Source organism: Narcine bancroftii, chromosome 3 (genome assembly GCF_036971445.1).
Source record: "Narcine bancroftii isolate sNarBan1 chromosome 3, sNarBan1.hap1, whole genome shotgun sequence".
In the NCBI taxonomy this organism is placed as follows: Eukaryota; Metazoa; Chordata; class Chondrichthyes; order Torpediniformes; family Narcinidae; genus Narcine; species Narcine bancroftii.
Window position 1 is genome coordinate 353,025,137 of NC_091471.1, and position 144,179 is coordinate 353,169,315.

The 144,179-nt window shown below is 41.7% G+C and overlaps 4 protein-coding genes across 20 annotated transcripts in view; 3 read left to right on the top strand and 1 right to left on the bottom strand.

The window, feature by feature from the left end:
- The first annotated feature begins 6,460 nt into the window (after nt 1-6,460).
- On the top strand, nt 6,461-72,774 carry rhot1a (ras homolog family member T1a). Of its 10 annotated transcripts, none has more exons than XM_069929812.1 (22): nt 6,461-6,774; nt 12,049-12,165; nt 12,578-12,636; nt 19,364-19,445; nt 22,113-22,174; nt 23,441-23,494; nt 27,068-27,120; nt 28,663-28,771; nt 29,637-29,738; nt 32,055-32,153; nt 34,942-35,050; nt 40,151-40,271; nt 42,322-42,406; nt 43,630-43,775; nt 43,886-43,986; nt 45,638-45,768; nt 52,602-52,685; nt 53,491-53,613; nt 54,288-54,490; nt 56,499-56,621; nt 69,272-69,418; nt 71,645-72,774. In XM_069929812.1, exons 3-22 carry the CDS (start codon nt 12,604-12,606, stop codon nt 71,760-71,762), a joined length of 2,085 nt encoding a protein of 694 aa, XP_069785913.1. In that variant the 5' UTR covers nt 6,461-6,774; nt 12,049-12,165; nt 12,578-12,603; the 3' UTR covers nt 71,763-72,774. The 10 variants fall into 10 exon arrangements, with proteins under 10 accessions (XP_069785913.1, XP_069785914.1, XP_069785911.1 ...); XM_069929813.1 differs by having other exon boundaries at nt 12,053-12,165; XM_069929810.1 differs by lacking the exon at nt 12,049-12,165.
- A 7,151-nt stretch (nt 72,775-79,925) lies between these two features.
- LOC138759431 (uncharacterized) lies at nt 79,926-93,465 on the top strand. Of its 4 annotated transcripts, XM_069929821.1 has the most exons (9): nt 79,931-80,134; nt 80,251-80,328; nt 80,429-80,461; nt 85,010-85,093; nt 87,369-87,466; nt 89,385-89,569; nt 90,885-90,968; nt 91,709-91,783; nt 92,842-93,465. In XM_069929821.1, exons 1-8 carry the CDS (start codon nt 80,066-80,068, stop codon nt 91,747-91,749), a joined length of 672 nt encoding a protein of 223 aa, XP_069785922.1. In that variant the 5' UTR covers nt 79,931-80,065; the 3' UTR covers nt 91,750-91,783; nt 92,842-93,465. The 4 variants fall into 4 exon arrangements, with proteins under 4 accessions (XP_069785924.1, XP_069785925.1, XP_069785922.1 ...); XM_069929823.1 differs by lacking the exon at nt 80,251-80,328 and having other exon boundaries at nt 79,926-80,134; XM_069929822.1 differs by lacking the exon at nt 91,709-91,783.
- Nucleotides 93,466-106,359: 12,894 nt separating this feature from the next.
- c3h17orf75 (chromosome 3 C17orf75 homolog) lies at nt 106,360-125,299 on the bottom strand. 2 transcript variants are annotated; one of them, XM_069929825.1, is made up of 10 exons: nt 125,054-125,299; nt 123,584-123,679; nt 120,650-120,775; nt 118,722-118,868; nt 116,674-116,731; nt 114,731-114,850; nt 114,021-114,085; nt 112,238-112,374; nt 111,079-111,182; nt 106,360-107,484 (listed from the first exon to the last, which is right to left on the bottom strand). In XM_069929825.1, the coding sequence occupies exons 1-10, from the start codon at nt 125,182-125,184 to the stop codon at nt 107,263-107,265; spliced, it is 1,206 nt and encodes a 401-aa protein (XP_069785926.1). In that variant the 5' UTR covers nt 125,185-125,299; the 3' UTR covers nt 106,360-107,262. The 2 variants fall into 2 exon arrangements, with proteins under 2 accessions (XP_069785926.1, XP_069785927.1); XM_069929826.1 differs by lacking the exon at nt 116,674-116,731 and having other exon boundaries at nt 118,748-118,868.
- A 3,097-nt stretch (nt 125,300-128,396) lies between these two features.
- The window catches only part of znf207a (zinc finger protein 207, a), a 21,768-nt gene continuing 5,985 nt past the window's right edge, over nt 128,397-144,179 (top strand). The window contains exons 1-10 of one of the 4 annotated variants that reach the window (XM_069929832.1): nt 128,397-128,599; nt 130,531-130,657; nt 134,286-134,424; nt 136,506-136,679; nt 137,353-137,428; nt 138,689-138,792; nt 142,018-142,166; nt 142,868-142,972; nt 143,425-143,667; nt 143,835-143,997. In XM_069929832.1, coding sequence (XP_069785933.1) covers nt 128,559-128,599; nt 130,531-130,657; nt 134,286-134,424; nt 136,506-136,679; nt 137,353-137,428; nt 138,689-138,792; nt 142,018-142,166; nt 142,868-142,972; nt 143,425-143,667; nt 143,835-143,997 — 1,321 coding nt within the window. In that variant the 5' untranslated portion in view covers nt 128,397-128,558. The remainder of the gene's footprint in view (nt 128,600-130,530; nt 130,658-134,285; nt 134,425-136,505; nt 136,680-137,352; nt 137,429-138,688; nt 138,793-142,017; nt 142,167-142,867; nt 142,973-143,424; nt 143,668-143,834; nt 143,998-144,179) is intronic. The other 3 variants (XM_069929833.1, XM_069929834.1, XM_069929835.1) reach the window with 3 other exon arrangements.

Genomic DNA, 144,179 nt, shown 5'->3' on the forward strand with positions numbered 1-144,179 from the left:
TTGCAGCTCAGAGCATAACACAAACTTCCCTTCCCCTCCAGCTACATCTCCCTCTCTGTGGGAAAGGCAGCCAATGTATTGAAGGGGACATGCGCACACACGCACAATCTCTCTCCTGCTTCCTGGCATCGGGAAGAAGATTCACAAGAATGAAATTGCGCATCAACAGGATCAAAGTTAGAGTGATACCCACAGTCAACAGAATCCTGAATGAACCCACAGCAGGACTTTCATGCAGCCATGCTTTGTACTAGCTGATCTTTTTCCATTACAACTCTGTACAACACAATTCAAATTCTATCTACAAATTTGCTGATAATATCACGGTCTTCAATAGCACGATCACAGACCTCAATGAGGAAGCATTCAGGAGTGAGCTAGATCCATTAGTTGAGTGGTGTCACAACAACAACCTTGCATTTAACATTAGCAAAACTAAGGAACTGATTGTGGACTTCAAGAGGGGGAAAACATGAGAATACAAACCAGTCCTCATCGAGGGGTCAGCAGTGGAAATGGTTAAGAACTTCAATTCCTGGGTGTCAACATCTCTGAAGACCTATCCTGAAGCCTCCATGTCAATAAAATCATGAAGAAAGGTTCACCAGTGGCTATACTTCGTGAGGAGTTTGAGGAATTTGGTACGCCACCAAAAAGTTGCCAATTTCTACAAGTGTACTGTGGAGAGCATTGTCTGGTTGCATCACTGTCTGGTATGGAGGTGCCAATGTACAGGACAGGAAAAGACTACAGTGAGTTGTGAACTCAGCCAGTGCCATCATGGGCATCAGTCTTCACTCAATCAAGATCTCAAGAAAGCAGCCTCTATCATCAAGGACCTTCACAACCCAGGCCATGACCACTTCACACTGGCTGCCACCATCAGGAAGGTGGTACAGGAACCTGAAGACAAACAACCAACAAAAGTAAAACACGAAATTCTGCAGACAATGTGGTTAAAGTAAAAACACAATGCTGGAAAAATTCAGCAGGTCAAACAGCGAGGAAGGGTTCAGAAGGGAGATATATCAGCCTTAGGATAGATCCATACCTTAATGAAGGGCTCAAGCCCAAAACGTCAGTTACGTATCTTTATCTTTGCTATATAAAGGACACTTTTTGACTTGCTGAGTTTCTCCAGCATTGTCTTTTTACCCAATAGTACAAAAGCACCTTCTTTCCTTCCAACATCAGATTTCTAAATGGACAATGAAACACAGGCTCTTCCTTCTTCTTCTTTTGTACTAACTTATTTCAACGTAATTTATAGTAATACTTGCACCAAGATGCTGCTGCAAAACAACGAATTTCATGAACTCTTCATGACAATAAATTCTGATTCGACACTGGAACTGTCCTCTTGACCTTCTCACTTAATATGGTTGTATGAATGTAAAGAGTTCACCTGTGAGACTGATTGCAGAAGAGCCTTTCTCAGGTACAAAGTAGCAAATAAACTTTGAGCTAGATAAGTATTCCAAGCATAAGTATACCTGTTTCCCACAAGGAACGATTCCATCGATTCTTGTCGAGACCTGCTTTCTTTAAAAGCACAAAAAATCCCAATTGCAGCAGATACAAGAATCGTAGCAACAAAAACTACATAATCCCAAACTTGAAAGGCACCATTCCCTGCCATGTTTGTTCCTTTTTCCAAAGGTAAAAGCTCAAAAGAATAGATGAAATCCAATAAAGTTGATAATCAACTGATAAGAAGTCTAAAGGTTTATATTTATACATTCTAAAATTGAACAGCTGATGATTCTTTTACAGTGTGCAACAAAATGTCCCTTCGTTGCGGTTACTGATTGATTATTAGAGTCTAGATTTAGAGGTATTTTAGGATTATTTTTGAATTAGATCTAGGGGTCATTCAGATCTTGAATAAATTTGCAGGGAAATTCTTATCAATGCAAAATAAAATCAGCAATTATTTCATTATTATTTGTTTTGATAGATTCTAATATGATTTTGTTGATAACCTGAGCACTGAAATTTAATCAGAAATGCTAAAGATGCCGATGCCAGAATCTAGAACAGAGAATTGGGTGGCATGGTTAGTACAACGCTGTTATAGTGCCAGTGACCCAATACGAATCCGATGCAGACTCTAAGGAGTTTGTACATTCTCCCCATGTCTGCATGGGATTCCTCGGGTGTTCTAGTTTCCTCCCACTCTCCAAAATGTATGGGGTTTGTAGGTTAATTGGGGTATTTGGACAGCAAGGTCTCGTGGGCCAAAAGGGCCTGTTACCATGCTGTATGTCTAAACTTAAAAAATTTTAAATTTCTGGAGAGTCAGTCAGTATCTGTGGTTAGAAATGTTCAGTCAACGCTTCAGGTGTTAATCCTTTATCAAGATTAATGTAGAATAGGTGAAATTGTGTATAGAAAGGGGGAGGGATGCAGCGGTTATAGAGTATAGAGCAGAAGGTGCGAGAAGCGAAGAAACAGGTAGAAGGAGAATCCACAAGAAAGGGAGGTAGAAAGAGAAAATAAGCATAGGTGTAGGCAAAGAAGATATGGGACAGTGGAATCAGAGAACAAAAATTAGAGAACAATGTTCATGCCAAGGCTGTCCAGGAAGAATATAATGTGTCACTCCTCAAGTTTAAATTGAGCATCACCCTGACAATGGATGAGGCAAAGACCAGACTCTCTTATCCAAATGCTCTCATCCTCTCCTGCCTTCCTAACTTCCCCCTCACCACCTTGCCCATCATCCCATCTCACCTGGTTTCATCAGTCAAATTTGTCTCATCCTTCCTTTTATAAGCTGTTTTCTCTCTACACTTGATCCTGATGTAAAGTACAGATTTACTTTCAGAGTACATTCATGACATCACATACAACCCTGAGATTCTTTTTCCTGAGGGCCAGGCAGAATTTCTACTTATCGGTAGTGCAAAAAACTTGTACTCAAGGAAAGATAACTATTCAAAAGAGAGCAATGTAAACAAAGATAGAAATGTAAACAAATTGACTGTTCAAATACAGAAACTAAATATTCAGTAATAAATAATGTGCAAAATGAGAATCCTTAATCGAATCTCTGATTGAGTTTGTTGTTGAGGAGTCTGAGTATAGCAGCTGTTCCTGAACATGGTTGGTGTGAGACTTGTGGTACCCATACCTCTTTCCTGATGGTAACAGCGAGAACAGAGCGTGTGCTGGGAGATGTGGATCTTTGATGATTGCTACTGCTTTCTGAATGCAACGTTCCCTGTAGATGTTCTCATTGGTGGGCTACGTCCACGACCTTTTGCAGAGATTTATGCTCAAGGGTACTGGTGTTCCTTAACCTGAAATTCCAACCATTTCTTTGATTCCACAGGTGCTGCTTAACCTGCTGAATTCTTACAACAATTTTTTTTGTTTGCAAAGGAAATATGAGATTGTGTTCAGTTTCCAAAAGGCACTCAATGAAGATATCTTCTTTATCAAGCTGTTAGAAGAGACTTTGAACATCAGGTGTACTGGTGCACTGACTTTATTTTTTACTATACTTCCTGTCTGTCTTAGATTGAACGTGGAGTTTTGTCCAATAATGGGATTAATCATTCAAAATATGATTTACTCCAGGCAAACTATTACAAGGCTGGGTTCATTCTCCTTCCCTGCTCCAATTGATCATTGGAGTAAATGATAAGAATGGCGACTTAATCTCCATAGTTGGAATCTTTATTTAATCAGTGGGTACTTAACTGAGAAATCTACTGAATACATTTTTCTATATTTACATTATTTTCTGTACAATTTTTCAACTCCCAGCTGAAGTGCACAAGGTCAATGTCCTCCTAGATTTGATAATTCATTCAGTTGTACACAGATCAGATACTATTTATTGTCATGTAATAAAACAGAAATGAAATATTAGCATATATAACCATATAACCATTTACGGAGCGGTAGACATCTAATAATCAATACTGTGTAAATGTTGACCCCCCCTCCCTATTTTTGAACCCACTGAATTCCCGGTGCCTCAACCATGGATTCTCACCCAGGCCCTGGCTGTCCGCCAATCTGAGCTCCTGATGCCCCAACATCAGGTTCGCACCCAGGTCCCGGAAGCACTCCCATCCAAGCTCCCAGTGCCCTTTCAAGTTCCCCTCCATGCAAGCTCCCAACACCCTAACAGCAGGCTCTTGCATAGGCCCCAGCGCCCATACACCTATCCAAGCTCCATATTTCACCAAGTCAGACTTACCAGCCAATCCTGGACACCAGCCCACCCACCCGAGCTCCCAACTCATCGACATACCACGCTGTCTGTAAGGAGTTTGTACATTCTCCCCATGTCTGCGGGGGTTTCCTCTGGTTGTCCCCATCTTTCAAAAACATCCCGGGGTGGGGGAGGGGGAGGCTTGTAGGTTTGTAGGTCAGTCACTTGGAGGTTTTTGGGTGCCACGAGCTGGAGGGCCAAAAAGAACTATAATTGTGCTATATGTATAAATTAAAAATTTAGATTTAATTTTGCTAAATCTGGGACTTTTACTCTCTTATACAACCAAAGAAACTCAAGAGTTTGAAGCAAAATTTGCAATTGGTGCAAGGATAAAGATCAACGATAACCTTGCAGAAGGGTGCAGCATTGAATTGTCTAATGTCAGGTCATCCTTACCTCCTGGATTTAAGGGGGAGAGAGGCGGGGAAGGAGGGGGAGAGAGGCGGGGAAGGAGGGGGAGAGAGGCGGGGAAGGAGGGGGAGAGAGGCGGGGAAGGAGGGGGAGAGAGGCGGGGAAGGAGGGGGAGAGAGGCGGGGAAGGAGGGGGAGAGAGGCGGGGAAGGAGGGGGAGAGAGGCGGGGAAGGAGGGGGAGAGAGGCGGGGAAGGAGGGGGAGAGAGGCGGGGAAGGAGGGGGAGAGAGGCGGGGAAGGAGGGGGAGAGAGGCGGGGAAGGAGGGGGAGAGAGGCGGGGAAGGAGGGGGAGAGAGGCGGGGAAGGAGGGGGAGAGAGGCGGGGAAGGAGGGGGAGAGAGGCGGGGAAGGAGGGGGAGAGAGGCGGGGAAGGAGGGGGAGAGAGGCGGGGAAGGAGGGGGAGAGAGGCGGGGAAGGAGGGGGAGAGAGGCGGGGAAGGAGGGGGAGAGAGGCGGGGAAGGAGGGGGAGAGAGGCGGGGAAGGAGGGGGAGAGAGGCGGGGAAGGAGGGGGAGAGAGGCGGGGAAGGAGGGGGAGAGAGGCGGGGAAGGAGGGGGAGAGAGGCGGGGAAGGAGGGGGAGAGAGGCGGGGAAGGAGGGGGAGAGAGGCGGGGAAGGAGGGGGAGAGAGGCGGGGAAGGAGGGGGAGAGAGGCGGGGAAGGAGGGGGAATAAAGGGGTGGGGGGAAGATAGGGAAGATGTGACTCGGAGCCCGGGCACGCACGCTGAGGTCTTGGAAGCACATCAACGTGTGACTCGGAGCCGGGGCGCGCACGCTATGGTATTGGGAGCACGTCAACATGTGACTCGGTGGGGAAGGGGGAGAGAGGCGGGGAAGGGGGAGAGAGAGAGAGGCGGGGAAGGGGGAGAGAGAGAGAGGCGGGGGAAGGAGGGGGAGAGAGGCGGGGGAAGGAGGGGGAGAGAGAGGCGGAGAAACGAGGGGGGAGGGAGTGATGGGGAAGGAAGGTGGTGAGAGGTGAGGGAAGGAAGGGGAAGAAAGAGGTGGGGGGAAGGTGGGTGGGAGAGAGGGAGGGGAATCCCAGCAGAGCTTGAGGCGGTGCCTGGCAGATCATAGGGTTGTGGGGGGGGCCCCCGACAGAGCAAAGGGGTGGGTGGGTGGGGGGTAGGAGCCCGGCGGAATGAATGGGTGGGGGGAGGAGCCCGGCGGAGTATAAGGATGGGGTAGGGAGCAGGGAAGGAGAATGAACCCAGCCTTGAGCGTGATCGGGGGGCGGGGGCGGGGGCGGGGGCGGGGGCGAGGGCGGGGGCGGGGGCGGGGGCGAGGGCGGGGGCGGGGGCGGGGGCGGGGGCGGGGGCGGGGGCGAGCTCGACGGAGTTGGGCAGCGGAGAAGCAGGGGAGCCTGGGGATTAGCCCGGCCAAGCGAAGGGAGAGCCTGGCGGAGGTGGCTGGGCGGGGGAGGGAGGGCGGAAGGTCGGAGTCGCCCAGCCGAGTAGGGGGATGGTTTCTTGTAGACCCAGAGGGGCAGGACACAGCTCTCAGCTGGGCAAGCTAAGGTCTTGGGAGCACGTCAACGTGTGACTCGGAACCGGGGCGCGCACGCTGAGGTCTTGGGAGCACGTCAACGTGTGACTCAGAGCCGGGGCGCGCACGCTGAGGTCTTGGGAGCACGTCAACGTGTGACTCGGAGCCGGGGCGCGCACGCTGAGGTCTTGGGAGCACGTCAACGTGTGACTCGGAGCCGGGGCGCGCACGCTGAGGTCTTGGGAGCACGTCAACGTGTGACTCGGAGCCGGGGCGCGCACGCTGAGGTCTTGGGAGCACGTCAGCGTGTGACTCGGAGCCGGGGCGCGCACGTGAGGTCTTGGGAGCACGTCTACGTTTGACATGGAGCCAGGACGCGCACGCACGCAGCAAGCGGGAGGACGGAGCGGGGCTCACGGCGAAGAGAAGGGGGCGATCACAGCGGCGCGGCGACGAAGTGACGGGGGCCGTTATGGCTGGCCTCTGAGAGAGCCCTACAAGGCCGGAGGGAACATCCGCTGCCGGGACCTCTGAATTCCCGCGCCCCGAGTCTGCTGCAGGCGGAGTGGGTCGCAGCAGCTCTCCTGGTCGGGCCCGCGGCCACCAGGCCTGGCGGCGACCATGAGGAAGGACGTGAGGATTCTGCTGGTCGGGGAACGTGAGTGCGGGGACCGGGAGTCGGGTCCGTCCCGTCACAGAGCCGCCCGAGGCCTGGGTCTTTCCACCACACACCCACCGGGATACCCAGGATCCAGGACCGGGTCCGTCCCGTCACGGGGCCGCCCGAGACCTGGGTCCTTTCACCACACACCCACCGGGACTGGCAGGGACGGGGCCGGCCCGTCCCAGGGCCGCCCGGGTCCTTCCAGCCCTGAGGCCTGGGTCAGGTTATGACCTTCCCACGGAAGGCACGGGTTGCACGGTGTCAGACAGAAGCTGCCCAGCAGTTGAACGTGTGAAGGAACCACAGGCACGTTCGGCTCCATTGGAATCAATTGGCATCTCTGGCTTTGCGTTTCTTTCAAGGAATGTTTCTCTCGGTACCTCTGCCCCGGTTCCTCTATGTGGGGGTGGGGTGGGGGGGGGGGGTGTTCTCTGTCAACCTGTCCCGCTTCATGCCATCCCAGTAATACTTATTCATTCCAGCGTGGTCGTGTGTGAAGTGTCAGTGGTGTGACATTTCTTAAATCTAGCCCGTGTGTCACTAGATCGGCATATCTGTGTTTTCAGGTCAACTTTATTGTCATCTGATTGTACTAGTAGCAGCCTGGGTCCTCGGTGCGATAACACAACCAGACATAACACACATGCAGATGCACAATACATGTGCTGGACAAGTATATTTCATATGTACAAATAAATATCGTTACGTGAATATGAGAGTCTTGGATGGGTACTATGAGCAGTTACTTTGGTCGTTCAGCATTCTCACTGCCCGTGAGAAGAAGCTGTTTCTCAGCCCGTTGTGCTTGCTCTGATATTTTTAAACGAGATGAACTCAAGCCCCCCCCCGCTGTGCTTTGAACGTCAGTGGGTGTTGCATATTAAATGGTGCGGCCCTCGAGAGTGTTGTGGAACTGTAAAACTCAAGGTGTTGTTGCATAGTCCCATGAAGGGGAGGACATGTAGACAGGATGGCATGCTTGGTTTCAATGACACATGGGATGTCATGTTACTATTGTACAAGCCACTCGTGTGACTGCACTTGTGTGTGTGGCTTGGGTCCAAAGGGTCCAGAAAACATTGTTACGAGGTCTTGGGGGGGCTTATAGAGAAACTGAGTAGACTGGGAATGCCATTGAGTATGTGAGACTGAGGTGGAATTGTAGTTACATAAAATAATGAGAGGCATATGCAAGGTAAATAGTCATTGTCCTTCCAAGGATAGGGGAGCCTAAAAGTAGAAGGTGTAGATTTATGGTGAAAAGAGAAAGATTTTAAAACTATATGGAACAAGTTGCCAGAAGAATTGATTAAGACGGTATAATTGCAAGGTTTAAAATACATTTAGAATCGTATATGGATGTGAAATATTTAGAGGAATGAATATGGGTTGAATGCAGGCAAATGAGACCGGCTTGGTAGATTTAGTCAACAGACAAGATGGGACGAAGAACTTGTTCCATATTGTGAAACTGTGATATTTACACACCTTAGCCAGAAGATTGAGCGATGGAGATTAATCTAAATAGTAATTATAGCCCTAACCCCAGTTCCCAATTGCTGGCACTGTAACAGCATTGCAGTAACTGCTATCGCTTATGTTCTTCTGTAATTTCTGATCAGTAAGACCTTTTCATTCTCTTTTCCGAACTCGGGGCTTTTAAATTCTTAAAAAGATCAGTTTGTGTTATTGGATTGAGATTGACACTGGAGAATGGAGATCAAAACCCAAGATATGCCTCTTGGATGCTTTGTGAAAATTAAAAGGCATGTGTGGAATGCCTTATTTATATTTTGTCAACTTTTTCTTTCTCAGTAAATTGCTGCTATGCCAAAACTTAGACTGTTGGTCATAATTTGCTGAAAAGATTATTAGAAATCACTGCAATGAACAGAGCATTCATTGGACTTGTATGATTTCTAAACTAGCTGAATGCATATTCAAATCACTGAGGATTTTTTGTGGGGGTAGACAAATATACATCTATCAGAATTAAGGTACAGTACTCATGAAGAATAGTTTTCCAAGCTATGTGAAATTGGTGTTTTAAAATAATAATTTTAAAATAATTTAGATATACAGCGTGGTAACAGGCCCTTCCGGTACATGAGCCCATGCCATCCAATTAACCTAAAACCCCTGTCCACACATTTTGAATGGTGGAAGGAAACTGGAGCACCCAGAGGAAACCCACACAAACACAGGAGAATTTACAAACCCCTTACAGGCAGTGCCTGATTCAAACCTGGATCACTGGCTCTGTAACAGTGTTGTGTTAACCGTGGGTGTAGATTGCAACCATCACTGAGATATTTACAAATATTGTGGAGTATAATATTATTTTTAATTTCACTTTGGTTATTATTTATTAGTTTGCTTCTAATCTGGTTGATACAAGATGAGGCAGACACATCAGACTGCACAAGAACACCAGTATGAGTGGATCTTATTTTGACATACAAGATTAATAATTCTATAGCTGAAATTAAAAAAAGTTTATAGTCATACACATTGCACAATGTACATATGCAATGGAATTGCTTGCTGCAGCCTAACAAGTACTTATAAAGAAAAACTATAATAGTAAGCTAATTAAATTAAATTATACAATAAATTCATAAGATAGATAATAAATATTCACAGTAATCTTAGGACAAAAAATGACTTGCAGTAGTGCATACAGTCCATGATTAGTGCACCAAGGGGAGGTTCAAGAGTCTGGTAGCTGCTCTTGAACCTAGAGATGGTAAGTATCAGTGAGATGAAGTTATGACCAAGATGATGGGGTCCTTTATAATGTTGGCTCCCTTCATGAGGCAGTGCCTCAGATTAATGTCTGTAAAGGATGGAATGTCAGAGACTCCAATGGACCTGGCTATGTTTGCTATCTTCTGCATTCCTGGGCACTTGCATTGCCAAAACAGACTCTGATGCAATCAGTGAGTATACTTTCAACAATTGACAGGTTATCGTTCAGTCACAGACCTTGTACAGGTACACAATCCTTTATCCGGACATTTAAAATCCGGAAAGCTTAAAACCCGGCAAGTGGAGAGAGAGACAGCAGCGCGTCGGGCGGGCGAGTGGGGAGACCGGTGGCGCAAGTTGGGCGGACGAGAGGGGAGACAGGTGGCGCAAGTCGGGTGGACGAGGGGAAAGACCGGCACCGCAAGTCGGGCGGACGAGAGGGGAGACCGGCCGCGTGAGTTGGGGGGACGAGGGGGGAGACCAGCGGCGCGAGTTGGGCGGATGAGGAGGGAGACCAGCGGCGCGAGTTGGGAGGACCGGCGGTGCAAGCCAGGCGGGGTGGGGGGGAGATGGGAAGCATGACTGGAAGGGGGTGGGGGTGGATACAGCAGCACAATTTGGGTGGGCTTAAATCTGACTTTCTGAAATCTGTAAAAATCACTGGTATGGAGGTGTCAATGCATGTTACATGTGAAAACTACAGAGATTATTTATGAACTCAGCCAAAGCCATCATGGGCATTAGTCTTCACTCCATTAAGGACATCTGCAAGAGGTAGTTTTCATAAAGCAGCCTCTATCCTCGAGGACCCTCAGCACCCAGGCTGTGTCCTTTTCTCACTGCTACCATGGGGAAGGAGGTACAGGAACCTGAAGGTGAACACCCAGCGGCAAAAAAACAGCTTCTTCCCCTCCACCATCAGATTTTTGAATAGACAATGAACCACGGACACTACCTCACTTTTGCACTAATTATTTTTAAAAATTAATTTGGAGCAATTTTTCATCTGTAATGCTGAAAATAAAACAACAAATTTCTTGACATGTATTCGTAATGCTAAATTCTGATTCCACATGACTTTTATGGCCCACTTAAATAAAGCAAAAGTAAGACCCAGAATGAATTTATGAAACTTGTGGTACATCTGAAAGTAATTAAGTTGCAGGCTGAAGGGCAGTTAAGAGAAAGACTAGAATTGCACCAGGTGAGGATGTGAGATTTTTTTTCACTAAACAGTGAACATTCAAGTTTATGGTAATGAAGTAGCTTTTATGGTGATTATTTCAGATAGTATATTTAAATTAAATAGTTGCTGTGGTGGGGTTCAAAGCTATATCTCTGAACATTTGCCTTAGTCTCTGGATTGCAACGTGTTCACTATGCCACTGGTTCTTTAAGGCAATAGACTGTCGCCTTTTCTTTGGTGCTGTACTTTGATTTTAATTTAGACAAGCCTGTGCCGTTAAATACCCCTTAACCTTCAACGCCTGTACAGGAGGAAACTGGAGCACCCAGAAGAAAGCCACAGAGGTACAGGGAGAACATACAAACTCCTTACAGACAGTCCAGATTCACACTTGGTTTGCTGTCACTACAATAGTGTTGTGCTAACTGTGTCTGCATGGTGGTAGGAAATTCAGGAATTTGATTTAGCAACAGTGAAATACAGGCAATATTGTGAACTGTTTTTTGTAAGTTAGTACAATGCATCTTAGGGTAAATGGCAAATTATTTTGCCTACCTCTTTAGATGTCATAGCATATAATTTTACTCCTAATGGGATTTACTGGTATCTTCCCGTCAACTTTCCGCTAAAACCATCGAACTACTCATTCATGGTATACTGTTGAGAAATTTGGGTATCGTGTCTTCATTTTGTTTTACTTTCACAAGAAGTTATGTGCCACTGGAAGTCTATAACAAAACATTGTGGCATATATGTGGGCGGCAGAGTTAACTAGTGGTTAGTTCAACACTGTTACAGCGCCAGCAATTAGGACCAGGATTTGAATCCCACGCTGTCTGTAAGGAGTTGGTATATTCTCCCATGTCTGTGTGAGTTTTCCCTGAGTGCTCTGGTTTCGTCCCACCATTCGAAATGTACCGGAGGTTGACAACCGGGTGTAATTGAGCGGCATAGGTTCGTGTGCTGAAATGATCTGTTTCCATAATAAGATTAGATTCAACTTTATTGTCATTGTGCCAAGTACAGATACAAAGTCAATGAAATGCAATTAGCATCTAACCAGAAATACAAGGAATAGTGCTATTTACAAATAACTGTGAATAAAAGCAAACGCTGCAGTGAACAAACAAGTTTAAAAATACTGACAGTACAATATGGGTACATTACTGCTCAGGGTGGTGAAGGAAGGTTCAGCAGGGTCACAGCCTCAGGAAACAAGCTCTTCCTGAGCCTGCTGGTTTGGGAGTGGAGGCTCTTGTAGCGGATGGAAGGAGAGTAAAAAGTCCATTATTAGGGTGAGATGCATCCTTGATAATGCTTTTCGCCCTGCTTAGGCAGCGTTTCTGATAGACAACTGGGTGCTGAAAATCCACTGGGCAGCTTTCACCACCCACTGGAGTGCTTTACAGTCCAATACGGAACAGTTGCCATACCACACTGAGATGCCATAGGTGAGTATTCTCTCAAAGGTACAGCAATTTAAAAAGTAATCAGCATAATGGGCAGAAATGAGCTTTCCTCGTGCTACACAGGAAATAATGGTGCTGTTGCACCTTTTTGATCAGCATGGAGGAGTTCAGGGGCCAAGTAAGATCATCGGAAATGTGGACACCAAGGAATTTGAAATTTGGTACACGTGCAACTGCAGCTCCATTGATGTGAGTGTGTGTGTGTGGCTCCCAGCATGCCTGAAGTCCACAATGATCTTGGTCTGGGTGTTGAGGTGTTGCAGCATTTTGTCACATAACAGTGACTGGAATTATCTGAGAATATTTAAAGACTATCTGCAGGTTATTTTTTGGGATGGTATGGGAGTTACATGACTGTGAATAAACAATAACGTTTTTTTTTTCTTTTGTGCAGCTAAGGTTGGAAAGACATCTTTGATTATGTCTCTGGTCAGTGAGGAGTTTCCTGAAGAGGTATGTGGATTGTTTTTTAATACATCTGCAGGACAAGTATTTATGTATATGAATAAATAAATATTCTTTCAAGAATATGAGTCTTGGATAGTTAATGTGAGCAGTTCCTTTGGTCATCCAGTATTCTCACTGCTCGTGGGAAGAAGCTGATCCTCAACTGGTGGTGCTTGCTCTGATACTCCTGTACGGGAGCAGCTGATAGATGTGTGCAGGGTGGAAGAGGTCTTCAATCTGGTAGATCATGTTGATAGGGGAGGGGAAGGAAACTCCAGTAATCTCCTCTGCTACTCTTATGGTCCTGTGGATTGACCTGATCCATTTCTCTGCAGCAGCCATGCCACAATGATGCAGCTGGCCAGGACGCTCTCAGTAGAGCTCCTATAGAAGGTTGACATAATGGTAGCCGGTAGCTTTGCCTGCTTTAGTCTTCAGGAAGTGCAGTCGTTGTTGTGCCTTCTTGATAAGTGAGGAGATATGTGCCCATGATAGGTCACTAGTTAATTGAACTCCAAGGAACTTGGTGCTCTCCATGCTCTCCACTACAGAGTCATTGATGTGCAGTCATTCCTGGTCCTCCTGTGGTCCACGATCATCTCCTTCATCTATTCCCCGTTGAGTCTCTGATTGTTACTCTTGCACCATATCATGAATTCTTCTACCTCTTCTTAGTAGGGTCACTCATTGTTGTTGTCGATCAGACCAACTGCTGTTTACCTTGCAGAAGTAACTTTTTATGTTACAATCTGGAAAGCACAGCAAAAAATGCCCTGGAATTTGATGGTAACTTTCTCACAAGATTAATATGTACCTGAAATTGAAAGGCTATCAAGAACAACAGGAAAAAAGGAAGCGGGTCTTGGCTCACCTAAAAAAAATTAAAGGCAGATGTAGTTAAATTAAAAAGAGGATGGGTGGACAAGTAATATCGTCTTCATTTGGCTCAAAAGCAAGAGGAGTAATTAATAAAAATACACTAATAATAATGGAAGAGACATTGATTGACCAAGCCAGAAGATTTGTAATGGCGCATTGTAAAATTTATGCAGAATCATGGACTTTTATGAATATCTATGCACCAAATTATGACGATTTCAGTTTCTGAAATATCTTGGCAGGTAAAGGGAGAGTAGTCATCTAGATTGATATATGCAATAAAAACAGAGGCTGATATTATAATATATAGTCAAAAAGAAATAAATAGTATTTTTGGACAATATTGTACGAAACTATAAATCAGAATTATTAGGAGAAAAAATGAGATGGACAAATTTTTAACAAATGCTGAACTTCCAAAATTAGAAGATAGAGAATGAGTTGATTTAGATGCCCCTTTCACAAGAGAAGAAATTGAGAAAGCTTTAGGTGCTTTACAAGTTAACACATCTCTGGGGGAAGAATGTCTTGTGTTGCTGCCCTATGAATCTGGGTTACAAAATATTGAATTCATGGTATGACAAAAGAACAGGATATATTGATGACTGTTATGTGGAGGGATCTCTTGTGTCTTTTGAACAATAAGAAATAAATATGGAATAGCTTTCTTTTGTTTTCTCCAGTTAAGATTGTTCCTAAGAGAAAGATGAGGGCCAAATTTGGATCATTTGATATTAGTGAAATGGAATGAACGATTTGGCTGGGGGAATACACCAAAATTTATAACTAAGAAGTGCTATGCTCTCCAGAATTAAAGTGCAAAATCAAGTTTACAGAGATCGAGAGAGAGATGGGAATGGGGGTTAGGTATTCCAATAATGGAAAGATGTTGGTCTGATTGGTGTTTAGATAGAATGACAATTATAAATGCAAGATACAGATTAGTGCAATAGAATTTCCTACACCAACTATACCTCACACCACATAAATTGCATAAATCAAAATCTGAAATATTGGAGATGTATTTTAGGTGTGGGACAGAAATAAGAATTTTTTTACATGCTATGTGGTCACGTGTGAAGGTGAGACCTTTCTGGCAGGATATTACTGAAATATTAATAAGGATAACAGGGTGGCCTTCGGGCGACCCGGAAGTTTATCTTCTGGGCAACTTTATTGAAATAAGCAGTAAACTAAATAAATTCCAAATTTCATTTGTTAAAATAGCTTAGCAGTGGATAAGAAATGTATCACAATTACTTTAAACCAGGGCACATAGAGAAAAGCCATATGGCCACAGGAAGAATATATGCCAGTGTACAAGACGAACTTTAAAAATGTCACCCCAAAGCCACGGTCATCTTATACTCCAAGTATAAAGTCAGTGAAGTCTCAGTGCTACCCATGCCAAATATAAAATCCTAACTTTAACAGTGAAGTCTCACCTCTTCCCCCATCCACCCAGTCTGTCTGCCATCGGCTCTCTGCAGGTTTTCAAAAGCCTGTTAACGGAGCCGACTGTGGTTTATTTTAAAAAAAGCTTAACGCAAATCTTTAGTGGGTAATTTGTGACAGCATCTCTCCACTGGTCATTGGGATGGTTGGAAAGAATTATTGGGGCACTAAGACTTGGGGTAGTCTTATACAGTGAGTATAGCTCAAAACCTACATTTTAGGTGGAAATTCGGGAGGTTGACTTATGTACTGGCATATACTGTATGCAAACACCTCACAGGCAGTAGTAGAGATTAGAAGTGAACAGTTTCTGGTTCTGTGAGGTGTCAGTGCCATGATAACAATTGTTTTTTTTATAGTTGTGAGGATGAACTTTGGAAAAATAAATGCCATAAAAATGCATTTCAAGGGACTACCTTCTCTACTCACTTTACACTTACGACTGTGTAGCTCAGTATGACATTAACACCATCTACAAATTTGTCGACAATACCACGATAGTAGGTTGTACAAAGGAAGGGGATGAGTCCGCATACAGGAGATTGAAAACTTGGTTGAATGGTGCACCAACAACAATCCTGCACTCAATATCAACAAAACGAAGGAGCTGATTGTTGACTTCAGGAAAGTCTGAGGTATACAATCCAGTGATCATTGGGAGATCAGAGATGGAGAGGGTGAGTTAAATTGAGTTTTTGGGAGTCACTATCTCAGAGGATCTTTCCTGGACCCAATATACCAATGGCATTGTGAAGAAACCATGTCAATGCCTCTACTGCCTCAGGTGTTTGTGGAGGTTTGGTATGGCATCAGAAATTTTGGCAAATTTCTATAGATGTGTAGTGCAAAGCGTGCTGAATGGCTGCATCACAGCCTGGAATGGGGACACCAATACCCCTGAGCATAAAGCCCTCCAAAAGGTAGTGGACACAGCCCAGGACATCACAGGCAAAACCCTCCCCACTATTGAGCACATTTACAGGGAACGCTGCTGCTAGAGAGCAGCAGGAATCATAAAAGACCCTCACCACCCAGCATACTCTCTGTTCTCGCTGCTGCCATCAGGAAAAAGGCATAGGTGCCACAAGACTCGCACCACCAGGTTCAGGAACAGCTGTTACCCCTTCACCATCAGACTCCTCAATGACAAACTCAGGCTCATTTAAGGACTCTTACCTATACACTTTATTGATTTTTCTTTTTTTTCTCTCTGTATTGCACAGTCAGTTTGTTTATATTTGTTATCTGTTTACTGTTCTTTGTTTACATGCTTTGCACTGTGTACAGTTTAGTTTTTGCACTACCACGCCTGCATGATAAAGGAATCTCAGGGTTGTATGTACTCTGACAATAAATCTGAATTAAATTTAAATTAGTTCATTTTAATTTGCATAAATCATATTTGTACTTGCTGATAGAACTTGATGTCTGAATGTGGTCAATCAATAAGACCAATGGAATTAATGTCTTTTCCAAACATTCAGGTTCCTATAATGAAAACAAATTAAGCCTCTGAATAAAAAAAATATGAGCACAACTGGAAGTTGATGGCCTAGGTTTCATGGGGTGGATTGCTGGGGTTCCTGAAATGATTGTGAGCCAGTGCTCATGGCATATATACAGTAAATATAGATTGTTTAGTTGCAAATATAAGTTGTATGCTTATTTGCAAAAAGCTATGCCGAAGAACGGTACAGCCCCGGTAAGTTTTTGAATGGTGGGAGGAAACTGGAGCCCCCAGAGAAAACCACGCAGAAATGGGGAGAAGGTTAAAACTCCTCGCAGACAGCGCAGGATTCTAACCCTGGTCCGTTCCCAGTCGCTGGGAACGCCCCTACGTTTACGATCATCATCTGCAAGTTTGTTCTATGACAGAGCAAAGGAATTAATATTTCGTATAGTTTTTTAATCACAGAAAACAACAGTACAGAAAACAGACCATTCAGCCCTTCTAGTATGGGCCGAAACATCTTTCTGCTAATCCCATCGACCTGCACCTAGTCCATAACCCTCCAGACCTCTTCCATCCTTGTATCTATCCAATTTATTCTTAAAACTTAAGAGTGAGCTTGCATTTACCACGTCAGATGGCACTCATTCCACACTCTCACCACTCTGAGTGAAGTTCCCCCAATGTTTCCCCTTTCTCCCTAAAGCCATGTCCTCTCGTATTTCTCTCTCCTAATCTAAGTAGAAAGAGCCTACTCACATTTACTCCATCTATACCCTCATAATTTTGTAAACCTCTATCAAATCTCTCCTAATTCTTCTATGCTCAAAGGAATAAAGTCCTAACCTGTTTAATCTTACCTGTAACTCAACTCCTGAAGACCCAGCAATGTCCTAATAACTCTTCTCTGCACTCTTTCAATCTTACTGAAATGCTTCCTGTAGTTAGCAACTAAAACTGCACAAAATTACTCCAAATTTAGCCTCACCATGTCTTATACAACCTCCCAATAACATCTCAACTCCTATACTCAATACTTTGATTAATGAAGGCCAAAATACCAAAAGCTTTCTTTTCAACCCTGTCTATCTGTGACACCACTTTCAGGGAATTATTTATATGTATTCCCAGATTCCTTTGTTCCTCCGCACTCTTCAGTGCCTTATCATTTGTCCTTCCAAGTTGCAAGATCTCACACTTCATGAAGTTCCATCTGCCATTTTTCTGGCCCATTTTTCCAGTTGGTCCAGATCTCTCTGCAAGCTTTGAAATCCTTCCTCGCTGTCCACAACCCCTCCAATCTTTGTGTCATGAGCAAACTTGCTGATCAAATTTACCATGTTTTCATCCAGATCATTTATCTAGACAACAAACAACAATTGTCCCAGCACAGATCCCTGAGACACACCACTTGTCACAGGCCTCCAGTGTGAGAAGCAATCATCCACTACCACTCTCCATGCAACCAATTTCTAATCCAATTTATAACCTAGTATGTGAACCTTCTGAACTAGATCCATGTGGATCTTGTCAAAGGCCTTACTGAAGTCCACGTAGTCAGCTTCCACAGCCTTCATCTTTTTTGGTAACCTCAAAACTCTCTATAAGATTGGTTAAACATAACCTAACACACATAAATCCACGCTGACTATCCTCAATCACCCCTTGACTGTTGAAATATTTGTATATCCAATCTCTTAGAACATCTTTCAATAATTTACCTAGTACTGATGCCAGGCTCACCGGCCTGTAATTTTCTGATTTACTTTTGGAGTCTTTTTTAAAACAATCATGATTTGGTTAAATTTAACTTGCATCAATCAATTCATATATTATGAAAAAAAATTCAAATTTAATTTCTCTTGCAATCTATCTGAAAGTAACCTAACATGTAAGTAAGACCTTATAACCAAACCAATCCTTCTAAACAAACCTTGAGAGCTGCTAATGCATGCATCCTGAATGCTCCTTTAGTTTGAGTGATGATGAGCCAGGGAGAACCTTGAGTGCATGCATTAGCAGCACAGAGAGCCCAGCATAAATGGTTCAAGGAGTGCTCCACCTCCCAAACTACCCACTGCCACTTTTCTGTTACATTATTAAGTTGTACATTGCCAAAAGTCTGCCAAAAACTAATGGTAAAATAGATCTGATAAAGCTCATTGATCTGAAATGTTACCCAGTCTTCATGCATTTAAATGTGCACCATAAAAGATTTCAGCAAGGTTGAAAGAGGGCAGAAAAGATTTTCCAGAATGTTGCCTGGACTTCAGGAACTGAGTTACAGGGAAAGGTTAAACAGGTTAGGACGTTTTTTCCTGGAGTGTAGAAGAATGAAGGGAGATTTGATGGAGGTATTTAACATTGAGGGGCATAGAAAAAGTACTTTTTCTGCTGAGGATAGGTGAGATACCCACTGGAGGACATGGGTTAATGGTGAAAGGGGAAAAGTTTAGGGGGAACTTCTTCAGTGAGGGAGTGATGGGAGTATGGAACAAGCTGCCGGCTGAAGTGGTGAATGCAGGCTCAATTTTAACATTTAAGGTGTTTTTTTTTTCATTACAGGTCTTGAAAGGGGCCGGCCGTGTGCCCCATGATGAGTGGGATTGGGATGGGGGTGGGGGGGAGGTGTTGGGACAAATATAGACTTTGGGTATGCATGAGTACACAAATGGCTTTGCTTATTGGATTTTGTAAGTCTGAAAACTAAAATAAAATATTCAAAAATTTGAACATTTAAGAAGAATTTGATCAGGTACATGGATTGTAGAGGTATGGAGGGCTATGGACTGGGTGTAGGTCAGTGGGACTAAGCAGAAAAATAGTTTGGCACAGAATTGAAGGGCCTTATTTCTGCTGTAATGTTGTATAGTTGATAATCATAGACTAGCCTCTGGTGAAGCTATGCCAACTAGCACTTTTTATGCATTTACTTCTTTTTATTAAAAGGTTCCTTTACGAGCAGAAGAAATTACTATCCCGGCAGATGTCACTCCAGAGAAGGTCCCCACACACATAGTAGACTATTCAGGTAAAGAAAAGTCCTGCATCAGATTGCAGCTGAAGTCTTTTTACTAGATTTGAATCCAGTAACAGCTGATATTTTGAGCCTTTGGGGTAGATTTCTCCAAAATCACCATTAAATATCACATTTAATGCATGTATTCTTAATTTAAATAGTTCAGTTATCTTGAGCCTATGAATAGTACACTTGCTTTATTTTATCCCTACTGTCATACTATCCCTACACTCGTTTAAAACAGTAATTCTAAGCATTAACAATAGGCTCACTTCTAAATTGTTTTAATTTAAGCAATGCCAACTGATATTGATATTGTAAAATTAACTGGTAGAAGCAGAATACTTCAAGCAATATAATTTTACTCTGCCTCAGTGTGAAAAATGTTTCAACTTGTTCTATTTGATTAAACTAATTATTTCATCCTGTGAATTTATTCCAATAAAATACTGTTTTTAGTGCATATTGTACAGGCAGGACTAGCAGTATTTTGAGAAGGGTTTTATAATAATGCCACGTTCTGTAACTGAGGTAGTAATTCTGTGAACTTTTCCAGTGAATTGTTTGAGATTTTCATTTTGGATCTTTTACCAGTAAGATCTTGATATACATTTTTCAGATTATATTTGAACAGCCTAAACCTTATTTCTTGAATGATGTGGTGGGTGTCTTTTTGGTGGGCTTGGCTTAATTTATTTGCCTTTTAGAATTTAGAATTTTTTATTTTTAATGGGGATTTAATTATCAGCATTATTACACACACTTTAATTTTCTTCTTTTTTTCCTTTGGCTTGGCTTCGCGGACGAAGATTTATGGAGGGGGTAAATGTCCACGTCAGCTGCAGGCTCGTTTGTGGCTGACAAGTCTGATGCGGGACAGACAGACACGGTTGCAGCGGCTGCAGGGGAAAATTGGTTGGTTGGGGTTGGGTGTTGGGTTTTTCCTCCTTTGTCTTTTGTCAGTGAGGAGGGCTCTGCGGTCTTCCAAGGAGGTTGCTGCCCGCCGAACGGTGAGGCGCCAAGATGCATGGTTTGAAGCGATATCAGCCCACTGGCAGTGGTCAATGGGGCAGGCACCAAGAGATTTATTTAGGCAGTCCTTATACCTCTTCTTTGGTGTGCCTCTGTCTCGGTGGCCAGTGGAGAGCTCACCATATAACACGATCTTGGGAAGGCGAAGGTCCTCCATTCTGGAGACGTGACCTACCCAGCGCAGTTTGATCTTCAGCAGCATGGATTCGATGCGGTCAGCCTCTGCCATCTCGAGTACTTCAATGTTGGAGATGAAGTCGCTCCAATGAATGTTGAGGATGGAGCGGAGACAACGCTGGTGGAAGTGTTCTAGGAGCAGCATGCTACGGGCATTGCAGATGCTGGAAGTGCACATTTTCTGAAACTCACTCAAGTTTATAGATAAAGCCTAACTGATGTACCTAAATCTAATAATAAATAGACTCTTACTAGGCAGGGATAGGGAGACACTTGAGAAGAGTTGCCTCAGCAGGGAGTGACATCAGCTGGCTCTTCACCCTGGTGTCCCAGTCAGACCCTCCCTTACTTTCCTCCACACAATTGTCCTGGTCAGGCCCTCGGCACAACCTGACTCACTTCCACAGAAGTGTTCCGGTCAGACCCTTAGTGCGCTTTTTTCACACTGCAAACCCGACACCTCCACGCAAAGCCTGGGTCAACCTGAATCACCTCCACATGTGGCCCAGTTAGGCACTCGGTGCAACCCAATTCGTCTCCACGGAAGTGTCCAGGACAGGCCCTTGGTGCAACCCAACTCGCCTCCACGCAAGTGTCCCAGACAGGCCCTCGGTGCAACCCAACTCATCTCCACGCAAGTGTCCCGGACAGGCCCTCGGTGCAACCCAACTCGCCTCCACGCAAGTGTCCCGGACAGGCCCTCGGTGCAACCCAACTCGCCTCCACGCAAGTGTCCAGGACAGGCCCTCGGTGCAACCAAACTCGCCTCCACGCAAGTGTCCCAGTCCGGCCCTCTATGGACTTTCCTCGCTCTGACAACCTAGCTCACCTCCACACAAATGGTGACAATGAAAAGAATGCATTGAGGGGCTTGCTAGTTCAGCAGGGCAAACCTGTGTGTGTCCAACAAAGTCTGCGGGGTTCATCTGCCCAGTCTTATTAATTTTATTTATTTATTTCTTCTATATTTTTGCAGGGTTGTTTGGGTTTATGGCTGATTAAGTTACAGATAATGGGCATTTTGCTGTATATAGGTTTAGATTAGTTCTCTCAAAGTTTACTAAATTAAGTAGAAATGTGAAACAAGATAATGTACTGAATTGCTTACATTTGTCCAATTTTTTAAAAACACACGCTCTCTCTCTCTCTCTCTCTCTCTCTCTCTCTCTCTCTCTCTCTCTCTCTCTCTCTCTCTCTAACATCACTTCCCCATATCCCATATTACAGACACTTTTTATTGTGGAGCTACTGTAATGGAGATCATTGCTGGATGTAAACCAAGTTATAACTTCACACATCATGAATGTCTTGATTTTAATTGTGAATGTTTTAAAACATCTTTGAAGGTTGGCTTTTCCAGATCGTATATTAAAAATGAAATGCCTTTGTGTGGTTTCTCCAAATTTTGGTAATTTTACAAAATATTTTTTTCTTTTCAGTTTTTTTTTGGATTTAATGATTGTTGCCTAGTTGTCTTTTCATTAACAGAAGCAGAACAGACAGAGGAGCAACTTCACAATGAAATTTCCAAGGTGAGTCTGAAATTCATGTCACAGAATTCAGATTTATTGTTAAGAGTACATACATGATATCACATACAACCCTGAGATTCCTTTTTCCTGTGGGAAGGCAGAATTACCACTTATTGGTAGTGCAAAAAAATCATGCACAACATACACGTGTAAACAAATAAAGACATGTAAACAAACTGCAATACAGAGAGAGGAAAAAAAAACAAAGTGCAAAAGTAAGAGTCCTTACATGATTCTTTGAGTTTGTTGTTGAGGAGTCTGTTGATGGGAGAGTTGGCAGCTCTCCCTGAACCTGGTGGTATGAGTCTTGTGGCACCTATAGCTCTTTCCTGATGGCAGCAGCGAGAACAGAGTGTGGACGGTGTGGATTCTTGATTGCTGCTGCTCTCCAATGGGAGCGTTCCCTGTAGGTGTTCTCGATAGTAGGGTGGGTTTTGCCTGTGATGTCCTGGGCTGTGTCCACTACCTTTTGTAGAGCTTTATTCTCGGGGACATTGGTGTCCCCATTACAGACCGTGATGTAGCCTGGAGAATCAAAAGATTGCAACACTTGTTTGTAAGTTAAATACTGAGAATTTGCCCAATTACTCTATTCTGTTAGCTTCCTAATCAACATACTATATTTCCATTTGTTTTCTAGGTTAAGATTTCAAGTTGCTTCAGAAGATAATTCCTGAAATTAGAATATGCTGGAAATACTTTGTAGGTCAGGCAACATCTAGTGAAAGAAAGTTAATAACTTGCTTGAAAATTGACTTTTTTTTTTCCCCTCTCTAGTGGCTGTCTAACCAAGAAGGTATTTCCAGCTTGTCACATTTTTGCTTCAGATTTCTGATGTCTGTAGTATAAGTTTTTGTTTCTCCTAATTAATGAATTGCTCACTATGAAGGTAGGTCTTTTTGTTTTTTAAAAAAAACCCTGCCGAGGGAACACTGACATTGTGTCAATACATGATTGTGATATGAAGCAAAAAAGAAAATGACACTAGTTTTTTTAAAAGCAAATCAGATGCAGACAATATTTGGAGTTCAAAGTTTATTGTTGTCTCAGAAGAAAAACATGTACTAATGGTGAGGAAAATTTATCAATTACTTCAGCAGTTCAAATTTATTTGCTCTTTCTTCAGTGCATCAATAAATAGTGCTTTCACAAATTTTTCCCTTTTGTTAAAAACTAGCTGCAAATGCCAGTGAAATGGTGACCTATATTTCAATGTGCATGGGTTGGTTTCAATATACTTCATTGTTTTATACTTTTCTGTTGCAGGCTAACGTGATCTGTATAGTGTATGCTGTCAACAGCAGAACTTCCATTGACAAGGTATAGATAATTCAATTTTTAAAAAATATATTTATTGCGCATCAAAGCAACTGTTCATATTATGTAGATGTACATTGTTCCCCCTTTTTAACAGAAAAACCAACATACATATACATAGATATTAACATATACCTTCAGATACACACCCAGACCCTCTTTTCCCCCCCCCCCACTCCCTGAACACCTTGGTATCTTTGCTGACAATCTTATTGGTATATTACCTATTATGCTATCATACAATAAAACATTTACTCTGTAAGCACTCATAATTCAGAGAAATAATGCATAAAGGATTGCTATTTATGTTAAAAAAATTACTGTTGGACCCTTTTAATATGTATTTAAATTTCTCCAGTTTAATCCATTGTATAATAGAGGGATGAAGTGCCAGTTAATGAAGAAGACGAAGGCAGTGTAGTTAACCAGGAATCATGGCTTTTATTAGCAGAAACTAGTGGTACAATAATGAAAGACAATGAGTGCATACACAGTTATTCCCAAGGGGAGTGTCTTTAGTGGTAGAGATAATACACGTCCAATGTCAGTAAAGCAGACTAAGCACAGCGAGAGACTGTCAGCACAACACAGATTCACCACAGGGTCCCCTTTCAGACATCCAATGCAACAAACCTACGCTCTCCTGGATTCAATTTTTAAACCAAGTCGTAAGCAAAGGCTTGAAAGAGTATAGTACAGTAGAAGTCCTAAAACCCGGACTGCTTGGGGATTGGGTCAGTCTGGATTTTCGGGCAGTAGTTTTAAAATTAAAATTTAAGGAAAGTAAAGAAGAGATGACAGGTAAAATTTGATAGCTTATTAACGAAACATTTTTTTCCAGAATCCTAATTTATCGTCATGAAATTCAGCGTTTGCAGCATCACATAATGCATATGTACATACGTATTATGACATCTTACGACATTACTAAAAAAAAATTAAAATAATAACAGCATAGTGAATAAAAGTAAGCCAGTGTCTTATTCAGGAATCTGATGGCAGTGAGGAACAAGCTGTCCTTGTGCTGCTGAGTGCTTGCCTTTAGGCTCTTGTATCTTTTACCTGATGGCAGCAGAGTGAAGAGGGCATGGCTTGGGTGGTGGGGGTCTTTGAGGAGAATGGCTGCTTTTTTAAGGTACTGCCTCATGTAGCTATCCACATTGGAGTGAAGTCTGGTGCCTGTGACATCGCAGACTGAGTTAACAACCCTTTGGAGTTTATTCTTGTCCTGAGAGTTGGTGCCTCCATACAGGAAGTGATGCAGCCAGCCAGATTGTTCTCCACAGTACACCTATAGAAGTTTCCAAGACTCTTTGGTGACATGCCGAATCTCCTCCGACACCTCACAAAGTATAGCCACTGGGGAGCCTTCTTTGTGAGGCTTCAGGACAGATCCTCAAAGATGTTGAAACCCAGGAATTTGAAGTTCTGGACCTCAATGAGGACTGGGTTGTGTTCCCCCGACTTACTTCTGGAGTCCACAATCATCTCCTTGGTCTTGGTGATGTTGAGCTCAAGGTTGTTGTTGTTACACCACTCAGCGAGCTGATCTATCTCCCTCCCGTACACTTCCTCATTGCTAATTGTAATTCTACCGACAACTGTGGGGTCATCGGCCAATTTGTAGATGACATTGGAATTGTGTCTGGCCACACAGACATGAGTGTATAATGAATAGAGCAGTGGGCTAAGCACACAACCTTGGGGTGTGCCTGTGTTAATAACACAGTGAAATTTATGTCAATGATAATGGTCTAAATGGGTTGGTGAAAAGAAAGACGATATTGACACATTTTTAAAAAATGAGGGTTGACCTGGCCTTCCTTCAAGAAACAGATTTAATTGAAAAAGATCATCAAAATTAAAAAGAGATTGGGTGGGTCAGGTCATAGCTTCTTTTAACTCAAAAGCAAAAGAAGTAGCAATTTTGATACTGAAAAATCTTCCAGTTAAAATACAGGATGTAGTTACAGATCTTGCAGGTAGATTCATAATGGTACACTATCAGATATATTCAGAATCCTGGACATTGATGAACTTGTATGTTCCAAACATAGATGATGAGAAATTTATCCATGAAACATTCAAATTGGCAGATGAACATGAAAACATCTTAGTAGGAGGGGGTTTTAATTTTTGTCTGGATCCGGTTCTAGATAAATCAACAAGGCAATTGTTAGGACAAAGATGGCAAAAGCTTCCCTGGTATTAATGATAGAATTTAATTTAATGGCGGCTTGGAGAAGCTCTTATCCAAGGGAAAGGGACTATTCTTTCTATTCTAATAGACATGATTCCTATTCCAGGATAGATTTGTTTTTGGCATCCATTCAAGTACAGGGCAGGGTTATGGATGCTGAATACATGATCATTCACCTCTGGTATTAATCATTTCAATGGCAGACAAACAACAGGCAGTTTATAGATAGTGTTTTAATTCATTGCTGTGGAGAAGATTGGATTTTTGTGACTTTATAAGGAGATAAATTGAGATGTTCTGAGAGATCAACTGTAATTCAACTACTGATAAATCTATTATATGGGACACTTAAAAAAGCATTTTTAAAAGGAAAAATAAAAAGTTATAGTCATTGAGGCAGCTCACTCTGCTCTTCTTGGGTACTGAAATGATTGATGCCCTTTTTAAGTAGGTGGGAACCTCTGACTGCCTCAATGAGAGGTTGAAAATGTCCGTAAACACTCCAGCTAGTTGGTTGGTGCAGATTTTCAGTACCCTGCCAGGTATGCTGTTAGGTCCTGATGCCTTGCGAGAGTTCACCCTCTTGAAAGATGTTCTGACGTCAGAGACCAATATCACAGGGTCCTCAGCCTTTTAAGGAATTCTAGTAGGCACTGTTTGGTTCTTCTTCTCAAAATGGACATAGGTGTTCAGCTGATCGGGTAGTGAAGCATCACGACCATCTATAGTGTTCGCCCTCACTTTGTTGTCTGTAATGGCCTCCATTCCCTGGCATGTATCTGTCTCTAGCTTCCTCCGGAATTGCTACTTTGCTTCAGAGGTGGTCTTCCATAGGTTGTGCCTGGACTTCTTGTAAAGATCCCAATACCTAACCTTAAATGCCCTTGTTCTCGCTCTCAGCAGGTTGCATATTCTCTAATTCATCCAGGGCTTCTGGTTGGGGAGCACCCAGTATTTGCGCGTGGGCACACACTCATCCACACAGGTCTTGAAGTTGGTGACATGTTGCATATTCATTCAAGTCTATGGGAGAGTTCTTGAATATGTTCCAGTCCATTGATTCAAAGCAGTCCTTCAGACATTCATATACAATACAAAGTACAAAAAAAACAATTTTTTTTCTTACATTTCTGAGACTTCTACGTGGTCGCTTGTTGCCACTGTGCATCCGTGGCGCTTACGCACATACACAAAAGTCTTCTACATTCTAAAAGTTTGAGAATTTTTGAGAAGTCAGGATTCTTGGGTGGTCCAGATTTCAGATCCGGAATTTTGGATTTTAATATATTTGTAGCCTAATGAAACAGTTAGATTTGTTTGGTTGCTGCTAATTTCAACCCTAGTTTGCAACAAAATCAAATATCTGTCTGTTACAGGTAACAAGTAGATGGATTCCTCTAATAAATGACAGGACTGATAAGGATAGCAGGTACCGTAAAGTTGGTTGAACATAAACAACAGTTTTACAAAGCTGGAATGCCAGAAAATTAAAGAGAGTTATTATTTCAGATGTCTTTAAATTGCTGGCCAAATAAAATGTTTAAAATTTAATAATGATAATAATGTTTATTGTCATGCACATAAGTACAATGTACATATGCACCAAAATTCTTTATTGCTGCAGCCACAAATGTTCGGTACAATCCCCATAACCTGGCACCTATGGATGCCTCATATGCAAATTTTCCAGTTGACTGAGATGCACTGTAGAATGCCTGATACACCTGCATAAAGAATACATTGTAAAATACAATAGGCAGTGCAAAATGTAAAGTAATTTGAAAAAAAAAATCAACATTGTAATATTTAATTATGTAATGTTCACTTTAATCAGGAAATTGCTGATTTGAGTGCCAGTCACTGGCACTTTAGTGGCATTGCACTTGCCTCTATGCTAACCATGCCACTGTTATAATTAACACCCCTTCCCCCCACCAAAGTTTACAGATAAAGCTTTACCAATATACTTAATACAATAAAGATAAAGACTCTTACTAGGCAGGCATAGGGAGGCACTTTGGGAGAGTCACCTCAGTGGTGAGCAGCATTGGCCAGTTCTTCATCCTGGACAAACACAACTTTATTCAAATAGCTACTGAAGCCGAGGCATGTCCGGGGTGCTCTGCTGGCTGAATGTTTTCTCCCATCTTCACCAAGGGGTTGTGTGTTTACAATTATTTATTTAATTCCTTGGTGGGGGGGGAGATAGTTTGCCATTTGTTAAGGATTCCAGTTGATTGAATTCCGGATAATGGAGATTCTACTGTACTTTGTGGGGGAGAAAAAATAACATTCTGTACATTACCCTAGTACAGAAAGTTCTAATATAAAAGATGGATAATAAATATTCAGTTACAATTTGTGCAAGAAAATTGTGTTTTAGCAATGCAGACGGGTCTTTTGTACTGGAGAAGTTAATAGTTTGCAGTTGAAAGAGGAGGTTCAAGAGCCTGATGGCCACTGTTCTTGGATCTAGAGGTGCTGGTCTTTAGCCGCTTGTTCTTTCATCCCAGAGGTAGCAGTGGGAAGTGCTTGTGACCAGGGTTAGGGGGGGTCCTTTATGATATTACCTGCTTCTTGAGGCAATGCTTTGCATAGCTGTCTTCAAAAGATAGGAGGTTGGAGCTTGTGATCAACTTGACTATTTTTGCTACCTTTTGCATTCCTGCCGACTTGAATTTACCCAACCAGGCTTTGATGCAACCAATCAATACAGTGCACCTGTCGAAATTTGATAGAGCATTCAAAAACATGGAAAGTTGAAGGAAGTGGAGATTTATAATCAGTACAAGTTACTCGTTAATTTGTGAATTCATTGGAATTACCAGGTTGAGTTACAAGGTAGGCTTTTACAGCCAAGTAATGTTTGACAGATCTATAATGAAAGATTAATTAAACTTTGCAAAGCTGTACCTTTGAACATCTAATAACCATGTTATTTATTGGAATTCCTATACACTTCTATTTCCAGAATGCCCCTTATACTGGTTGGAAACAAATCTGATATGGTCGAACATAGTAGCATGGAAGCTATTCTTCCCATAATGAACCAGTACACAGAGATAGAGACCTGTGTTGAGGTAGGTCATCCTTTAAAAAATTTGGTGGGATTGCAGCCATAATCTGAGCAGCATTGAAATAGTTTTTAAATTATCCAATTAAATAGACCTCCAAAACTAGTTGTCTATCTCTCTCTCTCTCTTCCCTCCCCCCCCTCCATCTCCTCTCCCCCTCCCCACTTTGCTCCCCATCTTCCAGATTTAAACAATCTTTTACCACAGAATAACCAATAAATTCCATTGGTTTCATGTTAGTACTAAATAGTCAATTGAATTGTATTCTGTAGTACTGTTGGTGAATGTTGAACCTGAGGAGAATGCATCTTCTCACAGTAAAAAGGCATCCCTGAATTCAATTTATTCATTTACTTTTGTGCTTCAGTTTCCAGACTGTACGAAAGCTAGAAGTTTTAATTCCTCTTTTTTTTTAATCTGTCTTCATTACTTGGAATCAATAGTTCGAGAAGATAGCCCGCTAATGCCTTCTCAAAGCCTACTAAGTTGATGCTGGTGTTGCCAGCAATGTTCACATCCCAAGTAATATTTAAAGTAATGTTCATGGCTCATATTTAATTTATTTTACATCAGCACGTTTTCATTGACATTTTAACAATATAAAACCTTGCATCGCCTTTTGTGTATATAAACAAAATTAACTTGCGGGGGGGAAAAAAATGAAGACCACAGTAATAAAATGTTAAAGAAATCGTTTCATTTCTAATTTTTGAACACTGTATGCGGTCAATTGCATCTGAAATAAACAACAAAATAGCAACCATCTTGGTTGAATCAAGTATTTGAGCAATTCCTCTATATTTATGACTTACTATTAACTTGAATAATTAAACTAGTTGAAATAATAAAATGTTACTTTTTTCTATTTTAGTGTTCGGCAAAAAACTTGAAGAATATCTCTGAATTATTTTACTATGCACAGAAAGCTGTTCTGCATCCTACAGGTCCGCTATACTGCCCAGAAGAGAAAGAGGTAAAGGGTTTCTTGTAAATAAGTCTTTTTATTCCTATGTAGTGTTTCCTTTTGTATAGCTGGTCAATTTTACATAATATTGAAAGATGTTAGTGATGTGACTGTCCTAAATTGATTGGGTCAAGGCATGACTGTTTCTGGAGCAGATCTTCACCAGCACAGCTGAGAAGTTAGTGGACCCCATAGATTTTGTTCTACCCATAATACTCAGTGGTTTTCTACCATATATACTTGTATAATTGTCAAGTTTTTTGAACCAATTTTTCAGGACAAATTTTGGGGTGGGGGGGGGGTGACTTTTACACAGGTCATACTTTTGACCACAGTAAATACCTGTATCATTGAAGCCGTCAGGAGCTCTGATGGCCAGGACCAGGTAGTGTGGCTGTAGTTAGGGCGTCAGGAGTTTGGACCGGTGGGTAGCCGGGGCAAGGATCTATGGTCAGGGCGTCGGGAGCTCGGATAGGCGGTTGTCGGGGCGAATAATGGGGGGGGGGGTCGACTTTTACACAGGTCATATGAAAAATGCTCAATTTTTGGCCCAAAAAGGAGGGGGGGGGTCAACTATTACACAGTTTGACGTTTACACAAGTATATACAGTAATAACGTGTTAAACTGATCTGTTGATGGGGTTCTGTAACTGAGATGGATTATCCTGCATACTACTTGTTGATGTTGAGTGGAAATGCTTCAAAATATTCCACATTCCGTGACAATAGTATCATGAGCCCTTTCTTTCTTTAGTTAATTTTCATAAGTAGGCTTGTCTTGCACCTTGAGTTCCATATTTTTAGGATGAGGAAGGTGAACATGCTCTTGTTGGTTGTGTGATTCACAACTGGAATTGACAAGGTGGGAGAGCTTTGATCCGTCCCATTGGTTATGGTGTCATGTGATTCAGTGCCATGGTGATGGGGTCTGACTCAGTAGCTTGCTATTTAACATTCACCAATTTTAGGTAGTCTGGTCTTGCTCTCAATGTCCCCTTCTACATTTGTTATTAAACCACAATTAGTTCTCCAGGATTGATACTGGGGGATAGCATGAGGTTGTGGTGAAATGCTTTAATTGATGTATCATGTGCATGGCACCATGGAGCAATACTTGCTGTTGATATCCACAGATATAATGAACTACTAGATTTATTTTGTAATAGGTTCATTTAACCTACTAAATTGTCATGTGGAGGGTAACCTGGGCGCAAAGACCAGATTCTTGAGTGGTCTGGATTTCTGGAATCCAGATATTTGGACTTCTACTGTACCAAGTGAACCATCTAGCTTTATTTTTCGCCTTGTTTTATTGATAGAGCCAAGTGGATTTTGCCAATGTTAGAGTTTAAAAGGAGGCCTGGCCAGAACAATTTTTTTTTAAAAGCCTTTCATTGTCTCTTATGGGATATCCCAATACATCTTGCAAACAGTGACCCACTTTTAATGTGTGTTTGCTTCAATGTGGGGAAAATAGGAGAGTCAGTTTGCAGGGCAAGATTTTGCATGCTCAAATCTGATGATGACCAGCAGCAGTGCTCTAGAGAACTGCACACCCTGAATCAAAAACCTGTTGGCAAGAATTCCATCAACTGAGATGTCGTGTTTCTTTTCTTAAAAGGACATTAATTGAACCAGTTGTTATGATGGTTTAATAATTTGATGGTTAGAATTACCCTTACTGGATTTTTATTCCAATTTATGTAATTTAACTGTATACAGGTTTCCTTACAGCTGCAAGGGATGGCATCTTGTGTGTCTGGATTATTAGTCTAAAATATTGGATTACAGGTAGTCCTCAAAAAAAATCTTGTCGAAAAAAGGCAGTGGGATCAGTGTGGGATCCGACACGGGGGTGTCAGGAGAAAGCAGGGCAGTGGGATCAGTGTGGGGACTGATACAGCTCTGTCAGGAGACACAATGTCATATAGTAGCCTAGCCAAAATGCGAAGTACGGATTCAAACCATCAAACTTTGAAGAATTGTAAGTCAGAGACTATCTGTACTAGTTCAGTAAAATAATGATTGTTACAGAACAGACTGTCATGAAATGCAATGGAAATTTGGCTCCATACATTAGATCTCTTGTGAAAAGTGCTTTTATGGGTCACTTTATAAATTGCAGATCTTTTTGGAGTACTTCCCTATCTTGTCTGAACTTTTTTAGTGCTGCAGAAACAGTTCTGGGCATGAACATCTGGTTTGCCAACAAGCTGGCAAGGCCTGAAATAAGCATGAATTTTGAGTGATTTCATATATTTTAACTATTTAGGTGATTGAAGTAGGATCCTGCATTATTCAACTTGTTAACTTGTGTACTTACAGATGAAACCTGCCTGCATCAAAGCCTTAACTCGAATTTTTAAGATATCAGACCAGGATAATGATGGGATTCTCAATGATGTAGAGCTTAACTTTTTCCAGGTAGAAACCTATCCTTTATATGCATGGAAATAATCTTGCTTCCCAGCATTGAAACTATTTCTAGTTAAAATAGCCAGCTGCAAAAGGATATAATTTGCCGGTTAAACTTGGCAACTAGTGTTTATGAGCATTGAAGACCTTTTTTAAAGACCTTTATACGTGAAAGAAAAATTTCTTCATAGGAAATTCTGTTGCATTTATCATTCATTTCCGAAATTAAGCATGCTGGTTATTTCCAAATTAGACACTTTAAAACTAATGGGTGGTTTAAAAACCTGTGAAAAATCTTCCCAATCTAGGTAAATTGAGATCTGGCAACAAGGTAGTCTCCAATTAAACAACCCAAATTGACCCATCAATGCCAATTTACCTTTGTTTCTATGTGGAAATGTACTGGATTAGCAGGACGGCTTGTTGATTAACCTCCATTTGGAGGCTCGGTTTGTAGATTGCACTGCTGAATGGTGGGCCATTTCTGAATTAACACTGGTCCTCACAACATCACTGCTGCCACTCTTTTTGCATTATTGCACCTAAAATCTTAACCTTCAACTGTTAAAACCTAGTTTGTAATTTCTTTGTGCTGCATTAAATCACTTTGAATTAATTTTGAGAATTGCTGGGGGTTTTTTGGTTCCTAGCAAGGACTTTATGAAGCAAATAAAACATAGAACATTACAGCACAGTAATGGTGTTGTGTCAACCTACATAAACTTAACAATCTAAGTCTTTTCTATTTTTCTTGCATCCATGTGCCAAAGAGTCTTTTGAATGCCCCTATTGTACCAGCCTCCAAACCACCCTGGCAGTGCATCTCAAGCACTCATAAGTCTGTGTGTAGATTAAAAAACAACACTTGCCCCTGTAGGTTCCCCTAAATTTTCCTTCCTTCATCTTATGCAGATGTCCTCTGGTATTTGCTACTGTCAACTGCCAGAAAAAGGTGCTGGCTGTCCTGCTTTTTTATGCCTCACAAAATCTCACATAGGCATAAAACAGCTTAGGGTTTTCATTAAACCTATTTGCCAAGACCTTGAACACTTTGAGGCCAGTTGAGTTCCACCAGCATATCTGTGCTTCAACTTCTCATGCCCACTTCTAGCTCACCTAAGACTTTTCTTAAGTTCCTTCATGGCTACCATATAATTTTCATCACCATTTCCTGACTTTTGCTTCCTAAACCTTATGTATGCTTCCTTCTTCCTCTTAACTAGCTGTCTTACCTCTTGTCAATGGTTCCTTTATCCTTCCTTCTTTTCCCTGTCCCATTGGGAAAAACCTAGCCAGACCCCATACAAATGATCCCTAAAAATCCTCCACATTATTTCTGTCCTTTTCCCCACAAACTCTCTCCAGTTCCTCCCTAATCTACTTGTAATTAGCCCTTTCCCCATTTAAACATTTTTCAATTTTGTCTACTATCCTTGCCAAAAGTCAGGGAGTTGTGGTCACTCTCACCAAAATGCACACTCACTGACCATGTCACCTGACCAGCTTCAATTCCCAGTACTAGATCAGGTATAACCTCTCCTCTAGTTGGCTTGTCCACATACTGTGTGACCCCAACAAATTCTGCCTCATGTATCTTTCTTGCAGTAAGGAGGTACTAGTCAACATTAGGGAAGCTGAAGTTTCCCATAACAACCCTTTTATTTTTGCACCCTTCCAAAATCTGCCTACTTATCTGCTCCTCAAGGTTGTGTTCTGAGGACTCTTTGGGGGGCCTCCATTCTACTCCCAATAGTGATCGCCCCTTCCTGCTTCTATCTTCCATCTATACTGATTCAGTAGACAATCCCTCCATGAAGTCCTCCCTTTCTGCAGCTGTGATAACTATCCCTGATTAATAATGCTACTTCTCCCCTTTTTTAACCTCCCCTCCTGTCCCTTTTGAAACATCTAATCCTCAGTACCTGCAACAGTCAATCGTATGGTTGCATCAACCAAGTCTCTGTGATGACCATGTCCTGATCCCTGCTCTGTTCAGTTCCTTTATTCCTAATACTTCTTGCATTGAATAAACACATTTCAAATCCTTCCAATTTGCAACAGTTATACTCCTTCCACTGCCTGTCCTTCACCATCTCACTGCACATTACATCAGCTTTTCCACCATCTGCTCTATTCTCTGCCTTATCATTCTGTTTCCCATCCCCCATCAAATTAGTTTAAACCTTCCTTAATAGCTGTAGCAAACCTTTCCTCCAGTATATTGGTCCCCTTCCAGTTCAGGTGAAACCTGTCCTTTTTGTACCTTCCCCAGAAGAGATGCCAATTATTGAGAAACCTGAAAACCTGTCCCTTGCACCAATTATATTCATCTACTTTATCATCCTATGGCGTGTGGTACAGGCTGTAATCTTGAGATTACTATCCTTGAAATTCTGTCTTTCAACTTCCTGTATTCTCTCTTCAGGATCTCATCTTTTTCCTACTCATGTCGTTGATACTAATATGTACCATGATTTCTGGCTGCTTACCCTCCCTTTTCAGGATGCCATGGGCCCAATCTGAGATGTCCCTGGCACTTGGGAGGCAGCAAACTATCTGGGTATCTCTTGTCCATAGAACCTTCTGTCTGCTCCTCTGACTATTGAATCCCTTATTACTACTACTCTCGTTTTCCCCTTCTTTCCCTAGAGTTAACAAAATTTTCTGCGCCTTTGTGACCTAATGCTGTTGGTCTTTTAACTGGCCTGGACATTGGAATTGTTCAGTGTTCAGACAATTTGCGGGAGGTAGCTTGTAACTTTAATGAAATGTATTTTATCAAATGTATTTTATTTAGAGAACCTGTTTTAACACTCCATTGGCACCCCAAGCTTTGGAAGATGTGAAGAATGTAGTACGGAAAAACATGAGTAATGGTGTGGCTGATAATGGATTGACATTGGAAGGTAAACTGATATAGTAGTGTACAGTTCTTGAATTTTTCTCCTTTCCCATTCTGTAATGACCCTCAGAAACCTGACCTGTCCATCTTGAGGGGCAAGTTTGCCTCCTGCAATAGCATGCTAGAATTTGGTTGTTGTCAAGATCAAGTTTAAGTTTAGACAGGCATCCTGGTAACAGGCCCTTCCAGCCCATGAGCCCATGCCCCTCCAAAATAGACCAGTTAACCTACATCTCTGTATGTTTTGAAAGGTTGGAGGAAGCTGGAGCATTTGGAGGAAACTGATGCAAATTCGGGGAGAACATGCAAGCTCCTTCCAGATAGCACCAAATTTAAACACGGGCCCTGTAATAGTGTTGTGCTAACTGCTACACTAACCTTGCTGTCCAATCTCGAATGATTGTTTTCTTAGAAGTATGAACTCTTACGTTTTATTAAACAGGAAACAGTATTTGAGTTTGAAAGATTTGCATCCATTTTACTTCAACTTCATCACATTATCCAGTGAAATAGCCAGTAAAGCTGTTGAATACCACAGCCCATCTGGTCCATGCCAAGTCATTTTTCTGTCGAGCCCTATCAATCTGAAACTAGATAATAACTCTCCATACCCTACACATCCATGTACCAATCCAAATTTCTCTTAAATTCTGAAATCTAGGGGCGTGGCAAGATGGCGTAGGGAACAGACGTGCCTTCCAGACCTCTCCTGACTCTGATTTATTGTTTTGACTTTAAGTGCCCGTTAAAGTTCTTTTAAAAGTTTATAAATAATAAGAGGTGTTGGATTAGTGCCTAATGGTTTATATGCAAAAAAAGAGGTAAAAGAAAATATCAACAGACTGTTAAAAAACTACATTTTCCGAAATTGTCTGAGCCTACTTGTTTACAAGAAGCCAGGACTTAACGTAGAATGGATCCAGAGGAGGACGTGCAGAGTTCGGCATTGAAGCTTCGTTTTTAAGCCGGTGAGACTCTTTGAAGGTCGCACTCAACAGCTTTCAGAACAAGGGGCTGGACGGGTGCCAGTGTTTCACACAGTGGCCACTGCAGGTGTTGTTGCTGAGGCTTTGACAGTTGAATCAGCTGGGGCGCCACGAGCTGGAGAGTTAAAGAGTTGTCATTCGACTGCTATAGTGGTGGCGCTGCAAAATGCATCTTCAATTACAACGGTTTTTCCAGACATCGATTCAGTGAAGATGATTAAAGAGATTTGGCTTAAAGATAACCCTGATCTTCAGTCTCCTGGCATTGCTGGGGGGACTTTGAGAGGGATTTTTATACGAAGTCAGCCTGCTAGAAAAGATACTAAATTAAGGGAAGGGACAGAAAATCCCGTGGTCTCTAAGGAACAGCAAGACCCCATTATGCCTGAATCTACTTCTGTTGAAAGGTCTGTTAAGGATCTTGAAGATAAGATATATTCTGTATCGAGTCACTTAGCTAATTTTGTGAACCTGTTTATTTCCAAGATTAATGCGATGGCGGAAGTCATTAATGGAGCTTTTAAGCTTGAAACCATTGAAAGATTTGAAATGTGTGATCAAGGTTTAGTCGACGCACAGGATCAACTGCAAGATGAAAATAGAATAATTGAAACATTGCAGATCCAAAATAAAAATTTAGCAAAAAAGGTTGATTATTTGGAGAATCAATCAAGACGGAACAACGTGAAAATTGTTGGTTTGCCAGAAGGCATAGAAGGACCAGATCCAAGAAAATTTTTTACTGAATGGATTCCACGAATGTTAGGACAGGATAAATTCCCTGAAGGTTTAATACTGGAACGTGCTTATAGAGTTTTAAGAAGAAATTCTTTTTCGGGACAGAATCCAAGATCTGTTTTGATCCATTGTTTAAACTATTGTGACAGAGAGACAATTTTACGTACGGCTATTAGAAATGCCCAGCAAAATAGATCTCCTTTGATGGATCAGAATAATCCTGTTTTCTTCTATCAAGATTTGAGTCAAGAAATTATGTTTCAACAACGCAAATTTAATTCTGTGAAAGAACGGTTGTGGAAAAAAAGACATAAGGCAACATTCAGGTATTCTGCGGTACTGAAGATTTTTTAGGATGGAAATTAGCCAAAGTTCTTTGAGAATCCTAAAGAGGTTATGGACTTTGCTCAGTCTCTACCAATCATGCAGTTTCAGGAACGATGTAGTCCTTCAAGGTCTCCAAAGAGAGTAGAGATGTAAGGTGGGATCCAGTTTTTTAAAAGAAATGGAAGCAATGGTGACCGAAGTGGTAATGTTGATTTAAAAAAATAAATCTTTTATCTTTTTTTTGAGAAGAGTTTAAATAATGATGATAGTTTAATGAAATGAGAGTTGGGAGAGGGAACTGGGTGGGCACTAGTTTCCAGAAGTCATCAGCTACCTGTGAGTTATCTCACACCCAATATTTTGGGGGAGTTACTGCTTTGGGCGGTTTAAACAGGAGGAGGTAGTTGTGACCTCCGACCTGTTTTTTTTCTTTTTAATTTTTGGGTTAAGAAGTGAAGGTTTTTTTAAATTATTTTTTTTTAAATAAATAATTTTTTTTTAAACTCTTTTTGTTTTCTGATTGTAATTGAGAGGGAATTAGGAGGTTTTTTTTCTCTCCTTTTTTTCTCTTTTTTGGGGTTTTTTTCTCTTTTTTTCTTTTTTAAGAGGATGATGTCACAGAAGATAAGAAGTCAAAAATTGAGGATGTTGAATTAGATGAAGAGGAAGATGAGGGGAAAAGTGATAAGAAGAAAAAGAAGAAAATTAAGTACAAATACATTGAGGGAGAAGAGTTTAATAAAATTAAGTTAATTTCAATAGAGAATTTTGAAGATGTTATAAATGAAGAAAATGGAGAATTTTATAAGAGTTTGAACTTTTTTCTTTTTCTTTTTTATATAGGGGAAGGGAATAAAAAGTTTATCTGATTGTTTTTCTAAGGGATGTTTTTGTTCTCGATGAATTATAAAAGAAACTTGGTATTAATGGAAATTCTGTATTTATGTATTATTAATGATTTTTTGTATAACAGATATGTGGTTGATATATGATTTTAATATTTGAACTTAGTTTTAAAGTGGATTTCATTTGTTAAATACATGTATTATGTTTGATTTAAATATATGTTTAAGGGTATTATTTTAGTATTGATATTTTTTTTGTTGTTAGAAATTTTTGTTGTTAAGTTTTATCCTTTTTTTTGTAAGTGGGGGTTCTTTCTATTTTATTTACAATATTGTTAATTAATCACTCTTTATTTTGGGGGGAGGGTTGGACTAATTTTAAATTAGATGATTAATGTTGTGTTATAATTATTGGGGGGGTTAATTTGTGTATTTTAATGATGTAGTATTCTAATTTTTATTATCTTATATTTTATTATTTCTTTAAATGTAATTTTTATTTTATTCATGTCATAAAATTTTAAATAAAGTTTAAAAAATAAAAAAAAAATTCTGAAATCTAAATAATCCCAAATATCTTTTCACAATCTATTCATTTTTGTTATTGTGAGGATTCAATTACATTGCCACAAGATGGGAAATGTCATTGTGTGTGTGGACGTCTTCGTGTATGTATGAAGGCTGTATCTCTAAATTAAAAGATTTATTATCATTTGTTCAACCCTGCTTCCATCATCCCTTGAGGAATGAAGTTGCAACTTTCTCTGCGAAAATAGTTGATTGCATGTCTGCCTTAAATGTTTGACATTCTTATTGAGAAATAGTGTCCACTGTGATACTAGCCTGCCCTGTCCAATCTTTTATCATAACACAAGCCACCTATGGCAGCTAAGAGATGAGTAAATATTCCCTCTGAACTGATTTAACATTTGAACATCCTTCCTTAAATGGGGAGATCAGTACTCCATATAATATTCCACATATAGTCTCACCAGTGTCCTATTTTAATGGAAACATAACTTTGGAACATGTTTCCCCCACAGTAAGTCATGACAATCTGTCAGCTTTCCCACATACTACTAGGCTTTTGTGGTGATGTACCAGGGCAGCCAGATCCCTCTGCCGCTCAAAGCTCTGCAATCTCTTGTTAATCTTTGTGGTTCCAATGAAAATTATGGTTATCCTTGCACCTTCTTATCCAGCCCCTGATTGCTCAGTAGAACATCACTCCACACACCTGCCTCAGTACTCATTCTCCATTCATAAGCATAGCTCCTACTATGGTGTCTTTGTGAGTCTGATCTATATTTGCATCATTGAGATAGGGGGCTTGATTGCTCGTCCCTTGACATAGGGAAGATGAATTAATAGCTCATGTTTCTGCTTCTCGAGGTAGAATGAAATGTGTGCTGACAGTAAGTACTGCACAGGCAGTTGTGTTAACTTTATTTTTTTGTACAAAAAGCTGTGATGATATAAAGGGCTGAGGCTCCAAACAGTGACTGCCCATTGCTTTCCATGGGTTTTGCTTGGCCTATTGAAGTTTTCCAGCACTTTTGTGTTTTGCTCTAGTTCTCAAGCATCTGCAGACTTCTTGTTTACCTCCATGATGCAAAGTTTTATCTGTTCAAGAAAGGATTGTTGACCAGGATATAGGTCAAGAAGTGCTGCGGACAGCTTCCCTGTCTAAGGCTGTCAGCATTTCTTTGTAGCGTTTCATTGAAAAGTTAGCAATTCAAAATCCTGGACCATGTTGGTACTATGTAGAAGTGTTGGTCTAAATCAGCCATTGTCAACCATTTTCTTTGCTATGGCCCCGAAAAATCTGGTCAAAGTTTATGGTCCCTCTTCCCTGCAAAGCAGTCACCTTTAGTTGGTTTCTTCTGTATTTCTCTCCTCCTGCATAAAAAAACATTTTTTTTTTAATTGATTTCAGTCTGTGGCCCCCTAAAATGTGCTGTGGCCCCCTGAGGGGCCATCCAGCTCCTGTTGAGAATGGTTAGTTCAAATAATGCGTGCATGGCCAGCAAGTGCACGTGTCATTTGGACCAACATACCTTGATAGAGCTATTCCAATAGATTGAATTGATGGAAATTTATTTTTATGCCAATTGTTGTAGGTGGATGGGTTTACAGGTCGGGTTGGTGGGGGAGAAGGGGTGGTGAGGATGCTGATTTCTCAGTCATATTGTCTGTTGTCTGCTGCAGGATTTTTATTTTTGCACACACTATTTATACAAAGAGGTAGACACGAAACCACGTGGACAGTATTGCGCCGGTTTGGATATGATGATGACCTGGAACTTACACATGAATATCTATTCCCCATGTATGTATTGAATTCTTCTCTGCTATCTTTTAAAATCAAGTTTATTTATAATCTCATTGTACCAGAACAACCCGATGAAACCGTCATACTGACATAGCGTGCATACAAACAAGTACTGTACATACATGTATTTAAAATAAATATTATTAATATTAATGGAGACTCAGTTGTTTTAGCAGTTCATCCGTCATTCAGCACTCACTGCCTGTGAGAAGTAAAAGTGATTTTTAAGTATTGCATATTTCTGGAAGAGCCTTTCTGCAGGATCAGGGTGGTGTAACGTAGGTAATTAAGGATCTGGTGTTCAATAAACCAAAAGGCTGGAGAGTATGCTTTGCACATTGTACCAAACTGCAGGAGTGATGGATTTCTTAAATCAGGACAAATTGTCCTCTTACCTTCAGCTTCTGAATGAGAGTGACAAATAAAAATGACCTAAAAATTATAATGCAAGTATTCACTTAAATTCTTCAGCCACAAAAAATTGATACAAATGTTCTGAAATCTTGTGATGTGTTTGTCATTTTTTTTGCAGAACTTGTTCCATGAATTGCTTTTAATCACATTTAAGTCATGTAGAGAACATTTATTACTATCTGTAAGATGCCATTGTCACAAAAAATAAAATTTTTAAAGTAGGCTTTTAAAAAAGAAATTCAGACCCATCTGAAATTTATATGGGTTTTCTAATATTAATTTCAAGATTCTGCTTTCCCTTGATCCTCAAATAAGGAATATTCGTTGCAGCATTTCCAAAAATTGCCAATAAATGTGTGGACATTCTGAATCAAGCATACTTGGTCCTGCTTTATTTTTATAAGATTTGGCATATAAAATCTGATATCTGAAATAAAAATGGAAATTCTGCAAATACTCAGCAGGAGAGGTAGCATCCATGGGGACAGAAACAGTCAACATTTTGATTTAGCGACCTTTCATCTGAATCTGGTAAAACTAATGGACAGCAAAAGACAGCTGGCTCATGAAGCCTGTCTCACCCGGATGGCCAGACCATGACTTTCCCTTCCACCCAATCCCATACATTTATTTTGTTTCAACATGGAGAATTGTCAACTACAGCTTCAACTCTGAGATCAGGGTAGCCAAGTGTGGTCTCGTGACGCAGCTAAATTTGGAAAGCCAATTCCCTTTATATCAGCAGTCATAGGCCACACATTCTCAGATTTTGTTTTCTAGTTTTACCGTTGTTTTTTGTCATTTTAAGCAGATGATTGCAGTTTGTTTTATTAAAGTCGAAGGTAGAAGTTGTGCCTGCTTTGCATGGTTTTCATCTCTGTAAATTTAATGGTGTAATTTATTTCTATAGATAACCAAAACATCGACTAACCAAAAAGTAGTTTTGGTTAACATTCAAAATAAATAATCTGGTGGCAATAATGTACGCATAGAAATGCAGTGGCGACTAAGGGCAACTAGGTTAGCTTTGGTCCTTTATCTATTCAACTTGTCTGTGTTCCCTACTTGTCCCCCATCCCTCATTTAAAGCTAAAATTGTTAGTACCATCTCATTTTTGATTAACAGATGAAAGTATAGTGTTTTGGGACATAGAACAGTCTAGCACAGGTACAGGCCCTTCAGCCCATGAATCTGTGCTGAACATGATGCCCAAATTAAAGTCTGCTGCTTACATGATAGATATTCTTTCTCTTCCACCCCCCCACCCCCCCTGCATATCTCCTGCGTATTCGTGTCTATTTAGACACTCTATTGGATCTGCTTCACCACTACACTTGGCAGCCCATTCCAAGCACTTACACTCTCTGTGTGAAATATTTTCCCTGCTCATTTCCTTCACACTTAAAGTTAAATGCTATCTTGCTACACTACTCTATAGCTCATATCTGAGTTTTTGTTTAACTTTGAGAGTTTAGCCTTGGAGTGACATTATTTACTCATTGCTCAATGTCATATTCAGAAGAAGGGAATTCTGAAGTGTTTTCCGGTTCTCTAGGATTGTGAAAGATAAATGGCTTTATGTAACTTTTTTTTGTAGGCAACCAACAACTGAATAAATTTTTCATCTTACAGATTAAAAGTTCCGTCAGACTGCACAACAGAACTGAACCACCATGCATATCTTTTCCTACAAAGCATTTTTGACAAACATGATTTGGTAAGCTGAGCCTGCAGATAACTGATAATTAGTACAGTAAAAACCCCGTTATCTAGATTTCAAGCAATTGGCAGCCTCAAGCAACCACCAAAAAATTGCAGAAAATAAATAAGTAAAAAATATGAAAGTTTTAAATTGGCGTGTGTCGCCGTTAGTTCACCAATCCATGCAACACGCAATCTCAAGCAATTGAAAAATTCACTTATCTGGCATCTAACAATTCCCAAAGGAGCCAGATACCAAGGGTTTTACTGTATTCCACTGTCCATTTTATTAATTTCATCTTCATTTCTGCACTTGATTGTTCAATTAAATCTTACCATGCCTATTCATGATACCCTTCGTAAAAGAAACCTTTTCTTTCTCCAAATCTTTTCTTTTCTCAGTTTCAAATTTTACCGAGGTCATTTGTATCAGTGATTATTTGTCTCATTCCATATCTGCTAATGGAGGCTAATTCCATCTCTCTACCACCTCTCAACTCTTGTTCTATTAGTTCCTTGTTTGAATTTTAAGGCCAATGTTCCAAGATCCTTTTATCTTTTGGGCTCATGTTATTCTCCTCTGTCTGCTTTTTACTCCTTGGTCCTATTGACATCAAGCTGAACTTTTCAGACCTATTATCCATTAGTCTTCCTTCAACTTCTATAATATGTTTCTATATATTTTCAAAAGCATCATCCATGTTAGTTTATCTCTTGGCGAACATAGCAAAGTTTACCGTAGGTATGGAACACAGTCCTTTATCACTCCCATGTTTGCAGATATACACTGGATTCTAGATGCTTTCAATTTAAACTAAATATGGAGAATCTCCTGCTTCTGCAGTTTTTTTACATGTTCCTTCATCTGTGTTTATGATACAGAAAAATTTCCCTTTGATCCGTTCGTCTTTTTCTTTTCCTATCTCCATAACCCACAAGTCCACTGGACCTCTGCATTCCTCCAAGTTGAGGCTCTTATCCCTTCTCCATTCTTTGTCGATTTTTAGTGGTTGTAATATTGGTTATGCAAACCCTACGTAGTGTAGTTCTTGCCCATTGAACTCTCTTTGAAACCGCTTTTAAAACCTACCTCTTACCTCACTTTTTTGATATTCCTTCAAATTATTCCTCCCTTCATTTTTGTCTGATAATTTTCCATGCAGCATTCTGGAGCTTTTAAGCATGCAAAGTTCTATAAAAATAGAAATTCTTGCTCATAATTTTTCTGTTGTTTTTCAGGATCGAGATTGTGCATTGTCACCTGATGAACTAAAAGATCTTTTCAAAGTGTTTCCTTATATGCCTTGGGGCCCTGATGTCAATAACACCGTTTGTACGAACGATAAAGGATGGGTCACCTATCAGGGCTATACTTGTCAATGGACGTGAGTAATTTTCCTTTGTGATTTTGAGCAATATTTTCTATATGTGCTTTTTATTTAAAGTGCTTACTTGGTAACTTTCCAAATAGCTGCATGTTTATGTTCTGAATCAGGCTGACTACATACCTCGATGTTCAGCGATGTTTAGAATATTTAGGTTACCTTGGATACTCCATCCTAAGGGAGCAGGAATCTCAGGCAGCAGCTATCACAGGTAAGAGTCAAATTTTATCAACCTTTTCTGAGATCCACCATGTATTCATTCTGAAATTCTTAAACTCCCTTAACATCCATGATGCATTCTTTGAAATTGGGTGTTCTGTGATGTGGACATTGTGCTATCGTTATATTATATACTTAGCAAAGCTATATAGGATACTGTGGTGTCGTTTTATTTGTAAGTAGGGATCAGTGTCGGGACTGACACAAGGCTGTGTGCAGAGAGCAGGGCAGTGGGATCAAAGGTGGGGACTGATGCAGGGTTGTGGGAGAATGCGCATAGTGAGATTAGTTGGGACTGATACAGGGCTGTGGGGAGAGAGTGGGGCAGTCGGGTCAGTGTGAATATACAGTATACAATTTCCTTTGTTAACGATCGCTTCTTCTAAATTGTTGCGGTAACTGAATTATTATGGGACAACAGACATATATGTGGTCAGATGTTGCCCGAATGAACGTTAAGCGGCGCATACCTGTACTCTACTGACTCGATTTTAAGATATTTCAGTGGCGTATAACAGAGAATGAGAAAAGAGTGACGAACCTTTCTCACTTTTGAGAAACTTTTTTTTAAGATAATATCACATTTGTTAAAAAAAAATGGTTAAGACATTTAATGTGCATTCATCATATTAACGAATAAACCACAGTCTTGGAATATTAACATAAATGACTTTGCTTTCCTCTCCCTGTAAGTTTATCAAGTTAGGATGTCATCAAGGCTGTTGCTCTCTGGTCTTATTCTGAGTTTGGGGCAGCATTGCTCAGTTGTATTCTCTGCTGCAATGTAAATGCACAAACTGCATGCCAGAAATGCAGACTCTGGGGGTGGGATTGGGTTCAGCATTAATATTCCTGCAGATGTATAGTTTATTTAAGTTACTAAAGTTACTTCATTCTAAAGAAACAGGAGTCTTAAGCAGTCACAGGAATGCAGTGGAATTTTATTAACCTTTTTTGGAGATGACACCAAAATCATAATGGCCACAACTGAAGATGACACACCCTCATGTAAATTACAGGCTAGCAGAGAGTTGATAGCTATTGGAGGAATTGTTGGATAAGAAGCATAGATTTTGTTTTTAAGAACTGCTGAGATGTCTTGTGTTTCCATGCATGTCGGAGCAAGTTTCATGTTTTCACTTGTAAGAAATTGGTTAATTGAATTTATTAATTACAATTTTGACGACATCCCATTCACAAATCTTCACTAATTCTACCCTTTCATCATGCCCATATTTAAGATTTCTACATTCCACTTCTGTCTTTCCTCAGAGTTCTGAAATCTCTCTGGAAGACCACTTGAATGCCTTTCCATCCTTTCCCTCGTATATGGTCTGAATTATCCAATGTCCCCTGGTCTAGCCAAGCTTTTATTAAACCATTCAACCAATCTATGCCTTCTAGAAATGTTTGGTTGGCTTTTAATGATCTTCTACCATCCCAAGTTATTTCAGGAGCTTGATATACAGTATTTATAACCCCTCTGCTCTTTAACCCTTTCTTGAAACTGTATCCTTTCCTTACAACTGGATTGAAAACATAGTGCAATGTCCTTACAGATTTGGCTTCACTGCAATAGAAATCAGAATTAAATTTATTCTGCCCGATAAAGATTTCATAAACTGTGCTTTATATTCCCTCAGTAACGAGAGATAAAAAACTGGATCTGCAGAAAAAACAAACACAAAGGAATGTGTTTCAGTGCAATATTATTGGAATGAAAAGCTGTGGCAAGACTGGAATTCTGCAAGGTTTTCTGGGCCGAAACTTAGCAGTAAGTATCTCCAAATATTATTCAAATCCATTAGTTTTATATTTTAATACAATTAGAACTTCAACCAATCAAAGCCTGACTTTGAGTTTTGCATCAAATTCAAATAAAGTATTTTATTGAGGATAAAATAAAACTACTAAATGAGAATGAAAATCTTTTTCATACTGGGTGCAATGTACACGTAACCATGGACAACAACAGCAGTTGGTGACCTGGTACTGGAAAATCATAGCTTTTCTACGCGTCTGAAGATTCTTTATTGTTTTCAGTGACAAGTGGTTGACATTTTTTGAACATTTTTAGATTGTCTCAAGGAGAGTATAACAGGAGTGAATTCAAATAACATGCCTTAAAAGTCAGATGTACTGCTTTCTCTCTTACTAAAACCATAGAACATTGCAGCACATAAACAGGCCCTTTTAGTCTGTGCCGAACTATTATTCTGCCCAGTCCCACTGATGCACCCAGTCCATATCCCTCCATACCCCTCCCATCCATGCACCTATCCAACTTTTCCTTAAACATTAAAATTGAGCCTGCTTTCACCACTTGGCACTCCCACCACTCTGTGTGAAGAAATACCCCTGAATGTTTACCCTAAACTTCACCCTTAATCCATTCCTCTGTTTTGTGTCTCGCCTACCCTCAGTGGAAAAGCCTATTAGTCTTGAATAAATTTGCCTGTGTATACTGTGTATACTCCACAATAGTATCAATTGCAGGTTGAACATTCATTATTCACAATAATTTGTTTATATTGGATGAAAAAGACAAACTACTTTGGGATGTGGTTAGATGAGGGATAGATTTTAACTTGATGAAGCTGAATGTAGGGTTAGTGGTAAGGTAGTTTTTCTCTGCCAGATCCAAACTTCATTAATTCACCAAAGTAACACAAGTTTGAAATTTCCTCTTGCATCAGTCAGTTTATTGGTCCAAGGCTAATATGGTAAGAAACCTTTGGTAAGTTTTCAGATGGGTTGAACTTGTAACTCCTGTTTATATTTCTATATTTTAAATGTTGCTTAAATCTCTTGTTTTAACACTTGGCTCAGGAATTAAAACGTCTTATCTTTTAATTACCGTTCCATTTGACGCGATTTAAAAGATATATTTTAGAACACGGACAGCATGGTTAAATGCAACACTATCACACTGTCAGTGACCCAGTTTTGAACCTGCCGCTGCCTTGTACGTTCTCCCTGTGTCCATGTGGGTTTCCTCTGGCTACTTCAGTTCCTAAGACGTACAAGATAGTAGATGAATTGGTCACAGATGTAATTAGGTGGCGCAGGCTTACAAGCCAGAAGGGCCTGTTACTGTGCTGTATCTCAATTTAAGATCTAATTTTGTTTTTGGAGAAAGGATTTGGGGTGAAAGATCAGGGAATACTATTATTCAAGTCTTCAAATTTTTAAATATAGTTAAGTAACAAAGTGAATTCATTGAGACAACTACAGTAAAACCCCAGTTTCCGACACTATAGGGATTGGTAGATGGTGGGTAAGTGAATTTGCCAGTTACTTGTGATTGTTCTGATTGGCAAACTAGCCTCTAGGGGGAGCCAATTTTATACTTCTGTGGCAGCTCACCACAAGGCAGGCGAACCGGCCCCGCTTGTCAGCCATGCGGCGGGGCAGCCGGCCAAAATGGCGCAGTCGGGGGTTTCCTTTCCTTCCAGCTTGGGGCTCAGAAACCCGCGCTTGGGGACCCCATGACGCCCGGATGACGCTCTCCAGCGCGGTTCTCAGCCAGGTCCGGGCTGGGACTATAAGTGCAGCTCAGCAGCCTGCAATAAACTAGTCTGCTCACTGAGCTCAACCCGTCTGGTTGCGTGTGTTATTGCAGGAGCAGTGTAGCTGTCGCTACAATTGGTGACCCCGACTGGTTCAAACGTCTTTGAACCCATCATGAGCGAGCCTGGGATCAGCGCTATAGCCATGAAACTGCCTGAATTCTGGGTTCAGGAGCTGGAGACCTGGATTGTCCACGCGGAGGCCCAGTTTCACCTCTGCCAGATTTCATCCAACACGAACAAATTCTACCATGTGGTCACTGCCCTGGACCAGGCCACCACGAGACGTGTGCTGCACCTTGTTCAGCACCCACCCACCGAGGACAAGTACGAGACCATCAAGCGAGTGCTTACCGGGTCCCTCGGACTATCCAGACACCAGCGTGCCTCTTGGGTGCTCTATCTCGACGCCCTGGGGAACAGGTCTCCGATGGAACTGATGGACAAGATGCTCGCGCTCATGGGTGAGCACACCCATGAGCCCACTTTTCGAGCACATCTTCCCCGAACATATGCCCGGGGACAACCGCCCGCTGCTGGTTCAGGAGAGCTTCACTGACCCAAGGAAGGTCGCCCAGAAGGCCCAAAAGCTATGGCTCGCATGATTCTTGGAAGGCTCAGTAGTCCAGCAGGTCACGAGGCACGGGCACGACCCCGCCAAGCCCATCCCTAGCGCTGCGGTAGAGCACCCGCCCCCTGCAGGGGCCCCCAAGAGCATAACCAAGGCCACAGCATCCGCTTCTACCACCAGCGCTGGGGATCCAAGGCTCGAAAGTGTTGTCACCCCTGTTCATTCCAGGGAAACGACCAGGCTGGCCGCCGTTAATGGCTGCGACGGCTGGCCAAGTACACAGTCTTCTCTACCTGCGGGACTCAGTCAGCACCCGGCGGTTCCTCGTTGACACGAGCCCAGATCAGCGTCATACCGTCCATGGTAATCAGATCTAGGAACCGACTTCGTGGACCTCCCCTCTGCGGCCAACGCAACGGCAATCTGGACGTATGAAGACAAGACATTCCACTTCCAGATCGGCCAACAGAATTTCACGTGGAGGTTCACTGTCTCGTCCCTCCCGACTGCCATCCTGGGTGCAGACTTCCTCCTCGCACACTGGCTTCTGGTGGACATTCGAGGTAGGTGCCTGGTGGACGCCCGTACCTTCCAGGCCATTCGCCTCGACGCCTCCCACTCGGAGCAACCGCAGATGGCCACAATCAGCACGCCCAGAGACGAGTTCCAGCAGATCCTGGACGAGTTCCCAACACTCCTCAAGCCACAGTTCTCCGCTGCCTCACTGCACCACGGGGTGTTCCGCCACATCCCCACCCAGGGCCCGCCGGTTTACACCAAGGCACACCGGCTCCCGCCTGACAAGCTCCAGGTAGTGAAGGAGGAGTTTTCGCGCCTGTTGGAGCTGGGGAATCATTTGGCCGTCCTTCAGCCCATGGGCCTAGGCTGCTCCACCTGTTCTAGAAAGCCTCTGGCAGCTGACGTCCCTGCGGAGACTATCAACAGCTCAACGAGGCAACCGTTCCTGACCGTTACCCCATCCCTCACATCCAGGACTTTACGGCCAACCTGCACGGCGTAAGGGTTTTCTCCAAGGTTTACCTGGTGCGCGGATATCCCCAGATCTCAGTGCACCCTGAAGACGTGCCCAAGACGGCCATCATCACCCCTTTTGGCCTGTTCGAATTCCTGCACATGCCGTTCGGGCTCGAGAACGCCACTCAGACCTTCCAGCACCTCATGGACTCTGTGGGCAGGGACTTGGATTTCGTCTTTATTTATTTGGACGACATCTTTGTCGCCAGCAAGGACCAGGCACAACACAAGGCCCACCGATGTGCCAGTTTGGAAAAAGAGTCCATGTAGTTCCTGGGCCATAACATCACGGCCAAAGAAGCCACGCCCACCACTATGAAGGTTGCCACCATCAGGGAGTTTCCATGCCCGAACAGCCTCAAGCGGCTACAGGAGTTCGCGGGTATGATCAACTTTTACAACTGCTTCATCCCGGGAGCTGCGCTATTCATGTAGCCGCTGTTTGCCCTCATCGCATCCAAGCACAAAACGTTTGCTTGGAACCCAGAAGCCTGCACCTCATTCGAGGCCACCAAGAACGCCCTCGCGAAGGCTGCCATGTTCGCCCACCCTCACACCAACCTGCACATGGCACTCTCTGTCGATGCCTCTGCCTCAACCGTCGGTGCCTTCCTGGAGCAGCAGGTGAATTGGCTTTGGAAGCCGCTGGCATTCTTCAGCCGCCTGCTTCGCCCGCCGGAATGCAAGTATAGTGCCTTCAACCGTGAGTTACTGGGCATGTACCTGGCGGTGCGGCATTTCCGCTCTTTTTTGGAGGGGAGGACTTTTATCATCTTCACCGACCACAAACCCCTCACACAGACGCTCGCGATGGCAAAGGATTCCTGGTCGGCCCGCCAGCAGCATCACCTCTCCTTCGTGTCGGAGTTTACCACCGACATTCGGCACAAGGCAGGAAAGGACAATGTGGTTGCCGATGCACTCTCGCGACTGGCCATCTGTACGCTGATGCCTGGCCTCGACTGGGACCAGGAAGCTGATGAGGAGACAAGGGCCTTCAAGACCGCCATCACCGGCCTGCGGTTACGAGACCTCCCGACTCCGAGCGGCGAAGGCACCATCCTGTGTGATATCTCCTTGGGCACCCCACAGCCAGTGGTTCCGCAGCAGTGGCGCAGGCAGATCTTCCATCACATCCGTCCATCGGGTCCACTGTCCGGATGGTGGGAGAACGGTTCGTATGGCATAGGCTGCGGAAGCAGATCGCAGGCTGGGCCAGAACATGCACCCATTGCCAGACGTCCAAGGTGCACAGGCACACCAGGGCGCCCGTACAGGAGCTAGAACACATCTGGGAACAGTTCACCCACATTCACGTGGACATCGTCGGGCCCTTATCCGTTTCCCGGGGCAACCATTACCTGTTTACAGTGGTGGGCCGCACCACTCGCTGGCCCGAGACGATCCCGATGCCAGACCCCTCCACCGATTTCTGCTCCTGAGCCCTGTTGCATGGTTGAGTCGTCCGGTTTGGCATCCCGGCTCACCTCACCAGCGATCAGGGCACCCAGTTAACATCTGCGCTCTGGGCACAGCTCACCAACAGGTTGGGGATACAGCTACACCGCACCACGGCCTACCACCCGCAGGCCAATGGACTGGTCGAACGTCTGCTCCGCCACCTTAAGTCGGCACTCATGGCCCGCTTCACCGGTCCTGACTGGGCGGACGAACTGCCTTGGGTGCTCCTGGGCATCCAATCCACTCACAAGGAAGATCTGCAGGCGTCATCAGCTGAGCTGGTCTACGGTGCGCCGCTGGCACTACCTGGTGAGTTCATCAATGCACCTCACAATCCCCAGCGGTTGCCGCATGAACTACTTCCTCCCCTCAGGGCATGCTTGGACTCCTTAGAACCCCCACCGCCACCCAAACATGGCACCCGCCCGACTCGCGTTCCTGGCGAGCTGCTTTCCGCGGAGTTTGTTTTCGTTTGGCAGGGCCCAACTGCAGCACCTCTGCAGCGACCGTACGAGGGGCTGTACAGGGTTATACAGTGTTCCGGCTCGATGTTCACACTGGACTTGGGCGGCAGGCATGTGCTGTTTAACATGGACAGGCTGAAGCCAGCGCACCTCGATCCCACCGAGCCCGTGGTTGTTGCCCAGCCCAAGAAGCGAGGCCACCCAGAAAAAAAAGACATTGGCGCTGTTTCTGGGGGGGGGCGGGGGGGTGGCTGTGTGGCGGCTCACCACAAGGCAGGCGAACCGTAAGCCACATGGTGGGGCAGCCGGCCAAAATGGCGCTGTTGGGGGTTTCCCTTCCTTCCAGCTCGGGGCTCAGAAATCCGTGCCTGGATGACGTCCTGGATGGGAGTGTAAGTGCAGCCCAGCAGCCTGCAATAAACTAGTCTGCTCACTGAGCTCAACTCGTCTGGTTGTGTGGCTGCTACACTTCCATATTTTTTACCTATTTATTTTCTGCCGGTTGCTTGAATTCCAGATAATGGAGATTTTACTGTATCACAAATATTTGTTTCAGGAACCTTAAATTAGAAAAGTGACAATTCTTTCACCAGCAGTTGAACATGGTGAAATGTTGGATCAGATGATGTTGGCACAATGTCCCTTTTCTGAATTGCAGTCTAACTATTATTTAAGAAAGGATGATGAGTGAAGACTGTCTACCATTAACTTATAGAGCAAGGAATTGCTAGTGCAGGAATAGGTCCCTTCAGCCCAACGTGACTGCGCCAACCCCATCTGTCTGCAAGTGGTCTGTGTCTCTCGATTCCCTGCTTGTTCAAATATCTAAATGCCTCTTAAACATTGCTATTTCTTCCCCAGCATCTTGTTCCAGGCCCCTTCTTACTCTTTTTTAAACTTGCATTGCACATCTTTAAATTTTCCCCATATCACCTTAAATCTATGCCCTCGAGCAGTTAACATTTCCACTCTGGAATAAAGACTGAACTGCCTATGCCTCTCATCATTTTATATACTTCTATCGGGGAGCCCCTCAGCCTGTGACACTCCAAGGAAAACAATCCAAGTTTGTCCAGCCTCTCCATGTAGCTAATACACTCAAATCCAAGCAACATTTTTCAAGTGCAGAATTGAAACTTTGAAAGGGTATTAAAATAAAACTCTTCATCCATGACTGATTGGATTCAGAAGGAAATGCCACTAGAACTCACCCTATGTAAAATTACTTAATGTTTAGCGTTCTTGATCGCCTTGAAATGCTGTACAGTACTGGAAGATATCAAAACTTTACCTTCTGAAGCATTCCTTTCTGGGAGTTTTGCTTCCCAGAGAGATTAGATTGCATGGGGCTCTTGTTAAAGTAATGTACTGTACAGTCTGCTTGATTAATAGAATTTTTTTACATTTGTTTGTGCAAATTACAATGTTAAATTGACTTGCTTGGTAACTGGCTTTGAGACCTTTTCGGGTTATAATTGTCATCGGGCTGTTTTACTTTTCTCCCCAGAAACAAAAACAAATAAAAGAAGAACACAAATCACTTTATGCCATAAACACAACTTATGTATATGGACAAGAAAAGTATTTACTGGTAGGTGTTCATGTCAACATAATTAAAAATTAGTAGGATATTTGTACACTTTAATTTTATGTGGTTCAAAGTTATCCTTGGCCACTTCCAAACCTCACTAATTTTTGGTAACAAAAATGGCAGTGCTGTCGCTGTGTAGATCCTGGGAGAGCAGAGACACAGTGCTCCGCAGGCTCCAGCCACCCGGTCCTAATGTCTGTACAGGCTTTGTTAAAGTAGTTGACGGTGTTTTATTTAAAATCCAGTGACTGCTATTTTTCTTGTGCCCAAGATGGTGGCATTTTATACCATGAAGCATGTGGCACTGAGATTATTGTTGCTTTAATTCAGCAGTCTAGGCCGACATAAAAGACGGGCTGTGTCCTGAGCACAAACAATACGCACATCAGTTAGACTACTGCAGGCGATGAAGTCCATGGGAGAGTAACAGCTTTTAACCAAGAAGGTGGGACTATGGCTGGTCTGGGACCCAGCTCCAGGCTTAGTCCCACTAAACAATAGAATAGATGGCATTTTAAATATTCAGTTTAACGGGGTTTTTTTTTTTTTACACAATTAGTGTCATGGTTAACACAAAGCATCAGCGACCTGGATTCTAATCCGTCACCAAATGTAAGGAGTTTGTATATTCTCCCTGTGTCTGCGTGGGTTTCCTCCCACGTCCCAAAGACGTACGGTTAATTGGTCATGTGGGTATATTTGGACGGCTCAGGCTTGTGTGCCAGAAGAACCTGTTACTGTACAATTAATTAAAATTTTAAATTAATTACACAGATTAACTAAATTTGCATATTTTGTGTTCCAGCTACATGAGGTTTTGTCTAATTCTGAGTTCATTTCTGCCTCGGATACCACTTGTGATGTTGTTTGCCTTGTATATGATGTCAGCAATCCCAAATCATTTGAGTATTGTACAAGGATCTTTAAGGTATGTCTAATTTTAGAATAAAGATTTGCACCATTCTTGTATCTTCTGTTTCAAAACCTCTACCAATATTTATTGCTTTGTAGTAATGAAAGATGGATGTGAAACTGTATAATTTTCTAGCAGGTTTTAGGTAAACCTTTTACAGTAAAGCTCCCAGTATCCAGCACATATGGGGATTAGTAGATGCCAGATAAGTAAATTTTGAAGTTGCATGTTGCTAACCGCTAGGAGGTGGCAATATTAAATTGCATTTTTTACCTATTTATTTTCCTCTTGAGGCTGCCATTTGCTTGAATTCCAGATAACTGGGGTTTTCCTATATTTGTTCACTGAAGCAGGAGGGAGAAGAAAATCCTGCATTCATTTGAGCTTAATCCTTATGCCATCTCCATATCTGTAGAATACGTTGCCCATCCCTTCCTGATCAGATCTCATCAGGTCAAAGCCAGAGATGATGTGACCATTGCCATGGATGTTATCATGCCTCTTACAGGTGTCTTGCTCCATTTCTATGCCATTCATGTAATTTCATCATAGTCCTGGTCTCTAATTAATTTTGTCACTGTTAAACTTGGGGTAAAACTTATTGAAGCACAACTATTAATTGATCGTTGACATTATTAAAAACTGCAACTAACATGTGTAATTTCTTTTTTAAAATTGGGTGGCAATAGCAACACTTCATTGACAGCAAAGCACCGTGTATTGTCGTAGCTGCAAAGTCGGACCTGCACGAAGCTAAACAAGGCCACAGCGTTTCTCCCGCTGAGTTCTGCAATAAACACAAAATGCCACCACCGCAAAGTTACACCTGCAATACCGTTGGCCCACCAAGCAAAGACTTCTTTGTCAAAGTGACGACCATAGCCATGTATCCGTAAGTACAGGAGGGTCATGTCCCCACACTGCTGCATGTGTTATGTTAAGATCTGCATGGATTCCCATCATTAGCTACAGACTGAAGTGCTTTTTCACGTGTTGAGCTGAACTAATGGGAATGCTCTGCAAAACTGGAGAAACCATAGATGATCAGTTAATTCAGATGAAGTGCCAGTAAATGAAGAAACCGAAGGCTGTGTAGTTAACCAGAAATCATGGCTTTTATTAGTAGAAACTTGGTAATACAAGAATGAATGATAATAGTTCCATACACAGTTATACCCAAGGGGAGTGTCTTTAATGGTAGAGATAATACACATCCAATGTCAGGAGAGCAGACTAAGCACAGCAAAAGACTGACAGCATGACACAGATTCATCACAGTTGGCTTGGCTCAGTTTTGCAGGTGATATTTCAGAGAATACAAGCTTGAAACCAAATCAGGGGAATATTAAATTTTGGAATTATAAATGAAGGAACCTAATTATTCTTAAATCAAACACTAATGAATACTAGCAGGGTGGCTAGCAGTTAGCGCAATGCTTTTACAGCGCCAGCGACCCAGATTCCAGTCCGCTGCTGTCTGCGAGAAGTTTGTACGTTCTTCCTGCATCTGCGTGTGTTTTCCCCGGGGGCTCCAGTTTCCTCCTACTTTTCAAAACATTCGGAGGGGGGGTTTTAGGTTAATTGGGGGTATTTGGACAGCAAAGGAGTTTAAGTTCTCCCCGTTTTGCTTGGGTTTCCTCCAGGTGCTCCAATTTCTTCCCATCCTTAAAAACATATGGGGATTGTAGGTTAATTGGCTGTAATTGGCCTTGTGGGACAGAAGGGCTGGTTACCATGTTTATGTTAAATTTAAATAAAAATAAATAGGCTTGTAGTGTACCATGCTTCCTGTTTAGTAAATGCAAGAGGCCAAATTGGAGAGATCACATTTTATTGTTTGCAGAATGATTATTGCTTTTGTTATATGAAGGAAAGCTGTTCTGATGTGACTTTTGCATAATGTAATTTTTGCTCATGTAAAATGCTCCTGCATTTAAAAAAAAACAAATTCAAATTCCATGTTTATATCAGAGGAATGGTGGCTGCAAGTTAATCCAATGTAAATGACAGAAACAACTAGTAAAGCACCAATAAGTTCACCTGAAGTCTTTCCTAAAGTTGACGTGTTCCTCATTTTTTTTCTAATATTGTGGTTACTCGAGGACAAACTTTAGGCACTTAATTAAACCTTAGAACTGAATTGAGGGGGTGATCTAGAAATGAGGATCAGAGACGCGTGACCAGTCAAAAATCAGGCCAAATTAATGGACTGCACAGATGCAAAAATCTTGATCACTGTGAAATGGACCAGAATTCCCCTCTCTGGAATGTTTCTATTTCATAACCCCTCAAAATTAGTTTATTTGCAGAGCATGCTGTTAATTCTGGTTCAACCTGAACCACCCCTTCCCTCTGTGTAGAATCTGATGATGTTAGGTGCATGTCGATTACTTCTGAAATGTGTAACAAGTGCAGGCTGTGGACAGTATGACAGCTGGCATTCAGTATCATTCATTTGAATTAATTGGATTTATCTGTCATGCAATTATTTTATGTGCATTTTTTAAATAGACATTGTATATTAAAAAAAAATTAAACTCTTGACTACAGCAGAGGAATGGCAGCCATTGATGCAGTCAATTGACACCAAAGCTTCATATTAATTTTCTTTCAAATCCAGAATTGCTGCAGATGGCGCACTATCTTTTATACAGTCAAAAATCCTTTCGTTTGCTTCTTCTAGTTGTCACTGTTTTCAGTTTCCCCGCCCCCGGTAAGATACTTCATTCCTGTAGGATTGTCGCATGTTGTGTGTTCTTGCTCTGGGGAGTTGTTGAAATGTGTTCAGGACTGCTGCTGGACATTTGGTGCCTTGAGAAGCGTGTGAATCTGCATTTTTTTTTCCGGTTTTTCCTTTGCAAGTTGCGACTCAACTGCCTTACTTCTGTGTGTTTCTGCAGCCACGGCCGACTGCGCTGTTTATGCATCTGCAACAGGTGTACATTTTGCATCTGTCAGAACTTCCTCAACTCAGACTTGCTGCAATCTGTAAAGACCAAATTCTACACTACAGTTCTTAACAGGTTCTTCCTTTTTATTTACTGGGTTTCAGAAGGTCTTTTTGGTTATGGTTCTTCTGGGGCCGGGTAATCTTCAAAAGCCAGCTTCACTCAGCATATCCACTGAAATTTATTTGCATTTTCCAGATTTGAATTTTGAGCTATTTTTTTTCTTTTCAACTTTTATTCATGGGGATGGAGACACTTGAGGCCCATGACCTCGCGTACAAGAATAATGGCCATGGTTTCAACAAAATGATAGCTTCCTGTATGATTAAATCTGGTGAAAATTGACTTGCAAGTCTGGAAGGATTATTTCTGGAACATTAAACCCATCAGTAGACAACAATGTTAAAGGGAAATTGAACTGCTTCAGCTACATGTACACTGTCGAATGAGCAAAAGTCCGCAGTGTTTAGTTCTTCACACGTGCAAAAGAGTAATCCTCTTAAATTGATAATCCGGCCAGCTGAGGAAATGCTCCTTCTCCGATTAGACATCCATTTTAGCCAAAGTGAATGCACTGTCAGTTTTAATAATGTAAGGTAAAACATCATGAGATGGGAATGTGCAGGGCTGTAACAAGATGTGAATGCATCCTTGTACTTACAAGATAAGAGAGACATTGATGGATTGAGAGGCAGGAAGCTAGCAGGGAAAGGATAGCAACAGTTTTAGTCATTGGACAAGTAATGATATGATGATGTTCTAAGCACATATCCAAGGGTATAAAAAATCACCATTTTGCTGATAACGGCAGAATGCATTCTCCGACTAACATGGTTAGTCGCAAGTGTTACAATCCGGTAATAAAGAACAAAGAACCCTGATTTCGACTCAGTCTGGTGTTTGTCTCACTCATTCATGAACAAAGCAGACCTAACAATAATAAAAGAAGGAGCCCATGCCCCATTGATCAAAGTTGTGTGCACATTTCCAAAATAAGCTTCTATGGCTCTCTTCTTGCTCGACTTAGTGTTAATTGTGTGTTGACAGTTTATCAATGTCTCTCACTATATTTCATATGATTCACATCCATGGTCGAAACTTTATCCTTTTTATTTCTACATACAAGATGCTTTTTAATCAATGTAAAAGAGGTACAGCAAATATTCCCGCTTCTTTGCCAAATTATTTGTGTGCTGAGCACAATTCATTCTGCTCCTTCAATAGCATCAACTTCTCGGTTTCTGCTCGACCTCTCCCCTGTTCTTCCTCCCTTCCTATCCCTCTTTCCTTTTCTCCAGCTCTCCACCCCACCCCTCTCCATTCACAGAGCCATTCCCCTGCCCGTTTACTGTTGTGCCCTGCCTCCCTTATCCCCCTATTACCTCCTGCCCGTGCCCCTCTCCCTCCTCTTCCCCTCCCCCCCCCCAACCATTTTTACTTAGGCGCCTGCCTGCCTACATTTTGCTCCTACCTTGATAACGTGCTCAAGCCCTTAGCGTAGGGACAGCATGGTTGGTGCCAGCAATTGAGACCGGGGTTCAAATCTTGCACTGTCTGTAAGGAGTTTGCATGTTCTCCCTTTGTCTACGTGAGTTTTCCCCAGGGGCTTCATTTTAATCCTACTGCTCAAAATGTACCAGGATATAGGTTAATTGGATGTAAATTGGACGTCACAGCCTCGTGGGCCTAAGTGGCCTGGTATCGTGCTGTGAATTTATAATAAAGTGAATTTATTATGTATCTTTATATAAAATATGCTGTTTGACCTGTTGAGTTTCTCTACACTTGTTTTTACTTCCTTCTACTCCTGAATGACTACAGCTAAAATGACATTCTGAAGCTCACTAACCCTCCATCCACCACCCTAAGCATTCATTGGTTCTACCATACCCAGTGGCTGCAGTATTCACAAAATGCATGGCATTTGTTCATCTAATCTCCAAAACCCATGGTCTCTACTGCAAAACTGCATAGGAAAGCAACACATCTCCCCACCAAGCCAGACACTACCCAGCTTGGAAATGTATCATGGCTTTTTCATTTCCTCTGGCTCCAATCCTGGAACACTAGTACTTTGAGAGTACCTTCAATGGAAACCATAGAACACTACACCACAGATGCAAGCCCTTCAGCCAATTTAATCTGTGCCGAACTATTCTGCGTAGTTCCACCAACTATGCACCCAGACCATAGCCCTCCATACTCTCCCATCCATGTACGTATCCTATCTTCTTTCAAATGTCAAAATTGAACCCTCTGTTGGCAGCTCATTCTTCATTCTCACCACCCTGTGAGTGAAGAAGTTCCCCTTAAACATTTCACCTTTCACCCCTAACCTCTAATTCTTGTATTTCCAAACCTCGGTGGGAAAATTCCTTCTTGCAGGAATTCAAGTCAGTGGCTCAGCACCATCTTCTCAAGGCCCAGTCTTAACTGTCAATAAATATCCTCGCCACCAGCACTCGTGCACCAAAAACTAAACGTATCAAGTCACCAGGGATGGAGTAAGCCCAGTAGGGAACAAATAAGTTATCCAGAAGGCATAGGTCAGGTTTTTATTGTATTCAGTAATCTCAAAAGCTAAAGATTTTGTAGATGAAGAATTCATCAAGGGGCCAATTGAATTCTAAAGCAAGTTTCCCTTAAAGGGAAGGAGGTATTTGTTGTTTTAACAGGATTACAGGTGTATAAATACCCAGTACCTAGAAAGATGTATCCCAGGCTATTATGGGAGGTAAAAGTAGAAATTGCTGGGACGCTTGCAAGAAATCTTTTTAAACCTTTGCTGGTCACAAGTGAAGGAGGAGCCAGTTAACTGGAGGACCACAAAAACTCTTCAAGAAGAGCAGCAGGGAAAAAAAAGCCAATCAATTAGTAGCAGGGAAATTATTGGGTTATTCAGGTCAACACATTGGCTTTGTTAGGAGATCCTGTCTGACCAATTTGATTTGAATTCTTTTTAAAAAGGTATTGATGGGGGCAGTATGGTTACTGTGATCTTCGTGGTCTTTGACAAGATCCTACATGGGAGAGAGCTTGAAAAGATTTGAGCCCATGAGGTCAAGGCATGGAAAGGAACCTTTCTCCATGGGTCTTTAGAACCAAAAGTGATAGATTTAAAGTTAGAGGCTGGAAGTTTCGAGAGAACCTGAGGAAGTTTTTTTTTATTGCCCAAAGTCTGGTTGGAACCTCGAGTGCACTGTCTGAAGGGTTGATGGGAGCAGAAATTGTTTCAACATTTAGATAGTAACTGGACAAGTACTTGAACTGTCAAGACATAGACGGCTGCATGCCTAGTGCTGTGAAATGGGGTGGGTATAGATGAGCCCTTGAAGGCAGCATACTCGGAGGAACATCCGGCTAAATAGAGCTGCGGCATCAAGTGCATCTTCTGCATCATCTAACATAGCCATTCTCAACAGGACCAACAGAACATTTAAGGGGGGAGGGGGCCACGGAATGAAATTTTAAAACATTTTATCTTTTTATGTTGGTAGGAGAGAATATAATATAGAAGAAAGCAACTAAATTTGACTGCTTCCCAGGGAAGTGGGGCCCATAGGCTTTGAGCAGAGCCCGAAGGGGGCCACAGATGGGTTCTCAGTCTTGGGTCTGTCCTGGAAGACTGACCTTTTGACAGTCTGGATCAGTGGTTTCCAAACTTTTTCTTTCCACTCGCATATCACCTTAAGTAATCCCTTACTAATTACTAATTAATTACTAATGGTGTAGGGAATACTTAAAGTGGTATGTATGTAAGTGGAAAAAGGTTGAGAACCACTGTTCTAGACACAATTGTTACTGAAATATTTTGTTTGAGCAAAATTGTCATTGGCCCATTTCCTTTGGAGTTATGAAACTGTGCACAAAACAAGTCAATTAGGTACAATTAAAAACGGTGTTTTTCAAACTTTTTCTCTAAGTAATCCCTTGCTAATCACAGCACCTATGGCATAGGGATTACTTAAGGTGGTATGTGAGTGGAAAGAAAAAGTTTGAAAATCACTGGTCTAGATGGTGTGCTAAAGTCTTGTTGTGGACTAAAAGCAACAATTCTTTTTAACTAGTAAAAAATGTTTTGAATGGAAAAACCTGCATTAAAGTGTGAGAAGATTTTGGAAAAAAAAAATTTTCCTTTATTTTTTATAATCACCGTTATGCATCAGAAATTTGGTAAGGGATGCAATCTTCTCTCTTTATACCATTAAGTTTAATTTGTTCAGATCTGCATTGAACTTGGCTTTTTCAGTGTTGAACGAACGTATTGTAATCGGGCTTTAGGAAGATGGTGATACCAGCTCTACACTGGTCAAGTCAGCTCGTCAGATTGTTTACAGTATTTTATAGTTCTTGTACATAAAGATTGTTCTAAAATAACTACTATACTTTTGAAGCAGGATTAGATGAACAAGTGACAGACAAGCTGGATTTTTTTTGTGTAAAGTTTCATTTAGGTACAGGACGCGTATAAAAGTCCAAAATACAGACTATACACCTCTGGGAACTATCTGATATGAGGCATGTAATGTACAAGTTTTAAATGTACATATTTGCTGTTATGTGTGTAATTTTTAAAAGTAGTGTCTACTGTTTTAACTGTCCTGGAATATTTAGCAGACCAGACTCTGCTATACCCAATCTTTTATCAATTATGCATTTCAGCCCTGTTCATGTTCTGTTCATTGTGCTGAAGTTAGGCTGAAATGTGCCTAAAAATGCATAAAAGTGGCGTACATGTGAATTTAATAAATACTAGTTAATCTCCCATTGTGACACAGGTACAATATCAAGGCAAGTTGCTTCTGTCGGTGGGAAATTTGTCTGCTGTAAAATTTCTATATTTTTGTTATGCAAATGTAATAATGTCTTTAACAGCAAACATGGATGAGAGAAAGGATAATTAGAGCTTCACAATGTATCTGCTAAGAACTTGGAAATGCAGTTCTAAATGGTGGTTCTCCAACTGCATCTAGGTGGATGCATTTGCAAGTCTATTTGGATTATTGAAACTGACATACTAATGTGAGGGATGGGAAACTAGAATTAACTCCTAGATGTAATAGTAGTATTTAATTTTTTTTTATAACCAAAGTGAAATGCATAAATAATAAAAGTAGATGTTCAGCTCATCATTGAACTTTGGAAGTTGTTTTACTTTTTACTGGTATAGAGTTTCATAGAAATTTGCCGCCTTCAATTTTGAATACTTTGTGTAAGTTAATTCCCTAACTAAGTTCATTCCTTTATGTAGCTCTTACTGTTCAGGTTTTTGCTTCCTTCATTTTGATAATGGCACTCTCTTCAGTAAGAGATACTTTGAAGGAAAAAAAATTCAGCCCTTTAGTGAGCAGAGCTATTTTAATATACTTCAGTTGTTACTTTATCTTGTACTTGTCTATGTATTTTAAAGCAAGCATTCTTCTATTTATAAGCATAAAGTTACAAAAGTTCAAGCATTTTTATTACATCTAAAAACTTTTTGAAAATTAATATTCTGCATTGTATTTTCTAGCTTCATAAGTGTTGATACTTCACATTTTGCAAAGTTATCTATGCTAGTATGTTGTTTCTGTAGTTGCTTTGAAGTATATCCTTAATCAGAGCATTGTTTTCCCATACATCTGAGAATAATGTGCACGTTTTGGCAGTGTTTAACACAGAAAGGAAGCACTTGCATTTATAAAGTATTCCATTTACATCCATAGGGCTAAGTGCTAGACAATCATAGACTTGTTTTTGAAGTGTACTCACTTGATACAAAGAAATTAGTTAACGCAGGATCCTATAAATGGGTGACCAGTTAATAAATGACCAGTTAAATTATCTTTCATGGGAGAGAAATATTGGTTAAAACAAGAGGAGGTCCCAGATTGTTTTTGTGCCTTCATCTGAACACCCTGTATCCATGTGCACTCCCTGAAGTCTAAAATTCAAAAGCAAAATACTCCCCTAAAATAAAACAAACCTATCTGGGATATTAATTATGCTTCTCTTCCAGGAATGTAGTCTGATCTGTCTGCATATTTCCAACATTTTGTATTCTATTTCAAGTAAACTTTATGCAGTTAGGTCCTTAACTGGAACTTAAAGATCATCAATCGTAACAAATACCTTCTGGCCAGATCTTTGGATTCAGCTCGATAGTAACTCAGCCAAAAATTTCTCTACAAATTTGGCCAGTTTCCCATTCTGCAGCACATTAAAATCCAGTTTGCAACTTCCTCCGCATTCCCTGGAGTTTACTTTTATCCCAGATGGTGGATTGAAGGGAGAATAAAGGATGTTAAAGGTGTCTCAGTTTTGAGTTTACTGACAGTGATTAGATTTCAGATTTATTGTCCAAGAACATACATGATATCCCATATAGCCCTGAGATTCTTTTTCCTGCTGTTGAGTGAATTGGAGATGCTACATTGAGTCTCAGAATTAAAATGGGAGAGGATGCAAGGAGGAAGCTGGAAGTTAGCATTGAGAATTGTTTTGGAAAGTTGGGGCTATGAATTATGTTAGGAAATTCTTAGAGTTGACAAAAGTGCTTTTGCAAACTTAGTCTACTTTTATGAAATCTCATGGCTTGGATCGATATTTCGTGCTCTGTGGATAGGCTTCCATGAAGGGCCTACAATAAAGAAATTAATATCCATGTAATTTCCAATGTACTGCCTCTAACTTCAGTAACACCAACTAATTTCTTCTGATTATAACTCTTAACTTTCCATAAGATTCTTTTAGTTAAAAGTTCAAATTTATTATCATCTGGGTGTACATACACCAAATTTTTCTTTTAAAACCTACAGCAGCAACTTACGATTCCTTGTCACAATTGCTTTTCTTTGCAACTCCTCCTTCATGTGTTGGAGATTTTCAATCCCTGCATTTCCATCTGAGAGCTATGAAGTTTTAAATGATTAAAATTCATTGGCATATTTTTCTCAAAATAAATGTAGTTGCTCCACTATATAACTAGAGCACTGCCTGCTTTTAGAACCTTCTGGTCTGTGCCAAACCATTTTTTTTTGCCTAGTCCCACTGACCTGCACCCAGTCCATAGCCCTCCATACCCCTCCCATCATGTGCCTATCCAAATTCCTCTTAAATGTTAAAATTGAGTTCCCATTTACCACTTCAGCTGGAAGCTTGTTCCACACTCCTACCATTCTCTGTGTGAAGTTCCCGTCATGTTCCCCCTAAACTTTCCCTTTTCACCTTTTCCTCTGGTTTGTATCTCATCCATCCTCAGTGGAAAAAGCCTACCTACATTTCCTTTGTCTATCCCTCTCATAATTTTAAATACTTGTATCAGATCTCCCCTCATTCTTCTGTACTGCAAGGAATAAAGTCCTAACCTAGCAGATGGTCTTGAGAATCTGACCTGAAGCTTGAACATTAGAATTTGCCATATCTGGGTGTCTTCTGGCAAGCATCGTAAGGTGGTGAGATGTCCCCTTGGCAGAGAACTTCTCACCAATTTGTGATTTGTCTCATAGCAACCTTTCCCACAACATTTGCTGTTGAACCAAAGAAATGATAAGTCAAACTACCCAGAAGAAAGTGAGGGAATTATCTAGTTTTTTTTTCAAAATTATGGAACTGAAATTGGGAATAAAACAAATTAAAGTGTTTTGGAGTAAAATACAATCCCATATATACAACTGCCTAAACTAGTTCAAATGCCATGTTCAGGTGCTTTGGTTTGAAGCCAAATTGCCTTAATTTATGGGGAATAGCCTATCCATCGGGTAAGTGATGGAAATTGGAGAATATGATAACAGTGGATATGTCATGAATAAGGCGGCTATTGAAGAAGTATTGGAACCCTGAATACAACCAACACTGTCAAGAATCCCAAAGTTTTGATCAGATTTCTCCTTATAATGATTGCATTAGGATGTTCAGTTTATTAGATGGTCAAACTGAAATTACAGATTTACAAAAATGGAGTTGGATGGATGGAGGGAAGGAATGTTATTAAATATTGATGAATGGCAAACTTTTTGCTTTGTTAATTTAACCAAGAATTTAATATAGCAATCTCCATATTGCAAAGCCAAATCAAATTTTTTTTAAAAACTATGTGTTTTCTGTAGAGAATGTTACAGCTGATTAAATGAGCATGATATTGTTAAAATCCTGTACATTTACCTGGTACTGGGTCAGTTTAAAAGCCGTATAACTCTCACTGTTGGTTGTATTGTTTGGCTTCTACCTGTAATGCCCTTTGCCTTGATTGACAGCTAGGGTTGCTAAGCTCCTTTCCACTCTTGATTTGTTCTGGGAGTTCAAACCTTCATGCTAATAGTATCCAACAGGAATCCTTTGAGTTATGGGTACAAAAAAAGCACATCCAATAGATTAATCTAGAACTTACAAACTGGGATAAACTAATAATGTTAATTTGAAATTGAATTTTTTCTTATATTTATTCAGGTTTCTCCAACCCTTCACCCCACCGGTCTGATAAAGGAGAGATTTTAATTTAGACATACAGCACTGTAACAGGCCCTTCCAGCCCACGTGCCCATGCTGCCCAATTACACCCAATTGATCTACCACCCCCCATATGTTTTGTGGGAGAAAACGGAGCACCCGGAAGAAACCCACGCAGACACGGGGAGAACATACAAAATCCTTACAAACAACGCAGGAATCGAACCCCAGTCTCTAGCGCTGAATTGGCGTTGCCTGATCCATAATGCAAACCGTACTACCTAAGGTACTGGTGGTTCACTGTTGACCATTCAAAATTACATAAAATGCAAGAGATTTTTTTTAAACGACTTTCTTGAATTGTAAAAATCGATGTGGAGCATACCCTTGAATATTAAGCAAGAGAAAGTAGTTTATGTAGTGATTCAGTTGGCAAAGTTAGCACCCCTGTGTCAGAAGAACATCTTCCAGATTTTGATTCCTGCCTCATGGAAAGTTTGCAGAATCCTACCAGGTCACAGAACCCAACACGCTAATGAGTGGGGTATCAGCCAGACGTCCTTTCTCCAATCAACGTTAAGTAACAAGACAGATATGCATGTTCATTAATATCAAGAATTATTTCATAGATGAAAAGTTTTTACTAAATTTGTTATTTATAAAGTAAATATAGATTTTTTTTGTTGAATTAACCAACCCTACTCGTTAAAAGGATCTACACAATCAAATTTATTGTGAAAATTTAAAAAATAAAAAATATTTCAATGTTTAAATTTGACTGATTGAAATCTTCTAATTTTCATGTTCAGAATCATGAAGTTTTTTTTCCTTGCACTTAGTTATTAGTTTATCAGTAATATAATGGAATAGACCTCAGTTCCAAAAATTCATATTTAACTTTGCCACAATTTGAATAGATTGTTAGAATGCAAGGCAAAATATAAAAGTATCCATGAAGCTTCAAGTCCATGGTTGAAATTTAAATTCTTTACGTATCATCAAAATTGAGATTGTAATTGAAGATTTCTGGGTGTATGAATCATTTGTCCTGTACAGTTGCATGATTCCAGTTTCATAAATGTCAAAAATCATCCCAAACCAGCGTACCACGATCTCGTTTTTACATTTTATTTTTTAAATCCCAAAGCTTGATGGTTTGAACTACAATTATTGCACTTGCCTTCTCAAAACTTAAGACTCATTATTGCATGGACAAGTAAAGGCAAATTGATGATAATTTGGTTTGTAATTCTTTTTGAACAGTCATTTTAATTTTGTTTTTCAACTGTTTCCATGTCATTGTCACAGCACTTATTACTAACTATGTTGCAGAATCTTTCTGTTCTATATTCTTCCTCCTTTCCTCCCTGCTAGTTTTTCAATCTTGGAAAGACTTCCCTGTTTCCCTTGGTTGAAAATATACTTTGTCATCTGTTTTAAACATCGTTATGTTTAATTTCTCTTGGCTCTCACTACCAGGATTTCACTTTGGTGGTATTGGTGCAATGCATGCAATCAATGACTTGTAGGCGATGAATGCAGTAGATCTCCTACAATCGGTGGTTCGAAATGTGTCCTTATTTATTCTTAAATAATTTTGCCGCTTGCACCAAGATCATTTGTTGAAAGATGATGGGTTTATTGTCAGCAATTAAGTTCTTAGTCATTTCTGTACTGTGCATTTTATGGAAAATGATGGCTACGAAAATTTTTGTGAGTAGCTTATCTTTGGCATTGGTATCTCCCTGGCATTCAGCACTCATTTCCATCAACACATTCCTTGTGGAAAAACCCAGTAAAGCAATATGTGGGGGATAAAAATTCCTTATCGTAGCTGACACGACTAGCATAGTAATCACTGCAGCGACATTACAGCACCAGTGATCCAGGTTCGAATCCTACACTGTTTATAAAGAATTTGTACGCTATCTCGGTGTCAGCTTGGCCCTCCCATCCTTCAAAACGTACGGGGGTTGTAGGTTAATTGGGTGTAATTGGGCGGCGTGGGCCCAATGTCTGAAAGGACCTGTTACTGTGCTGTATGACTAAATTAAATTAAAAATGTGCCCTGCTGTTCTCGTTCCCACTGATTTCCCCCCCACCCCCCAGCTTCTCATATTTGACTGGTCACACTTTGCCAAGATCATCTCAGCTTCTTTTTTTTGGAAGGCACCAGGATTTATACTTGACACTGGTTTTTAGATCTAGGTGCCTCACTTGTATCAACCCATCAGTCATTTTTCACCCACCTTGCAGTGTAACTATCTTCAAAGTGAAATGTAGGTGGTTGTATCTGAAAGTTTGGTGGTTGTATCTGAATTGTTGCTCTCTCTGGCATGCCCATGTCTCCAGATGTACTTGCTGCTACTTGCCCCCATTGTCTACTCTCAGAGTCGTTAGCAAAATCCTTGCCCCCACTTCTAACTTGCACTGATTTTCTCCTAACCTGAACTGACCAGACTTGAGCATGCTCATTTACAAGTGCCAGCACTCCACCTGTCACTAACAGCCCAATCTACTGATGAAGTGTCTTGGTCTTGGTTGGTCATTTGATAAGGGTAAAAGATGATGTGATCTAAGCAGCAGGTGACCAATGTGAATTAGTATGAAGGAACAGACCTGTTAAAAGGGAGTGAATATAAATATGTCCTTTTCAATTATAACTGAACTCCAGTATTTTTAAATTATCATCACTCCATTTTTTTAATAGAACCTTAGAATATTACAGCACAGAAACAGGCCATTTAGCCCTTCTAGTCTATGCCAAACCATTTTCTGCCTAGTCCCACTGACTTTAATTCAGTCCTTAGCCCTCCATACCTCCAGTCCAAATTCTTCTTAAATGTTAAAATTGAGCCTTCATTCATCTCTTCAGCTGGCAACTCATTCCACACTCCAATCTTTCTATCTTATTGATATCTTTCCTGTTGTGAGGTGGCCAAAACTGCACACAATACTCCAAATTTGGCCTCACCAATATTTTATACAACTTTACCATAACATTCCAACTCCTATACTCAATACTTTGATTTATGAAGGCCAAAATGCCAGAAGCTCTTTTTACAACCCTATCCACTTGTGATGCCACTTTCAGGGAATGTATTCCCAGGTCCCTCTATTCCACCGCACTCCTCATTGTCGTACCATTCACTGTGCATGCCCTTTCTTAATCTGTCCTTCCAAACTGCAACATCTTGCTGTTGTCTTCATTTTAAAAGTAATCTTATGCTCTTTTAGTATCGACTCTTGGTTTTGTCACCACCAAGTTGTTCTATCACATTGCATTGTATCTTCCACCCAAATTTCTGTTGCACAGAAACAGTTGTGACTATCAGTTGCATTGATGATTCATTGTTAGTCAATTCCAGAACACACAAAGTCAGGACCAGGACACTTGACTTTAATTTTTTTACCTGTTCATTATTCTTACCTGGTGTTTAAGCCCCTCAAATATTCTTGGGATCCTGACCTCTCTCACTGACTTCTGTTCTATTTCACGTGGTGTGAAGCTTTTAGAAACCATCTCTTAGAACCTGGTGTTCATGCCTGTAATATGTTAGCCACCCAAGTGGCTCTTTTTAAATGTAACCAATCCAGCACGGCTGCAAAATGAGTGCACCCATTTGTTGGTCCGGATAATGAATCCTTCCCCCGTTGACCAGTTTGTGCAGAAGCTGCACTCTGGTGTTGTTTCAATGTTCTCGATAAGGCGTTAAACCGTTCGGTCACAGGCTTGACTTCAGATTACAGATTTATTGTCAAAGAGGACGTGCATGACATCACAGACATCCCTGAGATTTTTTTTCTCTGAAAGACTTCAGAGTCCAAGAGCATGCAAGAATATTAGTCATACAGAGCAGATAGTTTTTGCCTGTTTAACCTATCACCGTTGGTTTTAACTATAAAGATAGCTGTATTAAATATCTTGTCCTCCTTTGCTACCTGTATTTCTTCCTTTCCAACGAAAGCTGGCTTGTGCTCACACATGAGGGCATTACTGTTGGTTGCATTGCACTGCTGCTTAGTTTCAATGGCCTTTCCATTCCCACCCTCTCCAAACTACCTCCTTGTTATTTGCAAAATATATTTGAAGTTGAGTGTTTTGAGATTACAAGAATTTAAATATTCTGGATAGCGATTCATATTAATAAGCTTAATCAGTGCAGGACCTGCTCCTTGAATCACATCATTATCCCATCAATTTGGGGTTTGTTGTACAATGCAGACACTTGTGTGCTATTTTGTACCATGTCATGATCTGCATACTTTGTATGCGCGCGCGTGTGTGTATATACAAGGTTAAAAGATCGAGTAGACGAGGTGGGGGCATTGCTGTTGGCGAATGATGAAGGCAGTCTCGTTCATCAAGTACACGCCGTGAGCTTTGTTGAAGATTCTATCTTCATGGGTTCTTCTGGTGCCTGCAGTTTACATCCTGAAGACAGGTAACTGTACAAGTGAATTCTCCTGTGCCAGACCATGGCTGTCACATGAAAGCAATTCCTGGCATTTCTCGGTTAAATATTTCAGCCACACTCCAGTTGACGCTCTCAGCCTGTGCTGGGGCAGTTTAAAACCCTCTCCTTTAGGTCCCATTCGTTGCCCTTTTTATATTTTCCCCCACTACTTGTAACATAGCAACTAAAACCATGGGTTGAGTTTAGTTCCTTGATAGCTCATGCCCAATTGCGTTCAGGGTAATTAATGTGTGTACAGATCAGATTTGTTGCATGCAAAGAGCCAGTGATGACGTAGAGAGCATTCTGTCGTTACTTGTTTGGGTTGTTGAGAAGATTTTTAAAGTGTTTTGATTTAAATAACTTTGTAATAGGTAGCTCCCCACAACTGCACTTTTTTGAAACACATTTGCACCATCTTTTCCAATTGTTCTTGTGCAATGTTATGGAAAATCTATAATCTTAAAAAAAACAGTTTTGTGCATAAAAAGTATTAAAATATTCTATTCCAAGAGGAATGTAGTTTAAATTACCATTATGTCTGTGGAAAAACTTTGGAATGATGAGAGAACTCTTAAAGGGATTGTTTGCATGTAGTTACAAATTGTCCTTTCATTAAAAGCAGATGTGAAGCATATTTCAACACAAGATTTGTTGATCCAAATTTGATTAACAAACAATTGGAAGATCTAATGATAATTCTTCAGTTCCTTGTATCTGGTGTTGACATTTTCCTGTTCCTGCCAATAACTTTTATTTGTACAGTTAATTAAGGAGTGCAGAGATCCAGGAGAATGAAAATCTGTGTGATTGCACGTAAAATAAGAAAAGTCTGCAGGCACTGGAGACACTTGGCAAGTCGTGTAGCATCCCATAGGAAGTAAAGGGTAACCCATGTTTAATTCCAGGGACACTTGTCAGATGTATCATCATATATACCTGAATCAGTGGCATTCTCTACTGACGAGATCACTGGGTGTATTGAAAGAGGAGATTGATAAATTATTGAGAGGTTGGTAAATTTAGGTCCAATGGAAACTGGTGTAGCAGAGGAATTCTTGCAACAGATTAGCCTCATTGAGTAGAGCAAGGATTGGTGACCAATTTTTTGTGTTCTGGGGAATCTTGCAGGAATGAAGTAAGGCAAGAACATAGGAGTGAGAAAAGTAGGGATGGCAGTCAAAGCATTTCTGGGCCGGGAGCCATCGTGGGTCAGTAAGCATAGGTTTTTGGTGATTTTTGGATAATCATTTTGTGCAGAATGGAAAATAGGAAAGCAGCAGTAGTGGCAGGATGAGTGGTCCCTGAGGCAGAACCTGAGCCCCCATTCATCCCCATCTGAGCACCTTGTCCATCCAGTAGTGGCAAGCTGAGTGGTCCCTGAGGCAGAACCTGAGCCCCCATTCATCCCCATCAGAGTACCTTGTCCATCCAGTAGTGACAGGATGAGAGCAATCAATGAATGAATGCCGTACACACATGTAAAACCTTTCCTTGGCATGGAGTGGGTGGACGAGGTGCATCGATAATGTTATCCAGGGGTTGGAAAGTGCTGCTTCGTCGAGCCTAGATACTTGAGAAACTGCAAATGCAAAATATAGAAAGCTGGCACTAATCAGCAGCTCTTTCGGCAACTGTAAAACATTAATGCTTTTCAAATGTTGCTCAATTACATTTTTATGCAACTCCGAATGTAATAATTGTATCGCTAATATATTCTAAGCTTAGCCCTTACTGACATATCGAGTGGAATAGATGTGTAAAAGTTACATGGAAAGATTATAAAAGATTTTGCAGAATTGCACAATTTTTCAGTAGATCGATTTTAAAAAAAGCTATCACTAACACAAACCTGCTAAATCAGTAATAGAGCTGTTGCTTTAACCAAGCTGCTAAGCTGTCGTACTGAGGAGATTGGCTCAGTGTTTAATGGAGCATGCTCAGTAACCACTATCACATCACTGCAGGAACGTTTAGTTTTATTGCAGTTCACAGTCTGTCTTTGTCAGTGCACACTGCGGTGTCTGGAGCAACGAGCATGTCTGCTGTAACGTCAAATCCGTGTTTCATGTAATAATGGTCTGTCTGCGAGAGGAAAGTTAGGACGACGTGTGTTTCTTTTAAAGAGAAACATGACGTGGAGCATGATTTTTAGAAAAATGGAGAGATATTTAAGTTTGGGCTGCAGGATTTCAACTCTCTTCTTCCTTCCAGGCATACAACGCAGGCCGACCTGAAGACATCGACTTTCTGGCTTCGAGCAAGCCTTGGGGCCACAGTGTTTGCTGTCCTGGGATTTGCTGTGTACAAAGCACTCTTGAAACAACGGTGATCTGAGCAGGCTGCATCATTCATCGCCACTTCATTTTTATGCACCATTTCCAGAAGCGGCAATCAATATTCTGAGTGTTTTTATTTTAAAGATGCAAGCATATCTTTAAAGATGGGGGTGCAAAAGAACCTAACTACTGAAAGGTCAAGGGAATAGCAACAGCCGTGATATCTGACCTGTAATGATCCTTCTACCATTTCATTCTGTTTTCTGTTTAATAACAGGAATAATAGCTCAAAGGTACCTGATACAAATCTTCCAATGTCAGGTACCAAAAGGGATACAGTTCTGTAAATAATGTAAATAACTATGCAACCCACAACTGGCATCGTTTCACTAGGACACCTGCTACAGTTAGCCTGCTCCAAGTCTAGTACTACGAGTTGAATGTTACTGAGTGATTGTTTCATGTGGATACTTAGAACTTTATCCTCCAGTCAGACTTGTCGGATGGTTAAAACATTTGAGGGAGTTTTATTTATTATTTAATTAATATTTTAATTTCAAGGAAACCCGTCTGTGGAGAATAGTCGGCAAGAGATTTATTTCTCAGGATATCAACTTACACAGAATGGCGCTCATTGATTTTTTTTTCCCCCCTCTGAGTAAAGCTGACTTTGATATTCTCAGTGAATTGCAGCAGAGGGAACAGGTTTGGCAGAATTTGTCTCCTCCCAGCACTCCCCTCCCCCACCAGCCCTCAGACTATTCTTTCTTTGAGGCGGCTGAAATAAGTGTCTTGCACTTGGAAGAACCCTGGTCTTGCAGATCCCATGATAAGAACACTCAAGTGAGCAAAGGAGGGGTTCCTCCTGTGTTGCAATGCAAAGGCAGTGTGGTTATTGCTTTGTTCGTGTGTGGTACACTTGCATGATTCACTGCATCTCTTCTACAAACCTCTGGGCAACATTTCTGTTCTGTTCTTCCTGTAGATTAAACCAATAACTGTTGCACCACATTGTTTTTCATTCCTGACTTTTTTCAAACAATTTCAATAAATATCTACGTGCTACATCGTACAGTCATCATTATTTTTTTTGTGGGAAATAAATATTAATATTCTCATGACCGTATAGCACAAGGTTTGATGACTTGGAAATCCGCTTTCTCCTCTCACCCAAATGTCCTGAAATGTGTTGAGTTGCTCAGAAAAAGGTGCAAATTTACCATCAATTACAATGCTGTAAATATGAGTTAGAAAAATAACTAGTGCAATAAAGAGAAAAAGTGAGATTGTGCCCATAGGTTCATTGTCCATTCAGAAATCTGATGGCGGAGGGGAAGTAGCTGTTTTTGTAATGTGGAGTGTTTGGCTTCAGGTTCCCGTACCTCCTTCCTGATGGTAGCAGTGAGAAAAAGGGGTAGCCTGCTGGTGAGGGTCCATGATGATAGAGGCTGCTTTCTTGAAGCACCGCCTCTTAAAGATGTCTTTAATGGAGTAAAAACATGATAGCACTGGCCGAGTTTGCAACCCTCTAACCTGTTCCTGTCTTGTGCATTGGCCCCTTCATACCAGATAGTGATGCAACAAGTCAGAATACTCCATGGTATCCAGTAGATATTTGCAAGTGTTTTTACCAAATCTCTTCAAACTCCTTATAGCCGTTGATGAGCCGCCTTTGTGATTGCATCAACTTGGAGGCTCCAGGACAAATCTTCAGAGACATTGACATCCATGAATTTGAAGTTCTTGACCCTCTCCACTGCTGACTCCTCGATGAGGACTGGGTCGTTTCCTCCTGAAGTCCACAAGTATCTCCTTGGTTTTGTTAACTTTGAGTACAAGGTTGTTGTTGTGACACCGCTCAATGAGCTGATCTATCTCACTCCTTCCTCGTTGTTGGATTTGATTCTGCCAATGACCCTGGTGTCATTGGCAAATTTGTAGATGGCCTTTGAATTGTGCCTAGTCACATAATCAAGGGTGTAAAGAGAGTAGAGCAGTGGGCTAACGTAAGCATGCATCCTTGAGGTGCACCCGTGTTGATTGTCAGTGAGAAGATGTTATCACCAATCTGCATTGACAGTGGTCTTCCGAGAAGGAAGTCAAGGATCCAGTTACAGAGGGAAGTGCGTAACTCGGGTTTTGAAGCTTGCAGACCAGTACTGAGGGGATGTTGAAACCTGAGCTACAATCAATAAAAAAAAAAGCAGCTTGATGTAGATATTGCCAGAGTTCATGTTTATTCCATTCCAGATTCATATGAATATGTTTTTAGTCTGTAACATCACATAGTCCCAAGCAATCTATTAGATCCAAAAGAGGGAAGCAACTAACGCTTTTGAAACGTGCGATTAAAAAGCCTGTAACATTTATTAGCTTCCTTCCCTCATCCTGACTTACTTTCTTGGTCTCTCCAGTTCTTTCTCCTTCTCGCTGAAGTTTTCTTTCATTTTCAATTAATAGTCACATCTTAGTCGTTTCAACTTTGTTTAAAATCACGCAGGTAAATTAAGTTATGGGACCGTGAGCTATTACTAATGGATTAAACACAAAGAATCTCTTGTTTACACATGCAGTGCTCAACTATTCAGCTGTGTTACATGGAAAATTAAACAAATCCTCTGGAATACAAAGGATTTGAGGCTCTCTGTCACCCTGTGCTCTAAAAGTTCTTGCAAATGATTGTCACCCAATACCAAGTTCAGTGCAATTGTGTTGTACACATGCAAATCTACGGCAGCTAGGAAACATTAACATGGCGGCGACTGAATCAAGCAGGAGGGACCTCTTACCTGATCTTGAACGTCTATGCAGGGTCTCGAGCTGAAATGCTAAATGTCCCTTTGCCTCCACAGATGCTGCTTGGCCCACCTAGTTCTTCCAGCAGTTTATTCTTTGCTCTGAATAAAGAAGAGGTGCTTTGGCCTCCAACTAGAAAAAATAGTTAAGTCATAGGGCTGCAATCAGCAAATGAGTTCTTTCGCCCTTGATAAATGGCAGAGAAATCAACCATACTCTGGTCAGATGAACCACTTTTGATGCTGTTTACGATTCAAACCATCCACTCAAATCAGGGTAGAAAGCAACAGCTGACTGTTGCCTCGTTATTGTCTCAAACAAGCCAAATGACCCAGCTCACAGATGCCTGCCCTCTTGACCTAGCTGCTGAGTAGACCTATGCCATTGTTCCCATTCCTATTGTCTTCCCACAATTGACTGTCATTGTGTTTCTTTAAATGATTATCAGACATTCGCTCTAAGCTCCTTCCACCCCTGCCATTCTCTTTTTTTTATAATTTTTTATTTTTCACACCATAAATCACATTTACCATGATACACATTTTTTCCTTTTCACACATATACAATGTCATTTTCTCCCCCTCCCTCCTCCCCTCCCACCTCCCGTCCATTTAAGGTATAAATCTAGGATACATTAAACCAGTCAGACAATGTTGTCATTCAATAAAAATACATCAGAAATTCCACTGAGTCCATTCTTTTCATGTCCTTTTCCTTCCGTTAACTTAGGTAGTGATTGTCCCCGGTAGGTTTTCGCTATTGTGTTTAATGTAAGGCTCCCATATTTGTTCGAATATTTCAATATTATTTCTTAAACTATATGTTATTTTTTCTAATGGAATACATTTATTCATTTCTATATACCATTGTTGTATTTTCAAATTATCTTCCAATTTCCAGGTTGACATAATACATTTTTTTTTGCTACGGCTAGAGCTATCTTAACAAATCTTTTTTGTGCATCCTCCAAATCAATTCCAAATTCTTTGTTTTTTATGTTACTTAGGAGAAAGATCTCTGGATTCTTTGGTATATTGTTTTCTGTTATTTTATTTAATATCTGATTGAGATCTTCCCAAAATTTTTCTACTTTCTCACATGTCCAGATTGCATGAATTGTTGTTCCCATTTCTTTTTAACATCGAAAACATCTATCAGATACTGTTGGGTCCCATTTATTTAACTTTTGAGGTGTAATGTATAGCCTCTGTATCCAGTTATCCCCTGCCATTCTCAATGGGGCCACAGCACATTTAAGAGTTGCCACAGACTGAAATCATAAAATGCTTCTCTCCTACTGACTCTATTTTTTTTTAAATACAGAAGAAACCAACTAAATCTAAGAGAGCCACAGCCAAAAGAATGATTGAGATTGGCTGTTCTAAAGCACAAAAAGCTGGTGTATGAATGTTATAGGTTTTCCCATTCCTCACTGCTGTTGCGGTCATGTACTTACCTATGACGGGAGTGGTGCCAGTAGCTTCTGATTACATATCCGAAGCAGCGCACAGGAGTAATGGTGCCCATGCACGGGTCAATAAGCATACGGGTGATGGATTCTGGACGCAGGAGGAGGAGAGTGAGAGTGTCAAGGTCACCCCTTTAGCGGAGAGCCCAATGAAAAGGTCAGAGGCGGTTTGGCTGGGTGGTGTTTGGTGGGATGAAGAATTTAGTGCTGTGAGAGGAATAAAGAGAGACGACTCCAATTTGCACTGGAAAATTAGTGTATTCTTTAAATTGTGGTAAATTACTGCAGCTACACTATGACTTCTCGCTGCCAAACCTTTTGAATGGAAAAGCTGTGTGTTGTAGATCTCCAACTGGATTCAGTAAATGCTTGTCCATTGACACACTGGATGCCCTCTTGACTCTGACTTCTTATCTAGGCTTTAATTCCTCCCGTGCATGAAGCTCTATTCATACCCTTGACATCAAAACTTACGCACTTTGAATGTGGAAGTTCAGGATTTGGCTTTTGTGCAAGTCTGCAGTTGATAAAATGCCATTTGACCCAATAAAATATGGCCAACACTTCTCTTGATATTCTCTGGTTTCCACTCAAAGATGATCCTTCAAATTCTTTTCCCAGTAACACTTATTCTCTTGAAAAATAAATTATGGATTATTTTACAAATATCTATAATGAGCTTTTTTTCAAAAATATACTTTATAAACAATAAATAAAATTCATACAAAAGAAAAAAAACGAATCACCCAGTACACAGACAAGCGGAATGACCCAGCTTTAGTTACATGGTTGCATTGTCCTGGAAGCCCCAGGATAGATCTTCAGAGATGTTGACACCCAGGAATTTGAAGTTCTTCACCCTTTCTACTGCTGACCCCTCGATGAGGATTACTTTGTGTTCTGATTTCCCTCTCTTGAAGTCCATAATCAGTTCCTTAATTTTGCTAATGTTGAGTGCAAGGTGGTGTTGTGACACAACTCAACTAGTTGATCTATCTCACGCTACCTCGCTGCTGTCTGATCACGCCGATGACCGTAGTGTTATCAGCAAATTTGTAGACAGCGTTTGAATTGTGCCAAGCCACACGGTCATGGGTGTATAGTGAGTAGAGCAGTGGGTCATGGGTCTGAGTAGAGCAGTGGGCTAAGCACACATCCTTGAGGTGTGCCTGTGTTGATGTCAGTGAGGAGGAGACATGGCTTCTGATTTGTACCTTCTATGGTTTTCTGATAAGGAAATTAAGAATCCAGTTGCAGAGATTCAAACCTGAGGCTCTGTCTGTGTGGAGCTTGCACATTCTACATATATGACCCTGTGGGTTTCCTCCAGGTCTTCTGGTTTCCTCCCATGTGCAAGTCAGTTGGCCATGGTCAATTACTCTAGAGTCGTTGAATGTGGGGGGAGTTTACACAAAAATTTTGGAGAAACTCAGCAAGAGTTCATAGGTGGATATGGGTGAGGGGATAGAGAAAAAAGCTGAGAAGAGATGGTGGAGGAAAGGAGACAGGGATGGAGAGGAAGGGTTAGTCTATCAGAAACTGGAGAAGTCAATGTTAATGCCATCCGATTGGAGAATGCCCATGGACAGACAGGTCAGTGCAGGAGTGGGCCATCAAATTGAAATGGGTGACCACTGGAAGACCCCCGCCATTGCTGCGCACAGAGAAAAGGTGCTCAGCAAACAATCGCCTACTCTCTCCAATATAGAGGAGGCCACAATGGGAGTGCCAGATGCAGTAGATGACCCCCGCACATTCACAAGTGAAGTGTTGCTTCACTCAGAAGGACTGTCTGGGCCTCGAATGTTGGTGAGGGAGGAGGTGTGGGTGCAAGTGGTACACTTCCTGCAGGAACAGGGGAAAGTGCCAAGGGGGTGATTGGTGGGGAGGGGTTAGTTGTGATGTGGGAGAGGGTAAAAGTTTGAGGATCTGTGTGAACTGAGCCAGGACCACACTTTGGAAACTCTGATCGTGGAACTCTAGCTGTTTGGTGTCATCGCTCATCAGGTTCCCAAACCTGATGGTGATGATTAAACATGAGGCCCTCAGGGCTGAATAATACATAGAAGTTCTGGAGGACAGGCATTGGTGATCAGGGCTCAGGCCTGAGACATCGACTGCCCACTGCTCTCTGGATCCTTTATGACCTGCAGAGCTCCTCCAGCACCTTTGTTGTAAAGGTGGAGGTTTGGTATGATGTCGGAAATCCTGCAAATTTTGACAGATGTGTGCTGGAAAATGTGCATTGCAGTCTCGAATGGGGACTCCAATACGCCTGAGCGGAAAGCCCTGCAAAAGGTAATGGATGCAACCCAGGACATCACAGGCAAAACCCTCCCCACCATCGAAAACCTCTACAGGGGATGCTGCCATCGGAGAGCAGCAGCAATCATCGAGGATCCACACGCTCTGTTTTCGCTGCTACCATCAGGTAGCCACAAGACTCGTACCATCAGGTTGAGGAACAGCTGCTCCCCCTCCACCATCAGACTCCTCAACAACAAATTCAATCAGAGACTCATTTAAGGACTCTTTTGCACCTTATTGATTTTTTTCTCTCTCTCGGTATTGCAGTCAGGTTGTTTACAGTTCTTTATTTGTTTACATATGTAGGTTGAGTCCATTTTTTTTATCAATAAGTGTAATTCTGCCTCTCCTGGAAAAAGAATCCAGGGTTGTAAGTGAGGTCATGTACGTACTCTGACAATAAATGTGAAACCTGCACGATGATGAGTTTATCGTCATCTACATTGTGCAACAACACAGGCACCAACATTTATATAGCTGCAGTTGAACAAATACTTGGTTAAAAAAATAAATACAATAGTGTACATTAATTTTTTTTAAAAATCACAGTTACCATTGTGCAAGAAAAAGCGTTGGCATATACTAGTGCTGACGGTCCTTTAGTGGTGCTGGACATTTTTATTTGATGAGTAATTTATGATTAGTGTGGTGAAGTGATACTGCCCCTCAATGAATATTACATTGAACAGTACAGTACAGGCCCTTTAGGCCTCTATTCCTACCAAAAAAAAACTAAACCCTACCCCGTAACCCTCAATTATTCTTTCATCCATATGCCTGTTTAAGAGTCTCTTAAATGCCCCTAATGTTTCAAACTCCACCACCACCCCCACCCCCAGCAAGGCATTCCAGGCACTCAACTCTACCCCTGATGTCTCCCGTAAACTTTCCCCCCTTCTCTTTGTACATAAACTCTCTGGTGTTTGTTATTCCTGCCCTGGGATGTAGACTGGATTACAAATTCTCAAAATTATGATTGTCTTTTTTAACCTTCCATGTGTACTTTATATAGCAAAGATAAAGATACAGGACCAATATTCCAAGCCCTTCATCAATGATCTACAGTACTTTAACTTCTGCCTGCATAAGGCAGACAAAGAGTCACCATTAGTTTTCCCAGCACCCCTTACAGTACGAGAAAGAAGCAAAATCAATCCCTTCAGAGTTATAGAACTAATCAACACAGCCTCAGCCCCTTGAGTCCATGCCACCCAATTGTATTCCCCTACATTCTCCACCCATCACCCATCTATTCACTCAGATTAAATGACCCTCCAACCAACGTGACTTTGGGATGTGGGAGGAAACTGGAGCAAATGGGTGGGAAGCCCACACAGTTGCTGGGAGAACAGGAAAGTGCCCTACAGTCAGTGGCTGAAGTAAGGATTGAACCCTGATCACCGGACCTGTGAGGCAGTGGCGGCTACACACTGTTGATCCACCTTTGTACTTTTTTATTTTCTGCCTTCTCTAAGCCGAAACTTTGGGATTGAACCGCAGGCTAAGGCGGGTGCTGCAACTGTTCTACACTGGAAAACGAAATGTACGTCTATAAAAGAAGTGCACTTTTGCTTTGCACCCGAAAGAGTTAAATGAAATTAGACCTCTGGCACCGAGAATAAGGAAGTGCTTTACCAAGCTAAGCTGGGTTGTCTTGTTTTAAAGTGGGTGGTGCTCTCCCACATAAACCTGATCCTTTGTGAGAATACGCATTGTGTTTGAGGAGAGCAGATACTCCAGCCAGGGTCTCCAGAGGGTAGCTTTCTGTAGGCTTCCATCACCACCATGGCTTCTGAAGACAACGTCAAAGACCTCATCTTTGAAGGATATTTGAAAAAGCGAAAAGATAAAATGGTGAGTTTCATCAAATGTTTTTTTCTCGTCTGCTTATTAGTTTGAGTGAATTATAAGGGCTATTTAAATGTCAGTTTTCTAAAGGTGTGAGGATTGTGAACTCTCTCTATCTGCAGAAATTTGCTTGGACAAAGTACTGGTTCCGACTCCAAAACACCACCTTATTTTTCTTCACTAATAAGCAATGTGAGGCAGTAAGTAAACTGCTTGAAAAAGTTTACCTCACATCTTTTACTGTTGTGTTATTATTGATTAAACGTCTTGAATAACATCACTGTCATTTTCTCTTTCCAGTGCCATCTCCGAGGTCAATACTACATTTACATGGTGAGCTGGGTTTTAAATGTTGAATATAGCATGTTTTAGAATTGCTGTTCATCCTGGTTAGTTTGCATCCATTCATGTTTACTTACATCCTTTGACCCACTGAGCCTATAGTGGCTCTCTGAGCATTCCGGTTCCCCATTTACTCCTTGTAGAACTTCCCGGCAACTCTTCAACCACCCATCTACCAACTAGGCCGAGGGTGGCCAAACGTGCTTAACGTAAGAGCCACATACCATAAACCTCAAGTGTTTGAGAACTGCAAGACATGGAACACGTTTTTACTCTTACATGCACATCTTGTTATGAAATTTTATATAAATATTAAGAAATGCATGTATGTAATAATATTAATTCATGTATGTAGTTTCTAAACTACTAATTTCAATAATCAAAAAGTACACATTCTGTATATACTCGTGTAATAGCTGAATAGTATATACTCGCGTAATAGGGTAAAATTTAGGGGGTTGACTTTTACATGCTCCCAATTCCAGCTACATCAATAGATAAAGGAGAACTTTGTTTTGTACTTTAATTATTTTTTTTTAATTTAGACATACAACACGGTAACAGGCCCTTTCGGCCCACAAGACTGTGCCGCCCAATATACCCAATATACGCTGGAATGTTTTAAAGGGTGTAAGGAAACCAAAGCCCCTGAGATAAACCCACACAGACACAGGGAGAATGTACAAACTCCTTACAGACAGCACGGGATTCGAGCCCCAATCCCGATCGCTGGCGCTGTAACCATTACGCTAACTGTGCCACCCCAGCACACGTGCTCAACATCAGTAACAAGGCATGACTGGGGTTGAACTTGAACACACTTTATTAGGTGCAAAGCATCCTTTATTCCTCTATTCAGTCCAATTCTACGTGAGTGAACTGAGCTCTGTTTTATGGACAGTGCCATTATTTTACCTCTGTGGAATTAATTCTAACACTACATGAACCAAAGATTCTAAATGCACAGGTCAAACTTCCTGATTTACCGTAATAAGGTGCACAGCACAGACGTACATGCTGACCGTCCTGCATCCATTTCCTCCAGTCCGTCAACTCCACCGGACTCTCCCGATCACCCACACAGGATTCCCAGCAAGCACATATCCGCCCACCTGTGCATCTTTGGGAGGAAGCCGGAGTGCCCGGAGGGAATCCTGTGCCATCATGGGAAGAATCAGCAGCTGAAGTCCAGATCCAAACTGGGTCATTGGAGTTGTGAGGCCGCAGCTCTGCCAACTGCAGCACAGTGGCCTTTCTACCCACCTTGTCCATGCTGACCAAGGGCCTATCTGTACAAATCCCATTTCCAACACTTGGCCCATTATCCTCTACGTCATGGCGATTTAAGTGATCATCAAGATGCTTTTTACATTTCTGAGAGGACCTGCCTCTGTCAGTATGTTCTAGATCCAATCACTTTCTGGATGAAATTGTTCTTTAGATCAGCCATTCTCAACCTTTTTTTGGCAATAGCCCTTTCAGGACTCTGCTCAATGTTTATGGGCCCCCTTCCCTGTGAAGCAATCAAGTTGAGTTGATTTAAATTTAAATTTAGACATACAGCATGGTAACAGGCCCTTTCAACCCATGAGCACGTGCCACCCAAATACACCCAATTGACCTACAACCCCCAGAACGGCTGGAGGAAACTGGAGCCCCCAGGGAAAACCCATGCAGACATGGGGTGAATGTCCAAACTCCTTACAGACAGTGTGGGATTCGAACCCCCGTCCCGATCGCTAGCAGGGTAACAGCGTTGTGCTAACTACTACACTAATCTTGCCACCCTTCCTCCGTATTTGTCTCCTACCAACTACATAAAAAACAAAAACATATTTGGTGATTTTGGTCTGTGGACACCGCCCCCCCCCCCCCCCCCCCCCACCCCATAAATGTTCTGTGGCATGTTACGATAAATATGGGGATTTTAACATGAGAGTAGATTGGGAAAGTCAAGTCAGTACAGGATCTCAGGGGAAAGAGTTTGTGGACTACCTACGGGATGGCTTTTTGGGGCAGCTTGTTGATGAGCTCACCAGGGGATCCGCTGTTCTGGATTGGATGGTGTGTAATGAACCAGAGATGATTAGAGACCTTATGGTAAAGGAATTTTTAGGTGAGGCGTGAGGATTGGTGCAGGTGAGATCAGGTGACCCAGAATTCAGGTGAGGAACCGTGTAACAGGCACCATTGCGAATGGCTGCTTTAGACCAAAAACATGATGGTAAAGTTATTTTCAGAGACTGCATTAGTTCCTTGTGGACCGTGCTGTACCTGTGCCACTGCTGGGAACAGTGACGACACTTCAACGGTTCTTAATGCACTGGGGCATTCAGAGGTCCCAAATGGACTGGGTTGAGAACAGGAGGATCCAGTTTTATTTGCTCTTCTGTTGTGGGAAAGGAATCTCTACACTGGCATAAGGCGTGAGAAATTGGAAAGTAAATCTCCTTGAGGCAATTTCACACAGTTCTGCCAGTGATGTCATCAACAAAGACCAGTCACTGAGTGACTCACACAACAGGTACAATGGAAAGTCCCAAGTCAAACAGGTTGACAAAATATCGAAGTCTCTTTTTTTTGTTCCCTGAATATTGTATTTTGTTTATTGTTTAAACCTTGCGTTGTGCAACAGAACCAAACCATTCAATACCCCAAGTCATTAAGCAATTGAATAAAGTCGTGGCCATTTAAGTTTAGTTCTATCCACTTGATAAAGTTTACAGCGCCAGCAACTGGGACTGGGGTTCGAAACCAGCGCTGTGGGTAAGGAGTTTGTACGTTCTCCTCATGTCTGCGTCGGTTTCCTCCCACTGTTCAAAACATACTGTGTTGTAAATTAATTGGGTGAAATTGGGCGGTACGGGCTCTTGGGCCAAAAGGGCCTGTTACCCTGATGTATGTCTAAATTTATTTTTAATTTAAATTTAAATTTACCCGATGAAGAGCCCAAGCCCGAAGCATTGTTTTCCCTTTACATCCTGTGGTGGTACACCACCGGCCTACTGCAGGAGGCAACCTCTGTACCTGCAGGAGTGTAAGAGGACAGGACAGGACAACACCTGGCCAGCTGTCAATCAGTTGGCCTGAATGGATCAAGGCCCCACCTAGTTGGGTGTCAATCACCCTCCGGGATATAAGCCTGCGCCGGCCTCCCGAGGCCTCACTCAGAGTTGCTGCAGCCACAGCCAGCTTGGCTCTGTGGAAGTCTTTGTGGATTAAAGTCTGTTGTACAGTCTTTACCTTGTGTGTGTCTGATTCTGGTTAACAGTGCACCACACATCTCGTGGATGCTGTGTGACCTGCTGTGTTTCTCCAGCATGGATGATACAGGTATGTGGATAGGAAGGGTTTAGAAGGATACGAGCCAAATGCAGGCAGATGGAACTGGCTCAGAATCACAATTTGGTCAACATTGTACGAGTTGGGCCGAAGGGCCTCTTCCATACTACATGACTCAAGATCTGTCTTTGTTTTGGGTCAATATCTTCTTAACTTTTTTCACAAACTCTTTCTATCATATTTCTACTACTCCATCTGAACAACCTGCTTTGACCTCAGGTTAACCTTTGAGGTTAAACTCCCTGCAGTGAAATGGTTTCTGTCTCTTCAACCTTTCGATTTTAACTATGACAATGGCTGCATTTCTCCCTCCACTTTCTCCTCCCTCCAAACAATGACTTGTCTATAAAAATCTACCAGTTGAGTAAGAACTTAAGAAATAAGAGCAGGAGTAAGGTCATCCAGCCCATCGAGCCTGATTACTTGTTCCCAATGATGGGAGAGACGAGGACTAGAGGGCATAGTTTAAGAATACAGGGTAGGCCCTTTAGGACGGAGATGAGAAAACATTTTTTTACCCAGAGAAGTGTGAATCTGTGGAATGCTCTGCCACAGAGGATGGTAGAGGCAGATTCGCTGATTGTGTTCAAAAGAGAGTTAGATAAGACTCTAGTGGACAAAGGAGTTAAGGGTTATGGGGATAAGGCTGGAAGGGGTAGTGATCAGCCATGATCTGTAAAATGGCGGTGTTGGCTCGATGGGCCAAAGGGCCTACTCCAGCTCCTATTGTCTATTGTCTATTGTCTATTGATTGGCTCATCTCCACCAACCTGCCTTTTCTCCATGCCCCTTAACTCCCCTTTTTTGTAATAAATCTATCCAACCTTGTCTTAAATATATTTACTGAGGTCGCCTCCACTGCACTGGGGCAGTTCTTGAGTAAATCCAGCCAGGAATCTTCTTTAGTGCAGGGATGGAGTGATGCTGATCCATTGAAGAGAACCAACTCCATCTGCAGTAATTAAGGTTACAGGGAATCTAAGTAATAATTGGGCCACCATGTCTGTGCCAACCATCCAGTATTAATCCCATTTTACCTTCCTAGATTCTCATCAGATAATAACCGTCAGGTACAATGAAGAGGGGCTCAGGACCGAAACGTTGGTAATATATCATGGTCAGGTTCCTAACTTCAGGAGATGTACCTCATTCTAACCAGCTCACATTTTCTAAGCCATGGAATTTACCCAACGACAGGTTCAGTCGGTGAGAGAGCTCAAAGACATGACCCATGAGTACCCATTTGAAATCGTCATGAAGAACGGCAAGAGGAAATTGCTGGTAAGGCTCATGGTCAGAGTGGTTGCTGTGGAGATTAGATGAGGATGGGTTCTTGTGGCAAGAATTACGTAGGAGGTACAGGAGCATCAAAATCAGGACTGCCAGGCTGCAAAATGGCTTCCTCCCGCAAGGAGTGAGATTGATGAACTGTATCCTGTAACCTCGGGTCTCTTATAAATTAAATGAGTAAATTATTCTAAAATACACTAGACAACTATTTTGTTTCAAAAGGCTTGCTTCCTGAAAAAAAATTTGGGGATTAAGATAGACAACTTCAAGCTGAACACAAAGATCATTTCTAATTTGCTGTATCACATATGAAGTTGGAGAAACATTAAATGAACTTTTATTAAATTTAACGTTTAATTGCATAATGATGCTGACACAAGCTCTCTGGTTGACTGCCCGTGTTGCACAACGAATGTGAGGAGCCCAGGGTTTGTCCTGGTCACTGATTTTACAACCGAAGTAAAGCTCATAGGCTTTCTTAATAAGTGCAGTCATGCTACGTCTTTGATCCTTAAGTGTATACTCGCCACAAATGTAACAATGTATCGCAAATGTGGCAACATTGATGAGGCTGTATTGAATCTTCCTGAAGATAATAAATGCTATCACTATGCTATTGCCTGAAGAACATGTGCATCAACATGTGTTCAATTAATATCAATGTAATGCACAGCATCTGTACATGTGAGCTTTTTTAGCCTGTCTGCATCTCTCCTAAGTGTGCCCGGGCCTCCGACAGCATTTGCATAGCACCTGCACTGAGTACATGCCCAGGCATGCTTGGACTGACCAAAACACCTTGTTTTGTTGGCAATATACTAGTAGACTTAAAACATGACAAATAGGTTATAACTTTTTAAAAAATGGTACATGATAGGAAATTTTTAAGATGATTTTTGTGCTCAGCAGCCCAGATCCATAAAATACATCCAGGAAGCAAAATCTTTTTTATTTGCTATTGATATTGATACATATTTAGTTCATATTATAACTTTATGTATATATTTGATGTGAGTGGGTATGTGTGCACACGCATGCTGTAGTCTGGAGAAACACTGCTTCTCAGGGTTGTATATATGTACAGTCAGATGATAGTAAACTTGAAGTAAAAGCACTCACAGCAAGACAGGCAGAGGAACAGCCGAAACATTTCACGACAAAGTGGATGGCTCTGCAGCCCTGGAAGAGCCTTTCCATTCCTTACAAGATCTGGACATTGCTGATGGGACCAACTTCCCTTCATGCCCCTGAGAAGGTGGTGCTCAGCTGCATCATGACTTCTGACTTTTATACTCTATGTCCTTCCCAATAAAACCAAGAATACCAGGTGACACCAGAGAAACACAAATCGTGCAGATGCCAGAATTTTGAGAAAATAATGACAAGTTGAAGGGACTCGGCTGGTCTGAGAACATACAAATTCCTTACAGACCGTGGTGGATTTGAACCCAGTTTGCTAGCCCTGTTATACCAATGTGCTGCTGACATTCTCTCCCAGGAGGGTGGCAGAGGCTCAGTGACAGAATTTATCCAACAGTTTGTAAGGGAATGGAAAGATAGGGCATTAGTGCAGGAAGCTCAAAGATTGGCCATGATCTTATTGAATGGAGAGCAGACACAAGGGGCTGAAAGTCCTCCTGCTCTGGGAGTCAGAAACCGGCCCCTCAGCCCACCAGCACCTACTAACCCCATTCACCTGCATTGATACTGTAGTCTTCTATGGCTCAGTCATTCATCCTTATCTTGGTGCAAATTCTTACATACCATATATAGTTGATACTTGTAAAAATTGATCCCTCCATCTTTTTTTGGCCCTGACTGCCTGCCTATCTGAGCTCCTAATACCCTGAATGCAGCTTTACCACCTGGTCCCAGCCATCCGAGCTCCCGACACTTTGAAGGACGTAGGTACTTACCTTGGTCAAAAGTAGTATCCATGTAGAAGTCACTTCCTTCCCCCTAAATTTGACTCGAAAAATTGGGCCCAAAAATTTGACAATTACATTCATTCCTTATGTTCTCGAGCACCGCCCTCTTTCATATACTGGGGATAGTTAGGGGAGGGGGGAGAGAAGATAGGTAAAAGTCTCGGCCAGTGGGTGTGGGAGTTGATGGTTGAATTGGGTGCTGAGGTAAGTCTATCTTTTATGGTGGTATGGAGGAAGGTGACTGCTCTGCCTTTGCTCCCAGCTCCTGGGCCACAAGGCAAGAGGTACAAGCCCGCTGTATCCATTTCTTCTTCCTGTCTCCCTATGTTGTGCATCAGGCCGCAGAGAGCTCAGACCTGCGTGCAGTGTGGATGGAGTTTCTGTGGAAAGCCATGCAGCTTCCAGGACCTGGCAAGAAGAACTCAGCATGTACATGGTGAAGCTTCGTTCCATGGCAAGATTCAGGGTCATTCCACAGTAAAGCTGACAGGACCTTTCTCTCCAACTTTCTCTTATTGTACCTTGAACTTCACTGATGCGAAAAAAAATACAGGCAGGACCAGGCCATTCCATCAGGCCACATCACTGGCCCCCATCCTTCATTGTCACAGGTTCCAAATCCCCGACACACCTCCCACCCCCAGCAGTGTGGGCTTGCATTTACCGGGAGCCTGCCATGGTCAGAGGTGGACACTGGTCTTGTCCACACCACTGGGCAGAGTAATAAAAACATTCACTGTTAATTGTCATTTTAACAGGCATACAGCACGGTAATTGGTCTTACGATCCCACGCCGCCCAAATACACCCAATTAATCTACTAACCCCATACATCTTTGGAACATGGGAGGAAACCAGAGCACCCTGGGAAAAACCTAGGTGATCATGGGGAGAACGTACAAACTCCTGGTAGACAGCAGCTGATTCATACCCGGACTGCTGGCGCTAATCATTCAGCCTCTATGCTATCCGTCTTCTGGTATCTGATTTCACCACACTCCTGGGCAGGGTATTTCTGGTGACAGAGGTTTCCTGTGAACGACTTTGTTGCTCATGTTTCCTCTGGTTCTGTTCCTTGATCCACTGGCTCAAAAAAGCTTCTTCCCCCACTGGAGGATGTTAGGACATTAATTGTGAGTGTTGACCCCCTCCCCACTTTGTCCGAGGGTACCTTCCCTTCACTCCTGAACCACTTCACCCCAATGCACCCTCCACAAGCACACAGAGCAAATCCCACATCACCTCTGTCTTCTCAGACCCACTTTTCAAAACCTCAAATTCAAAATTCTCTCTTTGTTTTCCACTCTCCCTGTGTTCTCTCTTCTCCCTGTATTCTCCGGGTCTTCTCCCTACCACGTGATCTCTAGTTATTTCGCCATCCCAGATCTCACCACCTACTCTCATGGCTTCTTGAGCACCTTGTTCATTGCAGGCAGCTCTCCCTCTGCCCTAATGTGTCCTGAAGTGCCCTCCTCAAGCCTCACTAACTCTCGACCCTTCTACCTCTATTTGATCAAGCCTCTGGCAATCTGTTCAATACCTCTTTGTGTGGCTTGATGTCAATTTAAGAAAGGAGGGAAGAGATGGGCACACATGTTCACAAACTGTATACACATGTAATTGTTGTCTTTTTTTTGGCCAATTTTTTGGGGCAAATTTGGAGGTTCGACTTTTACGTGGGTCATAAATTTGACTGTGGTAAGTATCTGTGTCGTTCAAAGCATCATGAGCTAGCTGGCCTGGACCAGGTGGTAAGTCTGCATTCAGGATGTTTTGGATAGGCCAGCAGCCGGGGCTTAGGAGAGAATCTGTGGCCAGGGTGTTGGGATCTCTGGTGGGAGGGAAGCTGGGGTGAGGATCTGTGGTTGGGGCATCAGGAGCTTGGATGAGCAGGCAGTCAAGGCATCAGGAGCTCTGATGGTGATCAGGGCAAGGTTCCTCGATCAGGGTGTTGGGAGCTCAGATGGCCGGGAAGAAGGGGCGTTTGGAGTTCGGATGGATGGGCGGCAGGGACATTGGGGGCTCGGATGGGTGGGCAGCCAGAGCAAGGGTCTGCGATTGGGACATTGGGAGCTCGAATGGGCGGGCAGCCAGAGCAAGGTTCTGCAATCAGGGCATTGGGAGCTCGGATGGGCGGGTGGCCTCGAGTCAAAAAAACTGAGGGGAAGAGGTCGACTTTTACATGGGGTCAATGATTACATGAGTATATACAGCACATTTTTGTGTGCACGTGTATGTGTCCATGAGATTATTTGAATGAGGAGAGGGATTCTGGAGGCTTATGGCAGTGGGGAAGTTTAATGGGGACTCTCTGTCTGGCCCCTCCAGCTCTGACATCATCCGTTCCCTTCCCAGGCATGACATTCCCCATCTGATCCAAAGGGCAGCCTCGGTTTCTCAGGATAAACCCAAGCGAGAAAACTCCATTGGTTCGCTCAGCTCCACAGACACGCAGAGTGAGGACTGCTCCTCAGATGTAGGTCACATCTCGTCCACTGTGGCTTACCACCAGACCTTGTCCGGGTCACCAGACTTTGTAGGTCAGTTTGTTTTATACTTGGCAAGGATGTGGTTGATAATGAGTTTATTGTCATACATATTGTACAATGTGCACAAGCTGGTTGAAGCAGAACAGGCATTTGGAAAGAGACTATAGTAAATTCATTGAATTAAAAGAGACAATAAATACAAAAAATAGATTATAAATATTTAAAATAATCCCAACGTGGCTTTCAACAGTGCAGACAGTCTATGATTAAGGTAACAAGGGGAGGTTCAAGAGCCTGATAGCTTTTGGAAAGAACGTGTTCTTGAACCTAGTGTTGTTGAGCTTTAAGCTTCTGTACCTCCTGCCCGAAGGTAGCAGTGAGAAGAAGTTGTGACCAGGGAGATGGGTGTCTCTTTATGATATTGGCTATCTTCTTGAGGGAGCACCTCACATGGATGTCTGCAATGAATGGGAGGTCGGAGCCTTCTGCATTCTTGGGCAGTCAAATTGCCAAACCAGATTGTGATGCAGTCAGAGTACTTTCCACAATGCATCTGTAGAAGTTTGAAAGAGTATCTGTCAGCATGTCAAATCTCCCCAGACTCACTAGAAAGTAGAAGTGATGGTGCACCTTCCTCACGCTGGCTCCAGGAGAGGGTCTTCTGTAATATGGACTCCCAGGAATCTGTCCCATCAATGCAGACAGGTGAATTTTCCCTCGACCTCTCCTTCCTGAAATCAGCAAACAGCTCTTGGTGACATGGAGAGCAAGATTGTTCCTCTGGCATCACCCAGCCAGATTCTCGATCTCCATCCTGTATACTGACTCAGCATTTCCACTTATTCACTCAGCAATGGCAGTGTCGACAGCGAATTTGTAGGTGGGGTTGAAGCTGCGCTGACGTGACTACAAGGAATAGAGCAGAGGACTAAGCAAGCAGCCTTGGGGTGCCCCTGTGCTGATGGTCAGTGAGGAGGAGGTGATGTTGCTGACCTGCACTGATTGGGATCTGCTGGTGAGAAAGTCGAGGGTCCAGTTGCAGAGGGACATTCAGAGTTCTAGCTCCTTTGCTTGGTCATGAATCTCGTTGGCCTGATCGTGTTGAACGCCGAGTTGTAGCCAATGAAAAAACATCCTGACGTAGGCGTTCCGGTGGTTTAGATAATCCAACACAGCATGGTGGGTCAACGAGATGGTGTCTGCTGTTGACCTGTTGTGACGACAGGTGAACTGGAGTGGGTCTGAATTGATTTGTTCCATAACCATGCTCTCACAGCACTTCATCTGTGTCACCGATCCGGGACTGGATACTTGCTAGGAGTTGGTAGAATTGCTGTCTTATGTCTGGTCGTGCCTCTAATTTCAGATGAATCTGATGTTGTGAGCAATGTGACATCATCCAGTGAAAGGGGGTTGTCTGTGGGTCATGAAGCCAACCTCCCATCTGAAGGTAATAATGAGTTCAGGTTCACCCAGGGCTCCGTGCCTTTAATTCAATAACTTTAAATAAATGTGTCTGCTGTGTTCTGGGAGGAGTCAGATCGACAGTCCTGGAGGAGAGAGATTCTGGACTCATCTCCCTCCTGCCCCAACCACCCACCCTCTGTATGCTCCTTCCCCTCCTATCCCCTCCTTTCACTCCTCTCTCCCTCTCCCTCCCCTCTTCTCTGTACCTCTCCTTTCACTCCTTCTCTCCACCTCTCCCTCCCCTATTCTCTCCACCTTTCCCGACCCTCCTCTCCATCTCTCTTTTCCCTCCTCCACTTCCTTCTCCTCTCCACCTCTCTCCACTCTCTTCCCTCCACATCAGTCCATTCCCCTTCTCCATTGTCCAAAGGGTCTGAGCAGTTGTGACTAGGAGTCTATGGGAGCAATGGGTCTCAGTGGAGGGGGCACAGATGGAGAGGGGACATTGAGAAAGGTGAGTCAAAGGGAGAAGCTGTGAGTCAGAGAGGGGCTGTGGGGGATGTCACAGGGGGAGGGGTCCTAGTGGATGTGAATCACGGGGAAGGATTCCCAAGGGAAGAGTCTTGGGAAAGTTTCATAGGGCATCCTAGGGAGGGGTCATGGGGAGAAGTCCTGGGAGGTGAGGCATGGGGAGGGGTCCCACGGAGAGGCAGAGACCCACTGAGCCAACAGTGCAGGACTTCAGCTGTGCCCTGATGAACTCTTCCCTTCCAACCCCCACAGAGGACTCTTGGATGAAATCATCTCAGACTTCCGGAGTTTGACTTCCCACTGGTTGGATGGAATTACTGACACACAGTAAGTCCTGGCACCAGGCTACAAGACGCAGAAGTCACAGAGCAACCTGTCTGGTCCCATTCACAAGGATGGAACAAGTCACTGAGCGCAGCAGTCAGAGCATCGCTATGCAGCCGGACAAGTCGTCGGTGACTCCAGGCTTGGTCTAGCGTACAGTTCTGGAAGGGGTGCAGAAGAGATTCACTAGGATGTTATCGGCACTGGAGAACGAATTACAGGGAGAGGCTGGATAGACTGGGTCTTCGATCCCTGGAGTGCAGGAGGCTGAATGGTGACCTTACAGAGGGGCCTGGACAAAGTGAATGCTCACAATCTATTTCCCAGGGTGGATGGTTCTAGGTTGACAGTTCCTTTAAATGTAATAATATATAAAAATGTAATATGCATGAGATTTGCACATGAGGCTACTTAACAAAGATAAGAACCCATAATATAATAGGAAACATACTGGTGTGGGTAGAGCATTGGCTTATTGGCAGGAAGCAGAGTGTTGGAATACAGGGATCATATTCTGGTTGGCTATCAGTTGCTGGTGGTGTTCCACAGGGGTCGGTGTTGGGGCCACTTCTTTTTCTGTTGTACATTAATGATTTGGATTATGGGATGAATGGGTTTGTGGCCAAGTTTACAGATAATATGAAGGTAAGTGGAGGAGCAGGTAGTGTAGAGGAAACAGGGAAGCTATTATACTTTTACTAACAATGGAGAAGTCAGTAGGCAATGTAGTGAAAACGCGAAAATGCTGGAGGCATAGCAATTATCACAGCGCCAGAGTCCGGGGTTCAAATCCAGTGCTGTCTGTGAGGAGTTTGTATGTTCTCCCCATGTCCTGGTCCTCTGGTTTCCTCCCACCCTTCAAAGCACATACAGGTGTTGTGGGTTAATTTGGGTGTAAATGGCTGGAATCAGTTTCTACTGTGTTGTAAATAACTTTTTTTTAAATTTAAAAAATTCGACAGGTTATGCAGCGTCCATAGGACATAAGCCTGGCACCAACACAGTATAACATCAAGCAGCATTCAGCTGTACTTCCTACCAATGACCATTTCTCTCCACAGATGCTGCTTGACCTGCTGAGTCCTTCCGGCAACTCATTGTTTCCTCAGAGATTCCAGGATCAGCACACTTCGTGTTTCTGTTGAGCCGAAATGTGCCTAAAACACCAACGCCCCCCGCCAGAAAAGCCTCGATTCTTCACGAACACAGAGGACAGGAGCCTTGGACAAGAGTGAGAGCAGTGGCACAAAGTGCCTCTGCAAAGATCCATCCACAGAGTGACACAGCTCAACCCCCTCCCACACTGAGACTGCACAGACCCATCCACAGAGTGTCACAGCTCAACCCCCTCCCACACTGAGACTGACCTGGCTCGTTCTGCTCCCCACACTCAGAGTGACTCGGATCGGTGTGGGTTCAGTGCAAAAGGATTGTAATTTCTGAGCTGTTTCTCTTCATGATATATTTAGGCTTTCAGAATTAGAAAAGTATTGAGTTCACAAATGTAGCATGTTTGCTGTCGCTGAAATACTTTTTTTTAAACTCTTGATTGCACTGTGTTGTGGCTCCCAATCTGTCCACAATTCCTGTAGATATTGGACTCACTGGTTCTCGATCCATGCGTGACCATTGTCATGTTATGTAATGTGTTCTCAATAAATTATCTACGACAGAACAAAACAAAACAGGAATGCTTCTGTGGAGAAACGGAGTTGGTGTTTCGTCATTCATCAGAACCAAGGAAAATAGGAAGAAAGTAGCAGATGGAGGAGAGAAAAACAAGAGTTAATGGTTCAGATTAAAGCCCCATCAAGCAGTACAGGAAAAGAGAGAAAATAGATTGGTCTCAAGTTGCAGAGGTGGGCATGAATGAGCGAGGACAAAGGGCAAGCCAGGGTTGTTTTGGGGATAACATGTCATGCTCCCGTCCCTCAATTGTAACCAGAGGTTGTTGCCCCAAACTTCTCCTGTTAATGTGTATCCCTTGGCCAGAAGATCCATAACAGGGAGACAGTGTCGTGCAACTTTATGAAACACAAAAGTCTGCAGATGCTGAGAGAGTAGTAAAATCCCACAGAAATACTGGAGGAACTCAGCCGGTCTCGCAGGGTCCATAGGAGGCAAAGTTATGTTACCGATGTTTCAGGCCTGAGACCTTCTTCAAGGCATAAGCAAAAAACAGGAAGGCATCTAAATAAAGACTGAAGAATTGGAGGGGGAGGAGTCCAGACCAACAAAACATGTTAATAGGATATGATAAGAGATAAATTAAGAATTGATTTTGGCTGTGAATAGAGACGGGGGAAAGAGGGAAGAGAGAGAGAAAAACACAGAGCTGGGGGGGGAAAAGCATGGTTCACGTAGCCTTTACAGCACCAGTGATCGGGACAGGGGTTCAGATCCTGCACCATCTGTAAGGAGTTTGTACGTTCTCCTCGTGTCTGTATGGGTTTTACCCGGAGACTCCAGTTTTCTCCCACCATTCAAAACATACCGGGGGTGTAAATTGGGCAGCATGGACTCATGGGCTGAGATAACATCCTTTCTATATTACTCTGTCCATGCCTTTCTATATTTGAAATGTTTAGTAAATCCATTCTCCTAAATTCCGACGAATACAGGCCAAGAGCTGTCAAACACTCCTCATGATGTAAAACCTTTCATTCCCTGAATCATCCTTGTGAACCTCCTCTGAATCCTCTCTAATGCCAGCACATCCTTTCTTAAAAGAGCCCAAAACTCCTTATAAAGCCTTAATATCATATCTCCGCTGTTATATTCCGTTGCTCTTCAATTCATCCTATTGCAGCTGATCTATTTTTTCTACCTGTGGGGCTGTGTCAGGTTAAAATTTGTCATCGTCTGACTGGAAACGTTGACTAATTCATTGGGTCAAAAATTTCTTGCCTCTGTATGTTGAATTTGTGTTTTTGACCAGATGAATCAGGAACAGAATTTTTGCTGAAGCATTATTAAAGGGGCAAAATTGCTATAAATTACATTTTTATAAATAAATTAGTGCAAAAAAGGAGAAAGATAGTGTCTGGTTCATTGTTCATTCAGAAAGCTCACAGCAGAGGCAAAGAAGTTGTTTTATTCTGTTGGGTGCTCGTCTTCAGGCTCCTGTACCTCCTTCCTGATGGTAGCAGTGAGAAGAGGGCCATGGCCTGGGTGTTGAGGGTCTGATAGGCTGCTCTCTTAAGACTCTGCCTCTTGTAGACCTCGATGGATTGAAGATCGGTGCCTGTGATGGCACTGGCCAAGTTCACAACTCTCTGCAGTATTTTCTTGTCCTGAGCATTGGGACCTCCAGTCCAGACAGTGATGCAACCAGTCAGAATGCTCTCCATGGTACACCTGCAGAAATCTATAAATCTTTGGTAACATACTGAATCTCCTCAAACTTTTTTTTGAATTTTTTATTTTTCACACCATAAATCACATTAACCATGATACACACTTTTTCCTTTTCACACATATACAGTGCCATTTTTCTCCCCCCCCTCCCTCCTCCCATCCCACCCTCCCTACCTCCCCCCTCCCGTCCATTTAAGGTTCAAAATCTAGGATACATTAAACCAGTCAGACAATGTTGTCATTCAATAAAAATACGCCAGAAATTTCACTGAGTCCATTCTTTTCATTTCCTTTTCCTTCCGTTAACTTAGGTAGATTGTCCCCGGTAGGTTTTCGCTATTGTGTTTCATGTAAGGCTCCCATATTTGTTCAAATATTTCAATATTATTTCTTAAACTATATGTTATTTTTTTCTAATGGAATACATTTATTCATTTCTATATACCATTGTTGTATTTTCAAATTATCTTCCAATTTCCAGGTTGACATAATACATTTTTTTGCTATGGCTAGAGCTATCTTAACAAATCTTTTTTGTGCATCATCCAAATCAATTCCAAGTTCTTTGTTTTTTATGTTACTTAGGAGGAAGATCTCTGGATTCTTTGGTATATTGTTTTCTGTTATTTTATTTAATATCTGATTTAGATCTTCCCAAAATTTTTCTACTTTCTCACATGTCCAGATTCCATGAATTGTTGTTCCCATTTCTTTTTTACATCAAAAACATCTATCAGATACTGTTGGGTCCCATTTATTTAACTTTTGAGGTGTAATGTATAGCCTGTGTATCCAGTTATATTGTATCATACGTAACCTCGTATTTATTGTATTTCTCATCGTTCCAGAGCATAACTTCTCCCATGTTTCCTTTTTTATCTTTATATTTAAATCTTGTTCCCATTTTTGTTTAGTTTTACCATTTGTTTCCTCATTCTCCTTTTCTTGCAGTTTAATATACATATTTGTTATAAATCTTTTGATTATCATTGTATCTGTAATCACATATTCAAAGTTACTTCCCTCTGGTAAACTCAGACTGCTTCCTAATTTGTCCTTCAAGTAGGATCTCAATTGGTAATATGCCAGCGCTGTATCTTGAGTTATATTGTATTTATCTTTCATTTGTTCAAAGGATAATAATCTATTTCCTGAAAAACAATTTTCTATTCTTTTAATCCCTTTTTTCTCCCATTCTCTAAAGGAAAGGTTATCTATTGTAAAAGGGAGTAACTTGTTTTGCGTCAATATTAGTTTTGGTAATTGATAATTTGTTTTATTTCTTTCTACATGAATCTTCTTCCAAATATTGAGTAGATGATGTAATACTGGAGAACTTCTATGTTGTACCAATTTTTCATCCCATTTATATAATATGTGTTCAGGTATCTTTTCCCCTATTTGTAATACTGGAGAACTTCTATGTTGTACCAATTTTTCATCCCATTTATATAATATGTGTTCAGGTATCTTTTCCCCTATTTTATCTAATTCTAATCTGGTCCAATCTGGCTTTTCCCTTGTTTGATAAAAATCTGATAGGTATCTTAATTGTGCGGCTCTATAATAATTTTTAAAGTTTGGCAGTTGTAAGCCTCCTTTTTTATACCATTCTGTTAATTTATCTAGTGCTATCCTCGGTTTCCCCCCTTTCCATAAAAATTTCCTTATTATTTTCTTTAACTCCTTGAAGAATTTCTCTGTCAGGTGTATTGGCAATGCCTGAAATAGGTATAATATCCTTTGAAAAATGTTCATTTTAATACAGTTTATCCTTCCTATTAGTGTTAGTGGTAAATCTTTCCAATGCTCTAAATCGTCCTGTAATTTTTTCATTAGTGGATAATAATTGAGTTTATATAGTTGGCCGAGGTTTTTATTTATTTGTATACCTAGGTATCTTATTGCTTGCACTTGCCATCTGAATGGTGATTCCTTCTTAAATTTTGAGAAATCCGCATTATTCATAGGCATTGCTTCATTTTTATTTACGTTAATCTTGTAACCCGACACTTCTCCATATTCCTTCAATTTTTTATATAATTCTTTTATTGATAGTTCTGGTTCTGTTAAGTATACTATAACATCATCCGCAAATAAACTGATTTTATATTCCTTGTCTTTTATTTTTATCCCTTTTATATTATTTTCTGTTCTTATCAATTCTGCTAGTGGTTCTATAGCTAACGCAAACAATAAAGGTGATAGTGGGCATCCCTGCCGTGTTGACCTGCTTAAGTTAAATTGCTTTGATACATGTCCATTTACTGTCAATTTCACTAATGGTCCCTTATATAATGCTTTAATCCAATTAATATACTCCGGTAAACTGAATTTTTGCAATACTTTGAACAAATAATTCCATTCTACTCTGTCAAAGGCCTTCTCTGCGTCTAAAGCAACTGCTACTGTTGGTGCTTTATTCCCTTCTACTGCATGAATTAAGTTAATAAATTTACAAATATTGTCTGTTGTCCGTCTTTTTTTGATAAATCCAGTTTGGTCTAGATTTACCATTTTCGGTACATACTCTGCTAATCTGTTTGCTAATAGTTTAGCTATTATCTTATAATCTGTGTTAAGTAAAGATATTGGTCTATATGACGCTGGTGTGCGTGGATCTTTCCCTTGCTTTAGTATTACTGTAAATTATTGCTGTTTTACATGAATCTGGTAAGCTTTGTGTTTTATCAATCTGGTTGATTATTTCCAGGAGGGGCGGAATTAATAAGTCTTTAAATGTTTTATAGAATTCTATTGGGAATCCATCCTCTCCTGGTGTCTTATTATTTGGTAATTTTTTTATTATCTCTTGTATTTCTAGTATTCCAAATGGCTCTGTTAATTTATTTTGTTCCTCTATTTGTAGTTTTGGTAGTTCAATTTTAGTTAGAAATTCATCTATTTTCACTTCTTTCCCTTCGTTTTCAGTTCGGTATAATTGTTCATAGAATTCTCTAAAGTTTTCCTTAATTTCTTTTGGATTATATGTAATTTGTTTGTCTTTTTTCCTTGATGCCAATACCATTTTCTTAGCTTGTTCTTTCTTAAGCTGCCATGCTAGGATTTTGTGCGTTTTTTCAGCTAGTTCATAATATTTCTGTTTTGTCTTCATTATATTCTTCTCCACCTTATATGTTTGTAGTGTTTCATATTTTATTTTTTTATCTGCCAATTATCTTCTTTTAGTTGTATCTTCCTTCATCGCTAATTCTTTTTCTATATTTACTATTTCCCTTTCCAACTGCTCTGTTTCCTGATTATAGTCCTTCTTCATCTTGGTTACATAACTTATTATTTGCCCTCTAATGAATGCTTTCATTGCATCCCATAGTATAAACTTATCTTTCACTGATTTCGTATTTATTTCAAAATACATTTTAATTTGTCTTTCAATAAATTCTCTAAAATCCTGCCTTTTAAGTAACATGGGGTTTAATCTCCATGTATACATTCTTGGAGGGATGTCCTCTAACTTTACTGTCAATATTAAGGGTGAATGGTCCGATAGTATTCTAGCTTTATATTCTGTTTGTCTTACTCTATCTTGCATACGAGCTGATAACAAAAATAGGTCTATTCTTGAGTATGTTTTATGTCTAGCCGAGTAATATGAATATTCCTTTTCCTTTGGGTGTTGTTTCCTCCATATATCCAAAAGTTGCATTTCTTCCATCGATTTAATTATAAATTTGGTTACTTTGTTCTTTCTGTTAATTTTTTCCCCAGTTTTGTCCATATTTGAATCCAAATTCAGGTTGAAATCCCCTCCTATTAATATGTTCCCTTGCGTATCTGCTATCTTCAAAAAGATATCTTGCATAAACTTTTGATCTTCTTCGTTAGGTGAATATACATTGAGTAGATTCCAAAACTCCGAATATATCTGACATTTTATCATTACATATCTCCTGCTGGATCTATTATTTCCTCTTCTATTTTAAATGGCACATTTTTACTAATTAATATAGCTACTCCTCTTGCTTTTGAATTATACGATGCTGCTGTTACGTGTCCTACCCAATCTCTCTTTAATTTCTTGTGCTCCAATTCAGTTAAATGTGTTTCTTGCACAAATGCTATATCAATTTTTTCTTTTTTCAGTAAATTTAGCAGTTTCTTCCTTTTAATTTGGTTATGTATTCCATTAATATTTAAAGTCATATAGTTCAACGTAGCCATTTTATACTTTGTTTATCTTCCCTTTCCGTTTCTCCATCATTACCTTTCCTTCTTATCCATTTCTGTTTTCTTGTTTTGAACCCTTTATAAGTCAACATTCCTAAAACATCAAACATTTTCCTTATTCTCCTATTTAAAACTTCTTTAGCCCCAATCTCCCCTTCCCCTCCTGAGTTGTCCTTTATCCCTTGTCGGACAACCACATCTCCCCTCTCCGTTTGGATTTGCGAATTCACTCGCAAGCGTCAGCTGATTTTGCAGTGACCGTAACTCCTCCCCACCCAGCCCCCCCCCAAAAAAGATTTCACTTTTCATATGTAACAAAGGTCACTCTTTTAATTCCCTCCTTATTCCCTCTATTCCATTTCCTTCCCTTATTAATTCTTGCCTATACTCTCTATATTTTCCTCAAAATACGGATACATTCATGTATGCACACTATACATATACACACATATACCTCTTTACCCACATACATATAAATCGTGGTCATTTTTACTCTTATTACATGTCTTCATCTCTCTGTTTGTTTTGTAGTTGTTCTGCAAATTTCCTTGCTTCCTCTGGATCTGAGAATAGTTTTTTTCCATAAGATCGTTTTCGCTGTATTGAACTCCTTCCTCTTCTTCAGGAGTTCAAAACTTATGTGTCTTTTTAGTTCGCAGTCTTTTGTACTCTCGTTACACATCTTCATCTCTCAGTCTATTTTGTAATTGTTCTGCAAATTTTCGTGCTTCCTCTGGATCCGAGAATAGTCTGTTTTGCTGCCCTGGAATAAATATTTTCAATACCGCTGGATGCTTTAGTATAAATTTATACCCTTTCTTCCATAAAATCGCCTTTGCTGTATTGAACTCCTTTCTCTTCTTCAGGAGTTCAAAACTTATATCTGGATAAATGAAGATTTTTCGCCCTTTGTACTCCAGTGGCTTGTTGACCTCTCTTACTTTCTCCATTGTTTTCTCCAGTACCTTTTCTCTTGTAGTATATCTTAGGAATTTTACTAAAATAGATCTTGGCTTTTGTTGTGGTTGTGGTTTAAAGGCCAATGCTCTATGTGCCCTATTTCCATTTCTTGCTGTAGTTCTGGACATCCTAGGATCCTAGGGATCCAATCTTTTATAAACTCTCTCATATTCTTGCCTTCTTCATCTTCCTTAAGGCCCACTATCTTTATGTTATTTCTTCTGTTATAATTTTCCATTATATCTATTTTCTGAGCTAACAGCTCTTGTGTCTCTTTAACTTTTTTATTAGATTCCTCTAATTTCTTTTTTAAGTCCTCTTCCTCCATTTCTACTGCTGCTTCTCGTTCTTCCACCTTGTCCATTCTTTTTCCCATTTCTGATAAGGTCATATCTATTTTATTCACTTTCTCTTCTGTACTGTTTATTCTTCTTCTTAAATCACTAAATTCTTGCACTTGCCATTCTTTAAATGAATCCATGTATTCTTTAATAAGAGAAAGTATATCCTTTGCCTTTCCCTTCTTCTTCTATCTCACTGTACTCTTCCTCTTCCTCTTCTTCTTCCTCTGGGTTGGCCATCTGTTGTTTCTTTGTTGTCCTTTTCTTCTCTTCTTTCATGTTTTCGTTGTCTTCTATGTTCTCCTCTTGCTGCAGCTGTTCTGCAGCTGTCATTGCCGGCTGTGGAGATCGACTCCCCAGCTGGTCACCCCTCCCGTCGGTGTGTTTTTTTGCATGCGCGGTTGCGCACTTTTACTCGGCTCAGCGAGCCATTTTTGTAGTCCACTTTCTACCGACCTGAGGGAGCGGGTTTCTCTCTCCACCGCAGGCCTCTTCGAACAGGTAAGGCCTTCTCCTTCTTCTTCCGTTGTCTTCTCTTCCTCTCTTCTTACCGTTGGTTTCGATTTTTCTTTTTTCGTCGCCATCTTCTTTCCACCTTTATACTCACTTTACTTTAATTTTTATTTTTGTGCCTTTGTGTTTTCCTTTGTTTTTTCTGACTTTTCTGGAGAGGGCTGGAGTTCACCGTCCGGCCACTACTCCATCACGTGACTCCCCCAGGGGCTTCTTTTTGGGATCCAGGTCTGGTAGACGTGAACAATATTTGGCAATGTTAGCAAAGCATTTTTATATCTGAATAAATTTCAGAACATGCTCATTTATTCTAAATCAGTCAATACACTCCAGAAAGAACCATGTATTGGACGACCCTGGAATATTTCACCTAAAAAGTTGGTTTTGAGCAATATCCTTTGAATAAGACTACTCCCCCAAAATCTGGCACTTACCACTGACCAGTGGATGCTCTTAAAAGAAAATCACAATATTTTAATAATAAATGATCATTTAAAGGTTTAAATTTTATTTGGATATTTAAAAATAAACCACTCGGCTCCTGTAGTCAGCTGTTTAAAGCCTGTGCAGAGCTGACAGCTGATGAACAGAGCAGATGTACACCGCGGAGGAGCGCTGAGACTTCGCAAATAACTAATGGGGCATGCACGAGATTGTGTCGGAGCCAGCAGGCGTGTTAACACTATATCAAGGGAAGAATTTTAGACTTTTTGTATAGAATGACTTTCAATTTTAAGGTGAAAATGTTAAGTTTTGGATCATCCTATACAATGGCACATACGGTATGTTACGAGTTCCAAGGACCCCACAACCCAGCAGCAATAGAAATTCACCAAGACAAATGGTTACTGAAACAAAAGTTGCTTTTAATTTTCTTTAAACATAAAAACAGGATCAAACTTTAACTTATTACTATTAACCCCCTTCTAATTCTAGGTGCACGTGTATGTAATGTGTGTGTTTATTGTTCAGGAAAGTTCTTTGATTCACAGTCCAATCTCACTTCTCACTCCTCCAAGTTCACCGGTATCAGGCAATTCTTATACCGTGCATAGAATCTTCACCAGGCTCTAGTGCTTAAAGGTTACTGCTCAGGAAGATTCTTGTTGGTTTCAGAGAGATTTGTTGCTCGTTGGACACACGCAAACTGATTTCCCATGATCAGTACTTCAGTGTCTTGCCAAAGAAACTTGCCCCATCATGGGTTTTCCAACTGATAACCTCTTCTTCCAGGTCACCACAGAGTTCCTCTTGTTTCCCTTATTTCAGGAGAAACGCTCCAGCCGGCCATTTCCTCTTCTAAGGACTACAAGGGTTTTCAACAGGCTGAACTCAGAACTCACAACCCATCTTCAAAATGGGGTTCTCGCTCTCTCTCAGAGAAAGCCTGTTTGGTCTTTTCTCTCTCTCTGTTTGCAAAACCACATGACCCCTTTTAGAACAGCAAACTGCAACCAGACAGATATGTTGTTTTCAAAACATTAGTCCATTATTCCACAGCATCAGTCCAATTAACACCTACTTGTGAAGTCTCCATAGGCATTCTTCAATGTTTCTGTAAAGTCACTGTGGACATGAAGTCTCTCTTTCAGCAAAGTTCCTGCATTTTAAATGAGACGTCTTTTTTGGTGACCAGGGTCATGCCTAGCGCGGAATGCCACACTGACCACCGGCTGGTTCGCTGCAAGCTCAACCTTCACTTCAAGCCAAAGCCCAGGAACAATAAAGCCCCCAGAAAGAGGTTCAATGTTGGAAAACTGCAGTCAGACGAAGCGAGAGGAAACTTCCAGGCAAACCTCAAAGCAAAGCTCGACGTTGCAACCCGCCTCACGGACCCGTCCCCTGAAACCCTCTGGGATCAGTTGAAGACTACCATACTGCAATCCACTGAAGAGGTACTGGGCTTCTCCTCCAGGAAAAACAAGGACTGGTTTGACGAAAACAGCCAGGAAATCCAGGAGCTGCTGGCAAAGAAGCGAGCTGCCCACCAGGCTCACCTTACAAAGCCGTCCTGTCCAGAGAAGAAACAAGCCTTCCGTTGCGCATGCAGCCATCTTCAGCGCAAACTCCGGGAGATCCAAAATGAGTGGTGGACTAGCCTCGCCAAACGAACACAGCTCAGCGCGGACATTGGCGACTTCAGGGGTTTCTACGAGGCTCTAAAGGCTGTGTACGGCCCCTCACCCCAAGTCCAAAGCCCGCTGCGCAGCTCAGACGGCAAAGTCCTCCTCAGCGACAAGATCTCCATCCTCAACCGATGGTCAGAACACTTCCAATCTCTTTTCAGTGCCAACCGCTCAGTCCAAGATTCCGCCCTGCTCCAGCTCCCTCAACAGCCCCTAAGGCTAGAGCTGGATGAGGTTCCCACCCTGGATGAGACATATAAGGCAATCGAACAACTGAAAAGTGGCAAAGCAGCAGGTATGGATGGAATCCCCCCAGAAGTCTGGAAGGCTGGCGGCAAAACTCTGCATGCCAAACTGCATGAGTTTTTCAAGCTTTGTTGGGACCAAGGTAAACTGCCTCAGGATCTTCGTGATGCCACCATCATCACCCTGTACAAAAACAAAGGCGAGAAATCAGACTGCTCAAACTACAGGGGAATCACGTTGCTCTCCATTGCAGGCAAAATCTTCGCTAGGATTCTACTAAATAGAATAATACCTAGTGTCGCCGAGAATATTCTCCCAGAATCACAGTGCGGCTTTCGCGCAAACAGAGGAACCACTGACATGGTCTTTGCCCTCAGACAGCTCCAAGAAAAGTGCAGAGAACAAAACAAAGGACTCTACATCACCTTTGTTGACCTCACCAAAGCCTTCGACACCGTGAGCAGGAAAGGGCTTTGGCAAATACTAGAGCGCATCGGATGTCCCCCAAAGTTCCTCAACATGATTATCCAACTGCACGAAAACCAACAAGGTCGGGTCAGATACAGCAATGAGCTCTCTGAACCCTTCTCCATTAACAATGGCGTGAAGCATGGCTGTGTTCTGGCACCAACCCTCTTTTCAATTTTCTTCAGCATGATGCTGAACCAAGCCATGAAAGACCCCAACAATGAAGACGCTGTTTACATCCGGTACCGCACGGATGGCAGTCTCTTCAATCTGAGGCACCTGCAAGCTCACACCAAGACACAAGAGAAACTTGTCCGTGAACTACTCTTTGCAGATGATGCCGCTTTAGTTGCCCATTCAGAGCCAGCTCTTCAGCGCTTGACGTCCTGCTTTGCGGAAACTGCCAAAATGTTTGGCCTGGAAGTCAGCCTGAAGAAAACTGAGGTCCTCCATCAGCCAGCTCCCCACCATGACTACCAGCCCCCCCACATCTCCATCGGGCACACAAAACTCAAAACGGTCAACCAGTTTACCTATCTCGGCTGCACCATTTCATCAGATGCAAGGATCGACAATGAGATAGACAACAGACTCGCCAAGGCAAATAGCGCCTTTGGAAGACTACACAAAAGAGTCTGGAAAAACAACCAACTGAAAAACCTCACAAAGATAAGCGTATACAGAGCCGTTGTCATACCCACACTCCTGTTCGGCTCCGAATCATGGGTCCTCTACCGGCACCACCTACGGCTCCTAGAACGCTTCCACCAGCGTTGTCTCCGCTCCATCCTCAACATCCATTGGAGCGCTTACACCCCTAACGTCGAAGTACTCGAGATGGCAGAGGTCGACAGCATCGAGTCCACGCTTATGAAGATCCAGCTGCGCTGGATGGGTCACGTCTCCAGAATGGAGGACCATCGCCTTCCCAAGATCGTATTATATGGCGAGCTCTCCACTGGCCACCGTGACAGAGGTGCACCAAAGAAAAGGTACAAGGACTGCCTAAAGAAATCTCTTGGTGCCTGCCACATTGACCACCGCCAGTGGGCTGATAACGCCTCAAACCGTGCATCTTGGCGCCTCACAGTTTGGCGGGCAGCAACCTCCTTTGAAGAAGACCGCAGAGCCCACCTCACTGACAAAAGGCAAAGGAGGAAAAACCCAACACCCAACCCCAACCAACCAATTTTCCCTTGCAACTGCTGCAATCGTGTCTGCCTGTCCCGCATCGGACTTGTCAGCCACAAACGAGCCTGCAGCTGACGTGGACTTTTTACCCCCTCCATAAATCTTCGTCCGCGAAGCCAAGCCAAAGAAGAAGACACACTAAAACCCCACAATCTATCTATCTCTTTTAAAGACATATTAATATATAAAATATAATATACCCTGTAACAGGCAACTCATGAGATGCATGCAAGATGTTTAGGGAAGTTAGCTGGGAGGAAGAAGAATACTCAAGCTGACAACTAAAACTGCCCAGTCCCACACCAGGGCAAAATCGGATTCAGCATCAATCTGTGCTCTATGTCAGAATGACTGCAAGATTCACCTGAAAACCTGCACAGTAAAAGCATATCTAACAATTAATCACCTAAAAGTGCACCTAACTGTCGGACTCTGGCTTTACCCTACCCTCAATTTGGTCTATGTGTCGGCTGACTCCAGCTTCCTTGTTGAATGAAGTGATAGGAGAAAGTATTCGGTTTTACAATGTTTATTACATAGCACAAGAATAAAGCTTAACAGAGCTCTGGTTCAGTCGTTAGTTCATTGGTCACCTTCTCGGTGAACTATTTCCCAAGACTGACTCCTATCGTCCAGTCTCTTCTGTTTATATAGATCAACATTGTTACACTGACCAAGAGTTGGCTTTCTTTGATAGGCTCCTTGCATAAGATTTATCTCAAGCAATTTCCTGCTTTGCAATTATCTATGGTGTAGACCTCCTATCTTAATCCCCAAGGCCAGAACATCCTGTTGTTTCGATCAGAAGTCCATACCCCAGATATTTCTAATTATTTTTGTTTTCATCTGGGCCATAATCTTCTGTTCTAATCAACACCTCCCGTGTACCCTTAGGACTCATCATTCCTACCAATGTGGTTTATCTATTTTGTTCTACTCTGACATTCTTTGTACTTTTCCTTTTCCTTGGTTCCCACAGCGCCCATCTGCTTTTTGCTCATAGCTTGATGAAGGGCTTAGGCCCAAAACATAGTTTCTCTAGCACTTGTGTATTGCACCGCAATCACAGCGTCTGCAGACTCTCCAGTTATCTCTAACAATTAAGTAAGAGATAATTCTCCCTAAATAAAACCCAAGATCAACAGAAGCATTATTTGTTGTGAGGCAGATGGACCTGCACCAAATAACATCCAATATTTAAAACTTTATTTGAAATCAAAACAAACCAGAAGTACATTTTATTTTTAACCTGATACCAGGAACATTAGACTCCCAGACACAAAGCAACTATTTATAATTGATTAATTGCAGACTCTAGTGTGGGTATGTTTTGGAATGTTTGAATCCTTTCTCCCATTCTCTGAAGCTTCATATTCCTCTAGTCATGCACTGGTTGATAAAGCTAAGTGAAATTGTTCCATGCATGTTTCTCAGCAGTCAGATTAACAACTTTATTAATGATCGCTGAGGAAAATGATTCTGGAATTCTTTCTATACCCTGGAATTCATCATGCTATATTTTCCAATGATCAGTTTTTCAGAAACCCATTCGTTAATATAAGTGGCCCTGCAATTCATCACTTTCCTCTTCATTTTATTGTTTCTTCACCAACCCCCCCCCCCCCCCCCATCCGCCCTCAATTCGGGATATCTTGGGAACTCCACTGAAAATACTCCACTCCTATTGTTACGACCGAAACATGTCTCCCACACAACATCTACTTGTGCTTCTTTTTCCTAACGGGATTCCCAAATGTCAGTCTGATTCCCTTACTAGTTACTCCAGAACTGTGGTGCTGAACCCATTCAACTCCACCCCCCCCCCCCCCCCACCAATCTGTGGTAAAAACCCTGCTCTCCAAAAGTAGAATCCCACCTTTTTATTTTACGACAACACGAGCCTGATCTGATTCGGTTTGAAGCGCAGCTTGAAGCACTGGAAAGAAGCATCTGTGTATCAATCTGACACACTGACTGTCAGTGAGCAGGTTCCCATACAATGCTAGACCTTACAGTGTCTGATGATGAAGTTCCACCACAAGAAGTACAATAAAAAGTGAACAGTCTTTGTTAGAGCATGGGCAAGTGATCGCTAGTTAGTGGGAGTGATAACACCTTGCTCATACATGAATTCCTCAAGCACCTTCACCACACTGCGAGCTTCAGGCATCTCGGCGTGCTCCACCTTCACGTTATGCAGCAGCACGTCCGCGTTGCTACAGTTCCTGAGAAAGATGAAGCACTTGAACAGAGCGTAGTTGTTCATCTCAGCCTGTTGAATGTAGCGCTTCAGACTGTTCATGTCCTGTATGGCCTGAAGGAAACCAACGAAGAGGGCGAGTTAATGTTGACTGAATTTAACTGATAATTGTCCATCACAGATATCTATGTGAGGTGCTTCCAATGTCATAAAGGACCCCCATAACCCTGGTTACAATCATTACTCACTGCTACCTTCGGGGAAAAGGTAGAAAAGCTTGGAGAGCAGCATTTCTAGGTTCTGGAGCAGTTTCTTTCCAACAGCTCTCAGGCACTTGAACCACTAACCTAACCACAGCACTACTCTGGAACTACCAAACATCTATCTGCACTATCCTGTATTAGTTTTTCTCTCATGTGATCATTTATTTTTTTGTTACTGTACTTTACATACCTGCGTGGCTGCAGCAAGTCCATCTGGACATTGCACTTATGTACAGTAAAACCCCCAGTATCCAGCACCTGTGGGGATTGTTAGATACTAGATAAGTGAATTTTCTGGTGGCTTGAATTTGCATGTTGCATGATTGATGAACTGACTACTAGGAGTGTCAACTTATTTTATTTTCTAACTGGGTACCAAAATGTCAATCTAAATCCCTTACTGGATACTCCCAACCTGTGCCCAATTTTATTTTCGTATTTTCTTACCTATTTATTTTCCACAATATTTTTGCCGGTTGCTTGACTTACGGATAAAGGCAGAGATTTTACTGTACATGGCAATAAGCTCTCACCATGTTGGTTCCACACATTCAGGAAGTTGCCTTGTGGCTCAGACACAATTTGGTCTGCTATTGCACCTTCAGGACTTTTCATCTCTAGCTGCGCAGAGCTAGAAAATGCCAGCTGGGAGTTGGCTCCTGTGGATCGGCGAGGAAAATAGTTGTGTAATATTAATTTTAACATTTAAGAAGAATTTGGACAGCTACATGGATGGGAGTGGTATTGGAGGGTTATGGAATGGGTGCAAGTCAGAGGGGCTAGGCAGAAAAGTAGTTTGCCAGAGACTAGAAAGGCCGAAGGGCCTGTTTCTGTGTGGTAATGTTCTATGGCAGGGGTCTCAAACTCAATTTACCCGGGGGCTGCTGGAGGTAGAGTCTGGGTGAGGCTGGGCTGCATCAGGTTTTCCACAAGAAAAGCTCTTACAAAAACATTCCAATGTTATCAAATGTCTTTATTTTTATTTTTTAACACAAAATAAGATGAAAAAAATAAATAAATTAACAATTCATAAGAAAAAAAATAAAGTCAATCAGTAATAAATAAATAAAATGAAAATAATAATAATGAAAATAATAATAATACAGCAGATATAGAAGACTGAAGAAACCACATATAGTTGCTGACTGGAGAAATGTAATTATTATTATTTAGATTCAAATGTCTGTATTAACAGTTCTTTAACCTTTAACTTTCTGAACATGAATGGAACATTGAACATAAACTGTTATGAACATGTCTTCTTCTGCCTACTTCTTACTCCTAGAGATCTGGCAGCGCTTCCTCTCGCATAGCCGAGCCACATTTGGCTTAAGGGAGGAGGCAGTTGAGACCCTCAGTAGGGCTTGAAGATGCTCGTCAGTAAGTCTGGACCTTACTTGGACTTATTGAAGTTCAAGGTAGAGAAGAGCTTTTCGCACAAGTATGTGCTCCCAAAAAGACACAGGGTCCGCTTGAACATTCGGGAAAGCTCAGGGAAGCTGGGGGGCAATTCTCTCAAAAATTGCCCAAGCTTGTCTGCTTTTCCACTCACCTCCCTGAACTTGGTTTTGAGTTCAGAGTTGCACTGCAGGTCAATGAGCTCCATTTGAAGCACAGGAGGGGCATCTTGCACATCAAAGGAGAAGGGGTCCGCAAAAATTTGAAATCTGGCTCTGTTTCAGTATTTAGCTGATGCGTCTTTTCCGCTTTTTCTGTCCCACTGAGCAACAACTTTCGGGTTCAGACTGGCCGCCGAAGCGCGTGAAGCGGGAGCGGCCGCGGAAATTGCGCATGTGCCACGTGCATATAATGACAAATAGAAAATGCACACAAATATGCTTATATTCGCAATAAGCCTAGCCGATGTCCCGCCCCTATGATTGGTAGGTTCGTTCAGCTCCGCACACAACACTGAAAAGTGCCAATCATATCAAACTCGCAGGCCGCACTAACATTAAACTTTCATATTAAGGCGGGGCCACAAACTATCGTCCCGAGGGCCGCAGTTGGCCCGCGGGCCGCAAGCTTGAGACCCCTGTTCTATGGTATGTGAGTCCTAGAGAGGAATGTGAGAAACAGGACTCCATTGGAATATTCTATCTCCACGGATACCGCCCAACCTGCTGGGCATTCCCAGTTTTGTCCTTTAGTTTCACTTCTCTAACAGCTCTAACTTGGAATTTACAATCTGAACATGTCCCTCCCAAGTTGTTTTCTATCATTAATCTATTAACTAGTTGTCTCGGGAAGCATTGCGATCTCCAGAACCAGAACAACTGTGGCCCCATCATATCGGAGATATTCCTTGGGCCATCTACCCCTCTCCCAAGCTCTCAACTGCTTGAGATGAACTTTTTATTTACTCTTCCCCAGTTCTGATGAAGGTTATTTTTCCTGAGACGTTAACGGCTTCTCTTTCCACCGATGCTGCCTGACCTTTTGTTTCCAACATTTACAATTTTTAAAAATTTCTAAAAAAGCAAAAATATTTTTATCAATAAGCTAGGTGGTCATGGTAAACAGTTGCCTCTGCCATTCCCCAGACCAGGATTTTTAATTTTAATTTGAACCCTGGTCCTGCTCACTAGCACTGTAACAGCATGGCACTAACCGCCATATTAACCGTGACGCCCTTTTCATAATAGGTGCTAAACATTAGGAAGCTGAACATTTTTTCCCTTTTTCATCAATAATCACTGTACTTCTGGGAATTCCTCAAGTTCAAATTCACAACCCTTTCCATTCACAAAATTTGGGTAGGGTTCTGAGGCAGGAATGGCAACGATAAAATTCTTAGTTGTTTAATGGCAACAGCTCTTTACAAGAGTTCTTTGAAATTGAAGTTAGAGTTACAGAGACCAAACCCACCAGTTCTGTATACATGCAATACCATGACATACATATCCACAAATACTGTCACCCAGTGTTATGCAGTAAACAATATTATTAAAGTACTGGGGAATACCTGTGACCACCAGTAAGGTATCTCTGGGTCTGTACTCGAGTCCTAAAGGTAGAATTGGGCAATAAAGGTGGTAAACAAGAGGTCTCCAGATACTGGGGTCTAGTGCAGTGCACAAGTGTTGGAGAAACTCAGCAGGTTACTAACATCTATGAAAAGTAACGGGCAGTCGATGTTTCAGGCTTGACCCCTTCTTCAAGTATGCTAAAGATCAAGCAGATACCTGAAGGTGTAGGGAGGGAAAGAGGCTAGGAGGTGATAGATGGGAGGGGGAAGATGATACGAGGTGATAGGTGGGCACTAACAGTGTTCTGCAACTCAGGGGATTGGCAGTTGACTCTAACACAATAACTGGCATATTCAGGAGCTGAAAAAAAATGTGAAAACTTCCACGAACAAACTCCATAACCAGTACCCAATCCTCTATCCTACAGAACACCTGCCAGGGAAAAGAAAAGCAACTCAAGTCTTAGAATACATCACCTTTAATTTAAAATTCTCCAGAATTTGCCTTATGAGAAAAGGATTTGCACACTCCAGGCTGTTTAAAAAGGAAGGAACCCAGTCTTCACAAAACTTGTTGCTCACTGCAAGGTAAAAAACAAGATGATGAGTGCATGGGGCCGGAAATTAACACAGAATAACGGGGCACAGTTATCTTACAAAGAGGCAGATTTTTCGACCCAACTACATTTACCGTTGTCTTAGTAAAGTGGGATGGAACTAAACTGCACAAACTTAAAAGGTCTAGATTTAAATTCTAATCCCAGTCACATGACTTGTCTTGCCCCAGATTACAACACAATGCGCCAACATCTCCATTCCTCTGTGCTGTCCCAAGATTAGGTTAAAAGACTGGGGACAGGATGAGGAATGGCAGTGAACACCTGCTGGTCTGTGGTGTCTCTTCACGTTGAGAATTGCCCCTTTGCTACAGTGCCAGAGGGCAGATGAGAGAAGTTGCCAAGGAAGTTCAACATGTGGGCAATATACATTATTTGTATGTTAACATTTAATTGTAGTAGAAGTCCGAAAATCTGGACTGTTCAGGAATTGGGTTGGTGTGGATTTTCAGAACTTTTAAAATTCAAATTTAAGGAGGAATAAAGATGAACAGGTAAATTTTGATAATTTATTCATTAGCCAATACAACACGCTTCATTTATCAAAACAAGCAGTTTTGATAAAGTGGTTGCTTGTTGCTGCTGTGCGTCTGTGGTGCTTACACATGCACGTACACACAGAAAAGCCCGCTAAATTTGAAAAGTTTAAGAGCTTTTGAAAGGTCTGAATTCTTAGGTGGTCCAGATTTCTGGACTTCTACTGTACTCCTGAATAGGGTCCAGAATTTGAGGCCTCAATCTCTGGAAAGCAGTAGGACTGGAATGTGAAATGTCTTGGTTAAGGTGATTTAAATTTCTCATTCTGAGAGGAGAGTGGAATTGAAGTGCTGTTCTGCCACAATCTCACTGGAGAAATAGCTTACTCCAGCCACTACTTCTCCTTGACATATTTAAGTACACCTTCTGTTTCATGAGAAAGCTGGGAAACTGACTGCTGATTGCACAGTGGGCTTAGGGAATCTCAGGAATCCCACCCAATGGGAACTTGCTCTGCGTGATGTGGCTTCTTAAGCTCCTACCTGCATTTTCAAAAGAGGGGGTAGGACCACTGCAGTCTACAACAATGGCTCTCTGCTGCTCCTCAGCCATTGCTTTGCACAGTGAAACCAGAGTGTCCTCTTGCATCAGTCCCTGAAGGCTGGCAGCACAGAGAAACCTAAGGACAAACCAATATTCTTCTTATTTCTCGGCTTCCTACAATTATTTTTAATCCTTGTTGCTGTCAATTGGCCAATTCAAAGGTTAGACTTGGCTTTGAACTCTGGAGTTCCCTCACCTGAGCTCCCTACCACTGACTATATCAGAATTTTTTTTAAATTTAGATGTACAGCACAGTAACAGGCCCTTCCAGTCCTTGAGTCCATGGCACCCAAATTTCTGGGAGATCATTTGACCAGCCAAGCCGTCAAGTCTAACTCCACCCTCCAACTCATGCTCTGGGGCTCTCAAGGTTACAACACTGTTGCATTTCCAAGTCCTTTCAAAACAGCGCATTGAAGATCTCTGCCATCATATGGGGTGGAAACAGGCCCTTTGGCCCAACCTGCCCATAATGTTCCACTAATACTAGTCCCACCAGCCTGCATTAGGCCCATAATCCCTCTACACCTTTCCCATTCACATACCTATCTGAATGTTGCTGTAATCCCTACCTCAACTCCCTCTTTCCAGCAGTTTGTTCCATTACCCTCTGTGTGCAAAAAATTATCTTGGGTTCCTATTAAACCCTCTCCCTGCACCTTAAACCTATAACATCTGTTTCTTGATTCCCCTACTCTGGGTAAAAGACTCACCTGATCCATTCCTCACATGATTTTGTACATCTCTCTAAGATACCTGTTATCCTCCTGTGCTCCAAGGAATAAAGCCCCAATCTGCTCAACCTCTCCCTATAGCTCAGTCCCCCTTGGCCAAACTCCTCTCTTGAAATTTCCTTCAAGGTGCCAATTAATTATCAATCTATTCTCCTGGCTTCCCTGTTTAGGCCAAATAGGAAGTCCTCAATTTACTACATCTCAGATTTCCCTTCCGCTGCCTGGATCTAATGGAAAACTATCCCAGCCTCCCCTTCCTGCAGCGTGAAAATTGGAGGAGCAACACAACTTGATTTTCTGTGTGGGCACTCTGCAACCAGGTGGCATTAACATCGACTTCTCCGGTTTCTGCTAGTCTACTCTCCATTCTCCCTCTCTTCCCTTTCACTTTATTTTCTTTTCCCCAGTTCTCCACCCCTTTCCCTCTCCATTCACAGAGCCATCCCTCCTTCCCGTTTGTTGGTGTGTCCTCCCTCTCTTATCCACCTTATCCACAGGCCTTCTGCCTGTGGGACCACACTCCTCTCCCTGCCCATCTCCCTCTACCATTTTGTCCTGGTGCCTGCCGACATTTTTTCATACCTTGATGAAGGGCTCAAGCCTGAAATGTTGGTTATTTGTCTTGATCTTTGCTACATAAAGTACACTATTTGACCAGCTGAGTTTCTCCAGCTTTGTGTTTTTAATTCCTAAAACCCCTCTTTGATTAAACCTCTACCAACACCTATAGCTCAATTCTTGTCCAAATACACTGCTATGAAACTCCTTGGGTCTTTCTGCTACTTGAAAGGTTGGTTGTTGGTACAGATCCTTTGATTTAAATCTGTGATATTGGCTGGGGAGACATGATGGGAGGCAAGAGCAAACAAACCCATTAGTAGCACAGTAGCACATTGAGTTAAAAATCACCCAGTGGTTTCCAGGCACTAATCCATGTGTTATCAATGCTAATTATAATATTCAGTTCATAGTCTTGAGCATCTCTTACCTTTTAACACCCTGTTTTATTTTATTGTCTGTACCTTTAATTTCAACAGGAGTATGACTCAAAGCCTGAAAAAAAATCACAACAGCTGGACATTAAAGCACATGACAGTATTTAGAACCTAATTAAATTTCACAACTTAAACCAGTGATTCTCAACCTTTTTTTCCACACACATACCACCTTAAGTAATCCCTTACTAACCACAGACCACCTGTGCTATAGGTGCTCTGTGGTTAGTAAGGGAGTACGTAAGATGGCATGTGAGTGGAAAAAAAGTTTGAGAACCACTGGCTTAAATGGTTTGGTACGCGTTTCAACTTTGGGCTCTCTCCTTGCTACTCTGCCTTATTGAACAGTACAAAATAAAAATACTGTATTGAGATGGGAAATATTTAATTCCTAACCGTGCCAGTACAATGCATCCATTCCTGGGTTCAGAATCCTTGCTCCTGGTCCTGTACTCCTGTATTAGGAGTTGGAAGGGAAGACAATGTGGTTCAGAGAGATGTTCTAAATGTCTGGGGGTTGATGAGTTGGGGCAGCAGTAAAGATACCCAAGAGGACAGGGCAGGATTCCCATCACAATGCAGTCAGTCCCCAGCACGATGCATGAAGCTTAGCAAAGTCAACTTCAGATGGAGAGTGGAGCCAGGAAAGGCAGAGGGCCACCTCTTGCCAACAACATTACTAACACACTACATCTGTACTCACAGCCCGTAGAAGAATTGAAAGCCTGTCCTGGAACAGCTGAAGCACCCTCTGAATGTAGAGCACATTGTCATCGTACCAGCTCGCCAGGTAAGGCTTGATGTGCATCTCCACATCATCGGCCTGAGGAACACAGAGTTAAAGAGTGGCTCCAGGCAAGTTTACTCCGCTAAGGCTTTTTAATACAGTCTACGCCGAGGCAACAGTAATTTGTATTTATACAGAGCCGACTAGGTTTTAAGGAGGCATCTTTAAAGGAGAAAGAGCAATAGTCAAGAACAAAGTGCTGGAGGAACTCAGCAGCATCTATGGAAAGCAATGGGCAGCCAACATTTCAGGCCTCAGGCTTTCATCAGGAATGAAGGGTTTTCGGCCAGTCTAATAGTCGACTGCCTATTGCTTTCCATGGATGCTGCCTGGCCTGCTGAGTTTCTCTAGCATGGTTCCAGCTTGCCAGCACCTGCAGACTTCTTGCTTACCTCTAAAAAAGGCAGTAGGGAGACGGAATGGAAGGAAGGGGATTTTGCCATTCTGGCTGCTGAATGGACAGCTGCCCGAGGCAAAACCAGCAAAATTTAGAACACTCAAGAGGAAAAAACCTGAAAGCTACGAAGAGGAGGAATAAGGTGATCCTGGGTGGCAAGGTTAGCATTGCGGTTGGCGCAATGCTATTACAGCACCAGCAATTGGGACTAGGGTTCGAATCCCGTGCTGACTGTAAAGAGTTTGTACATTCTTTTCGCATCTGGGTGAGTTTTTTCCCAGGCGCTCCAGTTTCCTCCCACCATTCGAAACGTCAATTGGGTGTAATTTGGCGGACCGGGCTCGTGGGCCGAAAGGGCCTGTTACTGTGCTGTATGTCTAAATTTAGATTGAAAAGGCTGGGAATTTAACAAGATAACATTAAAACACTTATTCAAAATATTCCCTGTCCCAGCTTACACCAGGAACTGCACAGAACTAAAAGAACTGGTTCACATTAACTTTCCCCAGCCCTCAAAAAAGCAAGAGTGGAACCTCACTCTCTCCCTAACAGTCATTCTCAACCTTCTCCTAAAGTAGTAAAAAAAAACTTTCTCAATCTTGTTTTTGGCTATGCCCTCCCCCCCCCCCCCCCCACTTCGGACTCTGTTCAAAGTTTATGGGCCCTCTGCCCTGTGAAGGAATCGAGTTTAGTTGGTTTCTTTCGTACTTCTGTGCAAAGTGAAGGGAGGAAATTTTACGGGAAATGAAAGGGGTAGGGTTTTTTTTTTTTTTTTTTTTTACACAGAGCTGAGGGCGTCTGGCAAACCTTGCCAGGGGTGGAGGTGGAGGCTGGAACAATAGGGGCATTTAAGAGATTTTTAGACAGCCACATAGATGCAAGAAAAATAGAGGGTTACAAGAGTTTAGTATTTTTTGGTAGGAATATATAGGCCAGCACAACATCAAGGGCCAAAGGGCCTGTCCTGTGCTGTAATGTTCTATCCTACCAATTACATAAAAAACATAAAAAAAATTTATGATTTCAGTTTGTAGCTCCCATTGAGAATGGCTGCTTTAGACAGATCAAGATACAAGAGACAAGTACATTGCAAATTTGCTAAAAATAAATGTACCCCATACAGAGGTGAAGAAAGTTTTTAAAAAAAGGTTTAGAAAACTGGGAATGTTCTCATGAGAACAAATGGACTCAAGGGCGTTATGATGGAGATGTTTAAAATTATGCAGAGATAGGACCAGATTGTTTCTATTGATTGGTAATCTCGATGCAAGATTAAATGTAGGAAAGCTAGAACTTCAGGGTTGATAGGTTTTTGGTTCCAGTACCTAACGACAGAAACAGACATCTGCCAACATTTAAAACTGTCGTATCAGTTTTGAACAAAGCAGACAGATAATAGCAGAAGGACTAGCTGGGTTAAAAAGCCTCTTGTGATTACAATGCAAACTGAAAATTCCCTTACCTCAGCATACAAATACGGCTGTAATCCTTGTGCATATTTATCCAACTCAATTCTGAAGGTATGGACTTGTTAAGCAAATAAATGTTGGCATTGCATTGAGATAATATTAACTGCAGCTTTCTAGTTTGAAAACTGGACTTAACTTTGTCCCTCCCATCCAGTACACAGGTATCCTCTTGTGGATGAGGTGCTAATCCAACCTTTCAGCAGGGCTCAGGCCCGAAACATCAGTAATGGGGGTGGGGTTCTGTAAGATATATACAGAATTATGAGAGACAAATATAGTAGGAAAGTTTCCCAAATAGAAATCGATCTAAAATGTGAAATATAATTTTAGGGTTTGGAGGTTTTGAGAGGATCTAGAGCAGCCATTCTCAACAGGAGACTTACGGCACCCCTGAGGGCTACAATGCATTTAAGAGGGGCCTTGGACAGAAATAATTAAATATTTATTTATGCCGTCAGTAGGAGAGAAGTATGGAAGAAACCAGCTAAACCTTTGACTGCTTCACAGCAAAGGGGACCCATTATATTTGAGCAGAGTCCTAAAGGGGCCATAGCCAAAAAAAAGAAGGTTGAGAATGGCTGATCTAAATAACAATTTCATCCAGAAAGTGGTTGGATCTAAAATGCACCGACAGAGGCAGGTGCTCTCAAAAATGTAAGAAGCATCTTGATAATCACTTAAATCGCCATGACATGGCCTGGGCCAAGTGTTAGAAATGGGATTTGTAGATAGGCATGGACACGGTTGCAGTTGTGCAGTTCCAATAAGCCAGGTTCAATGCGGACCTCAGCTGCTGGTTATGTGGTGTTTGAAATTTCTCCCTGTGATGGTGCACATTTCCCCCCCGGGCACTCTGTTTCCTCCCAAAGACACACAGGTAGGTGGGATAGGTGGTTGCTGTGAATCGTGTCTGGGTGATCGGGAGTGTCCAGTGGAGTTGATGGACTAGAGGAAATGGATGCAGGATGGTCAGCATGTATGGTGGGCCGAGTGGCCTACGCATGTGCTATGAACTCTATGATCATCCTTCAGAAGTAGTTCAATAGATGTAATGTGCTTTTAAACCCGAAAAGGATGCAAAAGGTGCTAGAAAAATGAAATATCCCCTTTTCTCCATTTTCCTTTGCAGAATTTTTATTTATATTGATAGAATGTTTATTTTTATATACTGTATGTATATTTGTCTTGCATATGCATTATTTGCCTGTATGTGTGTTATGTTTGGTTGTATATCTGTGTGTTTTGCACCAAGGACCAGAGAATGCAATTGCATTACAATAAATTTGAACTCGAATTTATCTTGTGAAAGGTTCAGTGGTTCTACGCTGAACTATATGACTTTAAATATTAATGGAATACATAACCAAATTAAAAGGAAGAAACTACTAAATTTAAATGAATAAATGTATTCCATTAGAAAAAATAACATATAGGTTAAGAAATAATATTGAAATATTCAAACAAGTATAGGAGCCTTACATTAAATACAATAGCGAAAACCTACCGGGGACAAACATTACTTAAGTTGATGGAAGGAGAAGGAAACAAAAGAATGGACTCAGTAGAATTTCTGGTGTATTTTTGTTGAATGACAACATTGTCTGACTGGCTCAATGCAACCTAGATTGTATACCTAAAATGGATGAGAGGGGGGGGTGGGGGGGTGGCTTGGGAGGAAGGGGGGGGGGAGGAGAAAAAGTCACTGTATATGTGTGAAAAAGAAATAGTGTATATCATGGCTAATGTGATTTATGGTGTGAAAAATAAAAAATTTTATATAAAAAAAAAGGTTCAGTGGTTATCACTGTCTATTCACTTTCATTTTCCAGTGTGCTCCTGGATTGTCACCCACGCCCAGTATTGTGTAAGTGAAAGACTAAATCTCCTCCCCTCAGTCCATGTTTGCTTCTCTTCAGCTAACAACACTCGGACCTCGGCCTACAAAATTCCATGTAGACTCAAAGTGACAAACCTTGTGGACCTCATAGCCTACAAATGTTACAGAAAAACTTCTAGCACAGTCTGCGCCATTGAAGGATATAGTTCAAGGCTCTTCTCAGTACTTGCCAGAAAGCAGAGAACATAGTCAGTGACCACAGCTTTGGACCCCACGTTGTCACTTTCTGCCTCTGGAGGCTGGTCCTGGTGAAGGAGGCAATAGTAACAAGCAATAGACTGCTCGGCAATGCTGAAAACAGACACATTTTTAGTTTTGCAAAAATCGTTAACATTGTAGCACTAACACTGGAGGTGGCTTATGAATGCCATTATTCATTAGCACCAAGTACCAGAATTGAACCCTCTCCCAACAACTGCAGCCTTCTCTTTCTGCAGATGTTTTAGTGAAAGTTCTTTAGAACACGCTAAAACGGGGTAGGGGATTCATCTTCTCAGATCCACTTCACCATTCCATGGTCAACTTACCTTTGCACTTGTTCGTCCACATATTCTACTGCTTCTTTACATCACAGTAAGAGACTGTTCAGTTCATTAAATCCATACTAGTACTCAGAGCAATTCCAACAATCTAAAATTTAAATCATGGCTGAAGTATTTTCCCTCTCTGTTACAATATTTTTATTAAATTTTACAATAGTGATACAAAGAGTATAAGCCATATTTATCAATTATAAAGAGGTAATATAAAAAAGAATATAATAGAAAAAAGAAAAAACGTATAAGAAAATCTGCTACATATAAACTAGATATCATAAAAATGAAGCAAAAAAAATGAAATAATCAAACAATCATTTAATCAGTTGTAACATGTAGCTAACTGAAAAAGATAACAAAATAAATTGATATTATACCACAAATTCTACCCCTTCCCTTCCAAAGTTATTTGGTAAATACATACAGTTTCACTCACATTAAACAAAATCACAAACTCACAAAACAAGATCTGAATGATCCAATAGATTACAAAAAAAATTAATAAAAGGACCCCATAAGCTTGAAAAGTTTAATTTCGTTTCATTTGAGGAACATCTGAATTTTTTCCCCAAAGTTAGACATGCCATCATGTCATATAACCATTGGGGTCCCTCTCAATCCCATTCTCCTGCCTTCTCCCCATAACCTTTGACACTTTCACTCATCTTGAACCCATCAACCCATTAAATCTGTCCAGTGACTCAGTCTCCACAGCAGTCTATGACAATGGTTCGCAACCTGCAGCTTAAGAAATTTCTCGTTATCTTTGTTTCAAAGGAATATCCTTCTATTCTGAAACTGTGCCCTCTGGTCATGGAGTCTTCCACTGTTTAGATCTCCATGCCCACACTATTCAGCCCTTTCAATATTCGGTAGGTTTCTTGACTTTTAAAAATATTTTTATTGAGTTTAACATATAAGCATACATGATTACATAATCAATTGTATACTTGTAAATATATAGGAGAGAAAAAATAATGGGTAAATAAGAAAATATGCATAACTACGTTAATAGTTATAATAACTCAATCTAGTAATAAACATAATGTATGACCCAGAGTTGAGGGGTCTGGCATACCTTGCCAGGGGTGGAGGTGGAGGCTGGAACAATAGGGGCATTTAAGAAACTTTTAGACAGCCACATAGATGCAAGAAAAATAGAGGGTTACAAGAGTTTGGTATTTTTTGGTAGGAATACATAATGTATTAGACTGTTAGACAGTTATATTAAAATAATAATTAAAAAAAGAGAAAGTAAAACTAAAAATGAATGGACTAAACTAATCTAATCTATCCCCTCCCTCTAATCAACATTACCTTTTTTCATAATGAGAAAAAAATACCAATAATGATGAGGAATCAACCTCCATGACCAGATTATCAAGTCTTTGACCACACTTGTTGTTGAGGCTTAGATGTGAACAAAATTATCACTGAACTTCTTTAATTTTAGAACATCATTTGTTGAATGCAAATTGTAAAGAGCTGTGGGAATGGAAGTCTCCTTATAATTCCAGTCATTTACATCTTTCGTACCTCAAATCCACTGCTACTATAGTACCCATTCCTGCAAACAGCGCTCCTTTACTGAATCGTTTTACTAAGAATGTTCGAAGCTCAGTTTCAGCCACAACCGACAAGTTGGAGACCAATAAAGAGAGGCTGCAGAAAACAGAAGGGTTTTGTCATTCGGGAGAGCAGCACAAAGGGGGCACACATTAAATTAATACCTTCAAAGAACAAGATTCCACATTCAGACACATATTCTAATGCTCAAAGAGGGAGGATCACATTTCCAGAGGCCAATAATGTCACCAAAACATTGGGAATAATACATTGATCACTTAGTACCCTACTGCTAGAGAAGCTCCCCAAGGAATCACAGTAGCCATTCTATATCAAACTGCCAGGGGCCACTGATTGTGGCAGGGCCCTCTAGTAAATCCTGATGGGAAGAACAAGAGGTCAGCTCTCAATCAGATGAAACCTAGCAGCAGACTAAGAAGACAAACTTGGAACGATGATGCAATGGATGTGAGTCAAAGTCCAATGTAGCTTCAGATTTTATGATCAATATTTTTTGTTAAAAAATTGGAAAACTGTTTAGAGGGTTCCAGTATGTCATAAAAACACAGCATTTCAGTAAAAAGCACAATGTTTGCTGGTGTCCTCACTCCCTTATCTACCTATTACCTCCTGCCTGTGAGACCGTGCTCCTCCCCCACCCTCTCACCTGCACCATTTTGAATGGGCACCTGCCGACATTTTGCCATACCTTGATGAAGGGCTCAAGCCTGAAATGTTGGTTATGTATTTTTATCTTTGCTATATACTGTTTGACCTGCTGAGCTTCTCCTGCGTTGTTTTTACTTCAACCACAGCATCTCCAGACTTTCATGTTTAACTTAATTATTTCCTCTGGCACTCCAATCCCATGCCCTAGCTCCACTCACATCCCACTTCACTGTTTCCTTCAATACATAGTCCACGTCAGAAATAGGCCATTCAGATCCCCAAAAAAAGTTTTTAAAAAAAATCATGTATATTTTCAATATCAAAAGGGAACTCGGTCATTAAATTTAAATTTAGACAGTAAGAGGCCATTTCAGCCCATGAGTCTGTACTGCCCAATTTATATCCCATTAACCTACACCCCAGTACTTTGTTTTGAATGGTGTGAGGAAACTGGAACCCACCCCCCCCCCAAGAGAAAACCCACATGGACATAGGGAGAACATACAAACTCCTTATAGACAGCACAGGATTCGAACCCTGGTCTGGTCCCAATCGCTGGCACTGTAAATGAGTTGTGCTAACCACTACACCAACCATGCTGCCCATCATGGAGACATATAGTGATTGAGAATGACTCTCTGCATGGTCAGATATCTGGAATTATCTGAACCTTCGCTATCACACTCCTGACCCACATTATCCTTTATCACCCTTGACCCACTCATGCAGGGTAACTTGTAAATCCAGTGAAATATTATTTGGAATATGGTCAGGAGATAACCAGCGTTTTGTAAATGTATTGTTTGTTTTAGATGTCGCAATTCAAAAGTACCACCACATCACTTGGATATCTTAAAGCCTTATTTTTACTTTGCCTTTATTTTTCAACGAACATTAAGAGCATTTAATGTTATGCTATTACAGCACCACCATTTGGGACGAGGGTTTGAATTATGCATTGTCTGTAAGGACTTTATACATGTCTGCATGAGTTTCTCTGGGGGCTCTGTTTCCCTCCCACCCTTCAAAATGTACCACGGGGTTGTATGTTAATTGGGCAGAACAGGCTCATGGGCCGAAAGGCTGCATGTCTAAATTTAAAATAACTGATTATCATATTTTTGTAGTATATAACAAAGGAGCTTGATGCGTTACAAGCACAGATGGTGAAAGACACCATTACACTATAGAGTGACAGAGGATAGAAGCAGCTTTCTGCCCATCTTGTCTATGCCGACCCGACTGGCATTCTGGACTAGTCCCATTTGCCTACATTTGGTCCATGGCTTTCCAAACTCTTAGTGTGAAGCAACACTACTTGGGTTAATCAATGTGTTTAAGATTCTCAAGTGCAGCAATGGTGGGGTTAAAAAAGAAAAGGCTGGACACCATTCTTGGACACCATTCAGTTTGGTTAAATAATGGACTAGGCTGCTGTGGTGCTGTCATGACAACGTTACTGGCCTCGGGAACTACAATCCAAACCGCAACGTAGTTTCAGATGCTCCAGGAAGAGTGGGAAAATAAGAATCAATACTGCCCTGATGCACTGTTTAAGAGGCAGTCAACCTCCATTCCAAAACAAACACTGCACAGGTACTCCCCATCTTGTCCATTTGCACACACGATCAATTTTTTTTTAAAATATAAAATGTACGTGGTTTATGTTATATTTGACAAACTATAACATGGATACGGGGCATATAAGAGCCAAAATGTGTGTACTTACCTTGTTAATCGGTGACGCGGGGTCCGTAGGCTGGGCGCAGCCATCTTGATTCCTGTGCGCACATGCGAGTCTTTGGGTGCAACATATGCGGTGGGTTCGCGTATTGGAGTTCAGTTGGTGCATGCACGAGAGTCAAGGACGCAAATTCAATATTGTTAGGCCATTTAACTCTTGCGCGTGCACCAACTGAACTCCAATACATGAACCCACTGCGCCTGTGCCGACTGCAGACTTGCGCATGCACAGAAATCAAGATGGCCGTGCCCAGCCTACAGACCCCGGGGACACTAACTAACAAGATAAGTACGGAATTCCAACATACATCCATTCTGAGATACGACCAGTTGGCCAGAACGGAACACGTATGTCAGGGAGTACCTGTATTACATTGACACATTACTTGCATCTTTCTCTTAAATACCGAATGTTCAAAATTCTGTCCTTCATCAGTATCACATGGATCTGAGAAGGCCAAAATTTATATGTAGGCCACTAGCCTCCATTACCTGAGATCCTCCTGAGCCACTGTTTCTCTGGGAAAAGTGCCTGATGATCCTGTTCTTCTGTGTTCTGCATCTCCATTGTCTTCCATTTGCTGAGGTCTGTAAGATGATATCTTTCCTGTAGTTAGGTAACCAGAACTGCACACAATACTCCAAATTTGGCCTCACCAATGTCTTAAACAACTTCAATGTAACATTCCAACTCCTATACTCACTACTTTGATTTATAAAGGCTAAGATGCCAAAAGCTTTCTTTACAGCCCTGTCCACATGCGATGCCACCTTCAGGGAACAATGTATCTGTATGTTTTTACTTTGTTTTTAACTGTATTCCCAGATTTCTTTGGTCCCTCTGCACTCCTCAGTGCCCTTCCATTTACAGTGCATGGACTACCTTGGTTTGCACTTCCAAAATGCCACACCTCACTCTGCTCTGCATTAAACTCCATCTGCCAGTTTTCATTTTTTTTAAATGTTTTTATGCAGTTGGTAGGAGAGAAATAGGGAAGAAACCAACTAAATGACTTGTTTCACAGAAGCGGGGTCTTTCAGCTTTGAACAGAGTCCAAAGGGGGCCATAGTGAAAACAAAAGGTTGAGAATGGCTGGCTTCAAGGGCAGTACTTCATCTCTGAGGCAGAAGGCAAGGGATTCAAGCACAGCTGCCCCTCGCCACCACATAATCTTGGCAGACACTCACATTGAGGGAGCCTGCTTCCAAATGAGACATTGAGCCAAAACTGTCAAGTAGCACAAGAAAAAAAACACATTGTGCAGAATCTGATTGTCTCCTTAAGGTGCAGTGAACAATTTCAGTTGTCCATATTATAAAATAGATGTAGAGGCACTGATACAGGAGAGCGTCAGAAGTGAGAGCTGAAAATGGATGGAACATCAGGTTGTAAAAAAATGTTAAATGGAATTTAAAAAAAGATAAACAAAGAAATCTGTTTCCAATTCTCAGGGATAGCACAGTAGTGCAGTTGGTACAATCGCTGCCTCACAACATCAAAGACCTGGGTTCGATCCTGACCTCTGGTCATCCAGTGGGTGTCCCCCCCCCCCACACCCCCCACCCCCCCCCACCCCCCCCTCACCCCCCCCACCCCCCCCTCACCCCCCCCTCTCCCCCCTCTCCCCCCTCTCCTCTCCGCACATCCCAAAGACGTGCAGGTTGGTAGGTTCATTGTTCCCAGTGTTGGTTAGCGAGTGGTAGAATCTGGTTGAGAAAACTTCAGAGAACGTACAGAGAATAGGATTAATGCAGGCATTAGCACAAATGGTTGGTTCCCTGCGGATTCTCTGTGAGAACTATGCCCACAAATACAATTCAATAAATCCAACAGGGCATTCAGGACCAAAGGGATTTTTTTTTTAAGAGGTAGGCACTGTAAATGTGGGCAATAACTACATCAGGGGCAGGGGGCTGGGATGGGCGATAGAACGGGAGGGAGGGGACGAGGCTCGACCTGACCTCTGCCTCCGGTACAGGCTGTAGTAAGCTGCAGTTTGCTGCGGGCATCTCCGCGGATCCTGCACCGGCTCCGGCTCCGCGTCCTTGTCGTCGCCGTCCAGGGAATCCTGGAAAGAGCTTTGACTGATCATGCCGGCTTCCGATCCGGGCCTGTCGAATGGGTCCGGGTGTGATCCTGATCCCGATCACTGCGTCCGGCTCCGATCCCTAGGCGAAATGTTCGGCTTCCCAGTTAGCTGTCAACTGGTCCGCCACCCAATAATATTCCGGCTGTGGTCCCTGTCCCCCGCACATATGTTCCGACCCCCTCTCTGCTGCAATTAAATGATCCTCCGCTTAAAATTTTAAAACGCTTTAATTCTTTTTAATATAATCCCCTTTACACTCGTGAATGTTTACGTTCTGTTAGCCACCCACCCCCCAAACCATTTTGTTCGGTGGCTGCCTACATTTTGCTCATACCTTTGTTAGAAACAGAAGTACCTTCACAGAATTTGCTCCAGACAAAAATTGAGAACAAAGAACATTTATTATACAACAATGCAAAGTTGGGTGCTTCCCCTTACCCTGGGAATACACACAGATACTGGGGCTCACCCAACTTTTATACATTTCATTTCAGGACAGAGATACCTTCCCCCCCCCAACATTCTTCTGCCTCCTGGATTGGTTTAGCATTAGGTAATTCTGCCCACGTGGATTCTAACTTCTTATCAGTTTATGTGTCTTCCTGCAAACTTGTTAGCCAGAGAAGTATCATGTCTTTGTTCTTCACTCATTAATCAATCCCTAAGACTTGAAAAAGCTATCGACTTGTTATCCTGTTTTGAAGATCCTTAGTTTATTACACTTTTACAACCCTTCCTCTCATTCCAGCATCCCTTCACCTTGATTTAACCCATAATGCTTCATCTCTAATGAGCACTTGCTTGACTCCTCACATTCCAGAATCCCTTCACCTTAAGTTAACCCATAATACTTTATTCTTAATTGGCACTTGCTTGACTCCTACATTCCAGTATCCCTTCACCTTAAGTTAACCCATAATACTTTATTCTTAATTGGCACTTGCTTCCAGAATCTCTGGACTCCTAACATTCCAGTATCCCTCACACCTTGATGAAGGGCTTAAGCCCAAAACGTTGGTTATCTTTGCTCTATATAAAGTACCCTGTCTAACTGCTGAGTTTCTCCACATTGTGCTTTTACTTAAAACATGGTATCTTCATGTTTTACCCCAATCCATACTAGTGTGTTAACAATTTTCTTGATATTGCTCACCAAATTCTTGCGTCTTTATCAAAAGTCTCTAAAAATCCAATAACTCTTTATCTACTTTATGAGATATATTCTCAAAGAATTCTATTAGATTATACAAAAATTCTTAAATTCATGTCGACACTACTCAGTCATATTATTTTCCAAGTGAGACACAAGATGCTAAAATATGAAGCAACAATCTCCTGGAGGAACTTAGCAAGGGAGTTGCTTGGGGTCAGGCTCAATGAACTGATGAATGTTTTTTGTTTCTCTTTCTCTTCCTGTAAGGGGCACCGTGCAATGCTAATGACAACTGTTTGCATTATAGCAGGCAAAAGGACATTTTGTGTAATATTGTATTTCCTGATTTAACATAGGGGGTTGGGGGGTGGAAACATAAAGTTGCCACAGTGCCAGTAATAGTCTATTGAGAGAACAAACATAACCATGTACGTTGAGGAAAATGTATAGATATGACTGACATTATGCGTGTAAAAAGACTTTGAACTGTTTTCTTTTTGTAAATAATTTGTGATTAAAGTATATTTTTAGTTTAAAAATTACATGACTATAAATCTTTAATTTTGAATTATCAATTTGTTTATAGTAGATTCAGGGTATTTTGCATATGCCAGTTCTCTCTATTAAATAATGAGGTCACATTTACCACCCATTAATCTGCAGAAACCATTCCAGTATCTGCATAATTTTGGAAAAAATACAGAGTATCCACTGAGTGATTCCAGAAGCTTGCCTTTTTGCATCTTGACTCATCATTTATCTGAGAGTTTTTGGGGCTCAAAAGCTTTTGTGAAATTGGACACAATTTTGACCATTACTCAACGGGTTAGCTTGAAGCCAAGTAAGGGAAGTCTCTGAGAGATGCACTGAGAAGGAGAGGTATTTAAGGAGTTGCAGGTGATCAGTCTTGTGAAGGACTGCAAGATGGCAATCTGGGATAAAACATTATAGCTGCACCCACACACACACACACACACAAAAAAAATTAAATTTAGAATCAAAATTAGAGGTCAACAATTCACCAGTAGATTACCAGTCAAGTAATGATTCAAACTGATTAGATATATATGGAACAAACTGCCAGAAGAAGTGGTAGAGGCACCAAAACAACTCTCACCCTAACAGGAACATGGATAGGAAAGGCTAAGAAGTATGGACCAAATACAGGCAAGTAGGATTAGCTCAGGAAGGCAACTTGGTTGGCATGGATGAATTGGACCAAAAGACTCATGTGAGGCTGTATAATTTTATCACTCTCTAACTCTATTTCAGCCTCTTGATTTTTTTTTCCCAAAGATCTTGGATGTGTTGCTACCATGGAGAGCATTCTGGTCGTTTGCATCATTGTCTGGTACAGAGGTACCTATGCTTCAAGAAAAGAAAAAAAAACTCCAGAGTGTTGTTAACTCAGCATGGGCACCAAACTTCACTCCATCAAGGACATCTACAAGAAGCACTGTCTTCACAAAGCAGCCTCTATCCTCAAGGACCCCCACCAAGAGGGCCATGCCCTCTCCACTCTACCATTGGAAAAAGGCCTCAAGGACAGCTTCTTCCCCTTTGCCGTCAGATTCCTGAATGAAGTGATCCACAGATACTACCTTACTATGATTTTTAAAATTTTTATTCATTGTGTTAGGTGATTGCACTGTGATGCTGTCCCAAAACCATGAATTTTATGACACGCTCATGATACTAAATTCTGATTCTAATAGTGAAATAAACTCCATGTACAACCCACCCACATAATCTTTATTCTTAGAAAGGAAAAATAGATGTACTTCATTGAAAATTTGTGTTTTTCTGGCAATGCCTGCATTTTTCCTTGCCCTTGTGAGGGTGGTGGAGAAAATGATTGGATTGCTCCAGGTGTCCATCTCCAGAATGTTGATCCTGCAGGAATCCAGCTGATTTCTAAGTTGAAACACTTGAATTGGAAGGAGAGAGCCCGAAACCACAGCGACATTACCAGTTAGGGGGCCCGGGATGTACAGGCCTCTTTGGCGCTGCCCTGGCGACCGCCTTTGTCAGTACAGCCAATCGCGAGGCCGGATGTTGTCAGGTGGGGCAACACCACGACGGGGCGCCATTTTGTTTTGCTGTCGCTGCGGCGGCGAGAGAGACGATTGTTGGCCGTCGAAGTCATCCTGCCCTTTATTTTTTTCACCCCTCCACCACCTTTGATTCGTCGCTGCAGTCGGGAAGAGAAGGAAGTCCTCGCAGGATGGGCCGCAAGAAGAAGAAGCAGATGAAGCCGTGGTGCTGGTATCCTTGTCTTGGTGCCGCCATTAACTGTGCCTGCGGCCCTGAGGACAAAGAAGCCGATGGCGCAAGCAGGGAGATTCTGCAGAGCCTCGAGCCGCTGTGGAGTGGGGGAGGGCGGTGTATTAGTGTTGTAAATTCTTTGCAACCAGCCGGCAGACTGCTTATGTAGGTGAGCTTGTGTGGGGAAGAATCCAAGTAAAAGCTCGATGCTTGAGAAATTCAGGAGGTCAAACAGCGTTCTTTATATAGCAAAGATTAGGATACATAACCAATGTTTTGGGCTGAAGCCTTGCAGCCAGTCAGCCGCCCGAGTAAAATGGCGTCCGGGGTTTCCTCTCCCCTCTGAGGGTGAAGCCTCCCCTTTTATCGTGTGTCGGCTACCCTCACCTTCATGACGTGAAGAGGCTCTTTTTGACTTGGTATTTCCAGTTGTGGAGCATTAACATCAACCTGGATCCTAAAGTCTTGTCCCAAAATACTAACCAGTTTTGCAAAGCATTTTTGGGGGCCAAATGTTATTAATCCCGTCTGAATAATATTCTGAAGTTCTGGGTTCCTTGTATTGTCATTAAGAAAGTAATATGCATGATATAATTTAAAAAAGTAAAACATGAAAGGCTGTAGACACTGTGGTTGAAGTAAAAAACACAATGCTGGAGAAACTCAGCAGATTAAACGGTGCATTTTATATAGCAAAAATACATAACCAAGGCCTTCATATAGGTAAAAGTGCAGTGATTACAGATCAGAATAACAAATGTGGAGAAATGGGAGAAGGAAAAAAGTAAAAATGCTGGAGAAACTGCTGGTTACACAGTGTTCTTTATATAGCAAAGATTTAAAACCAATCTTTTGAGCTTGAGTCCATCATTAAGGTATGGGGGGGGAAAACATGTCAGCAGGAGCACGAACAAAATGGTCAGCCAGAGGGGTAGAGGGAAGAACACGGTCCCAAAGGCAGGAGGCATTAGGGGGGTGGAACAGGGAGGCTGCTGAGATGGATGGATCAGCCATCCTTCTTTCTCTCCCCCCCCCCCCCCCCCCCATCTGTTTGTTGCTGTGTCTTCCTTACCATAACTGCCTGTTACATCCTGCCTTTGGGTCTCTGCTCCCTTTTTCCTCCCATCACCCACATTTTTGATGAAGGGCTCAAGCCTGAAATATCAGTTATATTTGCTATATAAAATAAACTGTTTGACCTGCTGAATTTCTCTAGCATTGTGTTTTTACACCAAGAATGACTGGGATCTGGAGCAAAATCAATATACTGGTAAATTCCAGCATCTCCAGTCTCTTGTCTTCTGGAGGATCTTGGGTTGAGCAATGTCATTTGGAGGTCAGGGGTAGTAATAGTTGCTCTTTGGGTTAGAGCCTTCAAGACCCCCCTGCATAGTGGGGTCAGTCTTTATCTTTCGTCGGCTGTCTATTTCCCTCCACAGATGCTACTTGAACTACGGGGTTCTTCCATCACCTTGTTTATTTGTTCTTATCTAGGTTTTATATACTATAGTCTCAAAAAGCATTGGCTTGATTAAGAAAGTAAGCATAATCCAAAGCCAAAAGTGTCATGGTTATAGTGTTGCTGGTTCCATGACATAGTTAATTTATAAATTTTTGAAATGCATTTTAATGACGTATTGGGAGTAAATCATTACAATATTAGTGGGAGTAATGTTTTTAAGTTGACAAGATGTTTCATAAACTTACGGGTTGTATTTATTGTGTGGTAGTTCGTAGAATTAGAAATGGGGAGGACCTTGTGCCTACTCAACTATTTAGTTAAGTAATATTTGATGTTTTGCTTCTGCACAATTTTCTTGTACTAATCCAATTATCCTTTGATTTCATTTATTTGTGCTAATCAAGTAATTTTTGTTGTATTTTTTTGAACAGGCAAGCTTTTTATTTCTTTTCCTTAACTAGTAATTCAGGTATTGCAACAGGGACTTTGATGATGAAAAGATTCTAATTCAGCATCAGAAAGCAAAACATTTCAAATGTCATATTTGCCATAAAAAGTTGTATACAGGTCCAGGTCTTGCAATTCACTGCATGCAGGTAAGTTGTACTTATGCATTCAACTGGAAATAATGTAGATATGTTTCATTACCAAAGCTTTTTGTGTTGTTTTGATTAATATTATTGAATAAAGGGTGTGCAAGAAATCATTGTGGAATAGGGGTTTAAATCTTTTATATGATGTGACATTCAAGGCAGACAGTTGCCAGCAAATGTATAGTTTTGCATCTTGTCCTAAATATTTCCATTCCATGAATAGCTTTGAATGTAGTTGCCATTCAGTAGATGGATATATCAGCATGCTGGCGCATATGGACTGCAAATCCTAAAATAGAACATCGTTACAAATACAGCTGATTGAGATGAGTTTAGACCAAAATAGAATCCAGGTCTTCAATTTGTGCTGTGCATCATTCTGTCATAATGGTAGGTGAAGTGTAAACCTATGTTCCAGAACTTGGAAGGTGAATGGAGAACTTTGGTGCATTTTTAGTGGTGGTATTTATGTGGTTATTAGGCAATTGCCTAAATTTCAGTCATGGTGGGGAGCTGGCTGATGGAGGACCTCAGTTTTCTTCAGGCTGACTTCCAGGCCAAACATTTTGTCAGTTTCCGCAAAGCAGGACGTCAAGCGCTGAAGAGCTGGCTCTGAATGGGCAACTAAAGCGGCATCATCTGCAAAGAGTAGTTCACGGGCACACAAAACTCAAAACGGTCAACCAGTTTACCTATCTCGGCTGCACCATTTCATCAGATGCAAGGATCGACAATGAGATAGACAACAGACTCGCCAAGGCAAATAGCGCCTTTGGAAGACTACACAAAAGAGTCTGGAAAAACAACCAACTGAAAAACCTCACAAAGATAAGCGTATACAGAGCCGTTGTCATACCCACACTCCTGTTCGGCTCCGAATCATGGGTCATCTACCGGCACCACCTACGGCTCCTAGAACGCTTCCACCAGCGTTGTCTCCGCTCCATCCTCAACATCCATTGGAGCGCTCACACCCCTAACGTCGAGGTACTCGAGATGGCAGAGGTCGACAGCATCGAGTCCACGCTGCTGAAGATCCAGCTGCGCTGGATGGGTCACATCTCCAGAATGGAGGACCATCGCCTTCCCAAGATCGTATTATATGGCGAGCTCTCCACTGGCCACCGTGACAGAGGTGCACCAAAGAAAAAGTACAAGGACTGCCTAAAGAAATCTCTTGGTGCCTGCCACATTGACCACCGCCAGTGGGCTGATAACGCCTCAAACCGTGCATCTTGGCGCCTCACAGTTTGGCGGGCAGCAGCCTCCTTTGAAGAAGACCGCAGAGCCCACCTCACTGACAAAAGGCAAAGGAGGAAAAACCCAACACCCAACCCCAACCAACCAATTTTCCCTTGCAACCGCTGCAATCGTGTCTGCCTGTCCCGCATCGGACTGGTCAGCCACAAACGAGCCTGCAGCTGACGTGGACTTTTTACCCCCTCCATAAATCTTCGTCCGCGAAGCCAAGCCAAAGAAGAAATTTCAGTCAGAGTGGAAAATGGCTATTTGGGTGAGGACTGTGACTCTAATTGTCACAGATATGATACAGTAGGTGAAGTGAAATAGATATCCTCTTGCCCCAGTAGAAAATTGTGAACTTTCTTTTTAAAGAATAATTTGGTAATGGTTTTCCCAGTTTGTAAGTAATAACTACAGTTGGATTAGTATGTATTGAATTTTTGTAGTGCATTAATCTTATCACAGGTTGTCGTTTGAATTATGGACCTTTTATGTGACTAATTTGTAAATAGCCTTTTGGAGGAATACTAATTTTCTGTATATTTGAATTCTGAGAGCTGTCAGTGGATTGTAAAGAAACTTGAAATCTAATTTAGTAATGTGACCTTTTATATTTTAAGTAAAGTGGCTTTTCTGAAATATCCATGCACTGAGCAGCTACATGTTTCAATACTTTCAGCGACCTGGGTTCAAATTCCAAGTTTAATTTTTCCTGGATACCCTGGTTTCCTCCACTTTCGAAAATAGTAAGGAATTGTTAAGTTAATTGAATGTAATTGGGTATTATGGATATCTATGTCAGGAATCTGCTTCAACCATGTTAGAAATTGTCTTAATTTAAAAACAGTAAAACCTTGTACCAATAAAGTAACAAGGTAACTAATATTTTGATGTGCTTTGAGTGTTGTACATTTAATACTGGGGACACACTGCCCTACAATAGATTGTATCCTATTTGATTGATCATTCAAAACCAAACTTTAATTTGCTGGTTTATCCAAGTCTTCCTGATACCACAGAAGGAAATGAGCAGTATTTGCTGGTGAATAAACTGAATTCTATTACATATCAATTAATTCATTTGCATTTGTGGTTTTTTTGATCAAGATTTATGATTCTGGTTTAAAGTTTCTAAAGATAATTGAATTAAAACATGTACAATATACATATGCTGTGCAATACTTGTTTGCTACAGCCAAACAGGTACTTAATTTTTTTTTTAAAGCTACAATAGGAATAATATTACAACATTAAGTTAAATTATAGATGATGAATACAAAAAATAGATAATTTTCTCTCTTTTAAGAAAACAAAGCTATAGTTATTGTAGTACAGATGAGCCTTTTTGTCCTGCAGGGGTAGTTCATGATTGGTGAAGCCTGGTAAAAATTGGAAAGAAACTGCTCTTTCACCTAGAGTTGCTGGTTTCTCAGGCTTTTGTACCTTCTTCCTGAAGATGATGATAATAGAGTTTACTTAGTAGCAGTCTGACCTGTTTGCTCAGTATCAAACAGTGCTGAGGTTATAACATTTGGTTCAACTTATGACAATGGCTTAATTACTGCTTCAGTATTTTAGTGACTGGAATAAATTGCCCATCTTTACTCAGCTTCTAATGCATGACAAAAAGGTGAAAGATTTGTCTGAATTTTTAATGAGGAATGTCTTGAGGCATTCCCAAGAATAGTTTTGCAGAAACTAAATAATGTCCATCATTTGAGGCTTGTATATTAAGAGTTGCAGTTTAGATTTGGCACTTGTTGCTGTTACATGGATCTCTGAAGAATAATTTTTGTGTTATGTGGCCACATCACTGCTGTAAACTTTATTGGTCACAAAGAACTTAGCTGATTCTAAATTTATTATTTTTTAATTGTAGTTTATTTAATATTTTAAAGTCTGTGTATATATGCGCGCGCATGCTCTCTCTCTCTTGCACACACACATACAAACACAATGTATGTATATAGAAATATACAAAAAAACTATATCCTTAAAATGCATATTAAGCCTAGAAATAACCCCTCTGTACCTTAAGAGAAAAGTTAAAATTCTTAACAGGAATTCTGTGACCTTGCTCAAAACTCTGATTTGCGTTTTGTGGGGGGAAAAAAACACAAATGGTGGAGAAACTCAGCAGGTCAAATAGTGCCTTTATGTAGCAAAGGTTAAAAAAAAATCAAGGGCTTGAGCCCTTCATCAAGTTGCATTTTCTGAAACTGAGCTTGAATTAATATAACAAATAGTTTTGAGAATGTGTCATTTTCAATTTTACAAATCATGCTTAATGTTTTTAGAGTTGCTCTGATTATGTGTATTTTCATTGTACTAATGTTCATTGAATTTTCAGCTGTTTTTGAAATGTCTGGGGTTGTTTCTGCCTTTATAGGTTCATAAGGAAACAATCGATGCAGTTCCAAATGCAATCCCGGGAAGAACTGACATAGAGCTGGAAATCTATGGAATGGAGGGCATTCCAGAAAAGGATATGGAAGAAAGGAGGCGTCTACTTGAACAGAAGACTCAAGGTAAGTATTTGGAATGTCGTAATTAATTGATTTAGATGTCTTTCTCCAGCAATTTTCTCTTTCCTGACAAGATTAACTCCTAGTTGATAGTTGGTTCTGCAGTGCCTTGGACTAGTAAAAAGCAGATCAAAATAAATTGCATTTGTTAAGGTCTAAAGATAGCACAGTTAGCTTTAGCAGTCTGCACAACACTGTTACAGCACCAGCAAACCTGGGTTTGAATCTGGCACTGTCTGGAAGGAGTTTGTACCTGCACCCTGAATCTACGTGGTTTTCGCAAGTGCTCCAGTTTCTTTCCACCCTTCACAATGTACAGGGTTGTAGGTTAATTGGGTGGCATGGCTTATGGGCTGGAAGGGCCTGTTACCATTCTGTGCGTACAATTTAAAATTTGTGGCCTTCCAGAGTGTTACATTTCAAATGAATAATACAGTGAAACCTTGTTTGAACACGATTCGTTAATCCGCAAAATCGCTTATAGTGGACCCCAAACATTGATTTTAGGATGCTAGGCTAACAGTGGCTAACAGCCACAAACTCAAAAATGGACTTTTATGATTCATTTACAAGAGGTGTATGTTAATATGTGGAGTTTAAAGATCTTGTTATAGGGTTTGAGTCGCAGTATTCTGTTTTCCTGCTTCCCGAATCATGATGTATATGCATCTATTCCACGACTCGGCTGTAACACGGTATGAAATCTTGGACCCCAACTACCACGTTCTAACAAAGTTTTACTGTACTACTGAAATATAGTTGCTGCAGTCATGTCAGAAAATGGCTTTTACCTCCAAAATTTGATTGCAAATATTAGCAGTCATTTTCACGCTTGAAACTTGTTGCCAAATTTTGGAGTTTCTCGTCGAAGTTACTGGACAGGAACTTGAATGAGATGATTAATTGAGGTAATAATCTTTGAATTGTCACTTCTTTAGCCCCATAAACAGATGACGGTTTGGTATGTTTGAACTGCTTTGCCTACAGGCGGATAAGTTGAGCAAACTCTTTATATGGAGCCTTGCCCGTGATATACCAATGTAACATAACATCTGTAGATTTGGTTGACCACACTGGTCTTACTGCACAGCTGTTGATTCGGATTTTAATATCAAATTTTAATGTTCAATGAATTATTAAGCTTTGTGATGATCATGAATTATTTTCTTGTTTACACAGATGAACAGGCTTATGAAATATTCCATCCAAATAACATCACGTTTAGCAGTGTAGCATTTCTTTTGACCAGATTAAATAGTTATAAATCTACCTAGTGGTTTTGTATAATTAGTTAATGAGAAGTTGCTGCATCACCTACTTAAAGGTGTTTATCAATTTTCAGCCACATCTATTACTGAATTTTTTTTGCAGCACTATTTTTGCTTAACCTCATGATGTTCAAGTGTTAGAAATCTAAGTGAGTGAGCATATCCAGGCAACTAAAGAGTATTTGGATACTCTGATCTGGGTCTTATCCAGATATTCCTTGTACCTTTCACAATTGGATTGCAGAGTATTAATCTTGGCCCTTTGAGTATTATAACCAATTGCTGTAGATTAAAAAGTTATGCTTTTAATAATGGATTGTTTTGATGCAATCTTAAAATGAAGATTTTTCAGATCTGTCGTGTGGGTTTAAGGTTGTATTTGCTTTCTAATTTATTATTGTTGTCTGGACTACCTGGCTAGTTTCGCTTGGGTGAAGATATTATTTCAGGAGAAAAAAATGTAACAAGAGGAACAATTTCTCTAGTTTTTCTTACAAAAATAACTTTGTGTTCAATCTGACCTAAGGCCTTCAGATCCAAACTTTCCTACCAGAAAAGTAGATCTTGAGATGTAATTGTATGTTCTTTCTTTCTGGAAGTGTTCTTAATCAGAGAACACTGTTAAAGGATAAGGTGCTGGTCAGTGGGACTAGGAGGGTGGGGATTTGTTCCAGCATGGACTAGTAGGGCCAAACTGGCCTGTTCTGTGCTGTATATGGTTATATGATAATATCTGAAGGAAAGGTGCAATATGATTACAATTGTGACCATGCTCTTTCAAGATGCAGTTTAATTTTTTTTAACCTCTTCCACCAGCTGAAAGTCAGAAAAAGAAGCAGAAAGATGATGATTCTGATGAGTTTGATGATGATGATACAGAAGCTGGGACTTCATACCAGCAACAGGGTGTGCAGCCACAGCAGAACTTCATTTCAAATATAAGCCAGTCAAGTATGCACAATGTACCAGGTGCACCAGGAATTCCTCCAGGTAATGGGAACTTCTTTCCTGTCTTATACAAATCCTTTTGCACTACATATATGATATTGGTCTATAACTTTTGTAGTTCGGATTGTCCACATTGCTCTTTCAAACATGAATGATGAATTCCTTAGATTGATTGGCTTGCAGTCTAATGTCAGGATCACACATTAGGTATATACTGAACTAGTAAATAACGCGTGATGTGTTACACTGACATGGTTGAATATTTTTCTTATGCATGGATACCAAGATGACTTATCAGATCAGCCATGATTTCATTAAATGGAGGAGCAGGCTCGATAGGATATTTCTTGTGTTGTGTTCTACCATTAGCGCCAGTCATTACTCCTAGGATGCTAGGAATCCCTTTCATTCTTTTACTAAGCCCTGGAATTTACAGATGTTATTGGGGCTCTTTGACTTTGTTTCCATGGTTGCTGGTTTGAAACAATGGGCTTGATGGCTGTGGGGCAGAAATAACACATGGCCATTCTTAACAATGCATGCTTTTCCCATGAGAGATGATCAGTATGCAATGTTATTGCAGCTTGTTTCTCCCCCAGACCATTGGATTGCTATGTTAATGACCAGTGCAAGGTCATTGAGCAGCTCCCTCTCTCCAGTAACTTTAGATGATAAATTCATATTTTTACATGGTTTAATTTATTTTCCTTTGCAGGAGTGCCACCTGTCGTACCAGGTGTTCCTCCCATGATGCCAGGGATGCCCCCTGTGATGCCAGGAATGCCTCCAGGGTCAGTATTTTATTTTGCCTCTGCCTTGTGATGTTTTTAAAAGATGAGAATTTTTAAAATTAAGTTGCATATTTCCTTTTCACACCAATGCATTGTGCTGTAAAAGGGACTTGCTCTCTGTGTGATAAGATAACTTGGTGAAAGTAAGTGCACCCTTATAAATCACCTAATTATTGTAACAAAATTATTTGTGTTGGTGTAAAAGTATTTAAACCTTCAGCATTTTATAGTTTTTTTTTCTTCCATAGCATGACCTTGTTCTCCTTATTTGTCTCCTTTTCAGTCTCAACAGAGATTCTTGGAATAGTACCATGATAATACTATGTATACTCGTGCAGTCGTTGATAACATGTAATTGTCAACCCCCCCCCCCCCTCTTTTTTGGACCAGATAGCGGGTATTTTTGTATGACCTATGTAAAAGTCAACCCCCTCCCCCCCCTTATTTTTGGCCCTGACCACACGCCCATCCAAGCTCCCGATTGTGGATCCTCGCCACAACTGGCCACCCATCTGAACTCTTGATAACCTGGTCTCTCAACCAATGCGATCTCCTATCCGCGGATCCTTGCCCTGGCTGCCCACCCATCCTAGTTCCCCATACCCCAACTGAAGACTTACTACTCGGACCCAGCCATCTGAGCTCATGATGCCTTGAACGATGCAAGTTCTTCTGAGGGTCAAAGTTTGACCAGTGTAAAAGTCAACCCATCCTTTTTTTGGCCTGGAAATGTCCAAAAGAAAAATTGATGATTACATGAGTATATATGGTAATTCCTTTCTAAAGTGTTCTGGTTTAATTAAAATCTGTTTATGTGTGCACTTCTGGACAGAAGTAGCTGTCAGGATCAAGAGCCCCTGCAGCCTTTGACTACCCAACATCCTTGTTTTCGGACACATTACAGTTCTGTACCAGCTAATTCAGTGAAGTTTAGTGCTTTTGTTTCCCATGAGTCAACTATTCATTGAATAAATTCACCAAGCTCATGTGTTCTTGTATGTTTTCACAATGTAGAAAGAAATTTGTTTGATCAAGTCTCTGTCACAAATAGGAGCAATCCTGTCTTCTTTTTCCCCATAACCTAATCAAATATGCAATGATTCTCAAATCGTCCACCTGGAGCAGGTAAAATGTGATGGCCAATTAATTTGCAGCCAACCTTTGGAAGTAAATGGAAGCACCTGAGATCTGGGTCACTGGAGTTGTGTGGCTGCCCAGCTGCACTGTTTCTAGCTACAATATAATTATTTTTGTTTGCAGAATGATGCCTATGGGTGGAATGATGCCTCCAGGACCTGGAATGCCACCCATGATGCCAGGCATGCACCCTGGTGGGTATTTGAAAATGGCTGGTGGCAACTTAGGTCTGTATTGCAGAGAATAATCATTTTAAACATTTAAGATATTTACTAACACAATAGTACTTTCATCAAAGTACTTTCTGGCATATACAAAAATAACAAAAGACCTGAAAGGTTGACTTTTTTGGTATTACTTGGCAAAGCTTTCTTGTAAAAAGGTGGGATGTTTCAGACACTGAACCACACGTTCACAATAAATAAAAGTATGTTTCTGATTATCCAAAATGCTTGAGACCAGACCTATAGATGGATTTTTCATATATTTGGGAATTTTCACTTAAAAGCAGCCCTAGCATCAGGTGCATACTTGTATCGGCTATTGCCAATCCCCAACGCCTCCCCACCACTGTCGCTATTACTGCCCGGGAGCCTGAGGTCTTACCTTGTGTGTAAGTGGTAGGAGATTGCACAGGGATTGTTGTCCAGCAGAATTTCAGCAACCCCTCTGAAGGGGTATTTGACAGAGGGAGTGGGAAGAGAACGCGGCTTGGGTGGGCAAGCGGGGAGAAAGTGCGGCTTGAGCAGGGAGACTCAAATTCTGAGAATGCCACAATGCAAGTTATCATAAAGTTGTAGTAATTCATGGCAAAAAAAATGACAGTTTATGAATAAATAATCAGTGGTATCCTTTCCTTCAATGTGTAACTTGTTGACAAATGTCTTTGTAAAACTGATTCCCTGTAACCCAACTTGAGCATGGTTAAATTTTCTTTTTTTTTCAAATTGTGATGTGTCTCACCTGGAGAAAAAAACTTGGATCCTCAGGTTTGGTTGATCATTTTTCAGTTAATCGGAAACATACTTTAGTTGCTAAACCAGCAGTCTGATGAACTTGACGTATACGTCATTTTAAATTAATTGGGAATGAAAATCTGGTAATTCTGATTGGAAGGTTGTTGTAAAAACCCATTTGGTTCACTATGTTTTTCAAGAGAAGTGATCTTGCAAGGTTGCGTAGTCTGGATCAGTATAACGGGCAGTCTATTCAGTTTGTGTTTGATAGGCTGTGCTAACGAACACTACCACTGTAACATGAAAAACATTTTTTAAAGTTGTGCTTTGTGTTCCTTATTTGGATTTAGTAATTCAATGATAGTACGTCACACCAATTAAATTGCTCGATAGTCGATGTAGGTATTCCGCACTTCCCAAATATGCAGCCATTACCACCAAGAAGGAGCAGCAAGTGCCACCGCCACCTTCTGGTCGCCCTCCAGTTTCTCTGCCATTGTGACTTATTGCTGTTCTTTAAGTGTTGTGATACATCCCAGACTCTTGATTCAGTGTCACTTTGGTAGCACTGCAAGGGTTCAAGAAGTTGGCTAGCTGTTCTGCAGGCAGCATTTTTTTAAGGAAGGGGAAAGAAATGGCTTCAGCCATTGAGTGGAATCATAGATCCTTGTGCTTGGAGCACAAGCTATTACAGGGAATTTTCTCTGTCTTGATTTGAGGTTTATTAGTACACTTTTATGGGAAGTGGAGAACAAATTCTATGCTTCCAATAGGTAGAAATGAGATCACTCAAAAAGAAAATCAGAACCTACTCAAAATATTTGAAGAAATGACCGAACTGAAGGTGGTCTAGGTGTATATCTATAATACTGAGAAATTCTGACAAGACATCAAAATCTTTTTATAAAAGTAAAAACACAACGCTGGAGAAACTTGACAGGTCCAACAGCATACTTTAGGTAGCAATGATGAAGATACATAATCAATGTTTCAGGCTTGAGCCCTTCATCAAGGAATGAGCAAAATGTAGACAGGCATCTGAACAAAATGGTACGGAAGGGAGGAGCACAGCCCCCCAGGCAAGAGGTAATAGGTGGAAAAGGGAGGGAGGGCACACCAGCAAACAAGGAGAGGGGAGTGGCTCTGAATGGAGAGGGGAGTGGCTCTGAATGGAGAGGGGAGTGGCTCTGAATGGAGAGGGGAGTGGCTCTGAATGGAGAGGGGAGTGGCTCTGAATGGAGAGGGGAGTGGCTCTGAATGGAGAGGGGAGTGGCTCTGAATGGAGAGGGGAGTGGCTCTGAATGGAGAGGGGAGTGGCTCTGAATGGAGAGGGGAGTGGCTCTGAATGGAGAGGGGAGTGGCTCTGAATGGAGAGGGGAGTGGCTCTGAATGGAGAGGGGAGTGGCTCTGAATGGAGAGGGGAGTGGCTCTGAATGGAGAGGGGAGTGGCTCTGAATGGAGAGGGGAGTGGCTCTGAATGGAGAGGGGAGTGGCTCTGAATGGAGAGGGGAGTGGCTCTGAATGGAGAGGGGAGTGGCTCTGAATGGAGAGGGGAGTGGCTCTGAATGGAGAGGGGAGTGGCTCTGAATGGAGAGGGGAGTGGCTCTGAATGGAGAGGGGAGTGGCTCTGAATGGAGAGGGGAGTGGCTCTGAATGGAGAGGGAAGGGGGTGGAGAGCTGGAGGAAGGAAGGCAGAGGGATGCGGAAGAGGGAAAACGGAGTAGACTAGGAGGAACTGGAGAAGTTGATGTTAATGCCATCGGGTTGGACAGGGCCCAGGTGGAGTATTAGGTGTTGCTCCTCCAATTTACGGGTGGCCTTGGTTTGGCAGCGCATGAGGCCGTGGTTTGAGCTGAACTATTAAAACCTTTTAATTTGTAATGCAACTCAAATCTGATCTTCCTTAGTGACTGGTTTAGTTTGATGCAATGTTAATTTTCGTTTTATCAATTGGATGCACTGGTGTTAATTAGCTTATTTTAACTAAGCTGTTAGTTCAGTTGGCAGAATGATGAGCATTCACATTGAATTCACTTCAATACTTTCATTACCAGTGCTATGCAAGGAGTTTGTATGTTCTCCCCTGTCTGCATAGGTGTTCCTTGGTGGCTCCGGTTTCCTCCCACAATTCAAAACATACCGGGGTCATAGATCAATTTGGGCGACATGGGCTTGTGGACCGAAAGGGTCTATTATTGTGCTGTATGTCTAAATAAAATAAATAATCAGTAAATTTCTCTACTGAAAAATTTGTTGATCACTTTTCAATATGTGGATTAGTTGTGTATTAAAATAGGAATTGTATGATTCTTGGCTTTTTAAAGTGCATTTAGCTGAATTTTGTGGTTTCAATGCATGTTTAATAAACAGTTTTTATTTGAACATAATTCAATGAAGCAAATTGGTAGCAAATCAAGGAATTTAAAGTGCTGGAGCTGTTGAATAACATGAGACCTGTAAATTGTTTTGTGCTGTAGTGTTTGTTTACTTTTCTAGGTATGCCCCCACCTGTTCCACGTCCGGGTGGGCCATCTATGACCCAGTCGCAACCTGTGGCTGCTCCTGGTGTGCCCAGTCGAGCACCACTACCTGGACCTGGTCCACAACCCCCCATTGCCAAGCCTCTCTTCCCCAGTGCTGGACAAGTAAGTGCGTCACATTGTTCTATTGCACTCAAATTCCTGATGCCTGGATAATTTTAGTTCATTTAGTCAATTGTTGCAATTGACACTTTAGCTAGGAATTAGTAAAATATTTATTGGAAAATTCATTTCCTCTGGGTTTTAATACCGTATATGCTGTTGTATAGGATGATCCCGAAACCCAAAAATTTCACTTAAATCAGGTCTTCCTATACAAGGGGTCTAAAATTCTTTCCTTGGTGATAAAGTTGCAACACCACCACCATCTTCCTGGACTCCAGTGCAATCTTGCGTCTGACCTGTTAGTTATTTGTGAAGTCTCAGCGTTCCTACGCAGGGTTTGACTGCTGTTGGCTCTCTACATGCTTTAAGCGGCCTGTTACAGGAACTGATGGATTATTTTAAAATATCCAAATAAATGTAAACTTTTAAATTATTTGTTATTAAAATATTATGATTTGCTTTTAACAGCATCCACTGGTCAGCGATAAGTGCCATTTTTGGGGTGGGGGGTGGTCATTTTATACAGAGGGCTTTGCTCAAAACCAACATTTTAGGTGGAAATTCCAGGTTTGTCCTATACACCATTCGTCCTATACAATAGCATATAAGGTACATTTGAATTTCTGACAGCAATCCTTTTAGCTGTATCGAGTTCAGGCAGCTGTTGAGGATTTTCACTGTCTGCTCTTTTTATGCTTCAGATGGGGACTCGTGTTTCAAGCACAACTACAACCTCCACTACAGCTTCATCAAATTCAGCCAACCTCTCAACTTCCTCTAAGCCTCTGTTTCCTAGTGCAGCCCAAGTACGCAGGGAGTCGCTATCTGTTCTGGTGTTAGACTCATTCCGTGCTTCACCTGCAGGATAATTTTTAAGCATGCATTAAACTAGCTTTAGAGGCTTTTGGAGTTGTGTATGGGCTGTGTAATGTTAATCTGGTGTAGTGTGCTGTACTTTGTAGAGATAGCATTTTATACCTTCTAAAAATATAATCCAACACAATCTACAGCTTTGTAATGATGCAAAGTCTATTGAAGGTTTGCCTGTTCCAATTGAATTAGAAAATCTTAATTTTGTCTGCAGCCTTTTTACACTGAGATTAATTTTAATTGTTCTAACAATTAAAACTTGTAAACCTTCATTCTGAGAATAGCATGTTATTGGGGGTAATCTGCTTTGCTTGTGGCTTTTGTTTGTTTTCTTCCCCCCCCCCCCCCCGAGATATTTTTGTTAATATGATTCTCATTGATTAAACAGAGCCAGCCGTCTGTTTCTGGACCTGTGGGCACAGATTTTAAACCCTTGAGCAGCACACCTGTTACTACTGCAGAGCCTCCAAAGCCCACGTTCCCGGCCTACACTCAATCTACAGCTACTGCCACAAGCACGTCAAGTAGCGCCACGGCGAAGCCAGCCATGCCCGTTACTAGTAAGCCTGCTACTCTAACCACAACTAGTGCAACTAGTAAGTTGATCCATCCAGATGAGGATATATCCTTGGTAAGTGTGGGTCATTCTAGATTTGTATTTAACAATGTGTGTATTAAAAAAAAAAGTTAAATTTTGCTACACAGATACAAATTCAATTACACATTATATAAAAAAAATTGTCCTCTGCAGGGGAAAATTTAACGTACCTTTGCCATTTTCTTTCCTTTGCCTTTCAGGAGGAAAGGAGAGCTCAGTTTCCAAAGTACCAGCGTAACATCCCTCGGCAGGGACAAGCAGCAATGGGGCCACCACCAGTTGGGCCAATGGGAGGCATGATGCCACCACAGCAAGGAATGCCACCTCAGCAAGCTGCAATGCGACCTCCTATGCCACCTCCAGGTTAAAATTATTTTTATTCTGATAATGGTTAAATACTGTTTGAAAGTAATGGAAATATAAAAACATCTCAAAGGATTGTCTCAAGTGATTTTTGGATTTGCCTAATTTAGTGATTTTTTTTTTAAAAAAACAATTAGTTTAATGTTATTTTAAGTCAAGTCAAGTGACTTAAAATCATTGTA

What these genes read in the sequence shown, in the direction of transcription:
- rhot1a (XM_069929810.1), top strand. Translation starts at nt 6,738, where the DNA reads ATGAGGAAGGACGTGAGGATTCTGCTGGTCGGGGAAC. An exon ending in GATTCTGCTGGTCGGGGAAC is followed by an intron (nt 6,775 to 12,577) that starts GTGAGTGCGGGG and finishes TCTTTTGTGCAG; the next exon opens with CTAAGGTTGGAAAGACATCT. An exon ending in TTCACAATGAAATTTCCAAG is followed by an intron (nt 22,175 to 23,440) that starts GTGAGTCTGAAA and finishes TTTCTGTTGCAG; the next exon opens with GCTAACGTGATCTGTATAGT.
- LOC138759431 (XM_069929821.1), top strand. Translation starts at nt 80,066, where the DNA reads ATGGCTTCTGAAGACAACGTCAAAGACCTCATCTTTGAAGGATATTTG. An exon ending in AAAAGCGAAAAGATAAAATG is followed by an intron (nt 80,135 to 80,250) that starts GTGAGTTTCATC and finishes CTCTATCTGCAG; the next exon opens with AAATTTGCTTGGACAAAGTA. An exon ending in AGCCAACCTCCCATCTGAAG is followed by an intron (nt 90,969 to 91,708) that starts GTAATAATGAGT and finishes CAACCCCCACAG; the next exon opens with AGGACTCTTGGATGAAATCA.
- c3h17orf75 (XM_069929825.1), bottom strand. Translation starts at nt 125,184, where the DNA reads ATGATCAGTCAAAGCTCTTTCCAGGATTCCCTGGACGGCGACGACAAG. An exon ending in ACTGAGAAGAGCCTTGAACT is followed by an intron (nt 116,732 to 118,721) that starts ATATCCTTCAAT and finishes ACAAGTCCATAC; the next exon opens with CTTCAGAATTGAGTTGGATA. An exon ending in ATAAAACAGGGTGTTAAAAG is followed by an intron (nt 112,375 to 114,020) that starts GTAAGAGATGCT and finishes GTTTGTCCTTAG; the next exon opens with GTTTCTCTGTGCTGCCAGCC.